The sequence below is a fragment of the Ochotona curzoniae genome, unplaced genomic scaffold (assembly GCF_017591425.1).
Source record: "Ochotona curzoniae isolate NIBS_2020 unplaced genomic scaffold, NIBS_Ocur_1.0 patch401, whole genome shotgun sequence".
Classification (NCBI taxonomy): Eukaryota; Metazoa; Chordata; class Mammalia; order Lagomorpha; family Ochotonidae; genus Ochotona; species Ochotona curzoniae.
Genome location: NW_024466975.1, coordinates 597,827 through 739,963, shown reverse-complemented (window position 1 = coordinate 739,963; position 142,137 = coordinate 597,827). Strand labels below are relative to the sequence as shown.

At 48.0% G+C, this 142,137-nt stretch overlaps 2 protein-coding genes across 4 annotated transcripts; one reads left to right on the top strand and one right to left on the bottom strand.

The window, feature by feature from the left end:
* Positions 1-42,962: 42,962 nt before the first annotated feature.
* Positions 42,963-110,751, top strand: LOC121167620 (pleckstrin homology domain-containing family A member 7). Of its 3 annotated transcripts, XM_040997165.1 has the most exons (20): positions 42,963-43,074; positions 43,699-43,803; positions 46,828-46,900; positions 48,413-48,513; positions 57,646-57,821; positions 74,586-75,035; positions 86,699-87,221; positions 88,063-88,149; positions 90,588-90,641; positions 98,921-98,989; positions 99,151-99,231; positions 99,964-100,113; positions 100,645-100,746; positions 105,558-105,666; positions 105,756-105,979; positions 106,309-106,317; positions 108,891-109,079; positions 109,165-109,282; positions 109,907-110,010; positions 110,542-110,751. In XM_040997165.1, the coding sequence occupies exons 1-20, from the start codon at positions 42,976-42,978 to the stop codon at positions 110,749-110,751; spliced, it is 3,033 nt and encodes a 1,010-aa protein (XP_040853099.1). In that variant the 5' UTR covers positions 42,963-42,975. The 3 variants fall into 3 exon arrangements, with proteins under 3 accessions (XP_040853099.1, XP_040853098.1, XP_040853097.1); XM_040997164.1 differs by lacking the exon at positions 106,309-106,317 and having other exon boundaries at positions 105,756-105,994; XM_040997163.1 differs by lacking the exon at positions 106,309-106,317 and having other exon boundaries at positions 105,756-105,994; positions 108,888-109,079.
* A 16,715-nt stretch (positions 110,752-127,466) lies between these two features.
* On the bottom strand, positions 127,467-141,900 carry LOC121167616 (small acidic protein). Its single transcript, XM_040997156.1, has 5 exons — positions 141,689-141,900; positions 135,593-135,676; positions 132,249-132,309; positions 130,285-130,394; positions 127,467-129,445 (listed from the first exon to the last, which is right to left on the bottom strand). The coding sequence occupies exons 1-5, from the start codon at positions 141,749-141,751 to the stop codon at positions 129,212-129,214; spliced, it is 552 nt and encodes a 183-aa protein (XP_040853090.1). The 5' UTR covers positions 141,752-141,900; the 3' UTR covers positions 127,467-129,211.
* Positions 141,901-142,137: the final 237 nt, after the last annotated feature.

Here is a 142,137-nt window from a genome sequence, read left to right as displayed (position 1 = left end):
GTATGGATGGGGAGGACAGAGGTTCCCACAGGTCCCGTCCTGCAGGTCTTCAGCAGCTAGCTCCACCCTACTGTTCCGTGGAGCTGTGTGTTGGAGAAGGCAGCTCAGTGTTGGGGAGTGATGTGGCTCAGGTGGCTAACAGGGAAATTGCTGGGTCTGTTTTCTAGGTTACTGTGATCTTTACGGAGGCACAGACTTTTTCCAAATTATTTCCCTTACCATGAAGGTAGTACAACTGCATTACATCAAAGGGTGATAGAAAACGGGGGGTACCTGTATTTATTGCACCTTAATTAATTTTTTGAATATTTTTGAGGCAGCAGGAAATAATTTATGTTTATTTTAGATAAGTGTGCATAACTCAACACAAATTGAACAGGGTCCAAAACAGTGATAAATCTTTTAATCTTTAGTGCTTTTAGTTGTATTGTATACATAATCTTAACTTGGAGGGAAGAAGGAAGGGGAGAGATAGAGAAAAAGAGGAAAAAAGAAAGAGAGAGAGAATGAAAGAGACAATGTCTTCCATTCACCAGTTCATTCCCCAAATGGCCACAACTGCTGGAGTTGGGACAATTCGAAGCCAGTAGCTTCATGGATCTCACTCTTGTGGATGAGGGGCCCAAGGATTGACCATTCTCTGCTGTTTTCCCAGGTGCATTAGCAGGAAACTGATCAGAAGTGGAGCAGTTGAGACTCAAATTGGTACCCATTTGGCATGCTGGCATCAGAAGACAATGGCTTGCCTGCTACACCACAATGCCAGCCCTGATTTTAACTTTCTCAGTAAAATTGCATTATCTTTACATGTCTAGACATGTATATGTTGTTTCAGAAGGTTTAAAAGTTCTTTGCAAGCATTATACGTAAAATAGATTTATGAATTTTGAGCCCTATATAAGGGAGAGCAAAATATGAAATTAGTGATAATTGTAACATATAACAGATGATTTTTATTTTATATGCTTTTCTTTAACTTCTAAATTTTCTTCAAATGAGAACTGCTTGGGGAAATTTCCCGAAAAAAATCTGAAATGTTAAAATTAGCACTTATTTTTTTCTTAAGTGTTGCATTCCTTGGCATTTTACAAACATCATTGAGATTCTGTTATCTATACAAAGGGGTGCTTGCCTGGTTTCCATGCAACACAAGCTTTCATTAAGCTCAGACTCTTTGGAAGCTCCATTCTTAAGGGCTGTACAATATTCAATCAAGCAGAAATACCGTATTTTGCTTAACCATTCCCTGATAGTTAGACAATTAGGTAATTTCCAGTTTTTCACTGTAAAAATAATGCCGTGATGAACAATTTAGAAAATAACATTTTAGTGTCTATCTTGGGGGGGGGGAAGCAAACCAGAGCTTAAAGACACTGTATTTCCCAGGAATGAGTACAGTGTAGGCACTCAGCAGTTGTTTGTGGTCAGTGAGTGGAAGGATGTGAGTAAAGAGGTGATTTCAGTAAGTGGTGACATGAAAGAAAAAGGAACATTTCAAGGCAGCAAAGACCTGTTGAGAGACCCCAAAATGAGTTACACAGTCCAAACGTGTTTTGGAGGGTTCTGTCATTTTGGCTGAGAAAGCTGGACAGCAGGGATGTAGCAACACCCCATCTTTGTCCCAGCGTGAGGCTTAGAACAGCAGCAGTATCTTTCTAGGCCCTGAATGCCGGAGCAGGAAGGGCAAAATCCTGAAGCACTGGTTGTGTGTTGGCTGATGCTGCGCCGCCCAAGTAAATGGATGCCAAAACCAATTTAATTGGTGGAAGGCTGGAGGGGTGTGCTTGGCTTGATTCTCTGTTTCCACCTGGACCTTTTCAGAACAGCCTGTCTTTGAATTTGAAGTTGTTGACGTCCCCATTCCTTCCGCTGTGAACTATTTATGTGACAAGAAGCACAAACCCAGGCCTTTCTACCTTCTCACCCACAGCCTACACAGAAAGAAAGGAAAGCAGCATTTTTTTCAGAGGCACTAATCCTTGAGCGTTGGCAACGGAAAAATGAAAAATGTTCTCATGCTGATGTCTGTGTGGTGTCGATGGGTTGTGAAGAGTCACCAAACTGCTGAGCTGCCAGGCCCAGTCTGGCTTTCGGTTCTTAGCAGGGCGCTCTGGGGAAGAGGTCCCTCACTCAGTGCCTGTGGCATACATCCCAAACGTGTCCTTTGTCCGTTTGTTCATTGTATTCACTCTTTCATGCATTCATTCCATTTGACTCACTTCAACTATTGATCCCCTAACATTCCGTGCCCTGCAGTGTTCAGTCTACAGTAATAGAGTGAGACTGAGCCCCACTTCATTCCTGTTTAGGCTGCAGTTGTAGTCGTGAACAGTTAGCCAATCTGAAAATAGAGGGGTCTAACCCCATGAATTAGTGGCTTACATCAGTATTGGAAAAGTAGAGCAGCAGGCTTTAGGCTTTCATTCATTCGTTCATGTATGATAGAGACACAGGGCTCCCATTCACTGGTTCACTCCCGAATGCCTACAGCCACTGGGTCTGCACTAAACTGCATCTGGAAACTCAATCTGGGTCTCCTGTGTGGGTTACAGGGAGACAACTACTTGAGCTATCACCTACTACTTCCCAGGGTTTGTGTTAGTAGGAAGCCTGATTGGAAACAGATGGAACTCCAATCCAGCCACTCCCAGATGGGATGCAGGCTCCCCAAGTGGCATCTTAACCACTGTGGCAAATGTCTGCTCTTCCAATGCTGGAATACTCCCAGACACTCTGATAGAAGGCAGGGACTTTTCAATCAGGGTCTTAACCACTATGTCAATTCCCTGAACCTAAGCTGGCTTTTGACAAAGACAGCTAAAACAAGACTGTGAAACTAATAGCTTTTTTCTTTTTTTCATTTTCCTACCTCTGTTTTGAACTCTTCTTACCCCTGCTCCCAACTTCTCAATTCTAAATATTAGATTCTCATCTTATGGGAATAATAATGTCAGTGAATTCAGGGACTATGAAGTGTTAATCATCAAAGTCCAGCTAATTGTTTACTTTGAGTTCAGATATTTATATGACTTATCTCGATTCTCACTTCCTCTAATAGGTAGTATAATTATCTCCATATTGCAGATAAGAGAACTAAAGCTGGTAAAGGTTAAGTGACTTGCCCAGACAGTTCAGCTCATAAACCACATTTAAATTCAGGTGGTGTCCATTCAGGGTTGACTGTGGTTTACAAGACAAGCTGGTCCAAACAAGATGCACACACATGGTCACTACAGCTCAAAGAAATGCACATTGGAGGCATGATGAGGTGCAGCATCACACACATTACAAGATCTATGTAGAACCCAGCAGGTGCATAAAGTCCTATAGATCCTTTTGGTTCTTGGATGTCTGGAGGGATTCCTCCAAGTACCAGAACTGTTCCATTCTATGTTCAAAGCACCAGGGCATAGAACATAAGCACTATAATGACAGGACAGTCCAACTGATGACTGAAATGGCTGCTCAGTGACTAATGGACCCACAATGTGGATGCACTGCTCATAGGAATGATTCGCAGTGTGGTGGAGCAGCATGGTGCTGTGGCTCATCTCACTGTCTACAACAGGACACATACACTTAGCAGCTGTTTGAAACTTACCACTTAGTGTTTTTCAGACTGTGGTTGATAGTGAGTGTCTGAAATTGCAGAAAACAAAATCGTGGCTAAGGAGGAAAAAGCTGGAATGAACAAGGGCCAGTGTGGATGTGATGAAGTCACAACACTAACTGATTACATTTAGGAATACAAACTAGTAGAGCCACTTTGAAAACTAGTTTGTGAGTTTTCAAAGTTTTAAACAGAATTACCATATTACTCATGAATTTCACTTCTAGGCACAAATGCATGAGAGCAGAAAACATATGTCCACACAGAAACTTGCATAGAAATGGCCATAGCAATTTTCATAATATACCTGAAGAGCAAATAACTTTCACACAACGGAACATCGTCTGGCAATAAAGAAGAAAGCATTATTGACATGTGGTATAACAAGGATGTGCATTGAAAACATGCTAAGGGCTGGCACAGTCACAGAGCAGGCCAATCTTCTCCCTGTGATCCTGGCATCCCAAATGGGTGCTGATTCTACTCCCAGCTGCTCCTCTTCTGATCCACCTCTCTGCTAATTGCCTAGGAAAGCAGCAGAAGATGGTTCAAGTCCTTGGGCCCTTGCACCTATGTGGGAGATGAAGCTCCTGACTGGTGGCTCAAACCAACCAAGCTCTGGCCGTTATGGCCATTTGGGGGAGTGAACCGGTGGACGGAGATCTTTCTTTATCACTCTCTCTGTAATTCTTTAACTGTTTCAAGTAGAATAAATAGATCTACCAAAAAAGAAAGAAAGAAAACATGCTAAGTGAAACAAGGCAGTTCGAATGTGATGTTCCAATGATGTGGAGTGTCCAGAATAGGAAAATCTGTGGAGATAGAAGGCTGGCTTGGGGTGTGGGAGGTGATGACTGAAGGGTATGGAGTTGCTTTTTTAGGGCAATGAAAGTGTTCTGGAATTTGTTGGAATGATAATTAACTCTGAATATCCCAAAGATCACTGCATTATGCACTTTAAATGGGTAAATTGTTTGGAAGTTCTGTTTCAATAAAGCTATTACCACCTTTTCCCTCCCTGCAAAACACATGCTGGGAGGGCCTTGTTTACTCAAAGAAATGAATTGCTAATGGTAGAATTTAGAGGAGAATAGATTAACCCCATATAGGTTTTGTACACTTTTGGCTTATATTAGCTTGTTCTCACTCAAATTAAATGGATTAAATTTAGCACAAAATTAAATATTTAGTTCCCAGTTGATTGGTTGGTGGAGCTGGAAGTGATTTCTGGAAGTGATTTTTTCCCATCAGCTGTCTGCTCTCCACCCCCTCCCCCCATATGTCACTGAGGGATATGCATTGCTTTTGGTATAAGTAGGGAGCCAAAAATAAACTATTTCATAAAATATGTATTCTGATGGGTTATGTGCAATAACCATCATCATGTGCATGTGTTATGCCACTTGTTAGAAAAACAGTGTGTGGGGCTGGGAAGTGAGTTAAGTTACAGGTGTTTGTCCATGGACTGAGCTAATGTCAAAACCGAGCCAATCCTTGAAGCCTCCTGCTGTTAGCCTCTTGCTTCTTTCTTGCCACCTGGGACTGTCCCAGGACCACCAGGTTATTGATGATCACAGTGGTATGTGCAACTTTATTTACTAAGGCAAGGTGATTTGGGATGGTGAGATGTAGTTGTGTCAAGTCAAATAGGAGTGGAAAGAAGCCATGCGGTGGAATGTCTGTGTTCTTAGGTAATGTGTTCCATTTTATTGTCCAGATATAATTGCTTATGTCAGCATTTCATAGTTCGCTTGAAACCTAGTAAAACACCTCATGAAAGTTACAGACCTTAGCAAAATGAGATCTCACTCTAACTCCCTTCTTCTACCTGTGCTAAGAGCACTCTGGACCATGCATATGTTTTTTCTAACAGCATTTAAACATCAGCAAAGTGAAATTTATTGAGATCCAGCTGCATGCTTCAAGGCAGAATTGGCTGTCGTGCAATCAGAAGAAAGCTGAGGATTTACAACCTGTGAGCGGCTTAAACTAAGCGAGTTTTTTTTTTTTTTCCCATTACACATTAAGTTGGCAACTCAGAGCGTGGCCTGGATTTCACTGGGCTGGCAGGTGGCTTCAAGCCCTGCCTGTGTACTCTCAGGGAGTGTGTTTGCCTGCAAGGAGGGTCCGGGTCCCTCCCCACTGCAGGGGCCAGTGGGGAGTGAAGGAAGGAGCAGCCCCACTAAGTTCCTGCCCCACCTCAAGAGCTTACATGCCATCTCCCTACTATCACCTGGGACTGATAAGAGCAGGCCTGGAGCAGCCTGGTAACCATGGTAGAGAGAGGAATCCCAGAGAGCAGGGTTCACTGCCTGCTCTTCTCACAAGGGCTCTACCTTTGGGGAGCACTGAGCCCTCTTAGGAGTTTCCTAGGGATCAACACTCTGGCCTGTTGGATTAAGCCACTATGTATAGTGCCCAGCATCTCGTATGGGTGCTGGCAAGGCTCAGGTGCTCCATTTTCAATCCAGCTCCCTGCTAATGTGCCTGGGAAATCAGCATAATACCGCCCATGTGCTTGGATCCCTGCACACATGTCCAAGACTGGGATGGGATTCCAGGCTTCTGGCTTCAGCCTGGCCCAGGCCTAGCCATTGCAACTATTTGGGGAGTGAAAGTGGATGGAACATTCTCTTTCTTGTCTCTCTTTCTGTTATGTTGCCTGTCAAGTAAAGTTAAACATCTTCGAAGGTGTCCTAATCCACAACACAAATGTTACTATCTTTACACGCTACTGATGACCATAGATTGAAAGGCCTACAGAAAGTACGGAGCTTGAGACTTCTCCAGCCCTTGGCAAAAGTCATCACTCTTCCCTAGGCCTCTTTTCCCCTTTGTGGCCCCTCTCCTAGACCTGATTCCTATACTGGGTTAGCTGGGGAAATCATCCAGCTTTTCCTACTCCCAGTCAGAAACCACCTGTTTGTATTTTTATTCAAATATTTTTCCTCCACCTATTTTTATGCTGAATAAAGAATTCTGGATTGAGCAAAACCCTCTGAAACAAACAAAAAAATCATCTACTCCAGATGAACACTGCGATAGAAATTCGTGCACTGGTGAAAGTTTCTTGGCTGTTCTCGTCCTTTTGTTCCTCCGTTTAGAAATTCATATCAGTTCACAAAGACCGAGGTCGTGATTGGCTTCACAATGCGTTTAGAGATTCAGAGTTGACGGCTTTACAAGTTGGTGCTTTCTAGCTCTTCTTCTGTGTTGGCCTTTAAAAGTGCTGGAGTTTTGTATATTTTTTTCCCCTGGAGGAGTTCATGCAGGTCAGGGCCTAGCAAAGCTTAGACATTAGGATATCCTTTGGGTGATCCTGACGACTGTGACAGGCAGAGCTGAATCAGGAAGCAAGGAGGCCAGCTGGAGGTGGGGAGGGAGAGGAGCCAGTGTGTGCCCGACACATTTCATGGGCAGGTAGACAGGGCCTTGTTATTTCTTGTTTTTCCATTTGTGTTTAATTTATTTAAAAGTCAAAAGAGAGACAGACACTGTCATTTTCACTGGTTGAGTCTTCAAATGCCTAAAATGACTGGGGCTGGGCCAGACCCAAGCCAGGAGCCAGACTCCATCCAGATCGCCCACATGAGGGACAGGGACCCAAGTACTTGAGCCATCACCTGCTACTTCTCTAGGTGTGAGTTTGCAGGAAGCTAAAATTAGAAAGGGAACAGGGACTGGTACCAGGCATGCCAGTATTGGGTGCAGATGTCCCAAGTGACATCTTAACTGCTGCTCCAAACATCTGCTCCTTCCATCCTTAATTTTTTTTTTTTTTTTTAAGTTTTATTTATTTCTATTGCCAGATGTTTAGAGAGGAGGAGAGACATAGAAGAAGATCTTCTGTCCTCTGGTTCACTCCCTTAAGTGGCCACAATGGCCAGAGCTGAGCCGATCTGAAACCAGGAGCCCAGAGCCTCTTCCAGGTCTCCCATGTGGGTGCAGGGTCCCAAGGCTTTGATCTGTCCTCGACTGCTTTCCCAGGCCACAGGCAGGGAGCTGGATGGGAAGCGGGGCTGCCGGGATTAAAACTGGTGCCCATATGGGATCCTGGCACTTTCAGGGTGAGGACTTTAGGTGCTAGACTGTCACGCCAGGACTCCGCTTAATTCTTTCAGTGAAAAGTAAGGCAGAGTAATAATACTCGCTGCTGTTATTGATGGCTTTGCTGTAGCTATGTTACAGCCATCATTGCTGCTCAGAATGCTCCCAAAGTAGGCCTTGTGACTTCTGTTCCCAAGTGAGGAAACGAAATCTGAGAGGTTGAGTCACTAACGCAAAGTCACACAGGAGTACAAAGACCACGGTAGACGCAAGTCTGAACTTACGCCATCCTGGAGTTTGTTAAAAGCACTTGATGAAAATGAATCTGACTTTTTGAATTTTATGACCGAAATAAAAATGACTAAAATCCTGTTCTTGATCACAGTCAAAATCGACTTGGCATCTTTACCTAGTTTTGTGCTGCTTGATGAAAGCTCCAGAGGAGTGTGTGGCATTGATGAGAGGCTGCGAGGGTGGGCTTTGAGAGTATCAGGACAGATCTCATGGCTCCACGGAATGGAGCCAAAATATTGGTGAGCTCTGAAAGTGGTCCTCACGTATGATTTTTGGGTAACATTTCATGGGTGTTTTCCTTTCATTGGTCAGGGGGAAGAAATGAATGATCCTAATCAAAATTTCTATTGTCTTTGCCAGAGAGGAAGGAAGTCTTTGGGTCGTTGTCATGGTGACGTCTGAACACACATAGAAGTGGGTAGTGATTGGCACCCCAGCCTTGAAATGAGCATTTATCATCTTTCTCCTCCCTGTACTCCCCATGAGGCTTGCCGCACTCAACTGCACGTTTCCTTAAATGCCTTAAAACGTGCATTTGAGCCAAATGTGCTTGCGCACAGGAACGCACGGGCAAGAGTCATAAAGCCTGAAACCTGTTTCTAATGGCTTTGTGTTCTCCAATCACAATGGCATCTGTGAGGTGCTTGTGAAAACTCTTGGAAAGTAATTAGGAACTATCAGCCTTTCACCGGGCACAGTGTGACTGCGTGCCAGCGCCTCCCGTTCACAGGCACACCAGAGCTTTGCCTGATCCACCTTCTCTGGGGGCGGCCCATTGAAAGCTGCAGTGTGTACTTAATGCGTGGCAACCGTGGATGCCACCGTTCACCCCCAGCCCTCCCCCTGCACCCCACCAGTGTGCTGGAGCCAAGCATGCCTGCTTCCATGACAGCACAGCCAACCAGGCTCTGTGCCTGGCTTCGGGGTTTCTGCATGGCATGATTGGGGGCAGAGAGAATGATGTTGCGTTCCTGGGTGATGTGCTTTGGATTTTCAGAGCTCTGTCTGCTGGTGAGTCGAGAGATGACAGGATGATGGCTGCCACCCCCACCCTGGATGATTGTTCTATGACCTTTCATGTAGAGTGACGTAGTGACAAATAGTGACACATTTGCCATCTGAGAACCCGGCTGTGCTCCTTCCTACTCCCCTTTAACCCGAGTGAGAGATTTGGCTTCTGCCATCAAATGACAGTAATAATGTTGATCTCTTTAGGCCATTGTGTGGTGTGAGATGATGCTTTGCCAGATGTCAGTGCTTTATAAGCTTTAATTTGAATTCATTTGGCTCTTCATTGAGTCCTTCTGGTGTACCAGGCCCTGTACTGGAGAATCAGAGCCCATGGTGAGGCAAGACAGCACATCTATCAGAATGAAGCAATCAGTGTTGTGATGCCAGTGGGCATGAGCAAACTCAGCCCTGTGTCAAGGAAGGCTTCTAGGAGGAGGCAACACTTCTCGTAAAGGATAATTAGAAATTAGCCGAAGAGAGTCATAGCCTTCAGGAAGAGAGGACAACGTGCAAGGGTGCTGAGACACACTTGGAGCATGGGGGTGCTGTGGGGCTGGTGTACCCTGAGTCGAGGTGGATAAAAGGCAGTGTTTGCAGTGCTTTGCTTAGTCGTTATCCAGCAGATGTGGGCAGCTTGTGGAGGATTTTAAGGCAAGGAGCAGCAGAATTTGTAAGTTTGTGACTTACAGGTGGCTGTGGGGTGGGTGGGATTGTGGAAAATGAATTGGGAATGTCTGGCTAGGTTCGGGGATGGTAGAATGATCTTGGGGACAAATGTTGGTATCCCATTGAGAGTGGCTATGGGGTGAAAAGATGGGATTGACTGTGACATGAGAAGTATACTGGATCAGGTCCCATGGGGAGTGGGGTAAAGAGGTAGGATGACTATCAGCATTGCAAATGGGATTGCTGTTGGCATTTTGGGAGGGACAGGGTTTCCTCAGGCAGCACAGTGTTATTAAGTCTCCTGGGCTTGGCGCTCAGTCATGGCCTGTCCCCTTCAGCTGTTGTAACAACAGAAATTCTACTGCCACTTTTCTATATGCCCCTGATTTAAAACTGCTATGTGGGGGCTACTGAGATGGGAGGGTAGAAAGAGTTTCATCTTGGAAGGCGCTGATTCAATGGTACTTGGAGGATGATGTCCTACAGGTTGTTGGAGTTAGGGCCTCAGGGAGTGGGGCAGCACTGGAGAGGCAGCCCTGGGTGTGAGCTTCCCCCAACGAGCATGTCTGCGTGTTTGCAAGAAAAGGTCCAAGAGGCTGCAGAACCTTGGGGACTGGCCAGTGTCCTGTTTGATCTTGTAAACTCGGGAAGGGCTGGTCAGAGTGCAGAGCAGGAAGGGGGAACTGCTGCTTGCCAAGGGCAAATGATGTTTCCAAGTTTCTCTGTTAATTCTTTTTGGCCCAGCCGGAGTTCCATATGAGGCTGAGGAGAAGTGGATTTTGCTCCTTTTGAGGTAAAGGCCCTTTGAATATCTTCCTTTGTGTTCAGTGAACCTAGAGTCTCAGTGACCGGGTTTGTTACTCCTGCTGCCTTGTTGCGTTCCTAAGGAGGCCGTACCCAGTTTGATTTCTTCCCCCCCTGCACTGGCAGTTTTTCCCCTGGTGCCCTCTGCGCTCCTGGTTCACTGATTAATGGACGCTTGAGGAATTGCAGGGAGGCATTTAGCATGCATCAGATACCATCACATGCAGAGAAAAGGACTCACTGAGCACGCTCCCTGCTGCCTGCGTGTCTCCCCACTGACATGATTTGGTGCTGGGGAATTGAGTGTGAATCAAGAATAGCAGTTTCAGTGTGTAATTTGGAGCCAATGGTGTGCAGCCATCTCCAGAGCAGGAGGAGCTGGAGAGAGGTGGCTGGTGCATGGTCAGGAGGCTTTACCCCCTCCCCCTTTTTCCCTTCATGACCTTCTACAAAGGTAGGAGGCGTTCTGGGGTAAAGATAACAAGCAGCGTGCTGGTTTCCAGCCAATGCCCATGCCAGAGTCCTGAGCCTTGAGAGGAGAACTGCTGACTTACTTTTAGAGGATGGAGACCCTAATAAAAATAGCCTGTACTCTTAAGCTCTCATCCTCTGTCCCAAGTTTTCTTCTTGCCTTGGAAATGTAAAGAATTGATTTGGGCATGTTGTCTTCAGGGAGAATGATCTAACCTTTTCTTTTTAAAGATTTATTTGAAAAGCAGAGTTAGAGATTTCCCATCTTCTAGTTTATTTCTCAAAATGACCACAACAGCCATGGCTGAGCCAGGTGGAACCCATGATGCAGGAGCTTCAGCTCCGCCTCCCACGTGAGTGCAGGGATCCAAGGACTTGGATCATCCTCCACTGCTTTCCCAGGAGCATTAGCATGGAGCCAAATTGGAAGTAGGGCAGCCAGAAACCAAGCCAGTGCCAATATGGGATGTTCGTGTTGCTGAGAGTGGCTTTACTCACTATACTACATTGCCTGCTCCATGATCCAGCCTTTGATTCCATCCATACCCAGCTTGTAGCCTTAATTTACCTAAGCCCCTATGTAAAGTGAAAATAATAATACCTGCTGGGACTGTAATAAGGTATGAGCTAATGTCTGCAGAGTGCCTGCAATGTCATGTGACATGATGTGATGTGTCGTCAGTTCGTCAGCGTTCATGTTATGGATGCCTCCCCTTTATGTGGCTCACTACCCACTTCCCAGCTTTGCAGAAGTCTGGCAGCTGGTACAGGGGGTCCCTTTATTGGGGAGGCGAGGAGCTGCATGGTTTCTTGAGAGAAGGAAGCTGAATCAAAGCATCTGCCCCATTTACCCACCCCCATGACATTGGCACCATGCAGAAGGCATTTGATAGAGCCACACTGCCAGTGTTCGATTGACACCCAGTCTGACTCCCAACTCAACACTCTTCTTGCTGAGGTTGCTGTGGCCTTTCTCTGTCTCCTCCTCTCTCCTGTCTTACTGTGCTTGCACCGAACTGAAGAGGACAATGCTAGAGTAAAGGCAGACCCTGCAGTCAGTGATGTACTTACTGGAAAGCCCAGGCCTGGGGCACCGGGGTCAGGTACATTCTTCCTGTCTGGTCCCTGCACTGGCCTCCCTTCCTGAATGGGCATTGCGAGGAAATTGAAGAGGAAGCTTGTTTGGGTGGAGGTTCCCAAAGCCATGCCAGGTTGCCCTATTCTAGAGATGAGGTAGGCAGAGAGCCCCACCCTGACTGAGTGTCCCGAGTCCTGTCCGCAGCAAGGTGGTGATGTGGTTCCCTGATCTGGGCTGTGGAGGGTGCTGGGCTGGGGAAGAACTGAGTCCATCGGGCCCCTGGCAGCCTCTGCATCACTGAGCTGTTGGGCCCCGGAATCCCTGGGTTCTTAGGCCTATGGCCAGAGGACTCAAGGAAGGGGAGGGCCATCAAGGGGCTTTGCTCTTCGGGAGACCCTGGTGGGGTACGGTTGAAGGGAGGCCCCTCCCTTTGGAATGTGACTGAGCCACTCAACTGCCCTCCCTCATGCTTGGATACCCCTGGCCTCTGGGCACAGCAGGCATGTCTCAGGTTATGGAGTAAAATGCTAAGTCAAGTATATGTTGGCCACTCACCCCTCACCGCACACCTGTGAATGAGCTCATGTGCCAATCTTGGTCCTGCTCTTGACTTCCTCCTTTGGCATTTCCTACCTTGTACTGTGGCAAAGTTACCAGCTGTGTCATCCCTGTGCTGAGACTAGAGAGTCCCCAGCCTCCCTGCTTACCACTTGTTTGTGTGGAGGGTGATACTGAGAACAAAGGATCTAGTAACCTCCATCTGTGGGATGTCAGAGCTGGAATGATGTCAGCTTCAACCTTTCTCCATTTCACAGATGCAGTTGTTGAGGCTCAGAGAGGAATCCTGCATCTCTCTGTAATGCATGGATTTGGACAAACCTTTCCTAGGATTCAGTTTCCTACGATGATAGTACCTTGTGTTGATGGTATAGCAATGTTAGAGGTCCTGCTGGTACCTGCAAACATCTTGAGCAGTTACAGCAGGAGAAAGGCAGGAAATGATGACTGTGTTTTTCCTAGAGTCCAATGGTGTGTTAAGGGACACTGGCCTCAGTGGACATTATGTTGAGGGGAGGAAGCTTGAGGAGCAGAGTCTTCCTGGGTAGGGCAGTGTCCTCATGAAAGAGGCTTGAGGGTGCTTATTTGCCCCTCCCATCGTGTGAGGATGCAGCTTGGTGGTGTCACCTGAGAGAATCAGCCCTCAGCAAACATCAGGTCTGCCAGTGTCTTGCTCCTGGACTTCCAAGGTGTCTAACTGAGGAGTGCATGTGTTACTTAATAATTATAAAAACAGACCCAGCCCCGTAGCTTAATTGGCTAATCCTCTCTTCGCAAGCTCTGGGATCTCATAGGCCACCAATTTGTGTCCTGGCTACTCCTTTTCCACCCAGCTGCCTGCTTGTGACCTGGGAAAGCAGTGGAGGATGGCCCAAAGCCTTGGGACTCTGTGTGCATGTGGGAGACCCAAAGAGGCTCCTACCTCCTGGTTTTGGATCGGCTCAGCTCTGGCTGTTGTAACCATTTGGGGAGTGAATCAGCAGATGGAAGCTCTTTCTCTCTGGCCGTCCTCTCTGTAAATCTGCCTTTCCAATAAATATAAATAAGTCCTTAATAATTAAAAAAAACAATAAAAGAAAACACAAGTTTATGAAAAATGCTTGATATGGAAAAGACTGTATGGCTTTCAAATTTTTTGCACCAAAATAAACTTTAAAATAATTTTGATAGGCAAAAATATATGAGGGTGAGAAAGAGAAAAACAGACAGGTATACAGATAGAGAGGAACTCGCTTCTGCTGGATTACTCTCTGAATGCTTACTGCAGTAGGGCCCGAGTCAGGAGCTTGGAGTTGAGTCTGGATATTCCACGTGGGTGTCAAGCACCACTACCTCCCTGGGCTGTACTGGGAAGCAGTGGGCTAGAGCTGTGGAGGGAACCGGGCACTCTGATGTGGGATGTGTGTCTTCACTGCTAGGGTAAGCATCCACTCTAAGCTTTACCGCTTCACTCATATAAAGGTCTTTTAGGACCTAAAGCAGCCTCATTTTGTGCCAGGTACTAGGGAGACAGCCACAGGCTCTCAGTCACGCATTTATATAATTATCATAGCCAGCAGTCACGCTGGTCAGGGCCTTGGTCCAGGAGCTGTTCATCCTACCCAAGTAACCCAGGCCTCTTTTGACTCGCATAGTCGCTAAATGGTGTGTTTCATGGATCTCCAGGCTGGCAGAGTTAGAGAGCAGCATACAGTTGTTATCTTGGCAGATTGCTGGCCTTGCCTTTGCATTTTTTTATTACCTGGATTCCTGCCAGATGTTTTTCTTTTGACCCAAGCCTGAGGATTTGTACCAACAGGAAACATCCAACCAGGTTGACGTCGTCACAGACCCTTCTGTGACCTTGTTCATGCTTGGTTCCACGAAACACGTGCCTCCACCACTGAACTTAGCCCATCCTGGCCCTCCGGGGACAAGTGAGATCCCTCTGCTTCTTGGTAGTCCTTCAGGGATGAATGCGCTGGTTGCCTGGAGTCTCCCCAGCCTGCAGCATTCTGGTTCCTCTAGTGATATGGCTTGGTGCCTGAGAAATGTTTGGCTGGGCTGGCCTGCCTCTCTTAGGCTTTGCCCAGCCTTCTGCTTTGGCCTGCAGGGCTGGTTCCCAGAAGTGGTCACAATATCTTGATGGGCACTGATAGGCCCAAAATTGAAAATTATTTTACCTCCCTTGTCTTGGGCTCTCTGCTACTGAGGCTTAAGTACCCAGCAGTCTCTAGAGCTTCCTCACCCTATTGACTAATTGGCTTGGTAGTCAGCCAAAGCTGCTAAACTAACAGGATTTTTCTGGAGTTATCATAACAAAATTTAATGGTTTAAAATTAAAGAAACTTATTCTCTCAAAATTCTGGCAGTCTGAAGTCCAAAATCAGGATGTCAGCAGGGTTGTTTCCATTCTATGTCTTCCCCATTTTTTCCTTTCTGGTGGCTGCCAGCAGCTCTACTTGTTTGATTTTTTTTTTTTAATAAAGATATCATACATTTTCTATGAACTTATTTTTATATATTTAAAAGGCCAAATGAGAGAAAGATCTATCTTTTATCACTGGTTCATAACCCAAATGCCCAGACAGCTAGGCTGGACCAGGAGCCAGGAATTCCCATCATCTGGGTTTCTCAAATAGATGACATGGACCCAAGTAACTAGAACCATCATTTGCTGCCTCCAAGGGTGTGCATTAGCAGGAAGCTGAGTTGGAAGCAGAGGTAGGAACTCCAAGGAATTCCAGTAGAGGATGCTGGCACCCCAGCAGTAACTCCACCAGCTGCATCACCACACTTGCCTGTGCCAGCAGTTTTGGGTATAGGTGGCCTTCAGGTGCATCACTGGCTCTCCAGCTCAGTATGAATCTTCACATGGCCTCTTCTCCTATGTGGATTTTCATACACTACTCAAGCCCAGGCTAATATTACTGGATTATTTTGTAATGTCTTTTGACAGCACACAGGAATTCCCATGTTTTCATGTTTGTGAAATTAGTCACGTGGGAAGATGGATTTTGTTTAAGACAGGAAATATAAGTTAAAACAATATGAGTTTTTTTCATTTTTTAATCTTTGTTTTCAGGAACCTAGTGTTAATTCATGTTTCAATGACTTTAAGCAATTCTCTTAACTCTTTAACTCCTCTTAGGTCTCAGTTGTCTCATCTTTCAGCCCTGAGACTTTAAAAAAAAATTCATTTTATTGATTTGAAACGCAGAGTGATAGAGAGATGAGAGACAGCAGAAAGAAGGAGAGAGAGAGAGAGAGAGAGAGAGAGAGAATCTCCATCTGCTTGCTTGCTAATTCACTCCCCAAATGTCTGCAATAACTGGGCTTGGGCTAGAATGAAAGCAAGAGACAAGAATTCCATCTAGGGTGTCAAGAACTCAAGCATTGGACGTCTTCTGCTGCTTCTTCAGTTGACTTGGTAGGGAGCTAGATCAGGAGTGGAACAACCAAAACTCAACCTGGTGCTCCGATCTGGGGTGTTGTTGTTACAAGCAACAGCTTACCTCACTGCGTCATGACACTGGCTCTGGTTCCAACCCTAGAACTCTTTTTAAAATAAGTATTTATTCTTGTTTATTTGAAAGGGAGATAGAGAAGCTTAGGCGAACAGAGATACCTTCAGTCCACTGGTTCACTCCCCAAATGTTGGCAACAGTTGGGACTAGGACAGGCTGAAGCCAGCAGCTTAGAACTCGGTTCAAATCCCCTGTGTGGGTGGCAAAGACCAAGTACTTGAGCTGTCCTTTCAGGGAGCGCATTAGTGGGAAACGGGGTCAGAAGCAGCACCGGGACTTGAACACAGGCTCTCTGTGGAGGATGTAGTGTTCCAATGACTTTTAACAGTCACATCACATGGCCACCCTTAAAACTTCATGCTGTGATTTCTGGAAAGCAAAAGTTATCCTCGGTGTTAAAACAGATCTCAAGCTGACATAATAGATTGAGACAAAATAGATATGACTCTTGCTTCAAAGAATCGCTGCCATTCACAGATCTCAAAATCTGAAAAAAAAAAACCCTGTCCTGTCGTTTACCTTTGAGGGGTACAGGCTAAGCTGCTGCACATCTCTCCCTCTTCCTGGTTTCTCACCTTCCAGGTGTGAGACGCTGTGGGCTTGGCATGCAGTTAGCTCTCAAATATTTACTACATGAGTGAGCAAGTACTAATGTCATGCACTCTCTTTCAATCATTCTCTTAATTTAAAACAAAAAAATCTTCCAAAAGATAGGTCTTCTCCAGAATAGTGGTGTTGGTACAAGACCAGGGCTGCAGCCTCAGATGTCTGCAGATACTTACCAGATAGCAAGAAAGCAGCCTGTGTTTACGCTCTCTGATGTGTTTTTTGAAACAGCCAGACTCCTCTGTTTATCTTTTGTTTTCACTATCCTGGCTGAAACATGGATACAAAGGGATTTCTCTAATGTAAAAAAAAAAAAAAATTAGAAACGTGGGGGTGCTGACAAATACCATCAGACATTCCCTCTCAACTCTGGGAATCAGTAGGGAGTGGTGGGGACTAGGGGGCCTAGTGCTGCCGCATAGTTTGTGTTTCTAAGATGAACTGGATTTTTAAAATGATTTTTTTTTTCTATTTGTAAATGTTAACTGAATTTCTAAAATCTGTGTAGCACAAATAAAATTAGTTTTTGAGACACAATGGTTTCCAAGTCATTCATTTAAAATCTCAGGTACAGATTAGGGCAATTGGCATATTGGCACAGGGCATGGACTTCTGGGTTATCTCAAAGGGCTGGTCTAGGAATTTTAGGGGGAGTTGTGTATGGAACAGGCTGCCTCTGTCATACTTGCCTGTAAATATGGAGAAGACCAAGACATGTAAATGTAGATTACACATGCAATTTCATTGTATTTAAAATTTTTCCAAAGTGATATGTGCATTGGCTCGACATGGTAAGCTAGTGGCTAAAGTCTTCATCTTGCACACGCTGGGATTCCATTTGGGCACTGGTTCTAATCCCAGAGCCCCATATCCCATCCAGCTCCCTGCTTGTGACCTGGGAAAGCAGTCGAGAATGGCTCAAAGCCTTGAAACCCTGCACCCACATGGGAGACCCAGAAGAAGCTCCTGGCTCCTGGCTTCAGATTGGTTCAGCTCTGGCCATTGTGGTCACTTGGGGAGTGAATCAGCGGACAGAAGGTCTTCCTCTCTGTATATCTGACTTTCCAATAAAAATACATACATCTTTAAATAAAAAGATGTGTGCATACTTTAAAACATTTTTTTTGGAAGATTTATTTTATTTTTATTTGAAAGGCCCAATTACCAAGAGAGGAGACACAAAGATTTTTCATCCACTGATTCACTCCCCAAATGGCCACAGTGGTGGAGCTGGACCAATACAAAGTCAGGAGCTTCCTCCAGGTTTCCCACATGGGCTTAGGGGCCCAAGCACTTGGGCCATTCTTTGCTACACTCCTCAGTGCATTAGTAGGGAGCTGGATCAGAGCAGCTAGGACTTAAACCCAGTACTCCATGGGCCCAGCACGGTGGCCTGGTGCCTAAGTCCTTGCCTTGAACGCACCAGGATCCCATATGGGCGCCGGTTCTAATCCCGGTGGCCCCACTTCCCATCCAGCTCCTTGCTTGTGGCCTGGGAAAGCAGTCGAGGATGGCCCAAAGCCTTGGGACCCTGCACCTGTGTGGGAGACCTAGAAGAAGTTCCTGGCTCCTGGCTTCAGATTGACTCAGCTCCAGCCATTGCAGCCTCTTGGGGAGTGAACCATTGATGGAGGATCTTCCTCTGTCGCTCCTCGTCTCTGTATATCTGCCTTTACAATAAAGGTTAATAAATCTTAAAATAAGTAAATAAATAACACAGTACTCCTGTATGGAATGCCACCCGGTGTACCACAGTGTCATCTTCTGCATGAAATAACATAAATGCAGACACCAGAAAGGGTGTACAGGAAACTGCTCAAGTGGCCTCTGGTATTGATGCTGCATTGGAGGAGATGAACTGGCTTTTGGTTTGTATTGTTCCATAACACTGCAACACTTCAGTGATTTTTGCAAAAGATGCAAAGACATGTTGGGAAGTGTCATTGCTATAAGAGAAGTATGAGTCTTCAGTGATGAGAGAATTGAGACAAGAAGAACCAAGTGACCAGCTGTGGTCAGCACGGGCTGCTTAGAAGAGAAAGGGCATTGAAAGGTGGGCACATAGGGAGGAGGACAGCCGGAGCCCTAAGTCCAGGGATAGGAAAGGAGCAGGTGGACGGGTGAGCATTGTACATGTCAAGAGTATTGGGAAGTGTTGAGCAATAAGGAAGCATCAGCACTGAGGAGCCAAGGAGGGTGTGTAGAGGAAGACAGTGAAAGGAGAGCTGGGCTTCCGCGAGATGATGTAGCAACAAGGAAGGGATCTGGAGGCAGGGCCAAAGGGCTGCAGCCTCTCTGTGGCCTCTGTTCACTCCCAGAGAGTTGTCATCGAGCCTTGTTAGGGTGTGTCTTGGTGAGCCAATGATATACTCTGCTCCTCGTGAGTAAGCTGTGGCACTTCCCGTTCCTCCACGCCCCTTTGCAGCGTGAGCTGACCTCTGCCTGTGTCTCGAGTGGTTCCCACTTTCAGGTGAGCATTTTCCACAGCTGTTTTAGAGGGTCTGGAGAACCTCTGACTACTGATTGAAGCATGGCCACTGAGGACAGGCCCACACTTCGGACTTAGGCACATGTGGGTTTGAAGATTGACCTTGCCTCTTACTGTTTATGTGAACTGGAAGGGCCGTTGACTCCTTGAGGTCTCACTGGCGAGATGGAGAGAGGTCAGTTTACCTTCTAGGATTGTTGTACCTGACGGGTGGGTACCTAAGTAGGTGTGCATTACATTTCTCTTTTAGGGAACCAATGGTGACTTGTGTCTGTGTGGTATAATGTGGATATCTATTTCTGACAACCTGTTTGTTCTGTGCGATGTAAGCGTCTATTCAGTGGAGGTAATAATGGTGAAATCATTGTGGGTTTTTTTATTTCTCTCCTAAAGCAGAGTGCCAAGCACAAATTCGGGCTAAGTACCCAATGAATGAAGTTTGTGCTCTTTAACCTAATCCAATTTTTGCAGCTGCTAAATTGTGATTGATTAGAATGAAAACAATTTTAGTCAAAGCCAGGACTCCTGTTAGGATGATTGGTGAAGATGGCTTGTGAATTGTTCTTTTTCCTTTTTTAAAAGACAGAGTGACCGAGAAGGAGAGACAGAGATCTTCCATCCATTGGTTCACTCCCCAGATGATTACAGTGGTCAGGCTGAAGCCAGGAGCTTCTTCTGGAGCTCCCATGTGGGTAGGAGAGGCCCAAGCACATGGGCCATCTTCCGCTGCTTTCCCAGGCCGTTAGGAGGGAGCTAGATCAGAAGTGGAACAGCCAGAACTCAGACTGATGCCAAGATGGGATGTCAGCCCTATAGGCAGCAGTGTAACACACCATTACTTCTTTTTACTAGGGCAAGATAATATTTATATAGTTTGTGCAGCCTTTAAAAATACACGAGATTGCAGAAAAACATGTAAACACATTGATAGAGCTCTTTCTAGGGGCTTGGAGGGGATTTGTGAAAGTGAGAGGCCTACAGCTTGAGCTTTGGCAGTTTCACAATAATCTCCCCTTACCAAGATTTATAGAGCATTGACTAGAGGCTGTATGAGAAAAGAAGAGTATGGAGATTTCTTTTTAAAAAGCTTTTTGTGGGCCTGGCGCGGTGGCGCAAGTGGTTAAGGTCCTCGTCTAGCACGCCCGGGATCCCATATGGGTGCCGGTTCTAATCCCGGCAGCCCAACTTCCCTTCCAGCTCCCTGCCTGTGGCCCGGGAAGGCAGTCGAGGACAGCCCAAAGCTTTGGGACCCTGCACCCGCATGGGAGACCCGGAAGAGGCTCCTGGCTTCGCATCGACTGTTGTGCTCACTTGGGGAGTGAATCATCGGACGGAAGATCTTCCTCTCTGTCTCTCCTCTCTGTATATCCGCCTTTCCAATAAAAAAATAATAATAAAATAAATCTTTAAAAAAAAAAAAGCTTTTTGTTTGAGAGGGGCTGGCCGTTGTGGCATAGCACATGAAGTTAACACTTGCAGTGCTGGTATCCCATATCGGAGCACCCATTCATGTCCAGGTCACTCTGCTTCTGGTCTAGCTTCCTGCTGATATATCTGCGAAAGCAGAGGCTGACAACCCAAGTACTTGGACCCCTGCCACCCACTGTGGAAACTCAGGTGAATTCCTGGCTTCTGGTTTCAGCCTGGCCCAACTTGATCATTGCAACCTTTCAAATAAGACAAAAATAAATAAAAATACTTGAAAAGTGGTACTTAGCAGATGAGGAAAGAGTGGAGGCGGTGGCTGCCTGGCTGTTGCCTGCCTGGGGTGAGACATGGACACCAGTGCTCTGGTTCCTCTGCCAAAGATGGGCTCTGTTCTCGGACTGATTTCAGGGCAAAATGCAGTGAGCGATTTCTTCTAACACCAGCTAGTGGGGAGGGAGGGAGGGCGGTGTTTCTGGCTTCCTGGCTGGAGAGAGGCAAACAGTCCCACAGTTCCAAAAGAACAGATGAGTTGGGTTCCAGAGGCACGAGGTGCCCGCCTCCGTGTTTACGCCACCCAGTGCTGTCCCTGGCCTCGGTGACTCAGCTGCAGCTCTGTTCCTGCCTGACTGCCCGAGGTGGGTGGAGAGGAAGGAGAATGAATGAGCAGGAGCAAGTGGCTGCTGGATTTGTAACACCTTGGGGGAGGCAGCCGCTCAAGATCCAAGATTCTGCAGGCGAGCTGGGCGGCGCTTCCTCCCTGCGTGACCCAAGCCGAGGGCCAGGGAAGACAGTTCCGAGCATGGAGCCTGAAGAGAGAGTGAGTGTGTATCCAGCTTTCCCAGCAAGGTCGAGAACGCAGGTTAGTCCTGTAGTGGTTTCCCTAGGGTTCCATTTGCTGTGATTAATTCTGATTCATGAAAGCTTCGTAATGAGTGAGAGGAATTATCAACGGTTGGGAGTGCTGGCGGTTCAATTAAAAAAAAAAAAAAAGACCCAGTTTCATCGGGAATACACAGGGCGCAAGTGTCGTTGTCTGCACCTCTCTGATGCTATTACAGAGAATTTTCTCTTGGCGAGTGCAGCCACGGCCAGCTTCTCTACTTCCTGAGCCTGGGTTTCCCTGGTGTGTGGTGATGTTACATTTCGGTCTGTCACGGTGTGTATGGAGGTGGCTTGTTGCTCTGTGGATGACCGTAGCTTGAGATGAACCTCAGGACCTTATAGTGGGGTGCGGAGGGGGAGAAGTGGGAGGGGGAAGTTGTCTAAGACACCTGGCTCAGTCTCATTTGACACCTGGGGAAGCTGATTTAAAAGCGCTACACAGAAACATCAGACTGGGTGTTCTGAGGTTGGCAGTGTTTCTCCAAAGTTTCTAAACTTCTGTAGGATGAGTGTCCTGCTGGGGAGGCAAGATGTTCTTGAGCTATACATAGGTCCTAGCCCTGTAAGGGACACAAGTGCCACTGAATAAGAAAGCACCTGTTGATCTTAAACCACCTTGCCTGGTAGGCGGGCTCTTTAAATAGAAACCGAAGGAAAAGCTGGTGCTGTGCCTTCACTCCGAGGGAAGAAAAGCGTGTGCTGGCCTCCAGGCAATGGCAGACTCTGGTCTCTGGAGTCTGGGACACAGAAAAAGAGAAAAAGACTTGGAGCGTAGTTTAGAGCAAACAAGAAAAAGCCGTAACAAGTCGCTGCAGGTGGGACATGCTAGTGCCACTCCACACTCTGGCAGGGCTGGAGTTATCTTCCTTCCTTAAGGTCACTAACTCATTCACAGTCTACTTGGTACCAAGCCTTGCACAGGGCAGAGCTGGGATTTAGAACCCCAGCTGGGACTCATGCAAGCCTCTTGTGGTTTCTGCAAGTAGAGACTCTGACCTGCCCGTTTTGCAGATGAGGAAATTGAGGCCCAGACAGGTTAAGTAGTTGGCTTGGGCTGTGGAGCTGGTTAGGGGCAGCAGTGTCGTTAGCACAGCTCCTATTGGGTTGTCTCTCTGTCCACTTACTGTAAAGAAGAGAAGTTAGGGGAGGGCTCCCTGGATTTGATTCTCTCGTTTTAGAAGGAGGTGGGCTTCAAGACTTTCATAGTCATTGAGATCCTGTGAAGCCAGGCTGAAAAATCTTCCACTCACCAGTTAGCAACAACCTGTGTGTGAAGAGTTGCAAGCAGAGAGGTTTGCAGGGTGGGCTCCTGGGTCAGAGGTGACACTTGGCGATGTGTGTTGGCTGGGGGTCTGGGGTGAATGGGAAAGCTCTAGTGAGCTTCGCAGATTGTGCTGGAGGCTTCATGTCTGTTAAGAGCAAAACCTGCAAAGGATGGTCTGTCTGACTTCCATCTTTGCAGGTCTGAGAACTTCATTTACCCTGTTGGTTGTATGCTTTAGGCCCAGCTCTGTCTCTTTTATACCTTTGGGCGGGGAGAGCCATGACTGTTGCTCCGGTGTTGGGTCTGGGGGACTGCTTTTCCTGCTGCTGCCTAGGCTGGTGTGAAGCACCTGCTGGGTGGGCCAGAGTAGGTGTGGGGAAGGCTCTGCTGTGGTTTACCCTGTGCTCCCCAGGCTGGCGAGTCTCCCAGCCCCCAATATCAGATGCTTCGGCAGGGGCCCTGGAACCTGCCTGCTCTGCTTCCTTGGCTCTGCGATGCAGTAAGCTGCTGAGATTGGCTCTACAGACCTCTGTCTGAGGCCAATGGATGAGTGCTGGGGTGTTCAGGCTCTCCAGCTGGAGCTCAAGTCTATGGCCCTTCCCATGCCTCCACTTTAAGAACTTAAAGCCTGACCTGAATATAAAGAGAACAGGGAGGAGTCTAAACACACGTGAAATACATAGGGAGGAATTCTTGGAGTAGACTAGTCACCAGGTTGTAGGTTTCGCTCCACATACCAATCCCATTCACCCCCCTGTATGTTTTTAACGATTCAGCAACTTCCTCTTGGGTGTTTGTGGTCCATTCTCTGGCTCTCTCTGTTGAGTGTTTTAACCCTTCCTTCACAGGAGTTGGGGGCTGTTGCAGGGATGGGGTTCATTTCTTCAAATTACTTTGTCATGCTATTCTGAGAGAGCATTTGTGGCATGTTGGTGGCTCACTCTTTCGGGCTCTGGTAATAAAGATAGAAAGCAAATCGCCTTCTGATGGCTGTTGGTGATTAGGTTCTTATCTCCTTGTTACCCAAGTATGCATTTCTGTAGGGTTACCCAGCTCATTGGTGGGCACAGCCTCTAACCCAAGAACCTCCTTAGCCATCACTCATTCATTCGTTCTTCAGCAGGTGTAGTCTGAGTACTTCTTATGCATAATAGTGTGTATAGTAGCAGGTGCAGTAGTGAACAGACAAGCAGGGTGTTTGCTCACATGGAGTTCACATGCTAGTCAGACTGACAATTGTCAAACACATCCACAGAAAGGACATGATGGCTGGGGAGGATGAACATAGGATGACTGTTGGGAAGAGCTGACAATGTCTGAGTGACAAGGACCAGCTGAGGGGTAGGAGAAAGAGCACACAGAGGACAGCAAGGATAAGCCTGTTAGGTGGGCAGGAAGAACAGCAAGGAGGCCAGTGGAGCTGGTCAAGGGGAGAAAAGTGCATGCTGAAGATGGAGCCAAGCAGAGACTGAGCTACCCAGGTGAGGGGCTCATTTTTATTCTGCATGTGATGCTATAAGGTTTGCTGGGGAATCATAACATGGCCTAATTTGTATTTGAAAAGACCCCGTAGGTTCCAAGGAAGGAGAAGAGGTGGTACAGGGGTCACACTTGATGCAGAAGGGCTGTGAGCAGGCTGTTGCTGTATCTAGGCGAGAGATGAGGGTGTCAGCCGAAGGGATGGGAAGTAGGGAATGAATTCAGAGTGTGTTTATGTCTAGAAGCATAAGACTTGCTAGTGGTAATTGGAGTTAAAGAAAAGAGAGGGTTGTTGTATTCCCTAGGTTACTGCATGGAATGCCCGCTTTCCATATGGGAATGTCTGGATTTGAGTGCTGCCTCTGTTCCCAATTTCAGCTCCCTACTACTGTGCACGCTGGGAGGCAGTGGGGGAATAGCTTTGATATTTGGATCCTTGGCACTCATGTGTAAGACCAAGACTGGGTTCCCAGTTACTGCTTTCAGCCAGCCCTGGCTGTTGCATATATGTTTTTTCTTTTTTTAGAGTCCTTTTTATATGCCAGGCCTCATGCAAGGCTCTTATTCTCACAACAACCTTTTGAAGGGACATTTTCATCTACCCTTTGCAGATGGAAATAAAGAACTAACACTCGAAGAAGGGAAGGTGGCATGCTCTGATTTGAGCATCTCCTGACCCAGGCTCCTCTGAGCCGACTCGTGGCTGAGGTTGATGTTGGGAAGCTGCTCAGTGCTGTGATGACAGCTTCTGCTGGTAGGGGGAAGGGAGCCAGACGTAGGCTCTTCAAGGCCTGATCCTCTTGTGCCTGGCAAGAGGGCCAGTTTGAGGAATGCCTGTGTGCATTGAACTGCTGTAAATCTTGATGTTTTCAACATAGCACAAGCTCAAAAGACCATTGCAGAAAGTCTGTCAGCTTTCTTGAAAGACCACATAAGGTCGCACTAGGCCTGGTGTGATAGCCTAGTAGCTAAATGCTTATCTTGTATGTGCCAAGATCCCATTAGGATACCAGTCTGTGTCCTGGGTGCTCCACTTCCCATTCAGCTCCCTGCTTGGAGCCTGGGGAAGCAGTAGAGGACAGCCCAAAGCCTTGGGACCCTGCACCCATGTGGGAAACCCAGAAGAAGCTCCTGGCTTTGGATCAGCTCAGCTCTGGCCATTGTGACCACTTGGAGAATGAACCAGCAGATGGAAGATCTTTCTATCTCTCCTTCTCTCTATAAATCTGACTTTCCAATGAAAATAAATAAATCTTAAAAAAAAAAATCAGTGACTCTGCACTAAATGAGCAATGTTGCAAAAAGTGCTAAGTAAAATAAACCTAAAGGAGTTTAAGAAAAAGTGAGGAAATACAGAGGCACTGCTTCAGCTCTTGATTATCATTGCTTTATTGGGGAAACTTAAATGAGCAGGGCGATCTCTTCTGTCCTTGGAATTTGGGGACTTAGAGCATTATCAGGTGACCCAGCATCCTGAGGCATTGAGACTTAGAATAAAGATAGCCTGGTGCCTTAGCAAGCTCTGAGACTGTGCTGAGCGTGGCTTTAGCCTGCAGGGCCTCCTCGGACAGTGTTCTGGGAGCCAGACATCCAGGAAGCCAGATACTGCCTGGCATACTGATGGGTAGGTCCTTGAGAGAGAGCCCTGGGCTGGCTACTTTTTTTTTTTAACCCTGCAAACTGCTGCTACTTCTTTTTTGGTCAGGACAGGATAAGCACTGGTGCTGATGGAGTGTGTCTGTCACCCGCTCAGCACACCAGTGCCCGTACTAACAGAGCACAGTGCAGCAGGACTCTCAGAGCTCCCCAGTTCGTCCTCACTCACATAACCGCAGCACTTGTGTCTGAGACCAGAAACATGCTTTGCTGAACCATGGGCAACTTAGGTTCGGCAGCCATAGTTACTGTTGGCATGACAGTCAGAATCTTTGAGTGGGAAATTAATCTTGCAAACATGTTGCGAAGAACTATGGGGTCTGATTTTTGTCTATTGTGGTCTGGGGGTTCTATCCCCTTGGTTCTCACTTCATTGTCTTGTGTGTTTGCTGTCGCATGTCTGGGGGCCTGCCACACATCCTTCCTGGCCTCTGGTGCATGTGGAGACACGTTGTTGACATGGATGGCTACCCCAGACTTGCCTTCACAGCTGCCATCCTGCCCCGCCACCTTCGACCTGTGCTCCCTGGCTCTCTCCCACGTGAGACTGGCTGCCATCCAGCTTCCAGGAGTGAGCATGGGGACTGAACACGACCACAAGACTGTGTTTTACTCATTTATCACACAACCCTCCCAGTGGCCCAGAGAGACACAGCAGTCCCTGTGTGCAGGATTGTTTCTGTACTCTCTCGCCTACCAAGGAGCCAGGTGGCAATTCAGGTTCAAGAACAGGTCTTTCAGGGGATGTGCCTGTGCGTGCTAAATGCTTCTTAAGACAGGGTGAGCTGAATAAGGTTCTGCAGGCTTTAGAAACAGAAAACAGAGCAGACTCCAGGGATTCAGGGCTTCAGGACTTCAGGGTCAGGGTCAGCTGGAAAGCTCAGAGGACCTCATCTTCAGGATGAGAAGGCAGGTTGAAGAGGCAACCTTCAATCAGTGGAGATGAATCCAGAGGCATGGAAGGGAGCCAGGCTGGAGCAAACAGGAGAGGACTGTGGTTGTGCATAAACCCTAGACTCTTTCTGGGCCTCACTTTCCTCACCTGTGGCCTGGTGTGGTGATGCATAACCCATACTATTGGATATGTGGAGAGACTGAGTGGACCAGCCCTGGATTCACATCCCGTGGCCCTAAGAGGGCTAAACCAGAGGCTCTGCCACGCACATGGTCCACAACAATGACACATTAATCTGGTTCATCTCCTCCCAACATATCAATCCTTCTTTCTTCTTCTTTTTAAAAATATTTATTTATTTATTATTGCAAGTGAGATTATAGAGAGAAGGAGGGACAGAAAGACCTTCCATCCACTGTCTCATTCCCCAAGTGGCCGCAACAGCCAAAGCTGAGCTGATCCAAAGCCAGGAGTCAGGAACTTCTTTCCAGGTCCTCTTGAGCCATTCTTTACTGCTTTCCCAGGCCACAGGCAGGGAGATAGATGGGGAAGTGGTGCAGCCAGTACACAAATCAGCATCCATATGGGATCCTGGCACCTGAAGGAAGAGGACCAGCCAACTGAGCCATTGCCCTGACCCAGTCCTTCTTTTTTTGTTTTAAATTTAGTGTTGAATAACATTCTGTAATGTAGAGCCTCAGTTTCCTTATGTGTAACTTGGGGATATAAATATTTGTGCTTCCTGCCTCAGCAGCTAGTTGGGAGGGTCAAAGCTGCAAATGTGAGAGCACACTTACAGCTTTGAGCCTGAAGAGTGGGAAGTGGTGGTGGGGCTGCTGTAGCCAGAAACATTGAGTGAAGAGAGCAGTCCTCACTTTTGGGGAGAGAGTTAGAGAGTTTGGGGGAAGTGCCTCTGGCTCTAATGGCTAATTTTTGTCAACTTTTAAAAATTACCTTTCTTTGGCCCGGCGGTGTGGCCTAGTGGCTAAAGTCCTTGCCTTGAACATGCCAAGATCCCATATGAGTGCCAGTTCTAATCCCGGCAGCTCCACTTCCCATCTAGCTCCCTGCCTGTGGCCTGGGAAGGCAGTCGAGGACGGCCCAAAGCTTTGGGACCCTGCAGCCGTGTGGGAGACCTGGAAGAAGTTCCTGGCTCCTGGCTTCGGATTGGCGCAGCACTGGCCGTTGCGGGAAGTGAATCATCGGACTGAAGATCTTCCTTTCTGTATATCTGACTTTAATACAAATAAATAATAAATAATAAAAAAATGACCTTTCTTCCAGTGTTAAAATGCAAAATTCATCCAATTCAAGATGCTTTAAGTTGGTCCAGCTGGGGTTGGGGTTCCAGGAGCTGCTCTTAAGGTTGTACATCGTGTGTGAAGTGCTGGCGGCTGGATCTGCCCCAGGCATGCAGACTATTTGCTCTTTGCCCTCATCTGTCAGAGACTGCTAGCTGGTCTTGTGAGAACAAAGGCTACTTGGCAGCCTCTCACTGCCACCTGAGGATTATCATTCATAACTTTGGCCCTGGACACAAGGAATGGGAGTGTGGGAGCAATGGTGGGTGGTGCTGTGTTTCTGATGCCTTGTCTTTAGGGCTCTCATCACTGCCAAGGAGCTGCCAGTCCACAGACCCTTAAGGGAAGGAGCCAGTAGGTCATCACATGGAGGTTATAGAATTTGGAGAGGGCCTGAATTTGTGACCAGTGTTATCTGTCATTGACTAGGTCATCTTACACCAATCACTGAACCTCTAGAGCCAGTTTCCTCATTCATAAACAGATCTATGTTGTTAATAGCAGAGGTGTGTGGGAAGGCTTTGTGGACCGTAAAGCCCTTGCAAGGCAGTGGTGGGTAGTGGTGGTATGGTGTGTTGTCACACTGATCGTGAGCAGGGTATGGTTTTTCTCCAGGTGGGAATGAGATAGCCTGAGATTACAGTTTGTGCTTTTGAATTTCTTCTCTGGAAAGAGAGCTGCCTGCAAACAGAGCCTGGCGTTTGAGTGTGGTGCAGGATTTGGAAACAGATGCTAAGGAGTCCTGTTGCTTCTTATCTTTGGTGCTTATTCCTGAACTTGGCCTTGTCGGGAAGACAGGACTGCTGCCTGCCAGATGAGGTCATAGAATTCCACGGGCTGCCTGGGAGCTGGGGAGTGAGGGGCTGGCTGTGGTTAGGAAGGGTGAGGTGTGGTAAGTGTACCGTGTGGGGAGCAGCCTACCTAATGGTTGTGCTTGCTTCACATTTGGCTATAAACATTTAGGCTGTTCTCATCTCAGTGCCCAGCTCATGCTGCGCACCAGGACCCCTGCGGCCTTGACCAGGCCCCAGAGAAGAGTAAGGAAAGCTTGCTAAGCCTTAGGTAGCTTTTGTTTTGCTTCTGCTCTGTTGATTCAGACTTTCTCATCCCCAGGGAGTCTCAGGACTCCATTTTGGGGATGGGGCGGATACCAAATGGAGAAGATCTGTCAACTCTGACAGTGAAAGTATTTTCATCATCTATATTAAAAGTCTTTAAAGATGACCATACCCTTTGACTAGATAATTTTACCTCGGGGGCTTTATGCCAAGGAAATAGTTTGAATTGTAGATAAATATATATTGACTGTAATAGTGGGGTGGGGGCAGGAAGCATCTAAAATGACCATTGATCTTTCTAGCATGTCGGCTCCATGGGGCAAGTGTTTCTTTGTTCACTGTATTCTCCAGCTCCTAAAGCAATGTCTGGCACCAGGTACCTAGGAAACCGTTTTTGAACAGTTACATGGGAAGAGCCTACATACATATGATGAGGCTATTTTTAGTATTTTAGGTGAAAATGTCATAATGACATAGGATAACATTGTCTACGTAAATAGGGTATTAAAACAAGTAGACTATTTGTATATGCAGTAAAATCACATATTTAGAAAAGTAAAAAAAAAAAGAAAAAAGGCCCAATGCAATAGTGGATAAAGTCCTCGCCTTGCATATAGGGTCCCATATGGATGCCAGTTCGTGTCCCAACTGCTCCACTTCCCATCCAGCTTCCTGCTTGTGGCCTGGGAAAGCAGTCGAGGATGGCCCAAAGCCTTGGGACCCTGCACCTGCATGGGAGACCCAGAGGAGACTCCTGGTTCTGGGCTTCAGATTAGATCAGCTCTGGCTGTTGTAGCCACTAGGAAAGTAAACCAGCAGAAGGAAAATCTTTTCTCTCTGTATCTTCTTCTCTCGGTAAATCTAACTTTCCAATGAAAAGAAATACATCTTTAAAAAACAAGACTAAGAAAAAAGAAAAAGACTAGAGAAAAAAATTGGAAGAAGAAAGATATCTTGGTGGTAAAATCGTGGGTGATGGTTTTTCTTCTCTTTTTTCTGATTTGTTTATTGAGTTATTTGAAAGCATTAGACAGAGAGAATCTTCTATCTGCTGGTTCACTCCCCAGATGACCGTAATGGGCAGGGCTGTGCCAGAGCAATCCAGGAGCAAGGAGCTTCATCCAGGTGTTCTGCGTGAATACAGAGGCCCACATCTGCTGCTGTCTCAGGTTGTTAGCAGGGAGCTGGCTTGGGAGTGGAGCAGTCGGCATCTGCACCTGTGCCCACAGGGATGCTGGTGTCACAGGTGCAGTGATCTTACTCGCTATACTACAACACCAGCCCCCTTTTTTGTTTTCTAAAATGTAAAAAATTATAATGATTTTATGATTGGGAAAATTTTTCAGCAAATCTTATTGTTTTAGAAAGAATTCAGCAGGGGTGGAAGAGTGGGACGTGGCTGTTTTGCCTAGCAGTTAGGAAGCCTGTGTCTGAATTTGACACATGGCTCTGGCTCTTGATTCCAGTTCTATGCCAACACAGGAGGTGCCCGGCCCAGCCTGGCTTTAGCAGCCATCTGGGGAGTGAACCTGTGGATGAGAACTCTGTCTCTATACATATCTTTTTCTCCCTTTAAAAAATTAATAAGATGGCCAGTCATTTAGTTTATTTGTGGAGAAAGCCAGCAGGCTCCGGAGCCTGCTCCTCCTCCTTTTTCAAGAGCTTGGCTGCTGTGTCACTACACAGAACACCTACACACTGGGATTGTGTCAGCATGATGTGGAGGCTGAGCCCTCCAGACTTCAAAAGGGTGATAGAAACTCTGCTGTGTTGAGGTGCTGTCGGTCCTGTTGCAGAGACATGCCCATACGCTTACATCCCATCCCCAGAGTGAAGACATCTGGTAGTAAGGGAGCAGATTTGGAAGAAGAGAGACTTTTCTAGGTGGGTGGTTAATTCTTAGAATTCTTTCCCTGGTTCTTGGTTTTTGAGGTGGTGTGGAGAGTGACTTCTGCGTTTCTTTACTCTTATGTTTTCCTGGGTCATCTTACAGTGAGAACTTCATGCTATGCATCTTGAGATTCAGAATTCTCCTGAGTCATGACCTCATGACAGTGGAAGTGCCTGCCTGTTAGCTGGACTTTGGCACCTGAACTGGAAATTCTTGGTTTTCTGATGCAGCTGGGCATTTCTTGGAGGAAAACTCCTTCTGACCTTCCTCACCCTGGGAGACTCTCGGGGCTCAGGAGGCCCAGGCACTGCTGGCCTGTGGTAATATGTGCAAATCCTCTCCACTCACAGGATTTTCTCATCTAACCCCCCCCCTTTTTTTTCCAGCCATAACCAGCAGACTACAGCGTTCAGGCATCCTGTGACTGGGCAGTTTTCTCCTGAAAATAGTGAATTCATTCTTCAAGAAGAGTAAGTATTTTCGTACCTTCTTCTTGTCCAAGTAGTCTGGAAGGCTTAAACTGAAGCTTGCTGGACTGTTTTCTCCATCAGGCACGGGGACTCGCCATGCCTGGCTGATTCACGGTGAAATGCAGGGGGAACTGCGTTTGGCAACAGCCAGCCTCCTGTCCGTGGGAAGATGTGCAAGCAGAGAGGTGGTACAGGGAGGTGCTGTGGTTGGGATCGTCAGAGCCTCTTCAGAGCTCCCTTGTCGCTGTATGATCCCCGTGGCCCAAGACATCTGCTACTATGCTAGCTGTGCTCTCGGGGGGCCTGCTTACTGAGGTAAAAACAGTTGGGGTGCAGGTGTGATTCCCTCACCTCCTGCGCCAAGCCCCTGAACTCTTGGTTTCTTTCTCCACTTAGCCCAACATGGGGACTTGCCTGCCACCCAACCCAGTGTCAGCAGGGGTGGCTGCTGCCACGCAGGACCTTTTTTATTGTTGTTGAATACTGCACATGCAGTCCAGGCCGGGTGTCTGCTCCTCCCAACAGTGAAGGCAACATGTGAGCATGTGACTGTGCTCAGCGGAGTGGGTTCTGTTTGAAGAAAAGTCACGGGATATCAGCTTCAAGTTTTCTTGAAGTCATTTTCCCTCTGTTCAGTCACTTAGACTAAATAGGATCTTAAGTGATCAGCAGTTATATTTTTATAGCACTTCCCTCCCTCAGCCCTTGTAAAAGTAGACAGATACAGTAATAAATCCAAAGTACTCGTCATCGCCTATTTTCAATGATTTCCAAAACACGTTAATTTTGTTTTGCTTATACCCTCCCCGTCACCCCTTGGGTTATTTTGAAATAAATTCCAAGTGTATCATTTCATCTCTGTAATATTTTCAGCTGAGAATCACTATCATGCAGAACTTTGAAAACTGGAGATTCGTAATGATGGTAACTCTGCCACATCTTGCACATGTACTCTGCACCAGGGGCTTTGCATGTGTATCTCCATACAGTAACCTGTGCAATAGGTCAGCTGTGGCATGTTCAGGGCAGAGAAGCTGTGGCTCAGAGTCACTTGCCTCAAGTCATGTGGCCCAAAGCAGAGTGCTAAGAGGCCATCCCAGGGTGGCCGAGCTTTGGGAGCTGGGCTGCCTTTGTGTTGTGTTCTTTCTGCTCAAGTCCAAGCCCACTCTAGTCAGAGGCTGCTGCTGCTGCATTCTGAGGCTAATGGTCCTTCAGATAGGACTGAGGGTCTGATTTCAGAACCATTACTGCTGGCAGAGAGAGACAGTAATAGAAGTTAAAGATTGTCTTGTCTCCTAGATTGAAAAAAGAAGTGCTGTGAGCTGGAATGTGGATTCTCCAAATTCCCCATCGTGAGTTTGTTTATAGCACCCTGAAGGTCAGAGCTCTTGGGGGTCAGCTAGTTCCATCCCGTTTGAAACAGAGCCGCCTGTCCTTGTTGAGGTTCTTGAATTCATTGGGACCTTTAGCGTGGGAAATTACAGACTTAAATACAGGTTTTCCATCACTGAACTCTTGTGTCACACATACTTCTTTTCTTTCTTTCAATTTTATTTATTTAAAAGGCAGAGTTACAGGGAGGTGGAAGAGACAGATATTCTATCTCCTGTTCACTCCCCAATGGGTTCAATGGCCAGGGCTGCTCTAGGCGAAAGCTAGAGGCTTCTTCCAGGTTTCCCATGTGGGTGGCAGAGGTCCAATCACTTGGGCCGTCTTCCAGTGCTTTCCCAGGCACGTTAACAGGGAGCTGGATCAGAAGTAGAGCAGTCAGGACTCAAACTGGCCCTGATGAAATGTCAGCGTTGCAAGTGGCAGCTAACCCATTATGGCAGCTTGCCAGCCCCTTGGCTCTCATTCTTAACAGAAGACCATCCTCAGACTACTTTGGAGAAGGTAACATATTTTCTTTTACTTGAATGTACTAACCTCAGCTCCATTCACTTCCCAGATAAAAGTTGCTGCTTGTTTTCACGAGTCTCTTTCGCCAGCCCCCACCCCCAAGAGAAAGCCATTTCCTGGGTGTCATGGAACGGTTTGCTTGTCTCCGTTGGTGGTGGCACTGTGTAGTCAGAGATTACACAGAATGTTTTGTAGGCATTAAGGGGAAGGGAAGAGCGCTAGTACCTAGGGAGTGCCTCCTGTGTCCAGGACCAGGCTGGACTCTGCAGGTACAGCAGCAAATAAGATGCCTAGGAACCTGTGGGTGAGGAGCGACAGATGAGCAGGGAGAGCAGATGATGCAAAAGGCCACAAATTTGGTGAGTGGTCTTGAAAGGGGAAGCCAAGGGTTCAGGGCAAGTTGATGACGAAGGGCTGTCCCTTGGGTTAGGGCCACAGACAGCCTCCCCATCCCAGGAAGGGTTAGGTATTTCAGCTGAATTCTATCCAATGGAACTGAATCTCCTGGACGAGAACCAGGGGACAATGAGTAAAGCATCCGGTTGTGCTGGAGCAAAAAACAAAGAGCATCAGATGGATTCTGGAGATCCTTGAGGGAAGTGAAGTGGACAGCATTGGGTGACTAGTTGACTCTTATGAAATGAAAGAAAGGAAAGACTTTCTTGAAGTGTCTATACCCTCTGCAGGAGAGTAGGTGAAGGAGGATACAGCAAAAAAATTCCACAGGCACTGGCAGCTTGTTGGGGTATGTGTTTCATGTTGTCATGAGGCTCCCAAAGGCGGTATGAGTTCAGTGAGTGAAAATGGGTGGGAAAATGTCGTCTTCATCCATAATTTTCTGGGAAAGACATTTTCTAGCACCTATTATGTTAGAATTTACATCGTAATCTTCTAAAAAGGAGGCTTATTTTATTTGAAAGATAGAGTTAAAGAAATCAGTCTTCATCCTCTAGTTCATTTTGCAAATGACCTCAGTGACTAGGGCTGGGCCGGAGAGAAGTCAGGAGCTTCTTCGGGACCATTCACTTGTGTGCAGGTGCCCAGGACTTGGGCCATCCTCCACTGCTTTCCCAAGAACATTAGCAGGGAGCTGGATCAGAAGTGGAGCAACCAGATCTCTGAGAAGTGCCTGTATGGAATTCTGGCTCCGCTGCTAATGGCTTAACTTTCTGTGCCACATCTCTGACCCCATAGAATTTCATCTTTAACCTAAGACATCATAATATAATGATATCTTTAATATCTACCTCTTAGAGTAAGAATTGACTTTTCCCCTTAATAATAATCATTTATTATTTGTTACATTTTATTACCGAATATTTTTCAAAGTGATATGTTTATACACACATACACAAATTTACTTTACAAAACAGTCCTGTACAAGGAAGATGCTGTTGTTATTATGGACACTAAATCTTAAACCACAGAGAGGTTAAGAGTCTTGTTAGAGGACAAACAGCTAGTAAGTGACCGATTTCAGGATTTGAATCCAGGTAATTTAGCTCCAGATGTTGTGTTTGTAAATACAATGCCCTGCTCCTCAGGGGCCAATCTTCTCCGTTGGCCATACTCAAGCAGTGTGCCAATTGAGTAAGCATCTAGTGCATGGAGATTTCTCAAGAAAATGTTCCCAATTTTCAAATTTATTAAAATTTTTTGCAAGATAGAAAGAGAAAGGGGGTACAGAGAGTGAGAGACAGAGACATTTCCATCTTCTGCTTCAATCCCCAAATGCCCGTCAGCTTGGGCTGGATTGTGCAAAAACCAGGAGCCAGGAACTTCATGCAGGTCTCTTTACATGACTGGCAGGCTCCCAAGTTACTTGAGCCATCACCATTGCATCCTTCATCTGCATTAGCAGGAAGTTAGAATTACAGCTGGAACTCACATCAGACATGAGATGCAGAGTTCTTGGTTTCTGGCATTGTTTGGTTGTTTCTTTGCTTGTTCTAACATTTATTTGTTTGAAAGGTAGAATGACAGAGGAGGAGATCTTCCATTCCATTTGGGTTCACATCCCTAATGGTGGCAATATCCAGGGCTAGGCCAGGCCAAAGCCAGGGGCCAGACACTATCCTAGCTTCCTGTGTGGGTAGCACAGGCTCAAGTAGTTAAGCCAACTTCTGCTGCCTTGCTAGGCACATTAGCAGGGAGCTGGGTCACGATGGAGCAGCAGGGCTAGCATTGTAATGTATCAGGTAAAGCTGCTATCTGCAACACCTGCATTCCTTATGGGCAGTGATTTGTATCCCAGCTGTTCCATTTCCCAACCAGCTCCCTCCTCACATGCCTGGGAAAGCAGTGAATGATAACACAGTTGTTTATACCCCTGCCCCTATACGGAGACCAGGATGAAGTTTTGGGCTCCTAGCTTTGGCCTGGCTCAGCCCTGGCTGTTGCCACTTGAGGGAATGAACTAGTAGATAGATAATCTACCTCTCTCTGTGTAGGTGTGTGTATGTCTCCCTCTCTAACTCTTTCAAACAAATAAATAAATTTTCAAAACAAACAAATGGAACTGGAGCAGCCAGGACTTGAATTTTTGCTGTAATATGGGAACGCACATAGCAGCCTAACCAGATGCACCACAGCCCTGCCTCTACAACCAGCATCTTAATTCTTGCACCTAAAACCAGCACCTACTCACCCTCTGTCTGGTCCCCAGGGTTTTTTTTGGTAATATTATTATTATTATTATTATATAGCCTGGTTTCTAGTGGTTGGATCATGTGTACTCTTGTCAAGCCTCTTTCCTGTTTCTCAGTGACTTTCTGGAATTATGAGCTTGAAGCCAGGTTCTTTGTACCTCAAAGAAGGGCCCTGCTCCGGAGCAGACCTTGGTACAGGGAACTTCCAGAGGTGTGGCTTTGCTGTTTGGTGCTCATGTACACAAGTGTTTTCCCCTCTGTGCTGGGCTACCTAGGAAGTTGCTAGCAGCCGCCTCTGCAGCTCCGGGGAAGACAAGAGAAGCATTCCTGAGCAGTGACGCTGGCAGCTGACTGACAGCAGGCTGTGTCCACTGATCCCCAGGCTCTGTCAAGCATTTCACTCTGTGGTGGGGCCTATGATGAGAGAGACCGCACTTTGCAAGTTTAGAAGCCACTGTTGTGCTGAGAAGGCAGCTGCAAGCCGTGCAGCGTCACCTTGGAGGTTTCCAACTGGGGAAGTACTCCATCTGGCTGGTCTGCCCTTCTGGGCATCCTATTGGGTTTGGCTGGTTCCTTGTATTGGGATTTGGGCCACCTTAAGCTTTTCCTTTGGATTATTGGGGGGGAAAATACAAGTTGGGATTGCCTAGAGTGTGATGAGTGGCTTTTGGAAAATAGGATTTAAGAAGATACTGTTTTGCTGAAGGTAAGTGTCATCCCATTCCTGGCCCTTGACCACCAGGCTCAGGGAGATTTGTTCTGCAGATCGCAGGGCCAGGCTCCCCTAAGGCAGGTGCCCAGGATAGGTCCACAGGTGGAGTATCTCCTGCTCCTCCTGCAGCTGCAAGTTGCTGAAAGCTGAAAGGGAGGTGTCCTGAGCTCCTAAGGGAGTCTGTCATGTTGTCCATCTGCTGAGGCTGGAGCTTGGAGGCTGTCGTGTGTCTCTGCCATTCATGCGGCCAGCACCTTGTCTCTAGACACTGGCAGTCTTGGGCTAGCTTTGCCTGTTGCATTTGGTTGCCATGGCAGCAGAAGAAATGGGGGGAAATGGAAACACCTGACAAGCGGATGCAGAAACTTGATTGTCCAGTTTTTTTCCTCCCTAGACCAGGAGACGGCTTGTGTGACCATTCTCAGGTAGGGGAAGAGCTAGGTGGTGATGAGGCCTTTAGTTTATTTGTACACATAGGTGCTGGCTTGGCTGTGCTGCAGACCTTTCGCAGTGCATTGGCACTGCCACCCAGCACCCATGGCCTCGGCTTTGTGCTTGGGGAGGTGGGGAGGAGATGATGCAGTGGAGGCTTTGCTGTATGAGGGAGGGAGGAGGGAGGCTGCTGCTTGCAGACTGCAATTTTCTGTTGTCCTGTGACATCCCCTCTCTTCCCCTGACTTGGAAGCACTCAGGTCTCTGAGAAAATGACGTTGTCAAATGAGATGGTGCTTGGCTGGGCAGGAGGAGCAGGTAGGCTAGAAAGAGGCTCCCTGGTGGTGAGATCAGGATCGTAGCATCCTGGAGATGGAACACAGCAGCGACAGAAGGAGCAGTGGAGATAAGGTTCTCCCTCTACACAGACAGAAGCACGGAACCTGGACGGAGGGAGGTAGTGGCCCAGGGTCATCCACAGAGCTGAGCGTCTGCTAAGTTCAGGGCTCCGGTGCTGGCTGGGAAGTCTCAAGTCTTATTAGGATTTTCTCCTTCCAGGTAATGGGATGCTGTTGGGGATGGGTGAGGCCCGGAGCCTGTGTGTAAGAGAGGCATTGAGGGGGAGGGAGAGGAACGCAGAAAGCCACTGTTGAGTAATGAGGCCTCAGCAGCTGAATGGAAGCCGGTGTCAGACGGCCTCCCCCCAGGGTGTTGGGAGTTAACCGCACGCGTTGGCAGTCTGTGTGTGTCTCTTTTTCTGGGAAGACGGGCTGTGGAGGTGGCTGCTTGTTGGCAACAAAAGCTTCTTTTTTCTTTCTTTCTTTCTTTCTTTTTTTTCTTTTCTCACTTTTGTTGTGCATGGCTTTTCCCTACCTCTTGGTCAGTGGGTGCCGGCTCTTGGAAGAGTCTGCAGTTGGAAGCAAGGCTATCCTGTTGCCCCAGCCTCCTACCACAGGTGTTAGCTGAGCTCGTTAGCTCTCTGTTAAATACTCAAGGGCAGAGCATGGATTGTGGCCTCCTTTTTTCCCAGAAATCTACAGGGTATGGTTGTGGTTTAATGAAGTCTTTGCAGCACAAGAGTCCTGTTTCCCCAGCTTTCTAACACCCTCCTCCTAGCCTTGACATCGCTGTGGTCCTGGAGAGAGAAGACCCTTGTCATGGTCATGAGGGTCACCTTTGAAAAGTGCCAGGTGAAACCTTTGTAGGAGTGTTGATATGAAACGATGGTTCTTAGAGGTCAATGGGTTGGCATCTGAAGGATTCTGGAGAGGAGTGCCTCTGATGCAAAGTGCAGCTGGGATTTAAATGTTGGGGGTCTCTGCTGGTAGCAGGCACACATAATGCATTTCACTTTATGGTTTTCTCAATGTCCTTTCAAACCACCTACCTACCTTGTAAGATGAGAAGCAGTTTTCATTCCATTTTGCAAAAATGGAAGCTAAGATCCAGAGAACCCCTGGGACTTGACGGCGTGTGACCCACACCCAGTTATTGTAGACCCTAGTCCTTTCCTCCACCCCAAGATCTCCTGGACTCAGGGTACACCTTGGGGTTAAGAATAACTCATTTCTTTCTCAGACCTGGGGGACTTGCTGTGAGCAGATTTCTTGATGGCAGAGCCCAGGTTGGGGAGTGCAGCTTTGGAGTGGAGGCAAATTGTTACTTCCACTTCCCTCTCAATGTCTGTGAAACAGAGATGAAGTCTACAGGGCTGAGATGGTGCAGGCACAGTGCCTAGCCCAGTGTGTGTGTGTCCAGCAGATGCAGCTCAGTCTCTCTGCTCACTTAACCTTGTGTACCTATCCCTGACTGTTGACAACCCTTGGCTGGTGACCTACTTATTGTGACCTACAGGATAGAGAATGGTCTGGCTGTATTCTGACTTCAGTCTGTTCTAGCTGTCACTGTGGATAGAGAGAAGGCCATGGATACCATGAATCAGACTTAGGCAGAATGGCTTCTGTGTTTATAACCTCACTTTCTTTTCTGCACCTGACAGTGTCATAAGCACTGCACTCTGGGTATGCAGGAAGCAAGTCCAGCTCCTCTTATTGATAAGGAAATGGAGGGATGGACAAAGTGACTTCCTGGCCAGTCTCATCTGACACCTCCACGCTGGAGTTCAGGGTGGAATCCAGTGGTTTCACAGCCAGTTGTGTCTAGTGCTAATCCCTCCCTTTGTTTCAGATGGGAAGCTGGCAAGTTGAAGCTCTAGCTCACTGTGTTGAACTTCAGCCCACACCCCTCCAGCAAAATAGTCAGCATTCATGAAGCCCAAGCCAAGGAGAGGGAGGTCTTTGTTCCAATCATCCCACTGTTCTTGGGGAATCCAGATAGCACAGAAACCTGGCTCCTAGGCATTTGAGTTAATGGATTTTGTTAAACAGCACTAAGAGTCTGCTGTGCAGGTTCCTTGTCCCACCCATTCCTTGGGATCTGAGTGAGTCAGCGTGCCTGGGGGTCTGCTGGTAGGGAGCCCAGCCTTTTACAGTCATTCAACTTGGAGTAGGGAAGGCTTGGATCTTCTCTAGGGTGGGGCGTGGTTAACGGGGAAACTGTCAGGAGAGCACACTCAGTCTGAGAAATTAAGAAACCAGTGTGTAGGGCTCATGCTCAGAAGTACTGAGACATGGGAACCACCATGTCTGTGTCCAGGCTTTCGTGCATTCTCTTAAGGAGGCTGCCTACTTGTTGCTCACACGACTGGGTCAACTACCCCCTAGAAATTTCTTTTGGAGCCAGCTTCTCAGCCAAGTGAGAAAATTGTTCATAAGACATTTTTGTATCCTTATTTTTTGACAGCTAGTGGTATTTCCAAGTGTCACCATCATGTTTTTTTTAAACCAGTTGTAATTCTGGGTCACTTCCCAAGGTTGTACTTGCCTCAGAAGTCCTGAGAGATGGTGACCCAGGTTGGGCAGATTCAGAGTTGCATCCCATGAAGGCAGATCTTATTACTTGGACAAAGGGACAGTGTAGTGTGCCTTGCTCTTTCAAAACGCCAGGTCAGGGCTGGGCCAGGTAATAGTTGAGTGTTGCTTTAGTTGGGTGTTGTTCCAGCGGTCCATGGCGTACTTGTCAAGGGCATGCTGCTTATTTGTGAAGACAGCACAGCCCCTTTGCTGTGGCAGATTCAGTTAATGCTTTAGGTGCATCTTTTGACCAGCTTGCTAGAGGTGAAGCTAAGCAGTGCAGGGCATGAGGAATGCACTTGCCTTTGTTCCTTGCTTTTCTTGCCTACCTGCTCACCATCATCCTTTTCCAATGTCCCCTGCTGAGGACACAGCCATTCCTTCTCTAGCCAAAATCTGTTCACAGTAGTCTCCCAGGTGGTCATGGGACCCCAAGGATACAGGACAGTCATCTTTCTTTCCATGCTCTTGGCTAGGAGGGGCTCCTTGGCTAAGCACTGAGGTAGAGAGGGGACATGAGCTTGGAATGCAGAAGTTAAGGGGAAACAAAGTTATGGGCCTTGTGACTGCAACATGCCATAATGTCCTTTTTCTAGGACATCATGGGCCAATCACAAATTCAATCTTTGTCCTGCAGAGAAGGAATGAAGTATCTAACGATGGGATAGTATGTAGTTATTTCAAATGATGTGCATGAATTTAAAATAACAGGAAAAATGTTCATGATGTTTCATTTACTTTTTGAAAGGCAGAGTTAGAGAGAGAGAGATGGATCTTCCATCTATTGGTTGATTCACCCCTCCCCCCCCCAAATAGCCACAGCAGCTAGGACTGGGACAGGTCAAAGCTAGGAGCCCATGTCTACTTCTGGGTCTCCTACATGGATCTAGTTCCTAAGCTTGGGAGCTTGGGTCATCTGCTGCTGGTGGCCTAGGCACAGTGTTAGGGAGCTAGGTCAGAAGTGGAACACCTGACTCTTGAGCCAGTTCCCATATGAAATGCCAATGTCACAGGCAGACGTAACCTACTATGCCAATGCCAGTCCCTTATGATATATTTTAAAAATCAAGATGTTAGGTGAAATGGATGAAAATAGTGTGAATCACAATTATATAGGAATAAAAATACTGGACCAAGAGTAATTTTTTTCTCCCCTTTCAACTTTTTCTGATGTTTCTCAAAAACTCTATAATAAAACTCTTTTAGTAGTTTAAGTGGAACCAATTAAGTTTGATGAAATCCCAAACAAACGTTTTCTTCTGGTTGGACTGCATGTCCTGAATGTTAGCATAGGGATGAAATTATTCCAAGTGGGCCATTCAAGAACTCTTCTCCCTCAAAATTCCTCTGTTTTGGATGTTCCCTTGCCTAGAGGCAGGGAACGGAAAAGGCAGCCTCTCCGGGCGCCTTCCCACCTCCGGGTGAGCTGCACACAGCCTGTGCCAGCAATGAGCGGGCACACATGACATTCTTCCTTCCAAGGAGAAGCGGCCTCAGAAATCTGGCTGGGGTGGAGGCAAGCCAGGGTGGGAGATCTGGAGCAAGTGCCTGGGCTGATAAGAGGCCAGCCATCTTCCTGGCTGGTGAGGCTTGCACCTCCAGTTGCTGAGCATCCTGCTTAAGCCCTGCCCCTCAGTGAGCTGGTACTTGCTTTTTAGGTCCCGTTGTTGGCACTGCTCAGAGCTCAGCAGTGAACTTCCTCCTTGGGTGAGCTGTCGCACCAAGGCCGAGGGCACAGAAAGGATCCCTCAGTCTTTTGAAGGACACAAATTTTCTCCGTTGTACGTCTCTGAAAGTGAATCTGGAGACCGACACCTGGTGTGCTGAGTCCTCAGCCGTGGACTGCTGGAACTCCCCAGTTCCATCTCCTCTGGCTCCTGCCCTCGCCTCCCAAAGCGGGTGTTCTCTGCTCCCAAGGCAAACAGCCTCACCTTACTGCAGTCAGCCAAGTCTTCTGGGGTTCTGTTTGTCAGAAAAGCAGGCGGAATTCAGCTTCTGAAGTGTGAGACTTGGACTTCAAGAAAAGCTTGCCGATCCCAGAGCTGGCAGAGGCTTGGGGTCAGGCCTTGAGCTGTTTGGGGACAGGTGTTGAGTTTGTGTGAAGAGATTGGCCACTGTTGCTTTGAAAGATACATGAATGCTGGGACTCAGCGGAGGAAGGTGAGGCCATGGGGCCATGTCTTTTATGTTGCTACCAAGATGTTCCCAGAGTGCTAGCTGTCCTGGGGTAGCTCCTTGGTGGGCAGCTCTGGAATGCTGTTAGGGAAGTCCCGGGATCCTCCTGGGAACCTAATGCTTGCTTTGTTTCTTTCTTCTCACTCTCCAAACTTAGCACAAGGGGTTAATATCTCAGATGCCTCTATTTTGGGGCAACTGGAGTGTTCCCAGAATAGGATTCTTTGTTGAGTAGTCTATTTTGGGAGGCAAGCCCCACTGGTGTTTATGTAAGCATTCTCTGTGTATCTGTGGGTGTGGATGTGTGTGCAAGTGGTTTCTTGCTACTAATTATAAGCAGCTTCTTTAGGGAGCCATGGGAATGGAGGGGTGTGTGAGTGTGTCGTGCGAGGGTCTGCATTACTCTCGTTGTGTAGAGTGTTTTGACTGTGATTGCCCATTCTGTCATGGAGCAGTTGTCACAGGACTCAAGTGGCAGAGTGAGCATAAGGACCTTAGGAAAACAGGCGAGAACAAGAGCCAGACCTGTTAGTGGGCATGTCCCCGCATGGAGTCCTGGAAGCACAGGGGCTGCACTCTGGGTCGTGGGTGGTCTCCAGAAGATTGCACCTGGTTTGTTCTAAGGGCCCAAACTGGTTCCAACATGGCACAACTGTCAGATTCCGCTTCCCACCCTACTGCTTGGCACTTGCTCTCAGGATTCCCCTCTCTCTCCTCACAGGCCAAACCCACACATGTCAAAGCAAGAGAGAAACCAAAGACCGTCCAGCATGGTCAGCGAGACATCCACGGCTGGGACCACGTCCACCCTGGAGGCCAAGCCTGGACCCAAGGTAAGCTGCTGACTGCTCTTTCTGTCTACGCCCTCATTTCTGTTTTTGTCAGATCCCCTTTCTAGCCAGAAACCCATTTGATCTCCACCATAGCTTTGTGGGAGAGACCTGTAAGAGGTGTTCTCCCCAAATGACAGATGAGAAAATTAAGACCAAGAAGGACTCTTCCCTTGCTCCAGAAAACAGATGGCTGTTGGCAGAATCAGGACTGGTGTGTAGGTCCTTTGGCAAGTTCTCCCCTTTCCTGGCTTGCATTGTGGATGATTGTTAGAGAATCAGGGGAGGAGGGTACTGAGGAATAAACCCAGAGAGAAGGGATCTATACCTGGAAATACGCAGTGGCTTTACTCCAGAAAGTTATCTAGTAGGTGGTAGAAGTCAATTGAAAAATGCTTTCAATATTTTTTCCCTTGTGACCAGACCAGGAGACTTGCCAAGTCTCGGACTTGCCTTTTAATTAGAGTGCTATGGCCATGAGCCCATCATTCTCTGTCTCTCTGCTGTGCTTCTGATCAGAGGGTGCTTATAGCAAAGCAGAGCAGCTAGCATCCCTCCTCATGTACCAGTGCTTTGTGTGTGTTCCCCTCCCTGCCGCTGCTGGAGTTGAAGTCTGCTTCTTCCTAGATCATAAAGTCCAGCAATAAAGTACACAGCTTCGGGAAGAGAGAACAGGCCATTCGAAGAAACCTCAGTGTTCCAGTGGTGGTGCGGGGCTGGCTGCACAAACAGGTGAGGAGGCTGAGGGGACTGGCCCTGTTGAGGCTGTTCTTTGCCCCTTCCACTTAGGCTGGGACCAGGCATGCAAGCCTTGCTGCTGAGTTTGCCTTAGGCATGTGGATTCTGCCCTGTGTGCTCAGGAGTCTGCTGTTTGTAGTTCTAAGTAGATGGTGTGCTCAATTATTACAGTTTCTATCCCCAAACCCACTTGACCCTCTTAGCTTCTGATGCTGTCAGTGGCACAGGCCTCAGTGGGTAGATAGTATAAATCCAGCCTTACTGCTAGTTCTCTGCCAGCTCTTGCCTTTCTGATGAAAAAGAGTCTTTGTTGTCACTGGGCTGAAAAAATGCTGTCCTTTCCTCTGGCCTTTGTCTTGCACACGCATCTAGCTCCACAGCACCTCACATACCAGGCTGGCCAGACTCAGATCATTGTCTCCCCTCCTCCGTGGTCTTCCCCTTTCCCCACCCCCCATGCAGCTTGTTCTTCATCGGAGTAATGGAGGCTCCTCAGCACCATGGCCAGCTCCTCCTATGTCCTTACCCACCCAGGACCACCTTCTCTGTCCTGGGGCCAGTGGCACCTCCAGTTGATGCCTTTGGTCATCTGGCCATAGCCAAGATGTTAGCTCCCTACGCCGGAGACCTCATCTCTTGTTGCCTTCCTTCTTCCCTTGCTATCCATTTATCCCTTCCCCAAGTGTCTGCCCTGTCCTCAGTGCTCCCACAGCAGGTTTAAAGAGATGAATAGTATATGGTTTCCACCCTCCCTTCCTGTCACAAAGTCACTCAACCCAGAAACCAAAATGTTATAAAATCCCTACCCTCACAAATACACATCATAATAAATCAAGAGCAATGATATCAGTGTTAGTAAGGTCCTTATGGAAAGGCAGAGAAGGGCATTAACACAAATACCCACACCACTCTTCTGCTCCCCGTGGTACCTCCCACAACCCTTGTTCTCATCTATCAGGTGTTTCTTGGGCAACACCCTCTCTTGCGCTACTGATTTCCTTCATGGCTCTTTTATTCTCCTTTCCTCTCTGCTCATCTCACATAATTTCATTTACTTCTTCCATTTGCACCCCTGTCCCATGAAGGATGTTCCTTTGAACTGTGAAGGGAGAGGCTAGAGATTGCAAAGAACTCTCTCCCACCAGCCCAGGCCCTTCTGTGTGCTGTAACTGGGGGCTGTGTGGAATAGGGTGCTGCAGGCACACGGTGGGGTGTGGCTGTGCCTGGGAAGCCCAGAGAGACTCCCCACAGGAAGTGATGTCTGAACCAGATGTGGCAGGTGGATATGGGTTCTCTGAATGATGCAAATAACATATGCCAAGACCATAGAAATCATCTGGTCGGTTTGCATTCAATAAGATTGATGAATGAATAAAATCATTTTAGTGAAATGAAGTATAAATAAACTTCATGTGTCAGTTTAGAAATTTTCCTTTCTTATTTTCTTTTTTTCTTTTTTTTAAAAACTCAAGCTATGTCAAAAACTTCTGTAGAAGGGAGACCATTTTTAGCAGCTATCTCTGCTGGTTCAGAACATCTAGGTTTGGGACAACACTGACCTCATTTTGTTACTGTTTTCCCACCTTGGCCTTGGTGTTTGAATTTTCACAGTTATTTAAAATGTTATTTTTAAAGAAGTTTATTTATGTATGTATTTGAAAGGCAGGACAAGATAATGGGAGAGAAATAGACACATCTTCTATCTACTGTTTCAGTACCCAAATGCCTACAATAGCTATAGATGGACCAGGAACTTCAATCTAGTTTTCCCATGTGGATGGCAGGGACCCAAGCTCTTAAGCCACTGGGCTGTCTCTAAGAATGTGCATTAGCAAGAAGCTGGATCAAAAGTGGAAACCCAATCCCAGCCATTCCAATATGGAATGTGGATATATCTCAAGGGGTGGCTCAAACTGCTGTGCCACCATACCTGCCTAGAATATTATTCAGAAACATGAAGATGTCCTTTGCAGGTGAATAAATACGGATTATTGTTATGAGACAATTTAGAGGGCCTGACCTGATGGTTCAGTTGACTAATCCTCCACTGCACAAGGGCTGGGATCCCTTGTGGGCAGCAGTTTGTGTCCCAGCTGCTCCACTTTCCTTCTGCCTCCCTGCTTGTGGCCTGGGAAAACTGTAGAGGATGGCTCAAAGTCTTAGGACTCTGCACCCATGTGGGAGACCCGGAAGAGGCTCCTGGCTTCAGATTGGCTCAGCTCCAGCTGTTGAGGCCACTGCAGGGGTGAGCCAGCAAATGGAAGATCTTTCTGTCTCTCCTTCTCTTCATAAATCTGATCTTCCTTTCCAATAAAAATAAATAAATAATTTTTTTTAAAAAAATTCAGAGCAGAAGATCTCTTCACAGGTTGTTGCAAGAAAACACAGTAAAGTCCCTGATGGAAGAGAACGAGGTTCAGTGAAATGAGAACTTTGTCTTACTTAATTAGCCAGTTTAAAATGTGTTCAGTAGCACATAACTTCAGTGTTTCTATCTGCAATAATGAAGAAACGGTATAGCACAACACCTTTGTTTCTTTAAAAACAAACAAACAAGCAAACAAACTCTGCCAAGCTCCTGGCTCCTGGCTTTATCCTAGCCCAACTTTGGCTGTTGTAGCCATTTTGGTTTGGTCAGTGAATCAATGGGTTCTCTCTCTCCTTCTTTCTCTTGCTGACTTTCAAATAAATAAATAAATCTTTAAAACAATAACTCTTTTAGTTAAGAATTGATTCCTTTTTCAATGAGTTTTTTTTTTTAGCTCACATTTTCCTTTCTAACAGAAGGTATATTATATTAATTTGCTTCTAGGAGACAAAAACCAAAAAAAGGAAAAACTAACCAAAAAAACTTTCATCATTGAATAGGTATCAATAAAACATTCACTGATGTTTAAGAGGAAGACTCAGTAAATAAAAATATGAGCAAGTTTGTTGCCTAGGTCCGGTTGGCATGTTACGGGGGTGGTGGAGCAGTCTACTCTGAAATGGTCCTAAGCAGTTTTCTTTACTTTGCAGGACAGTTCTGGGATGAGGCTGTGGAAAAGGAGGTGGTTTGTGCTTGCTGATTACTGCTTATTTTACTATAAAGGTGAGTTGAGGCTCAGGCTACCAAGGGTTCCTTATGCTGGAGAGGGTGGTAAAGGGACACAAATAATGGTCTTCTTAGATCCAGTCATTGGACCAATAGCCTATTTCCTTGTCAAAATAGTCACCTTAATACATGTGGACAGTTGGGGACTTGTGTTTTATTGGTCCTGGCATTGAATGCTTAATCCGCTGAGTTAGAATCCAGTTCACTCACTACTTAGAGTCCTATGATTCATAGTCGACTCAGCTTCTGACACACTTGTAGGCACTCACCTTTGAGGCAATTTAGAGAAGCAGGAAGTGTGGGCAAATCATTGCAACCTGTAATCTGTCTTTTGGATTTATCCCTGTATGGGTCTGGAAGGGCAGCTGATTTTATGAAGCCCAGTAGTAAAGCTAGGGCCTTGCACTGGTTAGAAGATATCTCAGACATTGAGAGAGTCAGATGACTTGCTCTTAAGACAAGGCTAGACAGTTATAGGGATTTTAGAAGACATTCAAAATGCTTACAGAGTTCATGGAGAGGAAGAAGTGAATCCCATTCTGAGAAATCTAGGGAGACTTCTTAGAAGAGAGAGGGTTTGGCTTGGCCTTTTAAGCATGAATTAGTTTTGCCAGTGTGGATGTTAGTTAAGTTCTACAGGCGAAAGATGGAATGGCAGGTGGGTCTTGCATGGAGGATTTTTTTCCTAGGAGATAAGGCTTGGGAGGTGAGAGAGCTGAAATGAAAGGGCTGCCACAGATAAGCAGGAGAATTTACACTTTGTTTTGTGTCCAGTGAAGAAATCAGCAAGCACTGCCTTTGTATATTAAGTGGTTACTGTCATGAGAATGGCTTTGAGGATGGACAGAAGTACAAAGTAGGAGTCGCTTTTTAGATTTGCCCCACCCAGAATTTCTTTCTCCATCCCATTACCTCCTTTACTTTTAAAAATTATTTATTAATGTGTTTCTTTTACTTTGCAGACAGAAAGACAGACAGATGGAGGGAGCCTCCATCAGTTGGTTCAGTTCCAAAATATCCACAATGGACAGGGCCAAGATAGGTTGAAGCCAGGAGTTGGGAACTCAGTCTGGGTCCATCATGTGGGTGATGGGGACCCAACCACTTGGGCTATCACCTGCTGCCTCCCACAGTGCACAGCAATAGAAACCTGGAATCAGGACAGGAGCTCAATCCCAGGTGGTTCCAAGGTGGGATGTGAGTGTCTCACCTTCTGTCTTAACCACTACCCCAAGTGTCCACCTCCTCTGCAGCCTTCTTGACTTGCCCAGGCTGTGTGCCACTCTTGCCTGTGTGTGCCCTCAGCACTTGCTGAGTCAGCGGCTAAGTGTGTTGACATGCCAGCACGTGTCCTCTGGGAGATGGTCCCCCCCGAAACACCCTTGTAATTCCAGCATTGGCATGAAGATGCCCAGAGAGCACTAAGTGATTGGTGAAGAGGGAGCTGCTGTAGTGCTGGGTGGACAGAGGGAGCCTGATGCTGGTTCTAATGTGCTTTTCCACTCAAAGATAGCCGAGAAGAAGCTGTCCTGGGGAGCATCCCTCTGCCCAGCTATGTGATCTCACCTGTGGCACCTGAGGATCGCATCAGTCGCAAGTACTCCTTTAAGGTACCACCCCTTCTCTGAAGTTCCACCTCTTCCTTCAAAACCTCGAGTTCTCAAAAATGTCTCCATAAAAGATAGTGCTTTGCAATAGGGCTGTGGGGAAGTGGGAGAGAAGTTACAAGGCAAGAGTTTCAGACTCGGGTTCATAAAGGTCAAATTATGTAAACAATAATGTCGTATCAATACCTTCTTTTGGATCTGGGCTTTGTGAAGTCCCCCAGCTCTGTTCAAGCATCAAGATTCCTGCTTTGCTGTCGCTATTGGTCTTGCGATGATGTATCTGATAGGAGTATGGCCTTTGTTGGGCTTTTTAATCACCAATTGAGTAATCTAAGTACTACCCAACCACCTGGTACAATTGAAGAGCCCTCAGGGCAGGTTCATAGTAACTGTTTATGAAAACTCATATTGAGGGTGGGTAGTGCAAGTGGGGTGCTGGTTTGTCTACACTGGCTTAATGTTGTTAAAAAGCAATTACAATGAAAGTTGATTTATTTTATGGATTGTTGAAGATTCCCACAAGTAAAACTCCTACTTCCTTGGTGCCATCCCATTTACAGTGAACAGAAGTCGTTGCTAAATGATGACACCTAGGAGGTCAGGTAGGAAGACTCTGGGAATTGGTTTGGGCCAACTTGGGGAATCCTTGTTGACCTCCATGGATTCCTTCCCTTCCAGTAGTGGTGAGGGTGAGGTGGGCTGGTGGTTGCAAGCCTACCTTACAGACAGAGTGGAAGGTCCCAGAGAGCCTGGCAGCATGTGGCTGTTGGTGCCAGGAGCCAAGGGCACAGACTGACGGCTGCTGAGAACGCAGGGCAATGCTGTGCACTTCCAGCTGGGGTTTGGGACCCCTTCTCCACTACCTCTGCTGCTTGGGGATACAAGATGAGGACGAGACAGGAAGTAGATGAAGCAGGCTGAGCAGTCATATTTTCCAGCTGTAAGCAGAGGAACATTGATAAGTAAAGGCTAAGATGCCCACTGCTCGCTGGAAGGGTTGAGGGAAAGTGCCCTGTATGTCTGTGGTGTTTGCAGTTGGTCCTCAGTGTGTGAAGGCTTTCACAAGGTGACAGTCCTGGCCAACCTCTTGACCTGGAGTCTGTGGGTCAGGGCAGAGTCAGTCGTATTGTCTTCCTGCTTCAACTTTGGAGCCGAGCTGGTGCTTCAGTTCTGTTCATTGGCCAGTCTGAGCCATCCTTGTGTGTCCCTCGGTACTCCCCAGCATTTCTCCACTGTTTCTGTGTGAAATAAGTTGATACATGTCACCTCACTGAGTGGTCATAGTTAGCCTGTAAGGTCAGTATTACTAGTGTTATTTCATTGAAAAGAGATGTGAGGATCTTAGGAGTTTAAGAACTGCCCAGAGTCATTGAGGTGGAGACCTACATCCTGGGCCTGAATTCTGTCTTCTTCCCATTGAATTACAAGCAGTGGGGATGAATTCTTTCTCTTCCTTTCTCTTCTTCCATGTCTTCTCTGGGTCATCTGCCTGCACGTTGCAGCAGGTGGGAGGCAGTTTGTGTTGACCTTCATTGTATCATTTTGGGAACACTCTTGGAAGATAGTGTGTCATTGACTTTCAGACCAGCCTTTTGCAGCCTACCAGGCTTTGTTGGAAATCCCTCCTTGCTGGGGTTGAACATTTCCCACTGGGCATTTAGGTTATATAGTGTTGTGTGTGAGTTTGGGGTGAGGGCTGGGGGAAGAGGGAGAGCATTTGAAACTTTCACAAAGTAACTTATGGTAACTATATTTCCTCTTGATACTTTACTGGGAGGTGTGAAAAGAGATTCTAGGAAAACATATTTTATGTCTCAGATTTTTTTTTTCCTTTTCTTTTTTTAGCATTCCTTAGAAATACTTCATCAAGAATGTTCCCTAAATCTTTGGGAAGCAGATAGCATCATGTGCTTGCTGGGTCACTAAGAGTTGTGAGAGCCAAGGGGAGTTTCTGCAGCCAGATGTGGCAGGCGACTGAGCTGGTTCTGTAAAAGGTGGGAGGCATTGCTGAGTCTAGAAGTCCTCCTTTCCTTTGGACTATAGCATTATTCTGTTAGGACTGGAGCATGGGCCCGGGGCACAGCCCTGAGCCTTGTCTTTGGGTCTGTCAGAGATGGCAGTGTTTTGTGTCTTGAGCATTGTAACTGCCTCTGGGGTTGGTTCTTCTCTGAATCCAGGGTGGAAGCTCTCCCTTACCCAGCACCCTGGTTACTCTTGCACCTTGTGTGCAAGCGCTCCAAGTGCTTGTGACGATCAGCACAGCCCGAAGGGTAGTGCAGACCTCTCCTTACACTCTTTTTCCACTGCCATTGTGAGAGAGGCTGGTGGGAAGTGGGCCCAGATCTCTCTAGGACCATGGCAGCAGCCAAGCAAGGCTGGAGGTGAAAGCAGCTATTCTGCACTGACCAGCTGGCCTTCTGTGATCTGTGGGCTCACCTGGGACTCAGGCCATTTCTTGCCACAGGTCTTTGCTTGTGCTTCAGACACAGCCTGGAAGCCTTTTCCTCAGCTTGTCCTTCAGGTTGCCCTGTAGGGTCACTTCTGGACATATGTTATGTACCTTTGTTCTGTACTTCCAGAGATGTGAGTCACTGATGTCAAGTAGGGACTTTATTTACCCAGAGTGGATAAATACTCAACATGAGCAGAAGTGCCGGCCCACTGACTGGTTTCCAGGTGGCATTCTGTAGCCCTTCATAAAAGAGGCCGTGGAAAATGACAGTGCTTACACAGTTCAAGGTCCAGTGGGCTCCGGCTTGCTTGCATTCTGTACGTAGTCACCTGTCGGTCAGCATTGGGGAAGGGAGGAGAACAGTTGTAAAGTAAACTGCAAGCTGTTCAGCCAACTCCCTTGGTCATTCAAGTGACTGCGCCTGTCTACCTCAGCCTTGCAAGTGCCAGGCTGTGAGATGCTGCACACATAAACTCAACAGCTTTTCATGCCATGCCACCTTACAGGGCTCCTATCACAGAGGCACTTTAAAGATGAGGAAACAGAGGCATGAGGAAGCTGAATTATTTGTCAAGTTGGTGAGAGGCAGAGCCAACTTTGGACTTCTCACTGACTCTGAATGCCCAGGTTCTTACCCCTGCCACTTTGCTGTTTGCTGTCTGCCCACAAGCTAGATGCAAGAGGTTCCTTTTCTTAACTTTAACAAATAAGCACCTCTATGCAAAAAAATTTAAAAAGCTGAGGTTTTTTTTTGTTAAATATTTATTTTATTTATTTGAAAAGCAGACTGGCAGAAACAGAGAGCGATCTTGAGCTGCTGGTTGATTCCCCACATGGCTGCAATGACTGGGACAGGGCCGTGCTAGAGTCAGGAAGCTGGAACTTCACTAAGATCTCCCGCATGGATGGCAGGGCCCAAGCACCTGGGCCCTCCTCATTGCTTTCCCAGGCACAGCAGCAGGGAGATGAGTCAGAAGTGGAGCATCTCGGACTGAAACTGGTGCTCCAGCATAGGATGCTGGCACCGCAGGAGACAGCTTAATCCGTTAACCATAATGTCAGCCCAAACCTGAAAACCCTGACCTTGACACCTGTCGTTCCTTCACCTCCTGAGCGTGAGCTCTGCTGACCTCATGTAATAGTTCCGTGCATGCTCAGTTTACACCCACATTGTGATTTCTTACCTGTAGTCCTGCAGTAGCCTACCAACCTCTCTCCCCTCAGCTGCTTCTGCCATCACAGCCAGCTCGAGTCTGATCACATTACCTCTCTGTGAACACTTTTCATAGCTTCTCACAGAGTTTTTCAAATGAAGACAAAAAGCTAACATGTCCTGTAAGGCTCTGTTGGTCGGTCACTTGCTGCCCATTTCAGAAAACTCACTTCATGTCACCATCCTTTCTCTTTCTCCCATGCTGGCCTCATCTTGAGGCACCCTGTGCTTTTGTCTATCTCGGGGCCTTACCTGCCTCTTCACCACTCCTGCTTAAGTAACTGTATGTATGGCAGCTCAGCTGAGTGCCTCTCCAGGTTAGGCCATGTGACCACTGTCACCTCCTATGACAGCCTGCCTTTCCTGAAAACACCTGCAGTGGCTTATCCATGGCCTTTCTCATGCACCTGGTTATCAACAGGCATGCTCCTGTCTGAAGTCTCTGCACCTCCCTGTGCAATGCCTCTCACGCAGTAAACAGTCAATAAGCGATGCAGTGTTATAGAAGGAGTAAGTTGGAGAATGAATCAGTTCATGGGCCCTGGCTTTTGGGTGCTCCTGTATTTTTCCGTTTTGGTTTCTTCGTTCTTATGGCTGACTTTGGAGGTAAGAAGAGTCTGGCTGCCTTCAGTGGTGGTGTTATCGGAAACTGAGCTCTCAGAGTCACCAGAACAGTCGAATCCTAGGGCTGCTGTGTTTTCCAGGTAAATTCTTCCTTGCTCACAACCTCATTTCCTTTAGGCATAGGCTGCTTTCTATTCAAAGTCCACGTCAAGTTACCCAGGGGGATTGTGTTAACTGGAGAACAGAGTACGGGGTGGAAGGGGCCATCTCTGACATGAGACTGTGGCTGCAGTGTCTTGCTAGGGTTCAGGGCACCTTAGACTTGTTTCATGTGGCTAGATGAAAAGGGAACTCCTTGCCTTCTCACTTGATATGTCTTCTATGACCAAGCACAGGCACAATGGACATGGAGCCCTGTTCTTCAGAGGCCTGAGTGAGTGAGCACATGGCACTTGCCAGCAGTCCATTGCATGATTCAGAAGTCAATCCCAAAAGGACAAATACCATATGTTCTAATATAAGGAAGCCATCATGCAAATTGGAATGTATAGTGATAGCTTAGTAGAGACTACTGTATCCACATATGAAGATACAACCAATGTACATCCCTGCTTTGAAATTGAATGGATTCCCAATGAAACTGTTGGACATATCTAGACAATGGGATGCTGGACTGTCTGACATTGTCTGTACCAGCAATATCAGGGCACACTTAAATAGCATAATAATATGGGGAAAATCTGTCAGGGGTGAGAATTTGAGGAAGGGGGAATCCCAGACCCTGTGGAATTGTGCCATAAAATTAAAAAAAAGAAGAAGAAGAAGAAGAAAAAATAAATAAATTTGCAACAATGGGTAATTTTTTTAAAGGATTTTAAAAAAAGATTTATTTATTTTTATTGGAAAGTCAGATATATACAGAGAGGAGGAGAGACAGAGAGGAAGACCTTCCATCTGATTATTCACTCTTCAAGTGAGCGCAATGGCTGGAGCTGAGCCAGTCTGAAGCCAGCAGCTCCTACCAGGTCTCCCACACGGGTGCAGGGTCCCAAGGCTTTGGGCTGTCCTTGACTGCTTTCCCAGGCCACAAGCAGGGAGCTGGATGAGAAGAGGAGCTGCTGGGATTAGAACTGGCACCCGTATGGGATCCCAGTGCATTCAAAGCGAGGACTTTAACTACTACACTGTCGCGCCGGGCCGTGGGAAATCAGATTTTACAGAGAGTAAGATGCCCCGTCTGCTGGCTCACTCCCCAAAGTGGCTGCAATGGCCAGAGCTGAGCTGATCCAAAGCCCAGGGTGCAGAAGCTTCTTCTGGGTCTCCCACGAGGATCTTTTAAATTAGTTAGACCAAAAGGTTACCTAAATTAATAATATTTGATGGTAATAAAACATTGAATTTATTCTGTCTTCTAAGAACCAAGGTTTTCTCCATGTGAATTACAATTTAATGTCCATGTAATTTTAAAGCATACTAATGTATATATTGATCCATCCAAATTGAAGCCATTATTCTCTTTTAAGTACTTGCTATTATAGCAATAACTTGGTTTCAATTTTTAAAATAAAAATTACCCTTTTTGTAAATAAAAGGATTTTTTAAAAAAGATTTAATTATTTTTATTGGAAAGCCAGTTATCTAGAGAGAAGGAAAAACAGAGAGAAAGAGCTTCTATCTGCCCGTTCACTCCCCAAGTGGCTATAAAGGCTGTAGCTGTCTGATCTGAAGCCAGGAGCCAGGAGCTTCTTCTAGGTCTCCCACACAAGTACAGGGCCATCCTCTACTGCTCTCCCAGGTCACAAGCAGGGAGCCAGCTGGGAGGTGGAGCAGCCAGGATATGAACCGGTGCCCATATGGGATTCTGGTTTATACAAAGTGAGGATTTGGGGCCCGGCATGGTGGCCTAGCAGCTAAAGTCCTTGCCTTGAATGTGCCGAGAACTCTTATGGGCACCGGTTCTAATCCCGGCAGCTCCACTTCCTGTCCAGCTCCCTGCTTGTGGCCTGGGAAAGCATCAAGGACGGCCCTAGCCCTTGGGACTTTATACGCATGTGGGGGAGACCTGGAGGAAGTTCCTGCATCCTGATTTTGGATTGGCGTAACTCCAGCCATTGCGGTCACTTGAGGGATGAATAATCAGATGGAAGACCTTCCTCTCTGTCTTTCCTTCTCTCTGTATATCTGCCTTTCCAATAAAAAAAAAAAAGTGAGGATTTTAGCTACTAGACACTGGGCCCTGTTGGTAACTTTTATAACAGTGGTTATCTCCCAGACTCATTTGGAGACAGAATTGCAAACCTGGGCCTGAAGGTTGAGGTATGTACCATGATGATGGCTGGACCAGTTTGGCTCCACAAGTTCTTACACAGTAGAGACTTTCTTGGTTGCAAATTAAAGGGCTCCTTGTGTTTATATCTGATGGGTCAACACTTGTTCCAGAACCCTCTGCAACTGAGCAGAACAGGCTAAGAGTGTGTTAGAAATCTTAACGGAAATCATTGTGGAAGGGAACATTTCCAAGAATTTCTGATGATGCATAAGATGTGCACAGTCCCTTCGCTTTCTGTTCATATTACCACATCTCCATGTAACTAAAATAGGAGGAATCTGTCCTGGGACGCTGACTGAACCCCCTTCCATGGTGAGAAGGAAATTCTGTTTGCACTGGCTTCTGTTAGAAATCTTTGCAGGCAAAATTTGGTTAGTTTCCCTTGGCACTGGGCTGGATGGACTCATGTTTGTAAATGTGGGAAGACGGCCGTTCTTACTGTGCATTTGGACCTGGGTGGTAGGAGTGTGGGGAGCAGGGGTAAATGCTGAAGCATCAGCTGAGAGCTTTTCAGCCATCCGTTATGAAAGCATGTCATTTTCCAGCTTTCAATTGTTTCTTACTTTGCTTCCTCTGGCCCTTGCATGGGACCTACCTTTCTTTCTGGTTCTAGCTTAGGGGGTCAGTGAATGCCCTGTTGCATCACTCTCACTTCTGGGTAGGAACTGGAAGCACTGCACAGAGGAGTCTGCACGCAGTGTCAGGCCTTGGCTCCAATACTTCATTCATTCAACAGATAGTTATGGAACATCTACTATGTGCCATGTACTGCTCCTGGGGTTACACTTTAGAACAAAACAAGTACCTGTTCTTGTAAACTTGAGAGAAGGCACAGAGAGGACAAGTGTGTAAAAGAAATGGCGTTAGGTAAATGTGAGCGCCGTGGTGAATCTGTTGCCAGATGTAGAAACCTGGGAGTTACTTAACCTCTCAGAGATCGTATCTCTAGAGCTAATTTCTCAACGCTGTTGGGATTAAAATGAAATTTGAGATGTGGAAGTACCCAGGAGACATATTATGGTAGGCCTTTAATAAATTTTCCTCTTTATACATCAGCATCTATGTAGATTTATTTATTTATTTATTTATTTATTTATTTATTTATTTATTTATTTTGCAAATTTAGACAGACCTCAGCTGTTCTGTGTTGCCTCCAGTTTACAAACCATCCTGGTTTGTCTTCAGTAGTCATCCCTCCTACCCCATTCCCAGCTTCTTTGTAAGGTTATGCATGAAAGCACTTTGAAACAGAAGCCCACACGAGATGCACAAGAAATCTTAGTCAACTGGGCCCAACACGATGATTCAGTGGCTAAATCCTCCTCTTGCACGTGCCCAGAACTCTGATAGATGCTGGTTCATGCTCAACTGTATCACTTCCCATCCACCTCCCTGTGGCCTGGGAAAGCAGTCAAGGATGGCCCAAAGCCTGCATGGGAGACTCAGAAGTAGCTCCTAGCTTCGGATTGACTCAACTCTGGCCATTGTGACCACTTGGGAAGTGGACCTGCACATGGAAGATTTTTCTCTCTGTATCTCCTCTCTGTAAACCTACCTTTCTAATTAAAACAAAAATTCTTAATCAAATGTCAATCAGCTCCGTTGAATTTCATCATACCTCTTGTGGAGAGACATCAGCTGCCTCAATGGACATAAATCACATGCCATGTCCAAACAGTGATACTAGGCAACACCTGCACCAAGGTGCCTGATGTCCAGCTGGTTTTGACTCAGTTCTTTTTCCTCTTAAAAAAAAAAAAGTTTTATTTACGAGAGAGCAAAAGAGAAAGATTTTTCATCTGCTGGTTAATACCCAGATGGCAGAATTGACCAGTTCTGGGCCATTGATATTCGCCCAGGAACCCAAGTAGTTGGGCCATCCTTCAGTGCATTCCCAGACCATTAGTAGGGAGTTGGATCAGAAGTGGAACAGCTAGGAAACACAGCCATGTCCATATGACATGTCAGTATTAGAGAGGGTGATTTAAACTGGTACACCACAATGCTGGCTCATTTCTTTCTTAAACAATGTTGCTTTATTTATTTGAAAGGCAAAGAAAAGGGGAGCCATAGAGAAAATTCACAGCAGCTGGGACTGGGCCAGGGTAAATCTGGAGCCAGGAATTCAATCTGAGTCTCCCATACTGGCTGCCCCCAGGAGGCAGGAGGCATGAGGCAGCAGGGGAGCTGCAACCTGAACCGAGGTGCTTGGTTTGTCATCTTAACCAAGCACTATGTCCCACTCCAATTCAGTTCTTCTCTGAACTAGCCAAAGCAGGGATTACAGGCTACAGAAGGATCGAATTGTCGATTCCCAAGAGTGCATCTAGAGAAAGTGAGAAACCTTGGCCCCTCGCTAAGCAGGAGAAGGTAAATAGGAGCAGGCATAGCTACATGGCCTCCACAGTGAGGAGTGGGAAGAGGAATATAGCCTGCGCATTTCCCAGGTTGTGGGGGACCAGCTGGTGTTACGCAAGCTTTTCGGCTGTGCACAGAGAGGATGCCAGTCAGAGTGCCTCCTCATTTAGGCCCTGAGCCAACCTGCGCTAACCTGGATTTCCATCTCTGTGTTCTCAGGCGGTGCACACAGGGATGCGAGCACTCATCTACAACAGCTCCGCAGGGGGCTCGCAGGCCGAGCAGTCGGGCATGAGGACCTACTACTTCAGTGCCGACACCCAGGAGGACATGAACGCGTGGGTCCGAGCCATGAACCAGGCTGCACAGGTGCTGTCCCGATCATCATTAAAGAGGTCAGTCTCAAGGGAGGGTTCCTTCCAGGACCCTTCTTACACAAGGAAATCCTCTGGCGCCTGAAATTTCACCATCAGCTCATTTATATTGTCCTTTTTGAAATGATTTATTTTATGAAGATGTTAACTTTTAAAAAAATACTTATTTATTTCTATTGTAAAGGCAGATTCACAAAGAGAAGGAAGGACAGAGGGAAAGATCTTCCATCCCCTGGCTTCCTCCCCAAGTGGCCGCAACAACCAGAGCTCAGCCAATCTGAAGCCAGGAGCCAAGAGCTTCTTTCCGGGTCTCCCACAGGGATGCAGAGTCCCAAGGCTCTGGGCTGTCCTCCACTGCTTTCTGAGGCCACAAGCAGGGAGCTGGAAGAGAAGTGCAGCGTTGATATGAACCAGCTCCCATATGGGATCCCAGTGCATGCAAGGCGAGGGCTTAGCCACTAAGCTACCATATCGGACCCAGATGTTCACTTTTTTATGATTGATTGATCTGAATGGCAGAGTGATAGATCTTCTATGTGCTGGTTTGCTCCTCAGATGTCCATAATATCCAGGCCTTCCATGAGGAAGCCTGGAAATCTATCTGAGTCTTCCCTATGGGTGGCAGGGGCCCAAGATTTTGGGCTGTTATCTCATGCCTTCTCAGGTGCATTAGCAGGGAGGTGGATGGAAAGTGGAGCAGTCAGGACTTGAACCAACACTTCAGTATGGGGTCCTGCCATCCTAAGAGTTGGCTTAAACTGCTGTGTTGCAATGCTAATTCCTTGAAATCCCTTTTAACAGTGCACACTCTCAGGAGGAACATGCACACACAGCTAACATGTGTCACCTGTCAAAGCTGGAAGACCTTTTAGAATTTATGTAGTCTCTTTGTTCATTAATCAGAGTAGAACACTGAGTGAAACATCTGCCCGGGTCACACAGTCACAAGGACTGGGAGACCTATGCATCTCGGTTTTTCTCCTGGGTGACAAAGAGAGCATTGGGGCACCCACTGGGGACAGGGAGAGAGCAGGCCTGAAAGGTCTTGTCAGCTGAGAACAGGAAACCAACTGGCCACCTGCCTCTGGCAGCTCACCTAGGAGGGATCTTCCATCTGGCCCTTCCCTTGAGTGGTTCTGCCAAGGTTACCTTCAGGAATCTTGAGCTTCCCATGTCCTTTGGCTGCAGACAGCTGTCTGAGAGAAAGCAGAGGGAAGGGTATAAGTGAGGTTGGAGGCTGAGGGAGAGAGCAGGGTTGCCCTGGAAAAGCAGGGTATGGCTTTTGCTGGGCATCTTCAGGTGTGGGCCCCACTTTTCTTATCCTGACTCCTGGTTCTGGCTAGAGGCCTCTTTGGCAAAGTTCTTCAGTGAGACTCAAAACTGAAGGTTCTTCTCCAGCAACCCAAGGGTGGGATGTTTTAGTAATTGGAAATGGATTTCCATGGCTTCGTTACAGCCTACCAGAGTTTTCTAGCTCTTGTTTGTGATTTCCCTACTGTGGTAGTACCTAGCTTAATGCTGTGCTCTCAAGGTGACAGGCCATGGGTACAGAGAGTAACCACCTTGAAGAGGACAGATGGGGTCAGGTCCCTCTCCCAAGCTTCCCTAACATCTGGATCAGGGCGTCTGTCACAGTGCGTTTTTCTCTTTTCTGCCTAGAGCAATTTGGATGTCAGGCAGGAACCATGTTTATGTCTTCTGTACAATATCTGATGCATAATAAATAGTTGTCTGTTGAGTGAGTGAGGGAGAGATTCAGTGAATAAGTGAATGAATGAATATGTTGAACAGGACACATCACATGTTGTTCAACAGTTTCCCCTGGGTCCTGAGTCAGTAACTCCAGACTATAGGCTTTTAGTCTATTTCAACTCTCCCTCCCGGCAATATCATCCTGCCTCAGTGTGCCTTTGTGCCCAGGATGACAACATGGCCACCCCTCAAATGCCTGCAACAACCAGGACTGGGCCAGGTGATGCCAAGAATCTGGAACTCAATTTGGATCTCCACATGTGGGTGACCCAACTGCTTGGGCCATCACTTGCTGCCTCCCTCAGTGTATATTAACAGGAAGCTAGAATCAGGGACAGAGCTGGGCCTGGAACCCAGGTGCTCCAAAATGAAATCTGGGCATCCCAGATGGCATCTTTTTTTTTTTAAAGACTTATTTATTTTTATTGCAAAGTCAGATATACAGAGGGGAGGAGAGACAGAGAGGAAGATCTTCTATCCAATGATTCACTCCCCAAGTGACCTCAATGGCCAGTGCTGCTCCAATCTGAAGCCAGGAGCCAGGAACCTCCTCCGGGTCCCCCACGTGGGTGCAGCTTTGGGCCGTCCTCAACTGCTTTCCCAGGCCACAAGCAGGGAGCTGGATGGGAAGTGGAGTTGCTGGGATTAGAACCGGCGCCCATATGGGATCCTGGCACATTTAAGGCAAGGACTTCAGCTGCCAGGCCATGCTGCCGGGCACCCCAGATAGCATCTTAACGGTTGCACTACATGCCCACTCCAATGCTTGCTTGCTTGCTTTCTTTCTTTCTTTTTTAAAAGATTTATTTATTTATTGGAAAGTCAGATATAGAGAGAGGAGGAGAGAAGAGAGGAAGATCTTCCGTCCGATGATTTGCTCCCCAAATGCATGCAACGGGCCAATGCTATGCCGATCTAAAGCCAGGATCCAGGAACTTCTTCTGGGTATCCCACACAGGTGCAGGGTCCCAAAGCTTTGGCCGTCCTCGACTGCTTTCCCAGGCCACAAACAGGGAGCTGGAAGGGAAGTGGGGCTGCCAGGATTAGAACTGGCACCCATATGGGATCCCGGCGCGTTCAAGAAAAGGACTTTAGTTGCTAGGCCACGCTGCCGGGCCCTCCAATGCTTTCTTAAAGCATAGATATTAACATCTTAATCATTCAATATAGCATGTGAATATGGATTCTCTTTAATTTTATCCATGGTTTAGTGTTGCACAGTGTCAGTGTGTCAGAATGCGCAAGGGATCTTCAACAAGTTCATAAAAAATGCATATTGTGGGTGCTGGCATTGTGGCCTAGGAGGTTAAACCATGCCTGTAGTGCCAGCATCCCATATGGGTGCCAGTTCAAGTCTTCACTGTTCTACTTCCGATCCAGCTCCCTGCTAATGTGCTGGGAAAGCAGTGGAGGATGGGCCAACTCAAGTAGGAAACCTGGACGAAGTTCCTAGCTCCTGGCTGGGTCCTGTTGAGTCCCAGCTATTGCGGCCATAGTCACAGATGGAAGATCTCTCTCTCTCTTTGCTTTTCAAATAAATAAATATTAGAAAAGAAAGTGCATATGTGTGTATGTGTATATACATATGTGTGTATGTATGAATTTCAAAATTGTTTTTCACCAAAATTATCTTTTTAAAAATTTTGGTATATTTTAATTTTCTTTGAAAGAGAGACAAATGGAAAGATTTCCCATCTGCTACTTCACTCCCCAAATACCCGCAACAGCTGGGTCTAGGCCAGGTGGAAGCCAGGAGCCTCAAGTTGTGGAGCCGTCATCCCAAGGTGTGCATTAGCACAAGCGGGAAGCGGAGCGGCCAGCAGAGCCAGGACTTGCCCGGGCCCTCGCACGTGGGGTGTGGGTGTCCCAAGCAGCATCTTTCCTGCTGTGCAGAATGTCTGTTCTCCTTGCTCATCTCTCATTCCACTTTTTCATGAACCTTTTGAAGTATCTTCATGTTTCAGCATGTGACAAATCATGCACAGATAAAAACAATGTTTTCTTCATCTTTACTATAATAGAGAATCTTTTATTGCGAAACTTTCTATAAGCTGGTGTGTGTATGTGTCACATCACTGGGACAAAATACAATATGTGTTTTATTTTAATTGGTACCACCAAATCGTTCTTTAAGGAAAGCTGTAAATTCACTAGTGGAGTGTCATTTCCCCACATCTTGTCCAATAATTGATACCAGTCTTTTGGTTTTTACTGATCTTCTGTGTCAATAGTTGTATCCAGTTATCTTTACTGAGTGGACACTTCTGTTATGGAGGCCGGGTGGCCTTTGTATTTCCTGGCTGGTTGTGTCTGCTTTTCACTTAATTGTCCTGTTCTCCACTGGGTTATTTGCCTTCTCTCTGAGCTGCTTTTCCTATATGTTCTGACATCTGCCTGATGGCCACTGCAGCTCCGTTTCTTACTCAGGCTGCTCTATAGTCTCATGGTGAGTGGAACTGGCTTTTCTCCTCTTTAAAAGTCAGGCTGCTGTTGCTCATTCTCTAATATTCTGGCTGGTCTTCTTCCTGTTCTCTCTGGCTGCTCTGAGCTCACCTGAGGGTTCAGTAAACCATCTGCAAGTTCCCTGGCAGCCCCAAGGTGCTAGTGCCTGGGCCTGGATCTCAGCCACAGACTGCCTTCGGTTCCTCATATTGTTAAAGTGGACCTTTATTTAACTCACTTTTATTTATTTGAAAAATAGATAGAAAGCTAGGGAAGTAAAAGATCTTCCATCTGCTGGTTCATTCCCCCAAACCCGTGCAACATCCACAACTGGGCCAGGCCAGAGGTGGAGGCAGTCTGGTCTGCCACATGGGTGGCAGCAATCCAGCTCCGTAGGCTGTGACCCTTTGCCTCCCATTGGGTGGGAAGCTGGAGCCAGGCATGGAGCCAGGATCCAGTCACAGGCGCTCCAATTTGGGATGGAAGTATCCCGAGTGACAAGGTCACCCCTGGCTGGAGCTTTACATCCCTCCTCCCCTGTCTTGGAATCAGCCTCTCTAGCTAAGATGGTTTTGCTCTTACCAGTCAAGAATCCTTTTCTTGATAATGATGCAGAACTCAGCCCAGGAGTTGAAGTTTAGCTTTCTCTACTTAATGCTACATCCTCATCTTCCTTGAGTGGACAAACCTATGTGTCTGCTCTGAAGCTTTTCCCTCTTTTATCTCAATACTCAGATGAACAGACATTTTGTTTTGCTTTAAAAATGAAATGTGCTTGCAGAAACACTTCAGCTGCTTCCAGACTTCACCTTGTGCCATCTGTCGTGTTGCTCCCATTCCCCTAGGTGTCTACACTGGATTTTGTGCCCTGGCTTCCATTCCTTTTTCCTGGCCTGTATGATCCAAGCTCCCCCACTTCTCTGGGCTGTTACACCAGAGCTGGCAGTTGCATCCCTTCTCACGTCCCAGTTTCACTCAGTTCCTTGTGGCTGCTTAGGGTCCTGATAAAAGAATTTGAGGATGGAGTTGGGCTTCCCAGGAGGAGGTGCTGTGATTGATAAAGGGTGACTGCCCGTAAACTTGAGGATGAATTTATTAGCTAAGATCTGGGTTATTGTTTTATTTGCTTGTTTGTTTGCTTTATGGGGTCTTTTTGGAATTTTTTTTGTTACTTTTTATACCCCAAAAATGTGTAACTAGCCCTCAGCTGCTGCTTTTGAAAGCATTCTTTTCCTTTAAAGGTTGTTGTATTGTCTCTAGTTTTCTCGAACTTAGTAAAATTTATTCTTATTGTGTTCTTCATAGACTCTAAAAAATGTATGGTCATGTTGTGGGGAGTCAGATGGGATAATGGGTAGTTAAGGTCTCTGATCCCTGGTGAAGCTACCTTTTAAAACACAAAATTATGCTTCTCCCCATCTCTTATTCTTCCAAGAGCATGGTCTCCTCTTGAGGGAGAAATGAAAGACAGAATCAACATATCACTTTCCATCTCTTAGAGTTTTTATCACAACAAAAGCAAGAAGACATAGCCCATACTAATCCCATCTCTGGGATACTGTCAAAGAAATGGTGCCTGGGTTTTCAGCTCATCAGAACTGTTGAAGGAAGCCACCAGTGACACTCTTCTGATGGCCTTTGGTTCTGGATCAGGTGCATCTTCGCTGCCTGTTGTGAATGATTTGTTTCATCTCTACCCTTTGTCACCTCCTCCCCCAGCCCCATCTGAAGTGGTGCATAAAAAGACACCACTTCCACGGGTCTTTTTCCCTTGGAGCCCCCTCCTGTGTCTGTGACCGGAGCCCTCCTTTTGTCTTTTCTTAAATAAATCTTGCCTTGCAAGATTTGTCTTTCTTGTGAGACAAGAAACGATTTGGGTCGAATTTCCAGCAACAATATATACCCAAGGTCCTTTCTGTAAAAACAGAAAACAAAACCATGACTGCTTCTACTGAGCCAGAAGATAGACATAATAGTGTTATCCTTCAACTTTCTGAGACATAAAATTGTCAGCCACAGCCAGGCACAGACTTATTACATGTCTGTTTTTCCAAAAGATGTGCAGACATTTGGTTAGTTAAAATTATTCATCACACAGTCTTGAATCTTTCTCTTTTAGTCGTGTTCTGCATTGGACAACCTCCTTGTAGCTCCAGTCTAGCAGTTTCCCCTCTCCCTCTCTGATTTTTACCCAGATGCTCCTGTTCATATTCACGCACGCAGATGCTCTTGTTGTGGATGGAGATGGAGGGTTGTAACTCTCCATCACAGGTGACAGAAGATGCGAAGTTACCTCACAGGCTAAAGGAGGGGAGTGCTGGTGGTGGATATCACTGAAAAATTCAGGATAGAACTGGCTTCAGAAACAGCTGTGTCCAGGGCTCAGGCGTCATTACAAGTCCTTCAGTCCCTGCCCAACTCTGCCCTGGATTCAGAATCGAGCTCTTTGTTAGGTCTCTGGTACATCTGGGAACTGTCAGCCAGGTAGTTATAGTGGTGGGGGACAAGAAGATGGTTAGCAAGTACAGGGATGTGGTTGGATAGGAAGAACAAAGAATGTCTAATGTCTATGCCACAGTGGGCTAATTGTTACTGATAATAATTAATTGAATATATCAAGCCAGCTAGTAGAGAGGGTTTCACATGGTTCGCCAACCCAGAGAAGGAGTAAGTGAGGTGATGTATACGCCTGTTGCCCAGATCTGATCATCTGACATTGTACTTGTCATGCTGTACATCATGCTGTGGCCCTCACCTATGTACAATTTTTTTTTAAGATTTATTTTTATTATTTTTTTATTGGAAAGGTGGATATACAGAGAGGAGAGACAGAGAGGAAGATCTTCCGTCCGATGATTCACTCCCCAAGTGAGCACAACGGCCTATACTATGCCGGTCCGAAGCCAGGAGCCTCTTCCGGGTCTCCCATGTGGGTGCAGGGTCCCAAAGCTTTGGGCCGTCCTCGACTGCTTTCCCGGGCCACAGGCAGGGAGCTGGAAGGGAAGCGGGGCTGCTGGGATTAGAACTGGCGCCCATATGGGATCCCGGGTGTGCAAGGCGAGGACCTTAACCACTGTGCCACCGCACCGGGCCCACCTATGTACAATTTTTAAGTGTCTGTTAATAGATGTGTTTTTGTTAAAAGATGTGTTTATTAATTTGAAAGGCAGAGTTAAAGAGGAGAAAGGAGAAGGAAGGAAGGAAAGAGCTCTTCTCTCTGCTGATTTGTTTCCTGGGTGGCTGTAATAGCCAGGGCTGGGCGAGGCTCAAGCCAGAAGCTTCATCCAGGTCTCCCACATGGGTAGCAGGGGCCCATACACCAGTACCATCTTCTGCTGCCTTCTGCAGGCCATTTTCAGGAAGCTGGATCAGAAGCGAAGGAGCTGGGACACACAAAGCATTGCCCACATGGGATGGCAGGCAGTGATTTTATCTGCCATGGCATGATGACAGTCCCCGCCGCTCCGCCCCCCCCCACCATTCATTTAAAAAAAAAAAAAGATTTGTTTGTGCCTAGCACAGTATCCTAGTGGCTAAAGTCTTCACTTTGCATGTGTCTGGATTCCATATAGTCACTGGTTAATACACCAGGGGCTCTGCTTCCCATCCAGCTCTCTGCTTGTGGCCTGGGAAAGCAGTTGAGAACAGCCCAAAGCATTGGAACCATGCAGTTGTGTGGGAGACCCCAAGGAAGCTCTGGGCTCCTGGCTTCAGATGGACTCAGCTCCACTGTTGCAGCCACCTGAGGAGTGAGTCATTGGACAGAAGATCTTCCTCTCTGTCTCTCCTCTGTGTTTCTGCCATTCTAATTAAAAATAATAATAAGTCTTTTAAAAAAGATTTATTTATTTTTATTGGAAATGCAGATCAGATTTATGGAGAGAAGGAGAGACAAAGAGAAAAATCTTCCATTTACTGGTTCACTCCCCAAATGGCCACGATGGCTGGAGCTAAGCTCATCTGAAGCCAGGAGCCAGAAGCTGCTTCTGGTCGCCCACGTGATTGCAGGGTCCCAAGGCCTTGGGCCATCCTCTGCTGCTTTCCCAGGCCATTAGCAGAGAGCTGGAAGGGAAGTGGAGCAGCCAGGTCATGAACTAGCACCCATTTGGCGTCCCAGCGCTTGCAAGGTGAGGATTTAGCTATTGAGTCATCGCACCAGGCCCTCTTCCCATTCACGTTTTAAATGTCCTGTAGCATGCTTACATAGCACACTGACATGCAGTAAATATTGTATGTCAGGAATACTGGTTTCCAGAGTCTGGGGGATAATTTTATTGGCCTCTTTTTCTTCACTCCCTTCCAGTGTCGTCATTAATGCCCTAGACCCCTTAATAAAAAGGCTCCTGTGAGCAGCAGGTGCCTTCTTGCTTGCTGGGACGTGCCCTGTCCCTAGAGTGGGAGCGCTGGTTGGCAGCCCAGACTCTCTGTGGCACTGTCTATACGCCTGTTGATCAGCTCCTCTCTCATCTAGCCTCATCTGACCTCATTCCTCTGGCCCAGGAGCCAAGCTGAGAGCCCGCTGCCCTTGCTGTCTCTGTCCTCTTGTTTCCAGCACATGGTTCAGCATCACTTGCTGGAGACCCCGCCTACTACTGTGCACTGTAGGGGACACTGAGTGCTGTGGCTGAGCCTGCTGTGTCCCTTCTTCCCTGAATAATTCAGAATTCTCCTGCCTGTTCTTGTTCTGCCACCTGCCTGACTGACCGACCCTGGACTCCTGTAAGCCTGGCTTCTCCACTTGCCTTGTTGGATTGCCTCTGCTGTCCTAAGGACACTTTGTCCTCTGTGACAGGCCTGAGCACTGCCCACGGGGGTCAGTTTGCACTTGGGACTCGCAAAGCTGCCCCACGGTTACTCAGGCAAGAGGGTGTATCAGATGACAGCTTGTCTCGTTTCTCAGCTTCCAAGCCTCTCTGGTCTTTCTTCAGTGTACCTGTAATGCTGGCAGGACTGAATTAACACACAAACTTATCAGCTTTGGAGAAAAATCTCATTTTCTTAGCCTAACTTTTGAACTCCTGTGTTGGCCTGCCCCTACATATACCTTTAATTCATCTCTTGCTACTCCTGATTTCCCTTCCTTTAAAAAAAATTTATTGATTGATTGATTTTGAAAAGCAAATGAGATTGAAAGAGAGATCTTCCATCTGCTGCTTTACTCCTCAAATGGCAGCAACAGCAAAGGCTGGGCCAGGCTAAAGCAGGAGCTTGGAACTCCATCTGTGTCTCCTGTGCAGGGGCCCGAGCACTTGAGTCATCTGCTGCTTTCCCAGGCCATTAGGGAGCCAGATGGGAAGTGCAGTAGCCAGGTCTCAAATCGGTGCCCATATAGGATGCTGGCCTTGCAGGCAGTAGCTTAATCCACTGTGCCACAGTCTAGCTTGTTTCTGATTGTTATTATTTATTTACTTATTTTTATTTAAAAGAGGGATGGACAGAGAGTTTCCATCTACTGCTTTCACTCCCCAGAGGGCTGCCATGGCCGAGGCTGGGCCAGTCTGAAGCCAAGAAACAGGAGCTTCGTCTGAGTTAGCCACATAGGTTGCAGGGGCCCAAGCTCTTGAGTTATTTTCTGTTCATGGGCCCTGGATCAAAGTGGAGCAGCCAGGACACAAACCAGGGCCTGTACAGACTGTAGCTTTGCCTGTTACATCACACCAGTCCTGTTTATGATTTTCTATGCCTCAGTACTACTGAACTTCTTTTAACAACTTGAATTGATGCATTTGTTCTTGCATTCACTTATTTCATCTGCTATTCTACAAATACTTTTGAAATCATATTGTGAGTCAGTCAGTGTTAAAGAAGCTGAAAATGTAACAGTGTTCAGAGAAAGAAGCAAAACCTTATGCATCTTCATGCTGGAAAAGGGAGACAAAACAACTCCACAAATAGATGAATGATGGGTCCATAAGTTTAACCAACATGCATCAAAGCAATAAAACAGAGTACTGAGATAGGGAGGGACCAGGGTCTAGATTAGAGTCACTTTTGTCTGGGAGGCATGGGAAGGCCTCTTTTAGGGCCTGATATGGAGGCGGGACCTGGTCGACCCTAGAAAGTCAGATATGCAGATCTTCTAGGAAGAGTATTCTGGGCAAGGAATGGTATGCACAGATGCTCCGAGGCAAAGTGAGCATGAGAAGACTGTGATGGTTCCTGGGGCTCCAGCCTCCCTCTGGCCTTGCTCCTCTGCTCCATCCCTTTCCCTCTACCAGGACTACTCCACCATGGCTTGCAGGTCTTAGCACTCCTTAGCACTCCTTCCCTTTATCCTATATCCTTCATGCTAAAGCTATGTTGCCGTGCTTCCTCATTGTCATCCCCACCAGCCTTTACACTTCAGTGCCTAGCACAGAGTAAGTGCTCAGGTAATGGATAGGTGGGTGGGAGTTTGGCTGGCTGGGAAGGAAGGGAGCTGTTTGGATAAACAAAGCAACTGTGAGATGTTCTGTAGTGATTTGGGACGACCAGGACTGATGTGAACACTGTTGTGGGACTCGTGTGGGGCAATCAGCCCCAAACAGCCCCCACATTTTGAGCTATCTGCACTGTTTTTGGAGAACTAAATCTTTGGGCTTCCAAACTCTGACCACCTGAAAGTGTGAAGTGTAGCTGCACCAGCCTCTGGGGCCCTCAGCAGAGGTAATTTGTGGATGCGTTTTTCAGTCCAGTGCAAGGCTCTGCAGTAGCAGGGTCAGTTACGGTCTGAGTCTAGCTTCTGAACTGATGGCATGACTCAGGCCCAGTGGGTTCCTGTCTTTGAATTCCTGTACCATGACCCATAAGGAAGACGTTGTTGTTAGTTCTGTGGGGTTGTGCGATCAGAAGAGGTAATACAGGGCTTAGCTCACAGTTTTGCATTCATTAAGTGCTGAGCTAACAGTGACTGCTGCTACCATTGTTGATGACCCAGTCCTTCATCAGAGACAGGTTATTGTAACTAATCTGTTACTCGTGAGTGCCCTAGCCTCTCTGTGCTGGACAATCTGCTTCTTGCAACAATTGTTTTAAGAGCTAAAAACTGGCCTATGTCAAATTCCTGGTGCAAAGTAAGGCCCAGCCCATGGCAACAATAACAAAGCAATAACCATTAAACAAACGCGGACGACCCAGTCTATAATGCTATAGAGAGATGGAAAGTCAGTATGCATCACAAGTGCCAGAGCTTCAGACAAGCCTAGCTGAGCCGTGACGGGGTCCAGCTTGCCCAGGTAAAGAGAAGGCAGGATTCTCCAAGCAGGCAGGAACAAAAGGGGGAGACCCAGGAGCCACTGAGCATCTCTCTCCACTTGGTCCAATTTGTCAATCCTTTCAGCCCAGAAAGAGTTTTTCTAACAGTCACTCCAGTGAAGCAAGACGCAGCTCAGCTTGACAGCCTGGTGACTTCATTGATTCTGCAGCCAAACTCTTTTCAGGGGGAAAGCAGCTGGGAGGACTGTGGAGTGCACCGTCAGAGCTGTCAGGCCCTGCATTGTTAATGTGGGCCAAGCAGACAGAGCATGAAAGGAAGCGGATATCTTCCCTGTCCCAGGGGAGCTGCCCTATTTAACTCTGGGGAGAAGATGAAACCGACCCCTGGTCCTTTCTCCCTAGCTGTCTCCTTCTCGGAGGCTAGGAACCAATCCTGGCTGCTCTGGTCCCCTTTACCTTCAGGCTTTCATACAAGTCTATTGACTGTTTCCAGGATGGATTTGGGGTCTTGAGCCCCACCCTACCCCAAGAAGTCAGTACTTAGGAGGACTTGGGCCTTGTCCACACAGGCTGAGCTGACAGGACTTCTGCCACATGGACCAGCTCAGGTCAAATTTGCCAAAAATATCAGTGATCTGACCCTTGTTCATGGGCAATTGATTGAGTCATGCAGGTAAAGAGATGGAAGGATTCTTCCAGGGAGGGGTGTCAACAGAGGATCCATATCTGCCAGTGTGACCAAGTCCCCTTGTCTTTGAGTGAGATTTAATGTGGTTTAAGTAGGAGAAAAACATGATTCTTTGGAGTCTGGTAACATTGAGTTTGAAGGCAGAATTAAGTAATAATTGGTGCAGAGTTTCTTGGCAAGATCTTTTTGCTTCCTTATTCTTACAACAAAAAGGAATGAGAAAAAAAAAAAAACACATTTTCCCAATACCAGAGAGAAGCAAGAATGTTCTGTAAGCAGGCACATAGCATCCCTGTGGTGAGCTGAAAATAGAGAAGCCCAATTCCAGCGATGAAGGGCTCAGCCCCTTGTGTCAATCAGGGACTGCATTTGTTGCTGGTTACATAAAATAACTCAACTTCAGGTGGCCTGGGGAAGGAGGACTTTAGCTTTTTCACAGAACAGGTCTGGAGTAGAGTCCATGCCGGTGCAGTGACTCCGTGCTGCCATCAGAGAGCCGAACTGTTTCTGGCCATTTACCCAGATGTTAGCACGTGGCATTCATTCATTCTCACTTTTGTCACCTTACGGTTCAAGGCAAGAGAAAGGGAAGGAGGGGTCCAAACACTTCTGCCATTTTTCATTGCTTTCCCAGTGCAATAGCAGGGATTGGCAGTGGAGCAGCCAGGACTCAAAACAACAGTCATATGAGATGCAGGCAGTGCAGGTAGAAGCTTAGCTTACTGTACTACAACAGTGGCCCCCCATCTCCCTGAAAACGTAAATTTTTGCAGGCTGTGTTTCTGCTTTAATAATGTTGGGGCAAAGAAAGCCAAGACTAAATAGTGAACAGTCAAAGCATTTTTTGCATTGGTGGGTATCCTGTATGCCAGACAGTGTATTGTGTTATTTGTGGGCCTTGCCTCCTTTAATCTTCACAATACCCCAAGAGAGGTAACAGCTGCTGTTCCATTTCACAGATGAGGAACCTGAGATTAAAGGTTAGTTGTCCAGGGTCATCAAGCTCGGTTATAACAGAGCCAGCTCTTGAATCTAGATCTTTCTGGTCTGAAGCCCTGAATTTGTAGTTTTCAAAAAGTGATGCCTGTGGCCAAAATGGTCCTTGTACGTCAGCAGTTCTCTGTGTTTTTGACCAGTCGTTGATTCCAGGTGTCCTCTGTGACAACGATGACCTGCTTGGGAAAGGCTTGTATCACCTTAGCTAAGCATTTCTGCTTTGCATGGCCAGGTTCTCTGAATGACATAGTCGTGACGGCCTGGGGTGCTTTATTCTTTCATTGTGCTAAATCGAGCATCTTAGATCTCCTCTGTGACAAGTCTCCTGATTTGAAAAGCTGTGTGTTGAATTGTGAGGGATGCAGGACAGGACAAGAGCTAGGAAATGTTGATGTCCTTAAGTCTCATGATGTCAGGAGTTAAACGTTTAATCCAGATGAGGTGGAAGACCCAGGGACCTCAACTCCAGCTGTTGCAGCCACTTGGGGAGTGAATCAGTGGATAGGAGGCAAGATCTCTGTCTGCTTCTCTCTGGAAATCTGATCCACCTTTCCAATAAAAATAAATAAATCTAAAAGAGAGAGAAAAGAAAAAGGTTTGTCAAACCCTTTTAAACATATTTCCAGGAAGTACTGGCATGGGTGGGACTGTGTATACCAAATATATGCAGGGCAAGGACTAAGATTTATGAATCTGACTATAAAGATAGCTTTTAGGTTAGGAAACAGTGACAGTTGCTGTAACTGGGGATCAGTTGGTCAGGATGACATTAAATAGTGCTACCATCATCAAATTAGGATTTGGAGTTGCCTGGGGTTGAAAGCAGAGGCAGTTTTCTCTGCCATTTTCTTAAGCCCCAAATGCCCATCCCCGTGGGGAATATGTGGGCTGAGTAAATGCACTGTAATTAATTAGATAAGAAGGAACAGTCAACTTGCGGTTGCTTGAGCTGAGACACTCTCCTTCTTGGGTTGTGGAGTTCAAGAAGCTCTCTGTTCCCTCCCATTCCCTTATTATACGTGTCAGGGGCATATTTGTGGCCACCAACAAGTATTTCTGACAAAGTGCTGTTTCTCTTTGGGGTGTGAATAACAAGAGGATGGAGTTACTTGACTATCATGGTTGGAGTAACCATTTGGAAATTTCAGAGCAAGGGAAAGCAAAGCAGTGTGCCAGGTTCTAAAGCTTCCACAACTCGAGCAGAGACCCAGAGCTTCGGTCAAAACAACATCAGCCTTAACACAACTCCCATGAGGAATTTCTTTTTTAAGAATTATTCTATTTTTATTGGAAAGTCAGATATACAGAGAGAAGGAGAGACAGAGAGGAAGATCTTCTGTCCATTGATTCACCCCCTGAATCAATGGCTGGAGCTACACTGATCTGAAGCTAGGGGCCTGGAGCCTCTTCCAGGTCTCCCATGTGGGTGCAGGGTCCCAAGACTTTGGGCCATCCTCAACTGCTTTCCTTGCCCTCAAGCAGGGATTTGTATGGGAAGCAGGGCTGCCAGATTAGAACTGGTGTCCATATGGGATCCCAGCATGTGCAAGGCGAGGACTTTAGCTGCTAGGCTACTGCACTGGGCCCTGTGAGGGACTTCTTGAACTTGAGGAATGGTAAAGATAAATGGCCTGGGTAACTTTGAAGACTATTGGTTGGGGTTATGGAAGATTAAACACAGAATGGAAGGACAGTTAAAATACCTATCGTGGGCACACTGTGGCCCCGAGAACTGTGTCCTTATAACCTTACAGCAACACTGCTTTTCCTAATGTAAGTCTATGTCCCTGAATGCTTTGGTAGATCCCTACTGAATATTAGTCAAGGAAGCCCTCAGAGCTCAACATTCTGATGTGCCATTACAAAGCGATGTGTGATGGGATTCCTTCCAACAACAATAACAGAAATCAGACTCAAGCTACCTGAAGTGAGATAGGAAATTTGTTGGATCACAATCATAAAGTCCGAGGATGTGTCTGGTTCAAGTGTGACTGGGTCTAGGTGCTCAGGCCAAGGGCTTAGGACTCTTTCTCTGCTGCTTATTTCACCCTCAAGCAGCATCTGCCCACATAGTTGCATCACTTCAAGGCTAGCTCCAATCCAAGTCCCCAGGCTAATTCTAATTCGTCTGGATTGGCTCCTGTGTCAAACCTTGAAGCAATCACCAAGGGTCTGGAGCCTCAACTCGATGGGGAGTAGCAGAGTAAGCTGCACCAGAACCACAAAGCCAGAGAATGAGGCACGGTGATCCTTACGGGAAAGTTGAAATGCTGCTGTTAGCGTGGCAGTGGATTTGGGGGTGGGTGTGGGGAGGAAGAATGCCCAAAGAAGTGTCGCACACCCTTACCCCCTACATAGACAAAGCTTAGTGTTTCCATGGTACTTGGACAGTGAGAAATGGGATTGCTTTCTCAGTTGCCCATGCGTTTAGTTAAGGCCGGGAGATAGGCCTGCACACCTGAAGAAGCACAGCTCGCATGGGCATTCATATTTTTATTCACTCAGCTAACCTTCAGACTGTCTGATTCACCTGAGTCTGTACTACTAGTTGGTGGTTGAAGTTCTGAGGTTATTGCAAGGACATCTGGGACATGGCCAGAGAGGGAAATTTGTATCTTTTCTGTTATATACTCCCTTGTTGAAATGGGCACCTCAGGCTTGGCCTATTTAAGCTGTGGTGGAACTTAAGGCCAGAAGACTTTTACCAAGAAGTAAAACTAGACTGATGGCCCCATCTCCGGGTCCCTGGTAATGTTTCTGGCCTGCCTGGGATGCAGCATGCTCCCCCTGCCTGTCCACCATAGATTCTGCAAAGGTTATGGAGCTGCTGCTATACCACTGATCCAAGAGATAAACTTGGATCCTGTCCTAAGTGAGAGAGGCAACTTACAATGGGACAGTCATGAATGAGAAGGCCTCTACTATGTCCCCTGAAGCTCCCCTTCTAGCTTCAGTTCACATCCTGACCTATGACCCCGCCCCCTTCTCTTAAGTTTCCAGATTTGCATGTGCATAGGTCAAACACACCAGTGCAGAAAAGCAGACACACGTGGGCCCTGGAGTCTGCCTGGGGTGAAGCCCTGGCTTGCTCTGCCCCAGACGGATGCTCATTGATCATCTCTGGGCCTTCATGTCCTTCCCTCTAGCATCTGACTAACAGTAACACTACCTGAAGTAGGTAAGTGTGCTCTGCTTCAGCTGTTCCCTGATGCTGTAGACACGCAGTTATATAAAGAGATGCTGTTCTCTGAAGATCTGACGTGCTGCCAGCTGCACTAGATTCTAGCAGAAGAGATCCATGGCTCAGGAGCCTTCTGTCCAAGCCCCAGAAAGACAGCGGGACAAATAGCAAAGGAAGCAGGAACAGTGAGATGACAGCTCAGGCATGGCCTTCTTGAGAATGTCTCACGGATTCATTGTTTCATTCAGTAGTGTTCATAGAAGACACACTGATACTCCTGACTGGTCATCATGGTAGGCATGCTGGCCTACTGCAATCTGCCAGATGAACTTTAACAGAACTAGAACTTGTCTAGTTGGGAGTTGCAAGAGCAGACATACATGGCCCCATGGTGTTTCCTAGAGGAGATGACACTTAAGCCAGAGCCCCAAGGCAGAAGCAGGTAGGCACACAGAGCAAGGGGGTAGGCATGACAGGGGTTCCTAGCAGAGGTGAGTGCTGGGAAGAACCTAACATGTGCTCTTCTTTGCAGGGATATGGAGAAGGAGCGACAGGCAGTCCCCCAGGCCAACCACATAGAGTCCTGTCGAGAGTGTGGTCGTGCAGGCCCTGGACACGCAAGGGATTGCCCCCACCGGGGCCACGACGACTCCTTCGGCTTTGAGAGGCGGGAGCAGGAGGAAGAACGGTACCGTTCCCAGAGGGAGCCGCTGGAGGGCAAGCGAGACCGGAGCAAGGCCAGGTCCCCGTACTCACCTGCTGAAGAGGATGCCTTGTTTATGGATCTACCCAGTGGTCCCAGAGGCCAGCAGGCACAGCCCCAGCGTGCAGAGAAGAATGGCCTGCTGCCTGCTTCCTACGGCCCTGGAGAGCAGAATGGGACTGGCCCTTACCAGCGGACCTATCCTTCCAGGACCAACCCTGAGAAGCCCAGCCAGAGAAAGGAGTCCTGGGCGAAGGCGCAGAAGGCGGAAAGCAGAAGGTCAGTAACAGACCAAGCTCACTGTTAATACTATGCTTAATAAGCTAGTGATAGAGGCTGTCATTTCCCTGGCACCTGCTGGGTAAACGTTGGCTTTGAACTCATTCCCTCTGTAACCTCTGGAAATCCCTGGAACTTCCGTTTAAGGAGGGAATGATAGTCCTCATTTACAGACAGGGAACCTGGGGTGTGGGCAAGCAGAAAAGAACCTGCCTGGGGCACACAGAAAAGTGGCAAGGCAGAGTCCAGGCCCAGAACCCACAGGAGATGCCATGGAGAGAATGCGTGAGGCACTCTGTAGGAGCTAGAGCTGACCTCCTCCTCTTGCTGCTTCTGTGCATCCTACAAATGCTTCTGCAAACTAGGATTATCCCGCTCCATTTGTTAGTCCCAGAAGCACAGAGGAATGAGCTTGGCCACACCCATCCTTTCAAGAAGTGGTGTCTGCTTATTTGCCAGGCATACATCTCTTACTGGTTTGCAAAGCCCTGCCTGTGTCTTAGAGTCAACCTCAGACTCCTTAGGGCATGTTTATGAACTGGAGTCCACAGCAGCCACCATGCTGCCTCTTGATCATGAAGACACAGCAGATTCTTCTCTCCATCCTTGGGCAGCTAAAACAAGCCACTGACCAGAGGAGACAGCAGAGCCTGTTGCATCCAGGCTTTGCAGGGGCTGACCCAGCCATGGCGCCACAGCCTGATAAATACCACACTTTGTCCTCTATGTTGGCAAGGCCCAGACTTTTAGCTTGTGGGCTTGAGTGGCAGCAACGCTTCTCAGGGAGTAGCCTGGGCTGGATTCTGGGCATCTGGCAGGGGCGGGGTGTGCACAGGAGGGTTGCTATAACTACTTCAGTGTGGCCCAGGTGGGCAGAGGTAAAGTCACGTTGAAAACATCCTACCCAACTAATGAACATCGCTGTGCAGCAGGCCAGGAGAACTGGAAGGCCTTCTGTGTTGTAGGTGCGGGCAAGCCAGGAGAGGCATGATACCTCCTTGGCCCCACCTGGCATTAACCAGGCAGCAGCTCTGTTTGTTCAAATGTTGTATGTTTTTGGAAACAGAATCATGTGCCCAAATACAGGGGAATGAGGCTGCTATTGTGTGGATCAAGGTAGGCCCCTGGCAAGCGGTGCTAAAATGACCTTCCTGCTGAGCAAAGGCAGCGGAGTTTGTGTTATGCAGCTTCTCATACTCCCTGTTAAGGGACGTGAATCCTGTGGGGAAAAGTATAGGGAGCCACTGGTGAGTGATACAGTCTGACTCATATTTCACAAAGAGGCTAGGACCCAACAGGAGAGGCCCCTGTGATGGTGCAGGATTTGGAGGCTGAAGCTATATAAGAAGTTCAGCAGGATGAGGGAAAAGGGGGATAAGGAAGAGTCATGGGAAGGCTCAGGAAGGAACAGGTGAAGGGGGATTGCATTCCTGACTTCTGAGAAAGGCATCAGGTGGGGCTGCCTCTCAGGCTTGGCTTGGTGAGTAGGGAGGTGTGGTACTGGGCACCGGAGGGAAGCCGTAGGGAGGAGCAGGCTGCCTGAGGAGTGTGGTGCCTGTGATGTGTCTGGGTAAAGGTGTCCCATAGGCTGCACAAAACAAGCTGGAGGGAAATTTGAAAAGCTCTGCTCTAACTGTGGCTACAGTGGATGCCCTGAGAACTATGATTTTTAAAAATTACTTAGTTAATCTGAGAGAAAGTAAACTGTCATCCACATCATCTACAGGGTGCCAGGGTAGTGTGTGCAGCTCGGAGCTCAGAAAGATGAGCTGCTGTCAGAAGCTGGTGCTGGTGTCAAGCCTGCCACTCTGATGTGAGATGTGTACATCTTAACCACTAAACTGAGTACCCACTCCAAAGGCATGATTTTTAAAAACCGTTATTTATGTATTTGGAAGGCAGATAGAGACAGAGAAAGCTATAGATAGATAGATAGATAGATAGATAGATAGATAGATAGATAGATAGATAGATAGATAGATAGATGTATTCTGTCCATTAATTCACTCCCCCAATACCTACAAACCCACAACAGCTAGGGCTGAGCCAGGCTGAAGTCTGGAGCCAGGAACTCCATCTGGGTCTCTTGCATGTGTGGCAGAAATCCAGGTCCTTGGGCCATCATTTGTGCTTCCCAGGTATATTAGCTGGAAGTGGGATCAGAAAGGCAGAGTAAGCTGGGACTCATACCAGAATGTGCAAATGCAGGTGTTCCAAGGCAGTTAACCTGCTGTGCCACAACACACACCAGTGGAGCCGTGATTCTTACCCATGACTACAGTTTGGCCATTTGAGGTCCTAACCCAAAGCCTTTAGGTGACGTCATGAAATCTATCTGTGTGTTTGACAAACCTCCCTGGGTGATATTCTGTATAATGAGAAACTGTGGCTCTACTGCATGCTGGAATCACCTGCTGAGATTGAGCATTGACTAAGCTCTAAATCCCATTCCCAGTTCCATTGGTCTGTGCTGCAACCAGGTATCAGAGCTCTTAAAAAGCACATCCTTCATCCACCCTTCTCCCTTGATGCTTCTCATGTGATCAGGGTTGAGAATCTTCAGCTCAGAGTAGACAGTAGCCAAAGACCAAGACAGGACCAGGGAATGTTCAGCCCAAGTGTTAGGCAGAAGTCTAATCTCCATAAAGGATGCTGAGCAGGAGATGAAGGAGGAAAAACTGGCATGTTCTGTGGGGAGATGCAGTTAGGAGGATTTCAGTCAACAGCACAAGGGGCTACAAATGAGGACTTCTCCCACTGATGCACCTGCCGAGTTTAGGTGCTAAGATGTGCACCTAAAACAGAAAATCCAGAACATCAAAATCTCTTCTAGTCTTTGGGTCTTTGGTTCAATGGCAGAAACCTTTTCTTACCCTGAGTTTCTTGCTGGGCTGACATGGACAGCCCAGAATAGAACTAGAAAGTTGAAGTTAGGTCAGGAGGCAGAGGGACGAGAAAGATCATGAAGATAACATGGCTGATGAGAAACGCAGTGTGGCCAGGGTGCAGAAGAGACTGGTAAAACTGAGCAGATGCTACGCAGTTTTACATTGTTTGGTTGTTAAATGTGTCTACACAACAGTTTCTGGCAGCCTACAAACCTGTTATTCATAATGGCTCGAACGTGGGCGTTTGGTCAGTGCATCAGGGAGGTCTGGGAGGAGCTGGGGAGGGTGTTAGATGTTATGGGGTGGAGGTGGGAGTTCCAGTCATTTGGGATTGCTGACATCAAGTCTGCAGGATGGGGTGGGAGTCATTGAATACACAGTGAGAGAATTTCCAGTTTGGGGGTAGAAGTAGATCTCAATGGGCTAAAAAGTCGATAAAAATGAAGAATCAGTGGCAGAATATAAAGAAAGTGCTGTCAGTGTCTGAGTGAGCAAGTGTTGCCCTCTCTCTAATCTTTCATTTGTATCTTATTTTTTACTCATTTGTACCTTAAAAGAGCTGCATCTTTCATTCCCAGTCTTTTCTTAAAGATAATGTTTGTAATCTCTGACAGTAAATAATCAACAGTGTGGCTACTTAATAAAGGGGCATCCCCCCATTTTTAATCTGAAAATGTAGAAGATGGAGAACTGTGCTAATCCCATTACACAGAACTTATGAAGGAAATGTTGAAAGGACAGTGATTCGGAATGCAGTATGGCCCTGTATTCTTCTCAGCTCAGGGAATTCTTCCTTAAGTTCTTAAAAAAAAACTTTTTTTTTTCATTTTATTTTGAAGCCAGACAGAGAGATCTTTCCTTTACTGGTTGATGTCTCAAATGCCCACAACAGCCAGAGTTGGGTCAGGCAGAAACCAGGAGGCTAGAACATGATGGCCAAGTTCCCAAGCTATCACCCGTTGTCTCCCCTTGTGCATCGACAGGAAACTGGGGTGGAAATGGAGGCAGGACTCTGTAGCAAGAACTCCAATATGTGATGTCGGCATCCCAAGGAGTCTCTTAATTGTGGCATCAAGTAATTTCACTGTAGGGAATCAGTCTTTCAATATTTGGAAATGTGTGTTACACTTCATATCCTTAACCCCTTGCAGAATATGATCTTTGCAGAATATGATCTGTAGCATTGACTGATATGTACTTAGACTGTTAACACATTCTGAGTACTTCTCTTGAAACTCTAGCCTTCCAGTTCTCCTTGTGTTCCAAAGTAAAGCATATGATGGTATTTCAAAAAGTTAATGGAAAAAAAATAAAACTAAAAGTTTATTTTGATGCAAGCATGTCTGGAATCCACATGTAGTTTTCTTCACAATTCATGATTTTAAAAAATTTTATTTTATTTTTATTGCAAAGTCAGATATATAGAGAGCAGGAGAAACAGAGAGGAAGATCTCCCATCCGATGATTCACTCCCCAAATGACCACAATGGCCAGTGCTGTGCCGATTCGAAGCCAGGATCCAGGAATTTCTTCCATGTCTCCCACTCAGGTGCAGGGTCCTAAGGCTTTGGGCTGTCCTCTACTATTTTCCCAGGCCACAAGCAGGGAGCTGGATGGGAAGTGGAGCTGCTGGGATTAGAACTGGCACCCGTATGGGATCCTGGTGTGTTCAAGGCAAAGTCTTTAGCCATTAGGCTATCATGACAGGCCCCATAATTTTTTGTGACCTTGACCCTTCATCCTTGCCAGATAAAAAGACATGGGGACAGGGAGTTGGGGGTGGAGGAGAGGACTTGAAGATTACAATGAAGACCACAGTGGAAAGTGGCAATCTGATGGAGAATCAAGATGGCAGAATAGGGTAAGGACACATTTAAACGGACAGAAAAACATTTAATCAGGATGAAGCAGAGAGGACATATTCAAGGAAATAGGAGAGGACAGAACAACAGCAGAGGGGCACCTGGAGACTGACAGACACAGGAAAGCAGCAGACACAGCAGTGTGGTGTTGCAGTGACTGATACTCCAGCGGCATTCAGCAAACAGCAATCTGAACTCCACCAGCAGCCAGAACTCCACCAGCAACCAGGTGGGAAGGGACTTTCACTGGGAGCTTGGGAGGTGAACCCAGACAAAGAACTGTCCGTCCTGCTGGTCTGTTTGATTTGACCAGGAGCAGAAACAGAGCAGTAGATCACAGACAGGCAGTGTGAGAACAGGATGGATTTCATAGCCCAGTCAGCCCCCTAGAGCTGAATTGGGCGCCATTTTGCATAAGGAGGAAAGGGCAAGGGAAAGGACTGAGCATGCGCTGAGCTGGGAGTGAACTCATTTCTGACTCAGTGAACTGCATCAACGTGGCATTCTACAGGTTCCACCCAAGACAGGTCTGGGTAGCCCTCAGACCTGATGGCCAGCAGATCAAGAATTCTAGTAGTGGTACGTCAGGTGCCATTTTGTACAAGGTGGAAAAGTTTAGGACTGCAGGGGACAACAGTGAACTGCGCATGTGCTGATCTCGTGAGAACTCACTGAGTTCAGCGAATTGCACTGGTCCCACAGGAAAATAATACCGACTGTGGCATCGTACAGGTCAAAATAGGTCCATGTGGCACCCAGACCTAACGTCCAACAGGTTCCAACAAGATCAGCACCACCAACAACCTAATTATATAGGACACCTGGTGTCTCTCTAATCCTGGGACCTGCTCCAACTGAAAGTGGGAGAAAGGTTGCAGAGACAACAGTGCAGCCTCAGCATGGTATCACAGGAGGAGGAGAGTGGTAAGCCAGGAGCTGGGGCTGTGGAGACCACGGTGGAAATCTAACATAAGAACCCAGACCTGGAACTCGCTGGAGGTTGTGGCACAAGTGGCTGCAAGCAAAAAGCTGTGTGCCAACTGCAATAAGTAAAATCGCACTGTAGACCTGTGGGTGACACAGCTTAGAAACCTGCCCCAAGGAGAAGACTCTGCTAACCAGAAGTACAATGACCAAGAACAAAAGAAGAGACAAAGGCACAATGAATATTACTGAAAACTCCCCTGCAAAGGAGCAAAATCCTATGTCAATCTCAGAGTTAACTGAGGAAGACATCAAGAAAATGGGGGACACAGAATTCATAAAACTCATTTTAAAGCTTCTGATCAAAAATGAGAAACACATACAAGAGTTCAAAGAATTTAAGGAAGCAATAAAGCAAATCAAGGCTGATATATCAGAAATTAAGAACACAGTAGAGCAAATTAAAAGTACAGTGGAGAGTCTCCAAAATAGAATGAAGCAAGCAGAAGAACGAATTTCAGAATTGGAAGATATTTCCCGTCTTCAGAGGGAAGCAAACAAAAAGCTGGAAGCAGAGCTGGATCAGGCCAAAAAAAGTATTCAAGAATTGAAAGACTATTAAGAGGCCAAATGTAAGAGTTATGGGAGTCCCAGAAGGTGCAGAAAGAGAAGCTGAGTTTGCAAATGTATTTAATGAAATAATAAAGGAAATTTTTCCTAATCTGGAGAAAGAATTGGGAAACACAATCCAGGATGGGCATAGAACTCCCAACAGGCTTGATCAAAAGCGGTCTTCGCCAAGACACATGGTCATCAAGCTCTCTTCAATTGAACATTAGGAAAAGATCCTTAAGTGTGCACGTGAAAAAAGTCAGATGACATATAAAGGAATGTCAGTTAAACCACAGGAGATCTCTCACAGGAAACTCTACAGGCAAAAAGAGAATAGAGTGACATATTCCAGATTCTAAAAGAAAAAAAATTGTCTGCCTAGGATAACATATCCAGCAAAGCTTTCTTTTGTCTTTGAAAATGAAATAAAATTCTTCCACAGTCAAGAAATTTAAAAGAACTTGCCTCTTTCAAACCTGCCCCACAAATAATACTTCAAGATGTTCTCTTGACAGAGAAGAGGAATAGCACCTACCAAAACCAAAGGCAAATGGGAAGAACATCCCAGTAAAATGACAACAGAAGACTAAATCAATGAACAACCCATTCCTAAAATGACAGGACCAAAGTACCATCCATACATGTTAAACTCTGAATGTAAATGGCTTAAGCTCAATCAAACATCATAGATTAGTAGACTGGATTAAAAAACAAAACAACATCTATTTATTGTCTAGAAGAGACACACTTCAACAAAAATCAGCGGAAACTATATCACATGGATTTTGTTGTTTTCTGTTGGTTTCATCTCTTCAAAACACTTTCTTCTGATTAAATCATTCAATGACTCATAGATCATACAGCAGCATCATTTTCTTCAAGAAGGTTCTTGATTTTCATTTCTTCAGCTACACGTTAGGCATTTTGTAGCATGTTATTTAACTTCATGGTGTTGTTAATTTCTTTTTTCTCCCTGATGTTGATTTTGTTTTGTGGCTCTTCATTTAAGGGGATGTATAGTAGCTGTGTAATGGAGACTGTCATATCTAGTAACATGTCATTTAACTTCATGGCATTGTAAATTTCTATTTTTCTTTTTATTGTTGATTTTGTATTACGACTTTTCATTTAAGGGGATATAAGCTGTAAAATGGAGACTAACATCCAAATGTGAGGATACAATGTAGTATGCATTTCTACTTCCAGACAAAGATGGACTTGCAATGAAACTGTGTGCTGTATCTTGACAACAGGATGCTGGATTCTCTGTCATTGTCCATGCCCACAATGATGGACATATGACTGTGTATGAAGAACTATATTTTAGTAATGATATAGAGGAACTAGGTGAGGGTGGGGGGAAGGGAATTGGGGAGGGGATAAGGGAAATGCCAGGAGCCTATGAAACTGTATCATAAAATGATAATAATAATAAAATGTTAAAAAAAAAAAGTGGCAATCCTACTCAGTGGATCTAAAGTTGGGGGTGGGCTTCCGTTGTGTAAATGAATGACTGAAGTAGCTATATCAGAATGTCCTTTTACAACAGAAGCCCGAGGCCAGTGAGCAGGGGTGTGAAGGTAAACTTAGAACCCCTTTTGGATAAGACTGGGTGGGGGTAACCAATGGATTGGCTGTCCTGCAAAGCTGCCCTGGGAGCTCCCACCTTCTGCAGGTGCAGGCGGGGTATATGATGGTGGGACCCTGAGCGGGGTGCGGTGAGAAAGTCCCTCAGCCCTCTCGTGGTCCCTGCTCCAGCATTGGTTGGTAGCTCTGCTCAGCCTCTGCAGCCAGGGTTCACCATTGCCCTCGTTTTTCTGAGGCAGGCTGTGCACAGGTGGAGGACCCAGGTTAGAGGTGAGCTCAGGGTTTCAGGGCATGTCCGTGGGGTCCCCTGACCATCTAGACAGTGCGTGCAGGCATCAGGAGTGGGCTGCAGATGAGACAGAGGAGCAGAGGGTTGAAGGTGCAGCTCAGACGTGCCTTGCACGGCTTGCCCCATGCTGCTGCAGAATGAGCAAGAACTTGGAAAGGCCTGACCTTATGCCTGATCCAGTAGCAAGGGTTCAGATGCTGCCTCTGCCTCAGACATGCACTCAGTAACTTAGGAAAACCACTGGCAAAGCCTGCCCTCTGGTGGCAAGCCAACCTGCTTGCCAGACAGGAGGAGTAAGGCTTGAGATCTTTTTTGTTGTTGTTGTTTAATTATTCATTCATTTTATTATTTCATGATACAGTTCCATAGGCTCCGGAATTTCCCTTCTTCCTTCTCCAAATCCCCACACCCCTCCCCCCCAGTTTCCCCCATGTTGTTACAGTAGCGTAGTCCTTCACAATCAGTCCTAATGCATTATTCTATTTAATTGTATCCTGACTTTGTAAGCATGTAATGGCAGAGTCCAGCATCCTATTGTCAAGACACATTCAACAGTTTCATTGGGAGTCCATCTTTGATTTGGAAGTAGAGATGCACACTGCATTGTATCTTCACATCTGTATGTGATAGTCTCTACTGCACAGTTACTATACATCCCCTTAAATGAAAAGCCATAAAATAAAATCAGTAACAGAGAGAAAAATAGAAAATTTACAGCAACATGAAGTTAAATAACATGTTACTGAATGACCAATGTGTCCCTGAAGAAATGAAAATCAAAGACCTTCCTGAAACAGATGCTATTGTATGACCTAGGAGTCAGTGCAAAATTTAGTAAAAAAAACAAAACAAAACAAAAACTTTTACTAGTGAGTGAAAATAAAAGCAAAAATATCAAACCTCCTAAGATGTAGACAAACGGGATTGACGGGGCTATTGATCTCATATTTTGCATGAAGGTTGCCCTATATCAGAGAGGAATTATGATATTTGTCCTTTTGGGATTGCCTTGTTTCACTGAACATAATGGTCTCTAGTGGGGACCATTTGGTTGTAAATGGTGGAATTTCATTCTTTGTAATGACTGAGTAGTGTTCCATGGAGTTTCTTTATCCACACCTCTTTGGACGGGCATAAGGGGGTGTTTCCATCTCTTTGCTATTGAAGGTTGTGCTGCTGTAAGGATAGGATTGCAGATCCCTTTCTTGTATTCAGATTTCATTTCCTTTGGATGTATTGCCGGAAGTGGAATAGCTGGGTCTTATCGCAGGTACTCCTGTAATTGCAAAGGTTATGATATATGAGTGACAGATGTTTCTAATCCTCACCACAACTTTTAAGTGGTTGTTCCTCTCTCCATAATATATGTAAGGAGAATAAGACTCGGGATGTAAATGACGCTCCCTAGGTCTGAGAGCCACAGTGTTGGAACCATACAAAGGGCTTTGTTAAAGCTCTGCATGTCTACCCTGAGACCAACAACCTGCATCTCAAGAATGTGATCTCTCACTGATAAGTCATTTTCTTATTTAAGGGGTAAATGTGGTATATTCTGGTATATGCATGTAAGCTAATTAACATATCTACCGCTTAAACTACTTTAAGAATGCTTAAAACTATTTTGATTTTGTTTTAAAGGCAGAGACAGACACACACATACAATCCACCATCCTCTGATTCACTCCCGAAGTGCCTACAATAGCCAGAGGTGTGCTGGGCTGAAGCTAGGAGCCCAGAACTCGTGCAGGTTTGCCATGTGGGTGGCAAGGGCCTGAGTACTTTAGCCATTTGCCTGCTTCCTCCCAGGGTGCACATTAGCAGGAAGCTGGTTTGGATGCAGAGCAACTCCAATTTGAATGAGGTACTCCATTTTGCCATGTAGGCATCTTATATAGCATCTTAAACATAATACCAAATGACCACCCCTTCTTTTCTTTTGTATTAAGAGCATTTAAAGTTGGGCCTGGCATGATGATGTAATGGTTAAGGTCCTCACCTTGCATGTGCCAGGATCCCATATGGGCGCTGGTTCTAATCCCAGCAGCCCCACTTCCCATCCAGCTCCCTGCCTGTGGCCTGGGAAAGCAGTCAAGGACGGCCCAAAGCCTTGGGACCCTGCACCAGCGTGGGAGACCTGGAAGAGGCTCCTGGCTTCAGATTGGCTCAGCTCCAGCCGTTGTGGCCACTTAGGGAGTGAATCATCGGATGGAAGATCTTCCTCTCTGTCTCTCCTCCTCTCTATATATCTGCCTTTCCAATAAAAACAAAATAAATCTTTAAAAAAAAAAGAGCATTTAAAGTCAAGTGGCTATATACAATGCATTTAACTACAGTCACCACATTATGGGACAGCCTCTTAAAACTTATTCCTGGGCCCTGTGCAATTGGCTATTTGGCTTTGGATTGGCTAGTTCAGGCTGGTGTGACCACTTGGCGAATTAACAAGCAGATGGAAAATCTTTCTGTTTGTAAATATGCCTTTCCAATAAAAATAAATAAATCATTAAAATTTATTCCTCTTTTCTCATCTGACCTTTGCACCTTGGACCGCTAGTGTCCCCATCCTCCACTCTGCAGCCTCTGGTAACCGCTGTGCGGAGTTCTGCTTACATAGGTTTTCCTTTCTCAGATTGCATGTACCTGCCAAGATCAGAGAGTACCTGTCTTTCTGTGGAAGGCCTGATCTCAGTAGCTTGCCTTTTATTTATGTATGTTATTTTATTTTAAAATATTTATCTTTATTGGAAAGGCAGATTAGATTTGTGAAGAGGAAGAGAGGCAGACAGAAAGATCTCCGTGGATGTGAGCTTTTCATGCTTGTGAGACACCTTTTCCTCCCAGGATGGGGACACCCTTGGATTTGGAGCCCTGGGTGCCTGGCTTGCCCCAGCTTAGTCCTGGACCTCATAGGCCAGAGCAGCAAGAGAACAGCAGAGGGCACTGCGGGCTGAGGGTGAGTGCTGAGAAACCTGCTAGGTTAAGGAGCTGAGGTTTCATTCTGTGAACAGCTGGAAGGCATGAAATATTTGGGGCAAAGGACTGAATGAATGGAGGGTCTCAGAGTTGTCTGAGGGGAGAAAGTTGGTTAAACTCTGAACCAATGCAGTAAAGATCTGTAGGAACCTCCAGCACTTGGAGCTGGGAGTCCAGGCAGAGGGGCATGGAGGTAACATGCAGAACTGGCAGCTCTTTCCCAGCTGTGTGATCGTCTGTTGGAAGAGCTGACAGCTGGCAGGAGACAAAGGGAGAGTAAGCAGGTGGAGTCACTTGGCCTGGGAGAGGATGGGGCTGGCCTGGGAGAGGATGGGGCTGGCACAGAAAAGGGTTTTGGAGTTCTACCGAGAGGAGATGCGGTCGTAGCCCTGAATGTCCACCAAATTCATTTAGGGCTTTTCCAGGGTTCCCCATATACCCAGACCTGTGTGTTCACCTTGCTGTGTTCCTATAGCCTGCCTGAGCCCTGGCTTGATTGCCTGACCCGTCCTTCCTCTCTCTCCTCAGCCTGACTTTGGACCAGACTTTTCCTCGCCAGGGTCCCAGCCAGTCCCTGTCCTTCCCAGAAAGCTACCAGACTCTCCCCAAGAGCACCCACCACCCCTCGGGGAGCTCCTCGCCTCCTCCCCGCAACCTGCCCAGTGACTACAAGTATGCCCAGGACCGAGCCAGCCACCTGAAGATGTCGAGCGAGGAGCGCCGGGCACACCGGGATGGCACCGTGTGGCAGCTGTATGAGTGGCAGCAGCGCCAGCAGTTCCGCCACGGCAGCCCCACAGCACCCATCTGTGCCGGCTCCCCGGAGTTCGCTGACCAGGGCCGGAGCAGAAGCATGCTGGAGGTGCCCCGCTCCATCTCCGTCCCTCCTTCACCCTCGGACATCCCACCCCCGGGGCCACCCAAGGCCTTCCCGTCCCGGCGGCCACACACACCAGCGGAGAGGGTCACTGTGAAGCCGCCGGACCAGAGAAGGAGCGTGGACATCTCGCTCGGCAGTTCTCCCAGGAAGGCCCGGGGCCACACCAGCAAGGTGAGCTTTGGGAAGCACCACCCAGGCTACCGGCTCATGTGCCAGGCTGAGCCTCATCTTGTTTGAACATGCATTTGAACAATCTGGGGTCATAGTGATTGGTCATATTTCAGCAGTGCTTTTAGGTATAAGGTGCAGTCCTAAAGATTGGACTTTTTCCCCCAACCCTTTGAGATAGCTCCAGATTATACCCATTTCACAGATTGGAACTCTGAGGTATTGATAAGCCAAGTGCCTCACACAAGTTCACACAACTACAAATCAGCTTCCTTACAGCCTGGGAGGCAGGAAAAGATCCAGTCAGTCAATTTAAGTCTTTTTTTTTTTTTTTAATGATTTTATTTACTTGATTTAAAATGCCAATTTGTAAGACAGGTCTTCTACTTGCTGGTTAATTTCCAAAATAGCTGCAATCGCCCATGCTGGGCTGGGCTGAAGCTAGAAGCCAGAAGCTTATTCCAGATCTCCCATGTGGATACAGAGGCCCTAATACTTGGGCCATCCCCTCCACTGCCTTCCCAGGCCACAAGCAGGGAGAGAAATTAGAAGTAGAGCAGCTGGGACCTGAACACTCATTTATGTGGGATGCAGGCACTGCAAGGGGTGGGCTCACTTACTATGCCATGGTGCCAGCCTCTCTCAGTTTAGATTTTAACTCTCCAAGGGGGCTTCTGCAGTTGATCTTGGTTTGACCCAGAGAGGCAGGGTGGGTTCCCATGCTACAGATGGGGAGCAGTCCGAGAGGTGATGTGGCACATGGTGGAGGCTCCCTGGGTGTGGGTGGCAGAGCGTGTGGTCCCAACCTGGTGCTCCGTGTGACCTGTTATGTCCCTGCTTGCAGAACTCCTCTCACATGGACCGCCGCTCCATGCCTTCCGTGGGTTACATGACCCATACCGTCAGCGCCCCAAGTTTGCATGGCAAATCGGTAAGCAGTTCCTCATCTTCTCCTTCAGGCAGCAGACATGGGGCAGCTTACATGGAAGGGCCTTTCTCTCCCCCTGTCAGACGCAGTCCACAGGGCAGCCGTGAACCTGTTGACACTGCAGGACACTAATGCCCGCAGATGTCCCATGGTGTGTAGGGTCCCCAGGCTGACACAGGGTCTGTCCCAGATTCTAGAAGGGCTTGGGCGTGGAGAGCAGGATCGTTGAGGAGTACTGGGCCTGTGTTCCCTTTCCAAGCAGTATTTTCCCGGAAGCCTCTGTGTCTCCCTCCTCTTAGTGCTTCCCTTTTCTGCTTCAGTGGTTGGGTCTTGGATTGATTAACTCTGCATTCAAGGCCTGCAGCCCACTTGAGGCTGCACTGCTGGCCACTGCCTCCCTGACCAAAATGGCCTCCCACCAGCCCCGTTACTTGCCCCCATGACGGGGTGAATATGTGCAGGGTGAGCAGTGTGCTTGTGCCGGTGGTGTGACCCCATGGTGACCGACTTCCTCCCCGTGTGTCTGCGCACTCGCAGCTGGAGGAGCTCTCGCTGCTTCTCGCCCGGCTGCGGCGGCACCAGGCCAAGCTGGCCAGTGTGCGGAATTTCGCCGTGGGCCAATTACTGCAACACCAGCTGACCCTGCCCTCCTGCCAGGTCAGCGCCAGTGGGCTTACAGGACCGGGGCGGGGAGCCCTGTGGTCCCTTGTTCTTGTGCTCTGGTCTACACTCGCTTCCTTGTTGTCGTCTTCCTCCCCTGCCTGTCTGCTTCTGGCTGCTGTTGCCAGATGCTGTGGAGCTGGGGAGGGGCTGCATGGGGCTGGGAGCCCTGGCCTGTGGCTTGTGTGTGTGTGTGTGTGTGTGTGTGTGTGTGTGTGTGTGTGTGTGTGTGTGTGTGTGTGTGTGTGTGACTGCCAGGTTGGCTGTGCGGTCATGTCTAGAGGGCTATGGCAGCTGTTACGCCTGTGGCCACTATGGCCTCCCTGGGGATGCTGAGGACATGGGAAATGTTGAGCAGACTGGATGGACAAAGCAGGATATTCTCTCTTTTCCAGACAGTGCTCTGCTAGTTCATGGGAACCTGGGCAGAGTTAGGTAGGGATGGAACCATGATCACATGCAGGGCACACATCTGAAGCCTACAGACTGGAGCCAGAGTCAGGGCCTGCCTGCCTGGTGTTCTCGGTCATGACTAGGACCTTGGGCTGGGGAGAGCAGGTTTTAGGGAGGCTGGGAGACCTTGGGCAGTGTAGACTGATGTCCCAGTGGGTTTGTTGTCCTCAGGCAGGGAAGGTCCCTGTTGGTGACAAGGGTGACAGGACCGCCACTTCCTTCACTGTCTGTCCTGTGTTAGTGAGACCCAGGACACTCGGGAAGAGTGGACTGGTGCATGCCCATAAGGCATAAAGTTGGGTGATTTCTTGTAGTGTTCCTCGGCTCTGTGCTTCTTACTGTCGTGCAAAGAGTGGAGGGGCTGGGCCGGCTGAGTACATAGGCATGGGTTAGGGTATCCTTTAGAGACAGAAGTAAGTCCTTGCAAGCTACCAGGTGTCCCTGACAGTGGGCCACAGGCTTTCTGATGCCTAAAACCCTGCCTGCACTCCTGCTCCCAGAGTACATTTATGGGATTAGTTTGCATCAGAGCTGCAAGCACGCCCCCTGCCCTGCCCAGCCCCTTTGTCCATTGAGGGTGTGCTGCCTGGGCTGTCCTTATACTTCGGCAGCCCCTTCCTGTGCCCACTGGGTCTGTAACCTGCTCCACGAGGGAGCAGGGTTCTAGGAAATCTGGCTTTTCTTAGTTTTTGCTGTTGCTGGTGATGGCACAGAACTTGATGGACTGGCTGGGCTGTGCAGTGGATAGAGCTGATCCCAAACCTTTCTGCAGTAGCTCCTGAAATGGTCACTCTGGCACCATGCTAACCAAAAAAAAAAAAAAACAGCCAAAAGTCCAGGAACCCTCCAGCAACTGCTGGAACCCATTGTCACACTAGGACCTTTTGGGGCCCCCCCAACTCACCTTCCTGGGCTTTTCAAGCACCATCCATACCAATCGAGGCGTCCACCTTCATGCACATGAAGGGTGCCCCTCTCAAGGTGGAGCAGATATGAGGGCTGTTTCCAAGTGTACCTACTCATTCCATCTTCTGAGCCCAGCTGCATGGCTGCTACAGCTCCTCATAATTACCTGCCCTCCCCCTGCCCTGCCCAACTGATGCGAGGCCCAGCTGGCTTCCCCCACAGTGACCTGCAGGGTCTGCCATGCTGCCAAGGGCGCTAAGCTGTGCCAAGATAAGTGTGTCACCTCCGTGGCCCCGGTGATGTGTTGGTCTGCTGTCCCCAAGGCTGTGCAGTGTCGCTGAATCACACACAGAGCTCTGACTTCTGCAAACCCTGTGTGTTCCTAACAGTTTCCTGCCCTCCCCACTCTGCTTCTTTTAAAGGCTGATGATACCTACCTCCAGCTGAAGAAAGACCTGGAGTACCTGGATCTAAAGGTAAGTGAGGCCAGGGATCCTGCTTCCCCAGGGCACGTGCCCCTGGAGGGTGCTGCCCAAGGCCAGGCAGGGCAGGTGGATCCAGCTACCAGGTGAAGGCGTCTGCATTCTGAGCCAGAGCCATGCACTCTCTCACAGCCTCAAACTCTGACCTTTGCGGTGGCTCATGGATTACAATGCACCATCTCAAGTTCCTTCTTCTTGGGGTTGGAATCAGAAGTGACCAGTCCCATCGTAGGGGCCTCCAGTGGGGGTGGGGTATGTGGCTGGTTCAGCGTGTTGGACCACAATGACTTGGTGGACTCTGGTGCTGTTGCTCAGGGAGCAAAGTCCACTTGGGATGGCGTGGCTTTGAGCCTTGTCAGTAGCTTCTCACCTCCCCTTCCCATTAGGTCACAGCAAATGAACCCTGGGTCACCCCTGTAGCCAATAAGGCCCAAGATCCAAATCAGCCTTGGAAGCAGAGAGGGTCCAAGAAGCCTCATGTAGCAGCAAGAGGCTTTTTGCCTCAGAGAGCCACTGCCATTCCCTGATTGCAGCCATCTGCAGACACCCACTGTGAGAAGGCTTCCCTGTGAGCTGGCCCAAAGGAAGTGGCTGTGAGCAGGGGTGAGGGGCCGAGAGGCCTTCCTGCATCCCCAGGGATACGGATGGGCAGCAGGGCTCTGAGCTTTCTGCCCCAAGGCAGCAGCAGATGGAGAAGCTCCAGTCAGCCAGCTCAGTTAGGGAACTGTGGGACACTTGCATTGTCCCCAGCTCTACAGAAGCCATGGGCTGGGAGTTGGGAATGCCAGAGGAACACCAAGGCTCCCTAGTCTTTAGAAAGTTCCTTAAATAGTGCAGGCCGGGAAAGGAAGCAGCCCCAAATGACAGACATGCATGTTTATGCCAAGTCGGCTCAGCTCCCAGAGCTGTGATGATGGGAGGCAGTGTTGGTGAGAGCACCGGGATGGCTTCTGGGAGGAGGGGGCATGAGTGTCCAGCCTGGAAGAGCCGGAGGTCTGAGTTCAGTTGAAACTAAAGGGGGAGGGGAGGAACCCTGGGAGGCAAGGAGAGTCCAGACATGGCAGTGTAACTAGGGCCTTGGAGAGAAGGTGGAGGTGGGTCACGGAGGCCCCAATTCTACTTTAGGGATCAGGAAGGGAGCAAAACGGCACACCTGGCTTTAGCATGTGAGGTAGATGAAGAGGTTATCTCAGGGTCTAGATGTCTTCCAGCTTGCTTGTTAGCCAAGTAACACAGCTTAAGTGGATAATGGGAGGTAATGAGACTGCAGGACTCGGGACTCCCCCATGGCTGGGTGGCCCAGTCCGCCCTGCTGCATCCTACAGGGACAGGCAAGTCCTCTTCACCCCCCCATGGAGAGAAGAAACCCATGCTCTTCAAGACCTTGGAATATTGCTTTCTCTGCTGCAGACCCCAAGCCATGTACTTCCTGGGGGCATGCTTGGGTGGGCTGGAGACAGGCTGGAGACAGGCTGCATCTGACCAGCGAGGTGCTGTGTGTGCACTCAGAATTTTTTTTTTGTGGAATTAGTCGCTGTGTCTCATGGAAAATAGCTATGTCGGCTGCAAAATGTCACTGCTACTTAAGCCATGCTTGCAGGCTGGTCTCCCGCACAGGCTAGGCACACCTGCATCACACAGGAGCATAGGTGTTGCACTGTATGTGTGTGTATGTGTGTGTCACAGTTCTGATACACCTGCCAGCAGTGAGGAGGCCTGCTCTGCCCTGCTTGGACCCAGCTGAGATGCAGGCTTCCCTCATGGGTGTCCTACTTCAGGGTCCAAAACAGGGGTGGGCTGGAACCAGCTCAGGTGTGTTGGAGGCTGGTAGACCCATGGCTTACATGTATCCACTACCCAAATCTACCTGCTAAATCAAAGGAGAGCAGGCCGCTTTCCAGTGCCAGAAGCTACATTCTTGGGGCTCAGGCCACATGGTCACTGTTCTACTTCCCTGGGTGTGCCACCTTCTGCTGCTGCCTTTCCTGCAGAACAAACATTGTCCCCTATTCTCCCCAGCATCCCTGTGCCAGGAGGGAAGAGTCCCCTAGTGAGGAGCAGGTTGCAGGGAGTAAAGAAACCCAAACCAGGTAATGAAGCTCCATGAGAGAAGATTGAAGGAGCCAAGGACAGGTCAGGAGAGGCGGAGACTGTCCAGCTGTGGTGTGTGGCCCACAGGGAGGGTAAGGCAGGTGGATGGCTGTCTCAAGCAGAGAGCTTTCAGTGTAGTGCAAGAAACACAACCCTTCCTTCTCCCCTTCCTTCCTTCCTTCCTTTTGTTTATTTGAAAGTTAGAGACAGAGATATCTTCCATTGGCTGGTTCATTCACTAAATGGTCACAGTGACCAATGCTGGTTGTTTCAAAGCCAAGGGCCTCTTCCAGGTCTCCTATCTCTCCCTTGGGTGCAGGAGTTGAAGTACTTGAGCCATTCTCCACTGCTTTTCCAGGTGCCTCAGTAGAGAGCTGGATCAGATGTGGAGCAGTCAGGGATAGAACTGGTATCCATAAAGATGCCAGTGTTACTTGCTACGCCACCGAGCTGGACCCAAAGGCTTTTCTGGTAGGACCCCAGGTGTGGTAAACTGCCTGTCTCAGTGTACCAGTGAGGCAAATGATAGTGATCTGAAAAGAGGGCCTCTGGACATGATTGAGTGCAGATCTAGATCCTGTGGACCACTGTGGGAGTAGAAGCAGAGCCAAGCATAGTCCCTCTGGGGCCACCTGCTGGCAAGAGTTCACTTCTGAGTCCTTGCATCTGAAGATGGAACATGTCCTCACCTGGCATCTGATCTGCTGACCCCTGCCATGTTGACTTGGGGTTCTCCATGTCCCTGTCCCAAGGGCCAAGGGCTTAAGGATCCAGAGCCCATCTTCCCATCTGATCAACTGGCTCAGCTTCCAGAATCAGTGAAGATTACTTCCCAATGTGGAACTTTTTCTCTGTGAGGAAGCATTCCTTCCTTGGTTCCCAGCAATCATACCCAGGCACCTGTCAGTCTCTTAGAAATTGCCTTGCCTAATGTGTATTTGGGAAACAAGTTTGCTTCTCTGGAGTTTTCCTTGGTGGTGCCAGAGTACAAAGGGTTCCATGTGGATTCAGCTTCTGTTCCTGCCTGGAAGCACCTGGGCACTTGACGTGCATTTGTCTCCTTCGACCCTCCCAGCAACCCCGAGCAGTAGAAACTATTTTCCCTGACTTAGAGACCAGGTACCCAAGAATCAGAGAAGTGACCTCTGCAATGTTACTCACCTGGGATTTGAACCAGAGACCACCTTCACACCTGCCTTGCTCCACATACCAGTGCTTTGCCCTACCCTGAACTTGTGTTCATGGTGTCGCGTTCCCCGGCGTGGAAGCTGCACGCCAGCAGACTCAGAAGGGTGGGGTGTGGAGTTTACTGCTGCTGACCACCTGAGCTGTGTTTATATAGCTGGGGAGCATACCTGGGGGCATGAGGTGGACGAGGGCATCTGTGATGCCAAGGCTCAGGTGATGTCTTGGGAGATGGAGAAGGCAGTGGTCATCTCTGGAGAATCACGTGGCAGCTCTAGGTCCATGGAGCTCTGAATCTTGCTGATTATTTGAATCTAAAGTCAGGGATTCTGTGTCCATTGTCAGTTTCCTAAGTCAGCTTCTGGAGCTGGGACTGACAGTTTGTGACCTGGGAACCCACATCCTATAGGATCACATAGGAATTTTTTTTTAATGCAGATCTGGAGTTCCCTATTGAGTTAGAATCTGTGGTGCCCAGAATTTTGCCTCTTTGTCAAGCAATAAGGTAATTTTTGTGCAAAATTTGAGGTCTGTGAATTGGAGATGAACCCTGAACTACTGGGGAACTTTTAAAATAAATATAGATGCTTATTTTTTTTTTTAGCACTTAGAAGCTGTGATTCAATTGGTCATATTCAGGTATTATTCTTAAAGCAACAAGAGCAAGGGCCTTGGACGTTCCCAGTCTGCAACCAGGTTTAGAAACATTGTTTTGGGGATTGGTGTGATGGCACAGCCAGTTAAGCCACCCTATGCAGTTCCAGCATCCTATATGGGTGCTGGTTCAGATACTGACCACTCCACTTCTGATACAGCTTCTTGCTAATGTACCTAGGAAAGCAGCAGAAGATGGCCCGAGTGGGCTGCTGCCACCCGTGTGGGAGATAGGATGGAATTTCTGGCTTCTGGCTAGTGCCTGGCCAGCCCCAGCCTTTGTAGCCATCTGGAAAGGTGAACCAGCAAATAAAAGGTTCATTCTTTGTGTCTCTCTACCTCTCTCTCCTTCTTTTCTCCTCTTCCTTTCACCCTCACCCTGCCTTTCAAATAAATATTTTTGTAAGAATTATTTTGATTCTCAGATGTGGTCCCCAGACCAGGAACATCTGCAAAAGCAAGAAATTTGTTAGAAATGCAAAATCTTGGGTCTCACACCAGACCTGTTCAGTGGGAACTTTGAGAGGTAGATCCCATTTTGTTAATCCTGATACCTGCTACAGTGTGAGACCCTCTGTGTGGAGCAGCTATTCACCTTCCTGGCACCTGTTAGAATCACCCATTGGGGCTTTAAAACACTAATGCCCATCCCAGGCCAATTACAGCAGAATCTCTTTGAGTGGGACTCGGGCATACCAGATGACTCAGGTATCCAGCCAAGGGTTAACTCTGCTGTCCTAGAGGGTGGAGGCTGTGGTCCCTGAAGGAGTTGGAAGCATCTGAAACCAGTGCTAAGATGTCATCATTGAGGTACACTGCAGGTGTTGGAGATGCAGAGAACCTGGGGTGAAAGAGACGGTGGGCAGGAGTGAGGAGGGGCATGGCCCCACTCTGCACTCAAGAGAGCACCAACCAGGAAGCAAAGCTCTCCTCTGTGATGCCGCCTGGGCCCCTGAAGCAGAGCCAGGAAAGAAGCAGGTACTGAGGTTGGCACCCGCACAAAAGCCAGCCTGTGCATAGTGCCCATGGGACCTAGGAGGGCAGTGAAGGTCATGAAGGTGCTGGCCACTGCGAGGCAGCATCACCAGGTTTCAGACGGGTTGTCTGAAGTGCTCATTCCATGTTTTCCTCCTGGCACCCCCCATCCCCTGTCCCCCATCAGTTACCCAGATTCTGGCTGCTTCAAGTGTCGTTTACTGTCTCACCTGTTACATTTTGTTGTATCTGCCTTTTTTGTCTGGAACAGATTAAAAATAATGAGCCTTTGATCAACGTGCTTTACAAAGTGCTGAAGAAGTCAGCACGGGGCTGTCGGCCCAGGAGGAGCGTAAGATGATCTGATCCGGGTCTCGGAGCGGGCCATTCCATTGCTTCTGGCTCAGTGCCGACTCCATCACTTGCTTAACCAGTCGCTCTCCTGACCGTCCCAGGCTTCCCGCAAGTCATTTTGATTTTTTTTCCTTCCACTGATGCTCTCCCTGGCATTCCAGCCAATGCAGCAGGCCAAGCCCCTCATCTGTGGCATCCTGTGACTCCATCTCTCTGTGCTGCCAAGGGGTGGGAGCGCTTGCCTGGCTTGCCAACGGCTCATGTCGTGTGTCCATTGTGCTTGTCTGCTTCCATGACCAGGAATTACCAGACAGAGCTGAGCGTGAGCTGGGAAGGGGTGGCTGTTACTAGTTACCTTGGATCCCACTAGGGTTCTGGGATTCAGGTGGCTTTGTCTTGGGACAGGATGTGGATGTCTCTGGACTAGACCAAAACAGTCCCCTCCCCAAATCAATGGATGTCCCCCACCTCCACCCCGCCTTGTGACAGAGATGTTGGGGGCAACTCACCCACCATGTTTTAAACATTGCTATCCAAAGAGCACAATTCTGAAAGGAAATTTTGGTGGCGTCATCTTGCTGGAGCTACTTGAAGTCACAGGAGCCTCAGCTCTCTGGAGCTCAGCAGCTACATGAACAGCATCCCACAGTCTGGTCCTAACACCTGAGGCCTTCACTCTGTGGGAAACAGAGCCAAGCCCCCTTAGTCTCAACTGCTCACAAACTGCTGGGGCAAGTATTTGCCAAACAACCTCAAGGTGCAAGGCCCTGGCCAGGCTGGGAGGTCGTTATTGTCTGTCCACTGTCCCTGAGGGAGGTGACTGCTGGGGGTGAGCGGAGTAGATGACACACATGACCTTTCTGAGCCCACGGCTGACTTACACGTGGGAGGAACATGCTGATGGGCAGTTCAAGAGAGCTAAGTCAGCATCTGGTCTCGGAACTCTCAGTGCTTCTGATGCCCAACAGCACATTGAAGGGAACCAGAGGAAGTCTTAGAAGAGAGGGAGTGATAATATCCTTGGGAAGAGAGAGAGGAGGGGTGTACATGCAGTATCCTACGGAGGCAGTGAAGGGCGTAATTTAGAAAGCTTGCCACCAGAACAGTTCAGTGATTCAGTTTTCTCCAATGGAGCTTTTTTGTCTTTATGCATGGAGTATGGAGCATCTCACTTCTTTTCTGATGTTGCTGGATAAATGGGGCATTGCTCAAGTAGATTTCCGGCTTTATTGTTTAAGTATCAAAGAGATAATCGGCTATAAAAAGCTTTAGTGAACTGCAGGGAACATTTCACTGACAGACAAAATCCTTAAAGCATATCTTAGTTTGTAAGCAGTTCTATCCAAGCAGTGAGTCCAGGATCAGCCCTCCTGCAGAGGGGACGAGCGCCTTGTTCTCCCCTTGGATGTGAGCACCACGAGGGCTTCACTGCTTTTCCCTGCCTTCTCCTCTGGGTTGCCCTGAGTTGAAAGCCCAGGTCCCACCTGGGCAGCTCAGCTGTGTGTGGTTCACCAGGGTGAATTCCATGCTCTTTCCTCACCTCCCTCATCTCTCGTGGTATGGGACAGCACAGAAGTGTCCGTGGATTGTCGTGGGAGCCCGTGTGTCCTGTACTGTGTGTATGCTTATATGTACACATCACCTGCTGGTTGGAAGAGCAGAATTTGGCTGGAGTTCTGATTTCTTCGGGAACCCTCCTCCCCAGACCCAAGGGTGTTTCCCCTTGACCCATGGGCAGTTCAGTAAACATTTATGGAATGCCTTCCCTTATGCAGGCCTTGGGTTCAGGACCAAGATCAGTAAGACCGTGACCCCAGCCCTCTACTGTGGGACCACAGGAAGTATGGGGAGTGGTGGGGCATGTCTGAAGCCCCAAATCAGTCATCAGCCCAGGTGTGGAGAGGCCATACTCCCTGACCTTTGGCCTTTGGTTTTGCTCATGTGCTGATTCACAAAGAGAAGGAATATGAGCATATGGTTGGTTTGAGCTGTGAGGTGGATGTCTGCCAATAGCCTTTCGTCCCAGATTCATGTTCACAGATGTGCGGGGCCTTCTAAATGGAGTAAGGGAGGGAGTGCACAGACTCTGGCTGCGCCTCCTAGACCCTCTGCAGAGCATGGACACCACCTGTCTTGGCTATGGAGGTCAGGGAAATGGAGTGCCCTATAGACCTGGCCACGCCTGACCTTCACTCGGCCATTAGGGTGAGCTGTTAAAAAGTGACCCCCCTTTACCTCCACACAGCTTTTAGTAAGAGGCAGATTTAGGGGAAGTGAGCCTATAGAATGGACAGTTTGGTTTAGCCACTTAGGAGTCAGTGTGAGATGGACAAATTGTCCACCCTGGTCAGGTGAAGGATGGGAAATGTGAAGTTCATTGGCCCCTAAGTTTGGATGACTTGTCTGTTGCTTTGTGGTTTTTTTTTCTTGAGAAGACACAGTAACTTATGACTTACGTAAGTACGTACCGGCTTCAGCAATTTAAGAATCCAGTAAAAACCCTGCAAGTCTTCTCCCCTTGGTCAGGACCTCTCCCTAGAAGGGTGGGGGGAGGGAGGAGGGCTCCTCCAGGGAAAGTGGGCTGCTCGGAGTTGGCCTGCAGGTCCACCCGCTCCCCCTGGGCAGCAGTGATGGACTTCTGTGATCTGTGCTTGTCCCCAGGTTCAGGAGCTCACCTCTATCCTATCAGCGGCAAATCTCCCAAGATTCATGCTGGTTTCTCACACTCACTCTGAGTAAATAACATTCTTCCCAAACTGATGGCCCTGTAGATTGAACGTCTGCATTTTCTTTAACTCGAGACACTTACAAGTGCTCCTAGGATCACAGAAAGGTATCGGTTTTACCTTGAAATGGAAATCAGCAAGGAAAGAAAGCAGCTACTGCTCGCCTTTTTGCCCCTTCTGTGCCATGCTCCTACCTGGCACTGCTGGGGCATGCACCCATCGTAGAGCTTCCCATGTCCTGACCCTCAACACTGTGACTAAATCCCCTTCACATTGTTCACCTCCCAGATGACAGGCCGGGACCTTGTCAAGGATCGGAGTCTAAAGCCCATGAAGATCGCTGAGAGTGACATTGATGTGAGTAAGCAGGGTGGCAGGCTGGGACCCCAATCGTCACCCCCAACCCAGACCCAGGGCGGGCAGCTTCTGACAGGCCCCAGTGCTGCTCTGGCCAGAGCCTTTCCCGTCGCACACCCGAAGCAACCTCTCAGCTCCTCTCCAACCTTTCCCGCCTCCAGGTGAAGCTGAGTGTCTTCTGTGAACAAGACAGGATCCTCCAGGACTTGGAAGACAAGATCCGGGCTCTCAAGGAGAATAAAGTGCGCTTCAGTGTGGCAAGAGCGTAGCGCAGATGGGGATGTCTTGTCTGCTTTCCTAAGACACAGGCTGGTTTTGAGTTAGCATTGGACAGCCTGGGGTAGTTTATGTAGGACAGTGTCGCTGGGTTTAAAAGGTACTCCTGGAGATCTAGGGACCACCTGCCCATTTGTGTGAAGCTCCACCCTCAGCCCGCCCTCTGGCCCATCTCTCCTGAGAGGCCCTTGTATGATGCCCTCCAGGCCGCCGGACCCAAGGAGCCTGGCTGCCTGTAGATGTGCCTACAGCTGTAACCAGCTCAGCTCCCAAAACTCCTTCCTCCTGGACCTGGGCCTTGGAGGCAGCACATCTGGATGGGAAGCAGGACAGCAGGAACAGCCTTTGGGCCACCAGTGCTTGCTTTCTTTGCTCTTTTTGTATTTCAGCAAGGCTGTGTTGCTGAAGAAGTATAGTCTGTCCCTTTCTTCCAAGGGCCTAGAGCGTTTTCCTCCCACTCAGTGGTTTGTCCTCATCTTTTACTGGCTGTGGATTTAGGTGGGGGTGTGAGGCTGAGCTGTTAGGTGACTTGTCCTGTGAGTTAAGTCAGAATTGGCTTCAGAGCGCCTTCCCCCTCAACTCCAGCTTGTCTCTGGTCCTCCCCACCTTGGTCAGGTCCAGCGGCTTTGTTGGCTTCATGCGGGGTAGAGGGAGGCCTCTGGTCCCAGCCTGTTCCTCTTGGGGCTTCCCCGGTGCAGGACCAGCTGGAGTCGGTGCTGGAGGTGTTACACCGGCAGATGGAGCAGTACCGAGACCAGCCCCAGCATCTGGAAAAGATTGCCTACCAGCAGAGGTTACTGCAGGAGGACCTTGTCCACATCCGAGCTGAGCTCTCCCGGGAGTCCACGGTGCGTAAAGAGTGCAGAGGGCTCAGGCACTGCCCCTCCCAGATGGGCTGGACAGGCGACTACTTGGCTCATTGCCCAAGCCACAGCTGACCTGGCAGCCGAGCACAGGAGTCTCAGAAGAGCGAGGCTCCTCCAGGCCACGTCCTGATAGTGGCTTGTCCAGAGCGGCCATGGCTGTCTCCATCCAAGCTGATGATACCCAAGGGACCAGATTTCTCAGAACAGCCTATAGGTCTGTTCCCCTGATCTCTGCAGGTTGTTCTAAGCTGTCAGAATGTCCAGTTGTTCATTTGTCAATCTGATGGTGTGCAGGTGGCCAGAGTACCAATGAGCAGATCCTGTATTCTTTCCCCTCCTCTGTTCCTGGGTCTCTTCTTCCTCTTCCTCCTCTTCCTCTCCTGCATCCCTTCCATCCCCTCACCCCTACCCCTTCTCTCCCCTTCCCCTGGCTGGGTCAGCAGTGGTCAGCAGCATAGGTGCCCAGGAGGTGTCCTGCAGGCAGGGACCCAGCAGCGTTTACTTGCCCAACAGGAGATGGAGAATGCCTGGAACGAATACCTGAAGCTGGAGCGTGATGTGGAGCAGCTGAAACAGGCCCTGCAGGAGCAGCACAGAAAAGCCTTCTTCTTCCAGGTGACTTAGCTCTTCCCACCTCCACAGCTCGGAGGCTTTCTCTGCCGGGGCCTTCTCTCCCTCGGCCTGAACCCTCCAGCTCTATAAAGAGGACACCCCAAGCTCTTCCATGGGGCCACACTGAAGAAGGGGCCTTACCCAACTCCTGCTGCCTCTCTGCTCTACAAGTTTGGGGGCCAATGTACTTCTGATCAGGCACCAATCCCAAGTGCCTTACAGGGTATCCAGAGGGCTCAGTACGCCTGGGAGTCTTGGCTCCAGCTTGGGCTCCCTGCTCATCACTCACAAGGCAGCAGCAGCCCCCAACTACCTGCCCTCCTGCGGTTACCAAAGGCGAATGCTATCAGGTGCTTCCCTGCTAGGTGGAGGGAGGTCGGTCCAGCCAGGCCCCTGTGGTCTCCAGGGTCATTGTATTGCTGGGCCCTTTACCAGGCTGGGTGATGAACAGCCTCCTCCCACTGAAAGCTTCCTCTCCCCAAAAGGTGAGATAATGGCAGCACCTGTGGAGTTTCTCTTACAGATTGGGTTCCCCAGCCTCCCAGTATTCATTACTCCATCGGGGTAGCCAGCCAGTCTTGCACCCAGTGGCTTGAAAACACTCGGTGCATATTGTCAGCCTAATTGTTCAAGCTATCCATTGTCAGTACCAGCTCCCAAACCATCTCCTCCTGTTATGCCTAATTTCTTGGACTCTAGTGATCTGTGTGAATTTTAGCAGTAGATTTTTTGTTTTGTTTTTCGTTTTTGTTTTTTAGATTTTTGTTTTATCTATTCATTCTTCACATTTCTGTAATGATGTGAATAATATATGAACACCTCTCTAAATAGTCCAGTGAGAAGCATCTACACAAAACATCGAAGTTCTTCTTTCCTATCTGCCCCCATCCCCCACATCTGTATAGAATCAGTACTTGCAGTCTGCGATGTTCTCATCCACGCCATGTTCATGGGTTCTGAAAGTAAGCACTCACACAGAGTTGTATCATGTATCAAAGTGGGAGCAGGTGCAGGGCTTGCTTAAAGAGGTTCACACACATTGTTTTATAACTTAGTTTCTTTAAAAAAGATTTATTTATTTGAAAGGCAGAGTCATGGACATCTTTCATCTACTGGTTTATTCTGCAAATGGCCACAGTGGCTGGGTCTGGGCCAGGCGGAAGCCAGGAGCCAGGGACTCCGTCCAGGTCTTCCACACAGCTAGCAGGAGTCCAAACACTTGGAGCGCCTTCTGCTGCTTTCCCAGACACGTTAGCCGGCATGGATCGCAAGTGGCAGAGCCGGGACTCTGTGTTCCCGTATGAGATGCTGCTGCCATATGCCCAGGCTTCAACTGCTCACTTTCTTTTTGGATCATGACTTCCTGTTGTGGAAATCCTTCCAGAAAAGATTCCTCTCCTCTCCCTCCACTTCCCCCATTCATGCTACCTAACACAGTGACTGTTTAAATACAACTTAAAACTAAAATGTAAGGGCTGGTGCTGTGGCGTAGTAGATTAAGCTTCCACCTGTGGCGTTGGCATTTCACATGGGCACCGGTTTGTGTTCCAGCTGCTGCACTTCCAGTCCAGCTCCTGGGAAGGCAACAGAGGGTGCCCCAAGTCCTTGGGCTTCTACACCCAGTGGGAGACTCAGATGAAATTCCTGGCTTCGGGTTAGCTGAGCTCTGTTCATTGTAGTCATTTCAGAAGTGAACCCATCAATGGAAGTTTCCTTCTCTCTCTGTCTCTACTTGTTTCTATAACTCTGCCTTTCAAATCAAAATAAATCTTTAGAATGCTAAAATTTAAAAGGTGATCCTCTCGTCCACCAGACGCACTGCAGGTATATGCTAGCCACATGCACTTGGTGGCTCCTGTGTCAAACGTCCCACATTATACAAAATGTCCGTAACCCCAGAGCTGGACAGCACCAGCCTGTCAATTAAGTTCAATTAATTCTCTGCTGCTATGTACATTTTAAAAATATTTATTTATTCATTTGAAAGGCAGAGGGAGAGAGAGATCTTCCATCTACTGGTTGACTTCTTAGCTGGCCACAGTGGCCAAAGCTAGACTGGGCCAAAGCCAGGAGCTACCTGTAACCCCTGGGTCTCCCATGTGGGTACAGGGGCCCAAGGACCCAAGCCATTGTTCATGCTATCAGGCATGCTTCCCAGGCATGCTGTCAGGGAGCTGGATCAGAAGTAGAGCAACTGGGACCCCAACAGATGTCCATATGGGATGCTGATGCTGCAAATGCTGGCTTCAACCACTATGTCACCGTGCCACCCCAACTACGTACTGTGTCATAGTCTGGTTATTCCCCGATTTATTTAATCATTTCTCTTCATGGACGTTTAAGTTGTATCTCCACGTGTGACTTTGGTAAATGCTGCTGGAGTGAGCATCCAGGTAGCTGCTTTTTCAAACCTTGAGAAGCATTTATTCAAGGTTGGCTTCGAGGAGGGACTCAGGGTTGAAATGGGTTCAGAGATGACAGCTACTACCAGATCCTTCAAGAAGGGTAAACTGATTGATCCTCCCTCCCCAGTGAGTGGGAGGGCTGGCCCTGTTTGCCCACACTCTTACCAGCCATTAATACCACCAATCTTTTTTTTTTAAGATTTATTTATTTTTATTGGAAAGACAGATTTACAGAGAGAAGGAAAGACAAAGAAAAAGATCTTCCATCTACTGGTTTATTCCCAAAGTGGCCACAATGGCCAGTGCTGAGCTGATCTGAAACCAGGAGTCAGGCGCTTCTTCCAGGTCTCTCACGTGGGTGTAGGATCCCAAGGCTTTGGGCCATCCTCTACTGCTCTCCCAGGCCACAAGCAAGGAGCTGGATGGGAAGTGTAGCATCCAGGACACGAACCAGAGCCCATACAGGATCATGGTGGATGCAAGGCAAGGATTTAGCCACTAGGTTATGATGCTGGGCCCATGCCACCAGTCTGTTAGTTCTTGCCAGTTTCCTGGCTTATAAGTAACATCCAGGTTTAATGTGCATTGATTTAATGATTAGTGCCTAAACATCTTGCCAAATACTAGTGGCCACTTGTACTCCCACTGTGTCTTATTTCATGGAGCTTTAATGTGCAGTAAGCCCAGTGTGCCAAAATGCACATGGCACTGTCATAGGTCCTGCCACAGTGTCACTGGAGGACTGAGCCTGGCACCTGTCAGTTGACTAGCATAGAGGCTGGCCCAGAGCCAGGAGTCTGGGGCTGGATTCCTGCCTAGCCGTAGGCACTGCTCACCTGTTTCCGAGTGCTCAGTGCCCTGGGAAGTGACAGAGCCGTGCTTGGAGCCATCTGTACTACATCTTAAATAGTCCTAGGCCAGGCATGCTGGTTGAGCCCCGTTGCATCATGAACCCTTTACTGCATTCGTGGGCCCACGCGCAGCCTCTCTGTCCCAGGACTTGGCAGCTCAGCTCCCTATGGCCAAGGTCAGTGGTGAGAAAATCAGTCCTTTTTTACTAAACTAGGGTGGCTTTACTTCCCAAGAATCTTGTAACCCCTGGGCGCCCAGGAAGCCATGTAAGAGGTAGAGGTAGAACAGGACACTGATGGGCATTTGTGTTCTGCTGTCTGGACAGGCTGTGTAGGCCTGTGCTGATGCCAGCAGGTGGGAGCCTCCCTGCCCGTGTGGTATGAGGGTACAAGAAGGAAACCCCCCCTGTGTGCCCTCCTCAGCTGCCCTTGACTCATCACGGAGCTCTGGGGTCCCTTCCCCTGTGGGAAGGCAGGGGCGTGGAGACAGGTCTTGACACTCTTCTCTTACTCATGGGAGCATTAGAGGAACACACCACAGCAGGAGTGGGAGTGCTCTGGAGGTGGGTTAGGGCCGGCACACGTGACGGTCCCCTCTCGTCCATCTCTGGCAGCCCCTGTTCAGGTCCATGTCTGTGGAGCTGATTGCCCAAGATAGCCCATCTAAGTGGATTCCTTCAGTCGGGTCATGCAAAATGTGCATGGTAAAAAATGCTGCATGGATTCTTTTTTTTTTTTTTTTTAAGATTGTTTGAAAGGCAGAGTTAGAGAGATGTCGATTTTCCTGATTGGGCCTGGCTAAGCTGAGAGCCAGGAACTCCATCCAGGTCTCCCACATGGGTGACAGGAGTCTAAGCACTTAGGCCATCTTCTGCTGTCTATTCCGGCACATTAGCAGGGAGCAGAGCAGCCAGCACTTGACCCTGGACTCTTATGGGATGTCAGCATGGCAGACAGCAGCTTAACCGGCTGTTCCACAATGCCAGGGCCTATACATGAATTAAAAAAGATAAAGGAACAGGGTCTGGCACGGTGGGCTAGTGGCTAAAGTCCTTGGCTTGAACACGCTGGGATCCCATATGGGCACCGGTTCTAATCCCGGCAGCTCCACTTCCCATCCAGTTCCCTGCCTGTGGCCTGGGAAAGCAATCGAGGACGGCCCAAAGCTTTGGGACCCTGCACCGGCATGGGAGACCTGGAAGAAGTTCCTGGTTCCTGGCACAGATCGGTGCAGCTCGAGCCATTGTGGTCACTTGGGGAGTGAATCATCGGATGGAAGATCTTTCTACCTCTCTTTCTCTCTGTATATCTGACTTTGCAATAAAAATGAATACATTTTTTAAACAGGGAGTAGAAACAGCCACCTTCATAGGTGATAGCCACTCTGAAATTCTTGCCAAGACCATGGTCTTATCCTGCCTGTACTTACCCACGTGTACTTTCTGAAGGGAATGTTGCCCTAGGCAAGGATTTGTTGGGAAATGCTAGGATAGGGGCTCAGAAGAAACTTCTGGCTGGCTACCATGAAACCAATGGACCATCCACCTGTCTTCCTCAGGAGAAATCACAGATCCAGAAAGATCTGTGGAGGATTGAAGATGTCCTTGCAGGTCTGAGTGCAAATAAAGAGAACTTCAGAATCCTGGTGGAATCGGTCAAAAACCCGGGTGAGTGTGATCACTTCCCTGCCTGGGGAAGTCCTCTGGTGAAGGAGCTGTCTGTTTTACACCGTCTTTGCTTCCCTCTTGCCCCTTAGAGAGGAAAACGGTGCCTTTGTTCCCTCACCCGCCTGTGCCTTCACTCTCGGCTGCACCTGCAGAGAGCAAGCCGACCCCGCAGCCCAGCCCTCCCTCCAGCCCCGTGCGGACCCCTCTGGAGGTGCGACTCTTCCCCCAGCTGCAAACCTACGTGCCCTACCGACCTCACCCGCCCCAGCTGAGGAAAGTGACGTCGCCCTTGCAGTCCCCCACCAAGACCAAGGCCGGCAATGGCGTTGTGAGTATCCAGGTACCTCTGGAAGGCTTGGGTCAGGAAAGGGAGATGATTGGAGTCGGGAGTGGCTAAGGAGCCTGAGTATGCTTTGCCTGCCGCCGCTGCTGTGCCCAGTCCCTCAGGACTGGGTACACACTGAGGGATGACTCAGCCAAAAACCTCCCATTTTGCAGTGGGGAGAATTGGAGCCCAGCGAGAAGTGACTGTGCTGGGTGATGGGGTGGAATTTGTGACTGCCGTGCAGAAATGTCCGTGGCTGTGGGTGAGGCCGTCCCCGTGCAGGGCTCTGTGCAAACCTGCCAAGGGCTCTCCTGCAGCCACAGAGTGTGCAGGCAGTGAGGAAATTCCAAGAGTGTCCATGCCCCACCCTGTGCTTGCTGTGACAACCACTTGTGATCTGTGCCAGACCCTACCATGGTGCATGGATATGGAGGGCAGGGCCCCTGATCCCACAGACGGAAGCATGGAACCCCAAGTTCTTGACATTTGCTGAGGGCCTCAGGGTTGGGGAATCCAGCCACAGCCTGTGGGCCATCTCCACTTGGAGCCCATGCCCTTTACTGCCTACTTAGACCCTCCACCCCAGGTCACATCTGTGGCCCAAGAGCTTGTCAGGGCCCCATACACCTTGGCTTGCCTGGCACTGAGAGGCACAATCTGGTCACACAGGAGACTTTGAGGACCTGGAAGCTTTGGTGAGGAAACGTGCTAGCTCCTGTCCCCAAGCTGGAGGACGTAAGGGGTCTGGCCCAAGTACGTGGCTGAGGGCACCTGGAGGTGGGTTTCTGCAGGGCTTTGGGGAGCTTTGCCCGGGCACCACCTGGATGCGGGATCTCTGTTAAGGCCGGTGAGTTCATGTATTAGACCTTGCCATCCACCTGCTTCCAGCCAGGGCCCAGGGCTCAGAGCTGGAGGATCTCAGCGCTCTTCTCGGCCCTGCTTCAGAACAGCAAACCGGAACCTCGCCGTAGCACAGGAGGGGCAGGCACGGGCAGACAGCTGCTGAGGCAGGGCAGGGTGCCCGCCAGTGGGCAAGTGGGCCAGTTGAGGAAAGGGAGAACATGTTAGCTGAGCACCCGGATTCCAGCCTTGGCGTTCTCACTGTGCCCTCAGGCAGGTCCCCTCGCCAGCTTTCCTTTGCACAGACCATCCTCACACAGCCTGGCCCCCCAGGACTCTCGGGCAGAACCTTCTGAACTTGGTATGGAGTCAGGGTCCCGTGTGGTTCTCTGCCTCGCCCTTGCTGGCAGTACCTGTGAGATGACCAGTTGTACCATTCTGTGGAGCTGGAAGCCGGATTTGAGTGTTGATAGCTGTGAGACAGTAGCGCCCACCCTGGAAAAGGACAGAGGACAGTAATTTAACAAATGATAATAAAGGGTCCCACCTGTGTTACACCAACACAAGTAGGGTTTTGCCAGCTGCCACAAGCAAGGAGCTGGATCGGAAGTAGAGCTGCCAGGACTCAAACCGCACCCAGATGGGGTGTCGGCTCTGCAGGCAGAGGCTTAGTGTGCGGTGTCACCAGGCCAGCCCCCTTCCACCTCTGCCGATACAGAGGACTGTAGTCCTTCTTCAGCTTGCATCTTTTCTTCCACATTCTTTTTTGAGATTCGCCTATGCTGTTGCAAGCTGTTGACTTGTCTTCTTGAATTTAATGTCATCTTTTATTAGGTAATAGTCTCACACATATGTACATAATAAGATGCCTCCCTCCTTCCCTCTGTCATTCCATTTCCTGCCTTTGGAGACAATCCATCTAATTCGCTTGGCTGGTGGTGAGGCCAAAGTCCTGTCGGCCTCTCCTGGGCCCTGGGTGCCGCAGGCAGGTGCTTCATTGTCCCATCTCAGTGGAGTGTACTGTTTCCTTAAAAAATGCTGATCAAACTTGGCCTGCCTTTGAGCAAGATTCTGAAAGCAAAGCCGTATTAGACTGGAGGAGGAGAGCTAAGCGGGAGGGGGTACAGTGCCCCTCCCTGGGGTGGGGGCGATTTGTGGCAGCCAGGGGAAGGTGCCTGACTCTTGCTGTGGAAATGACATGCAGGCTTCCAGGAGCCTTGTGGACGGGGATTCAGGGGAAAGCAGCTCCGTGACCGCATGCCAGGGAGCAGGCCGCATGGCAGCTGTGAGTCACTCGTCCTGGCCGCCTCTGCTGGCGGCGTCAGGAAGGAGGAAATGTGTTGTCACCAAGCACATTCCGATCAGAAGGGCAGGAGGAGGCGGATGCTGCCACAGGAGCCAGTGCGCCGGGCCAGGGGCCCCCGCGTCTGAGTGCATGGAGTGGGAGAGATGGCTGTTCTATGTGTGTGTGTGTGGGGGTGTACCCGCTTAGAAATCAGCACAGTGAGCAGCCCTCCAACCCCCGCCCCTGCTTTGCACCAAGTAAGGGGAGCAGGTGGCTTTCTTCAGTGCCAAGAGCACAGACCCAGAAGGCCTGGGTCCTGGATTTGGGAACACTGGATATATAGGTAGCACTTGGGAAATTTTTATTTATTTGAAAAGCAAAGTTATAGAGAGAAAGAGATACAGGGACAGAAATCCATGTTCCACCTTCTGGTTCATTCCCCAGCAACAGCCAGGGCTAGGCCAGGCAGAAGTCAAAAGCCAGATGTTTCTTCCAGCTCTCCCCTGTGGGCAACAGGGGCCCAACCACTTGAGCCACCTTCTGCTACTTCCCCAGGTGCATTACGGAATGGGTATGGAATGCCAAGTTGTAGGTGGCGGTTGGACCTGCTGTTCCCCATGCTGACTCTTCATGGCTCCTCCAAGGCAGGTGTCTGTGGCCTTGGCTGAGGTGGTCCCTGAGGTGGCCAGGCCCAGCCCTCGGGTGTACACTGTGGCCATGCTACTTAACCCACCCACCTCCACGGGCATTGACTCTGATTCTCTTTCTGAGCAGGAAGACGAGGCACCTCCCAGGCCCCCACTCCCCGAGCTGTACAGCCCTGAGGACCAGCCGCCAGCTGTGCCCCCGCTGCCCAGGGAGGCCACCATCATCCGGCATACGTCCGTGCGGGGCCTCAAGCGGCAGTCGGATGAGAGGAAGCGAGACCGGGAGCTAGGCCAGTGTGTGAACGGGGACTCCAGGGTGAGCCGAAAGGGTGGCCTGCTGTGTGGGTGGAGGGAAGACAGTGAGACATTGGACAGGTGTGACAACCTGGGACTGCCCACAGGTGGAGCTCCGGTCATACGTTAGTGAGCCTGAGCTGGCAACCCTTGGTGGGGATGTGGCCCAGTCCTCGCTGGGACTCGTGGGCCTAGACAACAGGTACCAGACGCTGCCAGGCAGAGGTAAGGCAAGCCCCGGGGTGGAACCCTGCAGGGCCCCATCACCACTCACCACATTGGCAGGGAGGCCCTGGCCTCTGGGCCGCATCCTGGTCCTGTCCCTGTTTTATACCTCTGACGGTAGGCAGGAGCTGTGAGACCAGAGGCATCTGGCTTGGCGCTAGTTAAGCACTTTCCACTAGTGTTCAGAATAGTGTTAGGGGGTGAGCTGCCAGTCAGTCCTTCAGGATAGGGCAGGGCCTCTGCCCCTGCAGGCTGGGCCGCTGGGCACTGCCTCCTGCTGGCTGCTGCAGCTCTGTCCCCTGGCCTTTCTGTGGCTCTGCAAGGCCTGTCTGAGCCAGCATGGCTGTTCCATGACTGGTGTCATCGTCGCTGCCTGCCCGAGCTGGGATGTGTAGGATTCCGTGCCCCTCCTTCAGGCTGCCCACCTGCTATGCAGTGCTGGGCTCCTGTCTGCCAGGAAGAGAAGTCCAGGGGAGCCCACAGTGGGGACAGACGCCCCCCATCCTCCCCACCTGGTCTTGCTCTCCCACCCCCAGGGGTCCAATTGGGGAGGGGGGACAGAAAGGGGAACATCCCGTCCGCCCCACCATAAATTGGCTTGTGCTCCTCCCTCGGCTCGCGAAGGACTCTCGGGGTCCACATCACGGCTGCATCAGTCATCCACCATCGCCCCCTACGTCACGCTCCGGAGGGGCCTCAACGCCGAAAGCAGCAAGGTACCCTCCCCTGTGAGTGACCAGCCTTAGCCAGGGCCTCCCTGCCCCTCCAGAGGCACAGAGAGGGGGTTCTGAAGTCACAGTGGCCAATGCACCCGGCGAGCCATGGGGATGCCATCCGGGGTGGCCTTGATACCTTACCCGCCCTCCCCTCGTCCGGTAGGGTCCCTGTCCCCTACTGCCCCCTCTCTGTTTCCAGGGGACCCCTCCCTCATCCATACAAACACCTTCCACCCCTCAGCCTGCCTGTCAGGGACCTGGGAGGGAATCCAAGGGGTCTGCCTCCCGGAGTGCAGCCTCATTGCTGGCCATGTGTGTCCACTTGGATAGGCCTGGGCCTCAGCATACGCATCTGCAGAATGGAGTGCTGCCCGGAGAGCCCGGGACGGCTGAGGGCACCCTGGTGCCTGGAGGGAGGGTGGGTCCGTGTGGTTGAGAGCGGTCCAGCCTGAGAAGAGCAAGCGAACAACAATGGGGACAAGGCCACAGGGTGGCCACCGCCCATTCCCAGCACAGCTCCTGTGTGTCTCTCCCCTTCCTCAGAGACCCAAGAGTGCCTTGGAGCGCCTGTACTCAGGGGACCAGCAGCGGGGCCGCATGAGCGCGGAGGAGCAGCTGGAGCGCATGAAGCGCCACCAGAAGGCCCTGGTCCGCGAGCGCAAGAAGACGCTGAGCCATGGAGAGCGGACGGGCCCGTCTGCGTCGCGCTACCTCAGCCCTCCACTCCCCGGGGACGTGGGCTCAGTATGTTAGGAGGGGCCAGGCAGCAGGGCTGGGGCGGGGAGCAAGAGCAGGACAGCACAGTCCGAGCCATGGGCCGCTGGTTGACACAGGTGGTTCTGGCTGCAAACGCTCCCACAGGAGTCGGTTGTGCAGCACGGCCCAGGCCAGAGCATCACCTGGGTCCAGAACAGGAGTGCGGCTCCCAAGGCAGAGACCCCCCCAAGACCTTGAGGACACACCTGGCATGTTCTCGGAGCCAGGCCAGGAGCGGGATCTCTGCAGGCACTGGGGATCGGCAGAGATGAAGCACTGGGCAGTGTGGGGATGCAAGCCGGTGAAGGGAGACAGGGATAGGATTTGATGAGGAAAAGCGCAAACGAATCAACCAGCCTCCCAAAACCTCAGCCGACCTGCTGCCGGGTCTGGCCCCACAACCTGTGGTGCTGACGGGCCAGCTGGGGGAGTCGGTGCTGCCCCCTAGCGGTGCGACCCGGCACTACAGCCCCCCATCACCTGCGATCCCACTTGGAGACATTCCACGTGATTCTTCCGTGTTGTTGGACATCCTGTGTCTCCTAGACCTCTAGCCTGACTGTCCTTCCCCTAATTCATGGCACAAGCTCTTCGGCTTTTAGTGTGACCGCTCATTGCCTCTCTAATCCTGCCTGATTGTGTTTACAGACGCTTCCGTTGTGCACCTAACGTTCTCTAACTGGCTGGTGCTCCTTATTACCAGGCTTGTCATAGCAGCTTTTGTCACCCTAGCCTAGCAAGCAGGTGTGTGAGTTGCCTTTCCGCTGCCCTCCTCCAGGCCTGCTCACTCCTGCCCAAAGCCGTCCCCCAAGCCTGAGCCCAACCGCTGCCTGGAGACCACAGTCATTGGCGGAGGTCTGGGCACAGAGTGTTGACCCCAATCCATGCCTTATACCTGAGTAGTAGACACGGACTTCAGAGTTTGCACGTGTGAATAAGTTCTCCCAAGTCTGAGGTTGTTTGATTTTAATTCCTCCGGTCCTATCCCACCACTTCTTAACGGGAAACCTTGTGTGTTCCTGATATTTAATAATGTGAACAGATAGCAACGTAGTCTGGATTTTCAGAGGGTTTCTCTGCAGCTGTTAGACACCCACGGGATAAGACCCAGGACACTCTTATCATGAAAGGGTGCAGAGCTGCTCACTTTAAAACTTTGTAACCAAATGTCATATGCAGTAACACCTTTTACTACCCGATGTCGCCAATGTAGAGGTTATTGCAGAATCATCCTTTAAATACATTGTCATTTTTTTTTCTTTTTGAAAAAGGCTCATGTAAGTCTGTGCATCAGCGCCAATAAATGAGTTGCTTAATGGTTGTGGATTGGCGTGGTTCTTTCCTAGGCTCACTAGGAGAGTCTAGGCAGCTTTCCTGTCTGTGGCTGCAATCAGGCTGGCTTGCCCAGAGGCCCTCTCTGTTCAGAGCACTTGGGAGCGTGGATGAAAATGTGCATTTTCTTTGTGCTTCAGTCCATTTTTTCATGCCTGGAACTTCAGCTGCCTCATCCTGCCAAATTATTGGGCAAACAAAGGGCAGATGCATTGGTTTGGAGTTAGAACGGAGAGCTTGTGCGTGAATGGGTGGAATGTGCTACTGGGCTAGAGGTTTGGGGTTTGGGGGGACAGGGCACCTGCGGCAGTCCTGCTTGGTTGGCGGGGGTTCCAAGTGGTGAGTGGCATGGGGGCCACGAGGAGACCCCTGGTCAATCAGTGTTTGCCTTGCTTCCGCTCAAGAGGAAGCTGTGAAGCCCTTCCCTTCCCAGTGATCTGCTCAGCAGTCCCAGGCTCATGCGGACAGACGCAGGCCCTGGGCGAACAAGGGGCCGTCCTGCAGCTGGACGGCCATGCTTGGATCTCCCGGAACACCTGGGTTAGGTTTTCCCTCTTGGGAAAAGAGACTTGCTACCAAACAGCCACAGATCCCACGGCACTGGGTGTGGTGTTTTGATTTTACGCAAATTTGGGGTTTTCCCTCAAGAAAACACCCATCTCGAACAAGATGCTATTTTACCCCCATGGTTCTGTCTGCCGCCCGGCCCTGGGTTTTTCTGCCGGGTCCTCCCCTACCCTGAGTGGGTGCAGGGCTGGCATGGCGTCCTGATGGGAACTCCCCACAGAAAGGCAAGTGGGTGTTGCACTTGCTCTGCAGGGTCTCCCAGCGCTTGCTTGTCCCATCACCTCTGAGCAGATGGGACAGGTGCCTGCCCTAATGTTCTCAGGTTCTGTGGGGGGCCACCCTCTTAGGCCTGCTGAGACCCTGCAGTCGGAGGTCTCTGATCCATGCCCTGTTGAACTCAGTGAGGGGACTGGGGTGAGACCAGAGAGCAGACAGCGTCTGGAGCAGACCACAGCACCAGACTCCAGGCCCTTCTTCCCAAAGACCCTTCACCCATAGGCAAGGCGTGTCCAAACGGGACCAGAGTGACACTCGGGCTGGGGAGGAAGTGGGCTGCATTTCACCCTCTTGTTCTGTTGCCAGTGGAAGCGTGAGCAGGAGTTTGACCTGCAGCTGCTGGACCGTGCCATGCAAGGGGAGAGAAAGGACAAGGAGGAGGACGGCTGGCTGAAGGTGCAGGCCACGCCTGTGACCGAGCTGGACCTGGAACCTCAGGACTATGACCTGGACATCAGCCGAGAGGTGAGGGAGGGCTTCCCTGGGGACTCTCCAGCCTGCCACCCCTCCCAACTAGGGACAAGGCGTGGCTCGCAGGGGGCCCAGATGGCCCCTCTGAGGCTGTGAAAGGAGCCCCAGTGTTTCAGTGAAGGCTCCGCACTCCTCCTGGGGTTGGGGGCAGGCTGTCAACTGAGCTTTCTTGTACCCTGGTGTCCTTACCAGAAAAATGGGTTGTGTCCACTTGTTCCTGCAGTTTTGGATAGGCACGATTGGGAAACCTGTGGAAGGTGATGCGGTAATTGTCAGATGTTCCCTGCAACACCCCCGGGGCCGGGTGCCTGCAGACTGATGGAGCCGACTTGACCAATCAGACCTCCAACTCTGACTGAACAAGGACACTGCGCACAGTTCTGGGCTGAAGTCTTCTGGCGCCCTCTGGTGGTGCAAATGCATCATGACGGGCAGTCCGCGAAAACAGGGACACCCTGGGTCTCTACCTGTCTGGAGGTCTCCCTGCAAGGGAAGAGAAAGGGAACCGAGGACGAAAGACTCAAGGCCAAGACCCAGGTGGTCCCCTGAGGGCTGCATTGAGCTATGTGTATGCTCCCCAGGGCTGTGGCTGTTGGCTTCACCCTTGTATCCCTAGCCGCCTGACACCAGGCCTGGCACACACTTTGGGGCCACCATAAAATGTGCTGATGAATCCCATGCTAAATGCATCACACGATGGGCCACAAATGGCTTCCTGAGCCATCAGCATTGCCTCCCAGGGTCTGTATTTGCAACCTGGAGTCAGGAGCCGCAGCCAGGAATCAAATCCAAGTGTTGCAATACAGAACTAGGACACAGTATCTGCATTTGAGCCCCTAGGCTAAATGCCCACCCCTCCAGAAACCTTGGTACAAGGACTTGACCTGTCCTGTCACTTCTGGAGCAGAGATGTCTTCATGTGATAGGTAGATGTAGGTAGGAGCTCAGTAAACCGGATGGGGCTGGTGTGAGAACCAGTGCCAAAGGGGAGCCAGGCTGCCAGGCCGCCTGGAGGAGGGGCAGGTCCACTCACAGGCAGCAAGCTTGGCCAGCAGTGCACACAGCCCACCTGGAGTTCCCTGGGCTGTGAGCACACAGACACCCGTGGAGGCTGCTGGGGCTTCGGGCTTCACCAGGCCAGGCCCCAGCCTGTCCTCTTGGCACCCGAAACATATCCACAAGAGAAGCATCCACCTGCGGTCCTGGCAGGGGAAGTGGGTCCTGTAGTGTCCCTGTTGGCCTGCCAGCCCTTGGGAAAAGTCCCGCTTTATCTCTAACCTAAATCCCTCCTGCTACAATGTAATCTTTCTTCCCCTAGATCTTCTCTCATTGGAAATGAAACAGAAGAAGTTATTTTTTGCCATCATCCTGCCTAGTGGAAAAGGCTGGGAGGCTTAAATCTTAAGATGGCATTTGCCCTGGGATTGGGTTCAGCTTGTTTTTAGGAGCAATTGAAGGAGGTCAAAGTTTACTCAGGTAGAAGTTGCCTTCAGCATTCTCCAGCCAGAGCAAAAGTTCACCAAGCTGAGTTTGCTGCTGGGTTTAAGTGAGATATGGCTGAGGTGCCCTCTTGGGCCCTGGCTTCCTGAATGGCAGAAGATACAGCCTGTTCCCCTCTTGTCTCCATCAGTAAAGTTCTGTAGAGAGAAAAAGCATTGTTGCTTCCTTCTGTCCAGCATCCATCCGTAAGTGTCATGTCCTCGCAGTGGACAGCAAGAGACATCAGTGGCCGGAAACAGAACAGCGGGGTTGAGAAAACAAAGTCAGAGAAGGCTTTTAGAACATCGAAGGGCTGAGTCACCTGAACTCAGGGAAGATCGCCCAGGGGTGCACATTAGACACAGCGCCCAACATGCTCCTGGCTGTGGCCACATCCCATCCTACAGTGCCAGCATCTGGATCCCAGCTCCACTCCCAGTTCCGGCTTCCTGGGAATGGGCACTCCGGGAGGCAGCAGTGGTGGCGTAAGGAGTGGGATTCCTGCCACCTGTGTTGGAGGCCTGCATGGAGTTTCTAGCTGCTGGTTCCAGCCTTTTAGGGAGGAAAAAAAAAAGACAGTGCATGGGAGATCCCTCTCTGTTTCTCTCAAATAAACAACACGTCTAAAAGCAAAGAAAAACATCACCAATTAAAAAGTGCACTCCAGGCATAGGAAGCAGTTGGCACAAGGGCCCCCCCACTGTGGGAAGCCCTTGCTGGGTTCCTGCTGCTGGAGATGTCTCAGGGACCTCTGGGACAGCACCCGGAGTCTGCCAGCCCTCCTCCTGGCTGCTAGAGGATTCTCCGGCGTAGCAGAAAGAGCACAGGCTTTGGAGTGAGATCCAGGTTCAGATCCCAACTCCGTAACGGATAAGCGTTGTGTACGGGCGCGTTCCGTAACCTCTGTGGAAGCTGTTGGCGCCCTCTCAACCCTGCTGGTTCTTTTCCCAGCTGGCCAAACCGGAGAAGGTCTCCATCCCGGAACGCTATGTAGAGCTGGACCCCGAAGAGCCCCCCAGCCTCGAGGAGCTGCAGGCTCGGTATCGTAAAGCTGAGAAGATCCGCAACATCCTCGCCCGGTCAAGGTCAGCCCCAGCTGCTGAGTCTTGATAGCTCCCAGGGCGCAACCTCAGTGCTGTCCCCGCCACGCAGGCCCTGGATCAGGCTGACAGATGGTGGGCGCCAGGCCTCAGCCTCAGGTTCCCTGGTTGGAGGGAGCAGGCTAGTAGCCGGCGTGTTACCCGTGAGTGAGCTCCAGCACCCTGGGGAAGCACCTGCTCCCTTCATCTGTGCCCCAGGCAGCCCTGGCAAGTGTGGGCAGTGGAGCTAAGCATGCCCACATCGTGGACAAGGTTGGAAAGCAGCTGTGGCCATGCCAGCATTGGGGTTCATGCTCCCTTGCACAGACCATCAGACTGGACGTGGGAGCCACATTCTTTTTTTTTTTTAATTATTTTTTAATAATCTTACTTAATTGATTAGGGTACAAAGGATCAAGGGCTACAGGGTGAAAGTGGGTAATACCATTGTTTCCACACTAATATTTTCATTTTTCCCTGTATCTGGGGTTAGGGGAGTAACAAAGGGAAGGGAACCACATTCTTGTCCTTTCAGGGACAGAAACTTTTCCACCTTCCTGGGAGCTGCCCTGGGGTCCTGGGAAGGAGCTTTGCTGTCCCCCCAGGCCTCTGTGGCTTGGGAAGCTGAAATCCCTTGGTGTGTAAGCCACTCTTTGAGAGCCGGGTTGGCCATTTCCTATCTGAATCCGATCAGATCCTCTAGCTGGATGTGAGGCCTGTGGCCCTCCGAAAAGGGAAACGAGACAATTGTTGGGGTGACCGAGGGGAACACGTGCACATCTTTATCTGGGAGGAGGTCCTACAATTTCTGCCTCATGCTCCCCACCCCACTGGTCCTATTTCACAAGGTGTTGGGGACCCAGGGGTGCCTAGGACCCACGGCCCGCCCCCCACCCTCTCTCCCTGCAGTATGTGCAACTTGCAGCCGCCATCAGGCCAGGACCGGAGCAGTGTGGCCGACCTGGACTCGCAGCTGCAGGAGCAGGAACGCATCATCAACATCTCCTATGCGCTGGCCTCCGAGGCCTCCCAGCGCAGTAAGCAGGTGGCAGGTGAGACTGGGGCTGCCTCAACTCGTGGACGCTGCTCCTTGGGGCTCAGGCACAGCTTGGTCCAGGCCAGGGAGTCAGTGGGACATCAGGCATCAGGCCTGCTGGCTGAAGGCTGGGAGTGTGTGCTCTTAACCAGAGGGTAGTGTGAGCACAGTGGGGCTGGGGGCAGTGAGGCCCAACAATATGGGGGGGGGGGGAGGTCCCCGAGAGGGGAAGAGGGTGTTTGGACTTCCTCTGTGATGGGGAGCAGAGAAGGAGTTTCTCAGCGCGGGTGCCAAGCTCAAGTCTCTGGCACGATGAAGAGGATAGTGGAGGTTGCATAGCCCTCCCAGGGCTGCCCATGCCAGAGCCACAGTTGACTGTCGGTATCCCTGTGCCTAAGGCCAGGACTTAACTGGCTAGTTGAATAAAGGCCTCCTACATAGGGTGGGGTCATGTGTGTCCACACGTGCATGTGTGTATGTGTGCATGGATGTGTCTGCGTGTAGGCAGTCTGTTGCCCCTGTGCACCCAGTCCTGCTCCTCCCCAGGGAGAGGCCACTGAGCGTGCAGGTGGCGCTGACGGCATGGCCCTAGAGCTTTACGTGGGCTCCTAGCCCCTGTCAGTCCTCCAAACCTGGTCAGAGGTCTAGAAGTGAGGGCGTGGGGGCCCACAGCGCCCTGGGCTGTGCCGGCTGGGGAGGGCAGGGGCACAGTCTCTGTAGGAATCCTGTTTGCCGTCCTGCATCCTGATCCTGCACAGTCCCTGACACCCGTGCTGTCCTCACGCCCTCCGAGGACACAGGGAATGGACTGAGGTGGTCGGCATGGGTGGCCAGCGACATGAGCCCCACCCTGGGGCTCTGGTCGGCAGCTTCAGGAGCTCCTCCTCACGCCCAGGGTCCCTCCCCAGACAGATGACCCCTTCTCACCTGTGCTTGCCCTGACTGCGGGTCTGCCAGCCTCTGCTTCCTTGCTGCCCGCTGACTCAAGGACAAACCAGCACAGCCAGCAGCCTTTCCCCTCGCAGCTCCAAAGGCAGCCTTCGCTGTGGATGTCTTCACTCACTCTGGGCTCCCTCTTCTGGCTCAGGGACCCATCCCATCTGGGCCGGTTCCCCAGCCTGCCCCCTCCCAGGCCAGGCCTCACCACTTGCACCCCCTGTCCACTCGCCGCGCGGTTGTCACTGGGGACTCTAACACACCGCTTAATTCCTGTGTGCCCGTCTAGCGCAGCACCTGGCCCTCCTCCCGTCCTCCAGGACGGTGCCACCTTATCCCCCCTTAAGCAACGGACTCCACTACACCTTTGTCTAACAGCTGCCAAGTAAGAGCCCCCACCTGCCGTGCCCCTCGCCCGGTGCTGAGCATGGCCCGCAGCCCCATCCCGCCGCTCCCCGCGCGTGTGCAGCGCCACCTGCTGACCCTTCCTTCCTCCTTCCTTCTGCTTGCAAAGTGGCCGCTGGGGGGACCTTCGCGACTGCAGGCAGGTGGGGAAGTGGTGCCTTTTCCCCAACTCCATGTTCAGTGGCCCCGACACAATGGAAACTGTGATCCAGGCTGCTGTGCCCCCTGAACTCTGTGAAGCCAGCACAGCACCCCACTCACCTTGATACTCCAGGGGCTGGTACTGCTATCCTGGGGTGGGAACTGGAAAAGGAACTGCTAAAATTGAAGAGCTGTAAGACCAGAAAAGGCCCAGTTTACGGATAAGAAAACCGAGCCCCAGGGAAGGGTTGGAGGTCACTCCAGGTCACACAGAATTGGAGTGGGGGGGCGGTGAGGGTCACTGAATGCCTTGGGAGGGGCACCCCACTGCACGATCCATCCGCTTTGCTGAGTCCTGGTGATCTGAGCCTGGTGCGATGGGGAAGGCTCCTGGTCCACAAGGCAGGAGGCCCAGGGTTTGGTCCCTTGAGTGCCTAGTTGGCCTGGGGCTGTTGCCGTACCTGGACAAGGGGACTGGAAGCCTTGGTCTAGTACCTTCTGTGACTTTCCACCTCACTGTGGTGTAGGCTTCTACCCACCTTTGTTTTTCTACTTTATCCTTAGCATTGTTGAGTGCCTACTGTGTGCCAGGCCTTGGGCAAAGCACCTGTTTTGCTTCACACAACCATGTGAATAGACCCCCCACCTTCCAAGATCTCAGGGTCCTGCCTAGGGGCGGGGGCAGCTTAGGAACTCAGGGTTTAAAACCCCTGTGTTGTGAGCCCAAGACCACCCCAGCTGCTCTCAGTGTCTGCAAAGGACAGTGAAAGGAGGGATGGGGAGGGAGAGGGCTTGTGAGGGGTTTGGGGAGAGAGTGGTGTTCTCCAGCCTGAGGAGCCCCAAGGAAAATGCTCCAGGCTGCAGGGATTTGCCAGGACCTGCTGGGGTGTGGGGGTTTGCTCGAAAGAGAGTGAGGCAGTCAAGAGGCTCTGCTCGCCCACCCCCACCTCCGCGGGCACCCTGGGGATGCAAAGGAGTCTGTACAGCTCAGAGCTGCCTGTGTGGGTTCTCGCTCTCCAGCAGTCTTCCTTAGCATGTGGTCCCTCCAGCCCCTTTACTCGGAGTCATTCAGTGGAAGAAGGGGTCAGGACCAGAGCTGAATCACGTCTTTGTTCAGGCCCTTTGCCCTTCCCAAGCAGGGACCCAAGTGTCTGCTGCATTTCCTGGCAGTGGAAGAGGGGCTAGAGGAAGGCTAGGGCCCAGTGTCCATGCATCTTGGAAGCTGGTGTCCCCCAGCAGCGGCCGCATTGCCCGAGGTCCCTGCTCTGCTGCTCCGCCTGTTAGCCGGCTGCCATCCCTTGTCATACGTGTGCGTGTGTAGATGCACCCACTGCTGGCTCCCCGGCTGTGAGAAGGGCTCCTGCCAGCCTCTCATTGTCTGCTGTGCTTTTTGCCAGCCCAGGCAGCGACGGATCCATGACCTAACGTGCGGAGGAGAAGCCTGGCACAGAGGCCCAGAGGAACAAACCTCCACGGAGATCAACCTTTCCTGCCTCCATGGAGATCCCTTCCAGCTGGAGGAAGGAACAGCCTCCCAACTAATGGACAGTCTGCCTAGAGCTAGGGCCTCACACACACCCACTTGTTATAGTTCAGACTCCTTTTCACCTATGACAGAAGCACTTTGGATACTGTAACATACTGACACACTGTATCTTAGAATATGTTTTCTAACATTCAGCTCAAGGACCGATTGGCTGGCAAGGTGAGGATGCAGGATTTTGTAGCTGCACATATAGATTCAGGTACTATTTGGGTGCGGGTGGGGGGAGAAGGGCAGGCCAAGTTCGTCAGACTCAGGTGGCCTTTGGACTTGAGTGTACTACCAGTGGAGAACATCTTGGGGTCATCGGTGTGCCGTCTGGGAGACGGGGGAGCTTGGCTGCAGAACGCAGGTGTCCCTGGCACCACCCGATGACCGGCTCTGGGTGATGCCCACCAAGATGGTACCGTGGCCTTTGGGTGTGGCTCAGGGCAGCAGAGTGTCCAAGAGCTTTGGGTTCCCCATCCCTGAGGTGCCCTCGGAAGGACAGCCTCAGTTTGCTTTAGTTTTAAGACATATGCTTTGAAGACCAGAAAAAGCAAAAAAGGGAGGGATCAAGGGAAGCAACTTGGATTGGATCATAGCAATAATCTCCACACTAGGGGGCAGTTACCCAGAGCATCCAGCCAGCCTGTGGTGGCGACTTTTGCTGCCACTCACACAACACCAGGTCAGCTTTCCTAGGCCTGGGGGCTGGTGGCAAGAGGGCAGGCAGTGTGCCCCTGCCTTCTTTGCTGGCTTGCCACCCACAGGGACACAGTGCCAGGATGTGACTTCCAGCCTGCAGGGCAGAGGAGGCTGCCAAGCCAGGAGCAGTGTTTGTGGTCCTTGGTTTAAGTCTTCTGGTGATATTCTGTATTCGGAGGAAAAACAAAAGCAACCAAACTGCATTGGGTGGAGCCCAATTTTACATGAAAATGTGTTTTTGACTATGTTCAGAAAAAAAAAATCTTAACTCTATTTAGAAGTTGCTGTCTATTTTTAACTAACTCCATATGCTGCCAGTATCGACTTCATGACATTTGCCAAAATAAAATTTTATTTTTGCCTTTATAAGATTTTGTTGGGAAATGAAATGAATATTTTATAAGAAAAGAAATTAATTTAAATAACAATGTAAAGGTTTGCAAAAAAAAATACCCCACACGTGATGTACACATTAAAATATTAACCTGGCTTGTTTCTAGTTTCTGTCCAAGTATGTTCTCTGGGGAGTGGCCAAGTGCTGGTATTCTTTCCATTTCTCTGGAAGCTCTCCACCATTAGCTCTCAGCTCCACTTGCGTTTGTGTCTGAAAAGCTGCTCCTGTCCACAGTTCCTTGACACTTGACTGATGTGGGGGCTCTGGGGGCAGGGAATCTTGCTTTGGAGTCCTTGGCTGGGTTCCTGTCACTCATCGGGGTGGTCCCCACCCCTCCCAGGCTGGGAAGCTGCTGGGACTGTGGTCTCCGGTGTGGAGCTGGCTTGGCAGACAGATGACAACCCAATCCTGGATAGCGTGGGGACTGCCCCGGCCTCCTTCCAGCCCACACGCCACTGGCTCATTCCGGGGAAGCGGGTTAGGGACGGACCATTGCAAACGGGATTTGGATGTAACTCATTTTGACTTGTGATGTATGCTTGAAACAAAAGGCAAGTGGCCAGCTCGGTTCAGGGCTCTGTTTTATGGTAGATTTTGTCTATTGCCAAGAGGAGCAGCTGAGGTGCGGAGTGGCTTTCCAGCTATTTTAACTCGGAAAGTTGATTCCAAGGCATTATTAACAGGGGATATGGTTGCTTTTTTAGCTACTGGGTTTTTTTTTTTTTTGAATTTTAAATAACGCCCCTCTGTGTTTGTAATTCTTTGGAGTTGTCTCTCTAACAGATGAAAGGGAAACAAATGGTTCCATAACTGAGTGCAAAGGTCCACAACTTCCCGCCCCGAAACAAAACAGTACTAATAAAAAGCACAGCAGGCAATACCCATCCCACAGGGTAGCCATCTGTGGACATTTTATCCATGAAAACACATCAGAGGTTTTCTGTTTTTTGTTTTTTTCCTATTGGTCTCAGTTTGCATTTCACACATCCAGTCCTGTTTAAGGGGACACGTGGGAACTCTTGACTCGTGGCTGTTTCCAGAATGTTCCCTTGGGAAGGAGATGGGACTTGTCCCATACAAACTGTGGCCCAAATTTCCATGTACAGTGAGTGTGTCAGGCCCTTGGCCTTGACTTAGTAGAGGCCATGCCAGAGCAGAAGAGGCCTGTTCATCTGGTCCTGTTTGCAAGACAACCTCAGTCCCAGCCCCTTGGGAGGACCCTGCATCCTTGAGGTCAGACAGAACCTTCTGTGAAAGTCTAGGCTGTCCCAGCACCCTGCCATGAGGGCAACTCTAGGAGGCTCCCCATGGCCCTGTGATTCCAATTTCATTTTCTTACGGGAGAGCACAGGCCTGAGTTCAGCCTTGAGCAGTGGGATTGCCATGGGCCAGGGGATGGGCTATGCCACTCCTGCATCATCTGTGGACCTCCATTCCTCAGTTCTGACTTTAGCCCAGTCCAGCTATTTGTCCAGGATGTCTGTCCGGCGAGAATCGCTATTTCAAAAACTGGTGGTAGAAGATGAGCTGGGGGTAAAACTTTTCCTAATCCCCATGTGAACATCTGGAAGCACCATGACTCAGCTACAGACCCATGATTATTTACATGATTATAGTTGTACAGGCCATGAATATGTGTGAAGTAGACGTGCCCAGACTTGTGACAGCACTAAAAACAAACATTTTGGTTCCTTCCCACCGTTGACTGCCCTGCCTGTCCTGGTGTCCGTTTGTGGGAGTGTAAGTCACAGCCAGTCCTTCTTCGCGCACAAACCCCTTGGCTGCCTTCAGGGGAGCTGGGCTCTCTAGAATTTTTCTGGCTGTTTTATGTGGTAGTCCAGAGTCAGGGAGTTATCTGGGGACCCATAGACATCCTCTAGGGGACTTGGTCAAGGCAGGAGCTCATTTTGGGCTCTTGGAATTCTCCACACCCGCAGTACAGTAGTCGGTGACAAGTCCTTTTGGATTCTCACCAAGGCAAGAAGCTGCAAATCATTTGTCTAATCCACAAACCACATTTCTGAGACCTGGCAAGCAGGTGCCAGGAGCTCTGCTTGCGACTCGGCAACAGACACCAGGGTGTGCAGGGGACTTACCCGTGTGGGTTGTACACTGTTATGAAAAGAACAAAGAGGCCAGGCTGGGAAGACATGAAAACTGGCAGCCCCTCCCTACCCGGTAAACACGCCGTCGCTTTGCCGCCTCCACTCCAAAGGCTACCACTTTCATTGCTCCCCTAGCAAAGAAACCTTTCTTCAGAGCGAGTGGCGGGGTACAAAGGCAGAGTACAAAATGCGCACACATCACAGTCCCCGCAATTCTGTTTGAACAAGCGTATTGATTGGATCTGACCCTGTTACATTTTTTCCCTATTATTTGAAAAGGTGCATCTAAGTGTAGTGAATTGAACTGGTGCAGCTGAACTTTCCATGAAAACTTCTTGAGGTATTTCTTCAGTTCAAAGCTTTTGAATTTTAAAGGGCATTTTTAATATGAGTCTGTTGAGTATTCTCTGCCACAGCCCAACAAGGCATGTTAAATGCAGATGAGGCTGGAGTGGGGACGAAGATGGCGGTGGAGGGTGTGGACCAGCCCAGGAGAGGCTCAGCCGGGGCCTTGGAGCAGCACACACAGGCCCTAGGAGGGACTCCACTGTACTTACTGGGGACTGCTTGGGCCACAAGGAAGAGGCTGCATGGCTGAGTTTTGTACTCGCTGGGGCTCTTCTGGTGCAGCAGATGTGTATCCTGCAGGGCAAGGGCCTCTTTGCTTGCTGTGTCCCGTCTCTCCCACTCTGCCTCAGAGCTGGGGTGGATTAAAGGTGGCCAGGTGTCCTAGCTGAGATCCGGAAGTCAGATAGCTGCTGTAACAGTCCGCTGTCACACACCCTGTCCCTGTCCTACTTGGGAGCTGGAGAGCCAGTCACAGGGGCTTCCTCTGGGCTGCATCTCCCTAAGTGATCTGCTGGCTTTGGACATTTTGCTGGTTGCTGGGGTTTCAGCAGGTTCTTTTCACCATCGTGGCCTGGGACCCTGGATTTATCTGTGACTCAGCGAGGCTCCAGTGACGCACACGGCTCACTTGTTGGCTCGTTGTTGGTCATTTGTCCCTCTTGTCTGTGGAAGCCTTTTTGGTATGGAAAGCCTTTTTGGTATGGTAAAATCTTTTCTGGATTCAGAAATTGGGCTCAGAGGCAGAACTGTCCCTGGAAGGAACTGGACAATCAAGTCTGAGAAAACCAAGGGTTTGAGTGTCTATACAATTATTCTTGTGTGTTTGCCAGATCTATAGGCCTGTGGGAGTCATAGGGAAAAAAAGTTTTCTGGGTCCATCTCTGCCCACAGTTCTAATTTCTTCTGAGATCCATTGAGGTGTCCCATGTAGGTTGTTCTGGCTGTCACCTTTAGGCTTTCCTGCTGTGTCCTCTGAGGCTGCCCCTACTGGTGGACACCAGGAAGGGCCCAGTGCCCAGTGCCTCTGGGCCTGGCAGGCAGCATTGTCTGCTGAGTCACACTGGACATAGAAATGGGCTTTGGAGCTTGGAAACCAGATTTGTGAGCACTAGGATGGGGACGTCATGCTGCAGTCATACTGATCAGGCTTGGGAGACACGTGGAGGAAAACTGGAATAATCCAGCTGCCCTTCCCATGGGAAGGATCACTGCTTTATCGTGGGTGAGGAGGGAGCAAGCTTCTTTGGGCATCTTGAGCCCATGCTGCTGTGCCAAGGTTTCCTCTCTCTAGACAGAATAAGATGGTACTGAGCTTCAAATGGTCCATCCCGTTCTATGTGGCCATCACTGGCTAGCCCCCCATCAGTGCGTTGATAGCGTGGAAAGGAGGCAGCTCAGAGCAGACTTCATGATCCAAGGCTCCGAAGCCAGGCTGCTTGGAATCAAGTCCTGTGATGCTGGGCAAGGTTACTTTACCTTCTCACACCTCAGGCTCCTCTGCAATCAAGTAAGGATTGTACAGTTACCTTAGTAGAGTTGTGGTAAGGGTTCAGTAAATACATAGTAAGTTCTGAGGTTCCTAGTCCCATAGGAAGCTCTAGGAAAAAATAGATTGTATATTTAAGTTGTAGTCACTTAACATGTATCACATTCCTTATTTATGTATTGGCGTCTTGCCTGTTTCCCTTCTGAGAGACAGCAAGGATCTCAGGCGAGATCCACAGAATTATCCCCAGTGTCCTGGACAATGTCAGCTGCAGAGGAGCAAGGAACTTAGATGATGAATGGATGAATAAATTAACTCAGTGCCTGCTTGCCAGGGAGCCTTCTCTTTTTCAGATGACCTGCCTGTCATGTTTTATACAGCAGAGCCCAGAAAGGATTCCTGACTCCTCCTTTGTAAGTTCCTTGAACAGTAGGTAAGAGCAGCGATGGCTGAACTCCATTCCACTTACTCACTCTGTGAAATTGTGCCAGCACTCCCTTACGTTTCGATTTTCTTACCTGAGAATTGGGGTGTGAGAGCATCTCCTGTTGGTGGGGCAACACCTGTTTGCTGTCCACTGTGCTGGCTTCACCCTTGTACTTGATTGCCGAGAGCATCAGGGCTAAGACGATTCTGTCATTTTCAAACTCTGTTTCCTTTCCCTGTCTTGGTAAACCAGGCTTGGGATAATGTGGTACCCCTTGCCCGTGTTTCGTTCCTTGAACCCTATCATTTCAGGCAGTTGGCTGCAGTGGGTAGAGCAATGGCCTGGAGCTTTTGAAGTTGGGGCTTGCAAGGACAGGCTGCTGCCAGGCTAGGTGCTCGGGACAGGCAAGTCCTTGGAGACCTCCTCCTGCAGCCCTGCGGCTGTCCACCTAACATCAGATCAACCTGTGCACATCCCTTTGATGTCAATCCCAAAACCAGAGCCTTGTACCCTGCTCCGAGGACCCGGGCTTTGAAGTTGCCCTATAAACTGAGCTTTCAGGAAGAAAGTTGTCTGTTGTGCCTCAGAGCACGGCTGGGCCCTGTAAAGGCATGGGGAGTGCCGTGAACACCTGATAAATAATTCTTTCTGGGCCCAAGAAATATCCGTTCCATTTAAAGGGGAGAATTCCCTTGACCTTTTCATTGAAGTTCTAGGAAGTGCGGGCTGGTTAGAGAGGGCTTGCGTGTCTTCTCACCAAAGCCGCATGGGGCAGGCGGGGAGGTCGTCTGACAGCTGAGCTCCAGCAGGGCTGACTCCTGACCCCAGGTGCCTCCAGCAAACTGCACTGCCCCACACTCCTGCTCCCTACCCTGAGGCAGGGAGAGTGGGCTCTCACAGGAAAACACCCCTTCTACCACCCGACTTTGCAGGTTATTGTTCTCCTGTCCTACCAGCACCTGATGTGGTGCAGGGGTGAGGCAAACAGGAATATGCCCTAGTTTCCCCATCTGGAGGAGACCCTGATACTGGCTGACACACACTACACACTTCACCGTACCAGGCCCTTGGTCAGGGCCCCCTTCTGTGCCTGGTTACATGTGGTTTGTGTGTTTTCCTTGGTATACATACTGAAGGTATGTAAAATAAGGATACTGAGAGATGACTATGCTCAAGGTCATTGTTTATTACTGAAACGATGGAACTGGATGTGTCTACAGCACAGTGGAGCATTTGTCCATGGTTGTAAACTAAGAATTTCTGCCTGAAGGTCTCCTTAATGTAAGATTAAAGTCACTAGTTTCAAAACATTTTAAGAATGGAAGGAGAGTAACAAAAGATGAAGTAAATATGCAGTGTTTCTAACCACTATTTATCCATTTGGCTATTTCTCCAGAAATAACCTGGAGGGAACTGGATCCATCTGGGATCTTCCACAAAGGACCCTGGGGAAGGTACTTTAGGAGACTAACAAATTTAATAGTAAATTGATAGATCAACTGACATCTAGATGAGGGCTGCGTAGCTGTTGACAACTTCATCATGACTTTAACAGGTGTAAAGGAACAGCCATGAAGTCAGCAAATATTTCTACATTGTTACTTCAGAGGTAAAGTGGTTTCTGGATACTGAACATTAATCAAAGATGTGACTACTTACGGTGGAGACAAAGTCATGTTTCTATAGTCCTGTGCCTAAGATGTAGTTATGAGAGACAACTGGGAATAGTAGAAACACCACTGGATTGTGTCTCTGAAAACATTCTTCACAATAAGGACTGTTAGGTCACTAGTACAGACTCCAATTGAGTATAGGTCAGCCCTCGGAAAAGTGCACTCAATTCTATAAATAACCTGTGTTTTTCCACCCGATAACTTTAGGTTTATCAAGATGTCAAGGCATCAGTTTCTTTCTAACCCCCTCCCCCCACCGGCCCAACTGGTAAATTCATGCTTAAGAGACAGTCATGGAGATGTGGTGCTGGGACACTACGCCAAATGGACCAACAGATCTAAATTTATTCCAATTCTTAATCTTGTTAATACCCAGTAATACATGAATCATGAACTGAAACCAAAGTTTCTCTATTTGGAGATGAAGAAAGGCCTCCAGTAGTTATTTCAGAAGAGGGTGCTTCAATTTATACATTAGAACAAAAACTTATAAAAACAACCCAGCATACTTAAACAACAAAGTGATGAAAATACTTTTTAAAACATAATACTGGTCCTCACTTTCATTTTTAAATAGAAATCACTCTTTACTTTCTACTTCAAAGTGGTTAGAACAAGAAATCCCACAGCATGGAGTTTTGAAAAACCAGTGGTCAAACTAAAACTGTTAACTGAAATCTCTTCAAACCAAGTATTTGTTAAATGTCACAATACTGTCTACTGCCCAAGCTAATCATTCTACATAAGGATAGCACCTATTTTAAACAATGTGAGCAGTTTTTAGAAATTTCAAACTTCAATTCTAAGAATCTATAAACCAGAAATCATTTCTAGTTGGCATACTCCTCTAACATTCTAAATTTCAAAATGACAAAGGAATAATTGCTTTTGAAAAGTTCAGCACATCAAACACATAGCACATATCTGGATGTATAATAGTTCAGCTCACTAACAGGTCTGACTCACACCTTTTAACTTCTTGGAAATATTAAGATTTTGGACCCAGTTATTCAAAGATGCACTGAGTAGCCCATAATGGAGTATGTGTTATAACCACCTGATAGCAGTCCAGTGATTCCAATCTTATGCTAACAAAAGCAGCAATAAAACCGGAAACAGTTTCAGTAACTGAATCAAAATAACAGCTTTGAGATAAAATGAACAGAATTTGCTTTAGTTTCTTGTTCAGTAAGCCTGCCCCTCATTTTTAGATAATGAGGATAAAGGTATCACAACCAAATATGGGAAACTGCTTTCTCTTTATTTCGACCTTTAGGAGAAAATAACTTTGGTCACATTTTATCCAAAAAAAAAAAAAGAAAGGAGGAAAAGAAAAAAATCCAGTTTTACGCATTTCTAAATAGAGGACTAAATGATCAGAGAAATCATTTCTGCTGTAAAAGTTGACCCAATTTTATCAAAAACCTAACATACAATGCAATCCAAATTATATAAACACTGCCTGGGATCATAACATTCCACCCTGACAAGTATGAAAAGTACTTGTTCACATGTTGCTTTGGTCCAACAGAGGAGAGCTGAGTCAGTAACAGTAAATTAAGTACTTAATCTGCTATCAACATTAATTTAATTTTGACTGGCAGCAGAAATATCCATGATGAATATTTCTACCATAGCAAATTAAAGAATATTTTTTTCACAAATACATCACAGTATAAAATTTTTGTGAGGAAAAATATGAAGGACCAAACCAAACCAAACCAAACCAAAACCAAACAAAAGCCCCAAAACAACGAAATAGCTACTATAAACAAAAAGCATCTCCCTGTTACTGCATTTAAAGGGGAGATAAGAGCACTGACGATGCTAATATGAAAGGAAGTTGAGTACTGTATTTATTTCTTATTTTATACAACTCTTACTCTTTACAAAAATGGTTATAGTCATGCCCATAAAAGTGTAACCCATGACATTTGAAAGCAAACACTCTGTAATTATTTAAAAGGGCCTTTTTAAAAATTATAATACAAAGGTCTGTGCTCTAGAAGCAGTCCTCCACTGTGCATTATAACAATAAGGCTTACTTTTAATACAAAGACTAAGTATTGGAGTTATGACCCACTGGATTTAACAAACATCATTTTGTAATTGCTCTTTGCATCCTTTTTGTTTTTGGGGTCTTCCACTTCATCAGGGTGCTCAGCTGCTTGGAGTTCTTCAGCAGATTCTTCTTTGTCTGACTCGGAATCACTTTCAGAGTCATCGGGACTTTCGGGGTCAGGTGAATCATCATCGTCATCATCATCATCTCCAGCCACATCACCATCTCCATCTTGATCTTCTACCTAAAACATCAATTAGCAGTCTACTTTAAAAATAATCAGCCAGTGTAAAGTTAGGAAAGACCCTTAATTTTTACCAAAGTCTTAAAAACAGCCCATCAGGAGGCTGAAGAAAGAACTAGACTGAGGATTCAGGCTTCTCCACATAATTCATACATTGGTCCTTGAGTAGCATTTTAGGACTCTGAAGACTTCTCCCCTAGTTTGAAAACCACTGTAGGGCCCAGCAGTGTGGCCTAGTGCCTAAAGTCCTCGTCTTGCACATCACATACCAGGATCTCATATGGACATCGGTTCTAATCCTAGCAACTCCACTTCCCATCCAGCTCCCTGCTTGTGGCCTGAGAAAGCAGTCAAGGCTGGCCCAAAGCCTTGGGACCCTGCACCCTTGTGGGAGACCAGGAAGAAGCTCCTAGCTGCTGGATTCAGACTGGCTCAGATCCGGCCGTTGTGGCCACTTGGGGAGTGAATCATCAGACGGAAGATCTTTCCTCCGCTCTGTATATCTGACTTTCCAATAAAGATAAATAAACCTTAAAAAAAAAAGGAGGAAAACCACCAATAAGATAAAACACTTTTTCTAACATGTGAGCATGTTATGTCTACTAAAACTGGGTCATAATGATCAAGCATGAGCTACAGTAAGCTGGTATCAGAAAATACTTTTAAAACTTAAAAAAAAATCTGATTATTTATAGGGAGTCAGTTAAGCAATAAAAATGCTTTATGTAATTTTATTACAGCTTTTTACATTCAAATTCTTGGTTGGTAGGTTAACCTAACAGAAATCAATATCAAATTGAAATTGTCTTTTCCATCAATGAAAATAAGGTAATTACTACCTCACTGAAGCCAAGTCCACAATGTCGTCGATATCTTCCTGATAATTTACTGTCCATACTTTGCTGATATTGAGACTCCAGTTCTTCATTAATTTTCTTGTCTTCTTCCCCTGTATGTCCAGTGCACTTTGATTATGTTTCAGTCAAATTAATAAAAACATTTGATTACACAAAAAACCTATAAAGATGCTATCATATTCAGGGCTGAATTTTCTAATTGTGATTATTTTCCTTATACTGAATATGGTTACCTAATACACAATAAAGCTAAGGAAGTATTTACTATTACTAACCTGTTAAACTACAAAAGCACACATGGAAGATAAAAAACCTGCAGTCTAATAAATAATCATTCCCCTATAAGTTTCACCATCTAAAAAAATTTAACAAAACCATTATCTTTGAACAGAAAATAAATACAAACCAATCCTTCTCAGAAAATAGATAAAGTAACCTTTATTATGACTCTCTCTTGTCTTCTTTTGTATACTAGTTTACTGAAGCAGTATCAATGTTATTTCATGCCAACATCATATATATATCCATTCTGCTATACATAAGTTATGATGTAGAAAACCATATAATCACCCATGAACCTACCATCAGGAACGAGAACGCTCTAATAACTACTGGAGCTTCTTGTGTCCAGTACTTTGCAGCAGCTGGACTCAAACTGATGCCCATTTGGGTTGTTGTCACTGCACCACAACAGTGATAGTTTGCATTTTTATTCATAAAACTCCAATTTTAAAAGTAAATGCAAACTTCCACTTCCTCTCTCTCCCCCTGAGCATGATGCAGCTTCCTGAGACAGCTTCCCTTCCCTCTCCCATCCTCCTCCTTCTTATCTTGTCCCTTATCCTGCTAGCCCCTCCTGCCACCATGCTTTCCTTTCTCTCTCTCTCTCCCTTCACTCCTGCTCCAGTTCCTACCTTAGTGGAATAAAAGAACCTCCTAGGTAAAACAAACAAAAGAACTGAATGCAGGGCCAACACTGTGGCACAGGTTAAGCCACCTGCAGTGTCAACATCTCATCTGGGTGATGGTTTGAATCTCACCAGTCCAGCTCCCTACTAATAATCTGGAAAACCCAGATGAAGCTCCTGATTCCTCACTTTGGCCCAGCCCAGCCCATCCAACTGGGTAGTGAACCAATAGACAGATTTTCTGTCTCAGTAACTCTCTGCCTTTCACATAAATGAATCTCAAAAAAAAAAAAAAAAAAAAAAAAAAAGTAAATGCAGCAATTATTGAAATGTTTTTCTATTCTGTAAAGCAGAGGGATACTTGTTCTTTATGTAACAATGCAAATCAATCTGAAGTAACTCACCAGAAAAATCACTAATTTCTACAATGCCAGCCAGGCCAGGTTAAGCTCCTGGCACCAGAAGTTGTGGCCATTTAGGCATTGCACTAGTAGATGAAGATATCTTTCACTCTCTCCTCCTCTCTAACTCTTACAAATATTTTTTTTTACTTAATCTAGGCCATTACAGCCTGTTACTAATAATGTACAAGATGAGGGTCAACTTTCACTCAAAAGAAAAATTTTTAATTTGAATTAAAATCCAAACTCATTTTTGGCTTGCATTTCAAAAGCTTATTCCTTTACAATTTAAAAGTTTCTTTCTTTATAGATACCCCAACTAGTTTGTATTCATCAGTTTTCAGAAAACTTGATGAACAAACTCAAAATAAATATAACATATATACATACATAAATGACAATTGTTGCATACTTTAAAGAAAAATTCCATACATATCATGGTTGGCAAGATGATGTATAGAAACTGAAGTTATAAAGTTTCTTTTTTTATTAAAATATCATACTGACAATATACTTTATTAAAAGTACAAGACATTGGATATACCAAAAACATACAATTGTTGCATATGCCAAATTCAGCATTTGCTAAGTATTTTCATGCATATATTTTTTATTACATTACATTTTACTTTCTTACCTGTTCGGAAGTGAGACGTTGATTTGTGATCTCCTATGACAAGACGACCAGTATGTTCTTTCTACAAGAGGCAGAAAATGTAAGAATGTGAGACCACTAATTTAACATAATCATTATGTCAATGATGTGAAAGAAGCTATTCTTGGCTTCTGGAATATAGAAGACAAAGGACCAAATTAAGATCTCTATGGAGCTGACGACTGAGTAAGGGCAGTGACAGGCTGTGGGCACAGACAAACGTCATCGTAAGTGAATATGTAGGTCAGATAACAGTAAGTATCATTAAATAAAACAAAAACCCATAAAAATAAACTTGATTCAAGATTACCAACTGATGAGGGTACTTAATTACTTTCATTTATAAACTCTTTTTGGCTCATGTTTAGTTTTATAAAGTCTAGCAACTAAAATACAGGTTAAGGGAGGAGTTTTGCAGGTTAATCAAAAGCTTGCAATACTCAAATCCCGCATCAGAATATCAATCTGTGCCTCAATTCTGCTTCTAATCCAACTTCCTGCTGATTCTGGGAGGCAGCAGCTGATGATGCAAGCCCTTGGTGCCTAGCCACAAACACAGACACAGCCAGGCTCTTGGCTTTAGTCTGGTCCATTTGGTGTGGACGTTCTGGGAGTGAACCAGGAGCTGTGCTATCTTCTCTATTTTCTGCTTTTCAAGTACATGAAGATAAATACATGTGTAAAAACAAGGGAAAGGAAAAATCAAAAGGACCTTTGCAAAGCAATCTTAACCATCTGGGAAGATAAAACATATCTTCCTGTTGTTAACGGTGGACACATTTTCCATATACAAAATTATGTAACTGAAAGGGTCTAATTCAGTGTTTAAGTAAATCATTCAATGTGCTATTTTATATTGTCAAACACACATCCTATTAACACGACTTGAATATAAATGGTATCGGGTCTGGCACAATAGCCTAGTGGCTAAATCCTCGCCTTGCAACCACCAGGATACCTTATTGGCACTCATTTGTATCCTGGCCTCTCCACTTCCCATCTAGTTCCCTGCTTGAGGCCTGGGAAAGCAGGAAGGCCCAGGGCCTTGGGACTCTGCACCTGTGTGGGAGAGCTGGAAGAAGCTCCTGGCTTTGGATCACTCAGTTCCAGCTATTGTGACCACTTGGAAAGTGAACCAATAGACACAACATCTTTGTTTCTCCTTGTCTCTGTGGATCTGCCTTTAAGAAATCTTTCAATAAATAAATAAATAATGGTATTGAGTTATTTTAGGCTGGTGATACTCACTGGTATATTCTTTCTCAGCTGGTTCCCTTGTGAGCAATGATGCATGCTGGCCAAGATTTGAATTATAGCTGTACTTTGTGACCATAAATCTAAATAGAATAAAACTCTCCCTCATGAGTTCTGCCCACACTCATGTCTGTGTATGTACTAGCCCCATTCTCTAAATCATGGCTTTCTGCTCACCTCTTCAAGCAAAAAGCACTAAGCAGCCTATAGGAAGAGAATCTCAACCAGCACTGGACAGCAAAGAATTTGACGTATGTGAACAGCTATTTACTGATGGTCACTGTGAACTGTTTTCATTTTACTAGGCTGCACACGCCCTTTAAACTCTTACTTTACATAATTTTAGCATCTTTGCATTTGTTTGAACAAAGAGAAATTTGACTACTTTCTATGAAAAATTACAAGTTATTGGAAATCTAAATCAATGGGATACTCCACCGATGTTTCCTATATATGTATGTCTCAAACGTTTACTGTTAAAACTCTTATTAACTTCTCCTTATCTTTGTAAAACCTGATCAATTCTGTTTCTGGAACATTTGTTTATTCTGCTAAGACAGCTGCCCTTCTGTGGTTTCCCCAGCACTACCTGCATGGCTACCTAATAGCAATTATAGTTCTGTAGTGCTACTTTCCTGTTTGATAGCTTCAAACATATTTTATTAATCCATGCCCCTAGGACCAAGTGCAATACCTAAGCATGTGATAGGTAGTTAATTATGCCTTTTAGGCATGGATGCATTCTCATGTATGTAACATAAACAAATGGTACAACTTCATTTTGAGATTTTTCTTTTTTTTTTTAAACATTTGTTTATTTTTATTAGAAAGTAGATATAGAGAGAGGACAGACAAAGAGGAAGATCTTTCGTCTGATGGTTTACTCCCAAGCGGCTGCAATGGCTGGTGCTGCACCAATCTGAAGCCAGGAGCCAGGAGCTTCTTCTGAGTCTTGGGACGACGTGGGTACAGGATCCCAAGGCTTTGGGCCATCCTCAACTGCTTTTCCAGGCCACAGGCAGGGAGCGAATGGGAAGCAGGGCAGCCGGGATTAGAACCGGCGCCCATATGGGATCCCGGCATGTTCAAACCAAGGACTTTAGCTATTACGCTATCACGCCAGGCCCTGTTTTGAGCTTTTTCAAAAAAGAGTTTGCTATTACTTTTTAATTTAATTTATAAGAGGATTACTGGGACAATGCTATGCAAATAAAGTTACCTGCTTACATAACTGTCTAGAAACTCTCAAATTTATATGTAAAAACAAATCTGTGAGAGAAAATTTTTTCCAATAGGTTATTTTCCTTACATCTATTTTTTGTAACTTGTATTAACCAAATAGTGGCCGCTTAGGGAATGAATCAACAGACTGAAGATCTTCCCCTCTATCTCTCCTCCTCTCTCTATGTAACTGGCTTTGCAATAAAAATAAATCCTTTTTTTTAAAAAAAAAAAAAAAGATACATTCAATGTTTTAAAATTTAGATTTTTGATAAGGGATATTCTCTAGCTATAAGACATATGACTCCACGCAGAGGTTCCTGCTAGTTGACATGCCTAGAAGTACTTTTTATCAATTGGTCTAACATGCCAAATCAAAAGCTTTCTCATCTCCTTTTCCCCAGTGTCCTTGTACCAAGTTCTCTTCTCTGCAGTTGCCAAACCTCATTGCCAGAGGCAGTGAGGATTCTCCAAGTAGTCCGAAATAGCACAACATGGGGGCAGGTGTTTGACTCAACAAGCAAGCTGCCATCTGGAAGCCCAGCAATCCGCAGCAGTGTCTGGCTTTGTGTCCTGGCTGTACTCAACTCCAGCGTCCTGCTAAAGCACGCCTTGGGCGACGGTTCAGAGTGAAGTCCCACTCACCTGTGTGAGACTTGGAGTGAGTCCAGGTTCCCACTTCAGTGTGGCTCAAACTCAGCCATCAGGGGTATTTTGGGAGTGAACCGGCAGAAAGGCGCTTTCTCTATGTCTTTTACTATAATTTCAGTTCTTCTCATTTAACATACACTTAAAACACATTATTTTCATAGAAATGTTAAAAAAAAAAAAGCGAAGCAGCCGATGCTTACCTTTCCGGCACCCATAAGTCTCAAGAACTTCTGTTTTCTCTCTTCATTACCTAAGTCTGCTGTCTCCCAATTGCTAGATCCAAGCTGAAAAGAAATCAATTGATTAGTTTTTCCTTAAAAACAAGTACTGAAAAACCCAGTCTACCTGTAACTCTAAGTTCTTTCCCCTGTCAGTTTTTCAACATGAAGCAAGTTCCCTGTTCTTGCTTAGTAATCTATGCATTTGCATCACATTCTGATTCAAAAACAGCCCTATTACCTCCACGCAGCAGAACCCTGTTGTTCCCAGAGTGTCTCCAAAGTTCCTATGTATCAGAATGACCTCCAGTGCTTGGCAGTAACTTATTACTGGGCTAGGGTTTCACTTTCTTTATTTTTTTTAAAAGATTTATTTATTCTTGTTACAAAGTCAGATATACAGAGAGGAGGAGAGACAGAGAGGAAGATCTTCCGTCCAATGATTCACTGCCCAAGTGACCACAATGGCTGGTGCTGCGCCAATCTGAAGCTGGGAACCCAGAACCTCTTCCGCGTTTCCCACACGGGTGCAGGGTCCCAAGGCTTTGGGCCGTCCTCGACTGCTTTCCCAGGCCAGAAGCAGGGAGCTGGATGGGAAGTGGAGCTGCCGGGATAGAAGCGGCGTCTGGCACATTCAAGGTGAGGACTTTAGGCGCTAGGCCATGCTGCCGGGCCCTAGGGTTTCACTTTCATGGGGTCTGGGATCGAGCTCAAGGCTGTGAATTTCTAAGTCAGAAGTGATGCTAACTTTGTGGAAGTGAGGACCACATTTTAATACCCAGTATCCAATAGCCTTGCAGGGATTCAGAGCAAATAGTCCCTTTTGAATCCAAAAGGCTGTCACAGTTGTTAACATTTTAAGAATTCAGGTATTACATGAAGCTCTGATGAACAGTATATCATCAAGATGCATTGGAACCAATTTTTCAGTATCTTTTGCCAGAGATAGTAAACTCTAGGTATTGTGAAGATTAATGTCATAATTTTTCTTGAAGGTCTCCCAAAGACAAGAAAATTTGTTTTCTAAAAGAATAAACTAAAGGGACAGCCTTTGTAGCACAGTACATTAAGTTGCCGCTTGGGATGACTGCTTCCCATATCGGAGCAAGGGCAACTCCATGCTTCCAGTCCAGTGTCCTGCAGACGCACCAGGGGAGCAGCAATGTACCCGCTGGCCCGAGTACATGAGTTCCCGCTACCCACAGGGGGTTCCTGGCTACTGATTTTGGTTTGACCTATCCCTATTGAGGGTATTTGGTGAATAAAACAGTGAATAGAAGATGCTTTTTCATCTGTCTCTCCTCTGTCACAGTGCCTTGCAAATAAAAATGTACTAAAAGAAACTAAAGCTCATTCTATCTTGCAGTTATCAAACAGGGCCACAGAATCCTTTAATCTAAGAAACATCCCAGTAATAGTATTTTCTCCTATCTCCTGAAACTAATTTAAAATTTCATTATAATTCTGATTTTTATTATGCTAAAAATGATTAAAATATTAATAAAATAGGGGGCAGATGTTTGATACAGAAACTAAGATGATTTCGACCCCCAGCTCCTCTGCTTCCAGCCTCCCGACAATGTCCACCCCGGGAGGCAGCAGACACTGGCTCAAACATGTAGGCGCCTGCCACTCATGCGGAAGAATCAGACTGAGTTATAGAAGCCTGGCTTCAACTTAGCCCAACTCTGGCTATCACGGGCATGTGGCAAATGTTTTAAGCCAGTAGCTATAAGATCTGCCACCTACACAGGATATGTTTGTATGTTTCTGGATTTCAAATGCAATGTAAAAAAGATTCTTAAAACATCATTTTATTTATTTGATTGTTTTTTCCATAAAAACAAGTACTAAAAACTTAAGTCTACTTGCAACTGTAAATTTTTTTCCCCCGGTCAGTTTTTAAATATGAAGCAGGTTCAGTGTTCTTGCTTAGTAATTTAAGTATTTACATCATATTCTAATTCAAATATATCCCTCTAGGTTTCTGTTGTCTCCTTTTAGCTTTCATGTCACACAGATGAAAAGTTTTTTTCACTTCTCTTCCATGATGTGAATGAGAAGGCAAATGCAAAACAATAAAAGTTATGTTCCACATTAATGATGGTGCCACCAACAGTTTGTGCAAGAATCTCAGACAACCATTCTTTGGATGCCGAAGCACCAGAAGACATTTTCTCTAACCTGAGAATCAATGAAAGACACAGGAAAGAAAAAGGAAAACGGTACCTGTAATTGAAGAGTCAGTCAATAGAAAAGATTTTCCTTGTAATAAAACAAGACTATCACATTTTTCTAACGGAATGTATGTCTATTTCATCTTTTATAATGTATATGTGCCAAAATCTACTTCAGTTAGCAGACAAGAGGTGAAGGCAGATGCAAATACAAAGGTGACTAGAATGATAACACAGAAATGAAAACATTATCATCCTATCTGAATTTGTAATATAAAAATGAAAATGTTGTACAATTACAGAGCAAAGATAACAAACCCCTCTTCCATACAAAATTATAACAGAAGCTTTCAAAAAATATTCCATTATATCTTAATGGTACAAATGCAATGACTAAAAGTAACAATTAAAGCTTATGTCTATTAGAATCGATATGAAATCTTAAATTACAATGTTCTGAATTTGACAGCTGATGATGAGCAATCACCTTTATTCAGAGAATACTAACTTTTGAGTACATATAATATCAAAACTATTAGTAAAGTTGTTTTTCACTACCCCTTTATTCCAAAAATTATTCAAGGCCGAAAGAATATGAAAAATGATAATTATTTCTCCTGGACACACAAAAATTAAAACATCTGTACCATACTGGACTCAGCTGTAGTCCCTCTATTTTGGTTACTATCTAAATTCCAAATCTCTACTTATTTCCATGTTGCTACTCGTCTTTTTACAAGTAATTTAGTTCTTAACTATTTCTGGCTCATCAGGTTTTGAAAAATTAAATAAACAAATTCAAAGTCTCAGTGAAGCTTCAGTTCTGATTCTGAATAAATCTTTTGTTCAGAGTCTGTTTCTGACATTGAACTTAGTTTTAATCTACATCTATAAAAGCTTCTATAAAAGACTGTCTTAACAGTGTCAAAGTAATACATACAAGTATCCCTAACTTGAAAATCTGAAATAGTTCAAAACTTTCTGAGTAATGACATGATACCACAAGTGGAAAATTCTCCACCTGAACTTGTGATGGGGTTATAATCAAAATGCACAAACACCAGAAATACTGCATATAATTATCTCCAGGCTATGGTATAAAGTATATACGAAACATAAGTGAATTTCATGTTTAGGCTTAGATCCCATGCCCACAATATCTCATTATACAAGCCTAAATATCCCCAAATCCAAAGTAATCTGAAATTCAAAACCAGCAAATCACTTTTTATTCACATTCTGTAGAGAGCTCTTTGTAACAGTGAATTTAATAAATAAGGACATTGAGGCAAAAAGCCTTTCCTTCGAAAGTCCTCTGCTCTTATTACATTATTTATGACAAAATTAGATTACTGACAGTAGTCTATGAACTAGTTACACAAAGTTAAAACAATTGTCTAAAAAGCAACCACTGAATGGTCTTAAACTGATCTGTGGTCTCTGAAGCAGATGGGGAGTGAGACTGATGGAAAACAAACACCAGTCTTTACAAAAAAAAAAAACAAAAAACACAGAGCAAATGTCTTCATAATGTCTTTATATGTAACTATGTCATTTACAACTTGTAATTAAAAAATAATTAAGTCTTTATGGTTGGTTATTCCCATCAAAGACCTCAGCATGCAAACGCCAAACACCTGGCAGAAGAGTAGAATTCTGAAAACACACATGAACCTAAAACATTATTGGAAGTATCAGTTATTACAATATTACCTTATACTTCTTACAAATTAGCTTCCTTTTCTCCACTCCAATCAAACCAATGGAACCACTAAGTTATCTTCATCTTTAGTATCATCTACTATAAAAATGTACTTGGGGTGGGCATTTGACCTAGCAGTTAAGACATGCTTGTGAGGCCTGCACATACCTCCCCTTTCAAAAAGTTGCATTTTTTTTTCTTTGAAAAGAGCTCAAACCGGTGCCCATATGTAAGTGAGCTGGTCCCCATCTTGCTTACTGGGGTGCCATCTCAGTCCTGTGCCTGAGCCCAGCTTCCTGCATCCTGGGTCTCAGTAGGGAATGGTTCAAGTGCTTGGGTCTTTGGGAAATGTGCACCGAGTTCTCATTTCCTGGTTCTGGCCTAACCTGGTCCTATTTGCTGCAGGCATCTTGGGGTGAACCAGTAGACAGGAGACCTCTCTGCATTTTAAATAAAAACGTTTCCTAAGTTACAAAACACAATCAGTTTACCTTCTTAATATATACCTAAAGTTGTATTCCATTATTTAAAATCTTTAAAATATTTTATTAACCCATTATGTATCAGCTCATAGAGGGAAAACCCCTTCAATTATCTTTTACATGCAGCAGGATCTTCCTTAGAAACTGATGGCCAACCACATATTATATGGCATTCTTTAACAATTCGAAGGTAATTTTAAACGTACACCTTTTAAATGCTAAAAAGGAAGTAGTTAAAGATATTCCCAGTTATGAGTAAAAATGAAAATGTATCTAAAACAAAATATCACTACCATGGCGCTGTAATATTAACAACATTTCTATTTGATAGAATGAGAAGATTTCTAACTTTGAATTGCTTAACTATAACCATCCCCGTATAACACAATGCATGTAAGGATGGGAAAGGTATTAAAATTCATCCAAGTTACAATTATTTCCTTGGAGTTTGTGGGGAATTAATTTTTGGAATCTTGTAACTTTACCTGGTGCTGAGTGTTGTAGCAAAACAGATGTTTGACATCAAATCATAGTTTATAACACCATGGAACAGCTTTTTAAACAGCAGCCAAGTTACTCAAAAAAACCAAATTCTTAATGAATATTAAACTACTATGTTTACAAGGAAAAACCAGAAAGCTAGTAATCGGGAAATGAATAAACCCCTTTAGGTAACCATTCATTCCCAACTGTTTGACTACTAATAGTCAATTTCCTTAAAGACTATTCTAGTCCTGTTTCACTTTCCACCCATGGGGGTGGGTCTTAAACACCATCTCTCATTTGCTACAAAGTAGTATTAAATGAGCTTCTCCAGGCTTAAAGATATTATGAAACGCACTGAACTACAACACGTCCTTTCATCCTTAAAAATGACCTCTCCACGCGCCATTTCCAATAATTTCCGAACAATATTTTTCAAACTATTCGTTTGGAGACCTAGATTTACATTCTTTAGTTATCTGCAGTTTCCATGACACCGCGCTAGGGGCTAAAAAAAAAAAAAAAACCCAAAACCTAAAATAAAGCTCTACACTTACTCATCTTTGAATTCCGAACACCTGGCATGACAGCAAATACTTACTGGATTACTTTAAGGACTGAAACGTCTGTGTATTTAAAGCGATAACGCTAGCGTTTGAGAGGAAGGTGATGGAAGGACGACCCAGTAACTGACATCAAAATGGGCACCCAGTTCTCGGCGCCCTGGCCCTCACCACCGCCAGCCACTGCCAAGTCACAGCACACATTCCCGATTTAGTGCTGTTGTCGGTTCATCCGCACTAGGAAACGATTACAAAAGGACGCCACCGAAACAAGGCCGAAAACCCGCTCACGTGCGCACGAACACTGCGCCATTGTCATGGTAACAACCGGGAGGGTCCTGCGTCTCTCACCGGAGTCGCAAGGCCCGAGGCAGCCGCAGGAGCAGCCCCCAGAACGCAGCTTCGAGGAGCTCTCTCCGCTCCCGACCCTCTCAGAATTTCCTTCCTCAATCCCCCTTCCTAAGCAGGCCTTCGCCTCGCGGCGTGGGCTGCTTCAACCCTTCCGACCTTCATAAAGAAATGGAAACAATGCCCATTCTTCACGTTCCTCCCCCCTCGAGCCCACTTCTTCGAGCCTCCTCAGGCGCTTCCTTCTCCTTCAACCACCCTTCCCGGCCTAACCCAGCCTACAGTAGGCCTCAACCCTCATCCACGCCGCCATTGTTATTTACATCATCGTCTGGGGAGGCTGAACGCTTCACCCCGTGCGGGTGAGACTCCCTCGCAGCACTCATCGTTGCGGTGATCCCGGTGGGAAAAGCCGAACCCCCCTCGCCGTGCTCCTCAGCCGCCACACCACCAGCCCGTAGCCTGCCACCAGTCCAAGCAGCGCCACTAAACGCAGAGCCCCTCCAGGCCTTCTCCGCCACAGTCGTCACCTCTGCGGCCGTTCGCCACCACGGAGCACTCTGGGAGTTGTAGTTTTCTGACTCGCTCTGTGTCGGCCAAACAAACGAGATAGAAACGTAACTGAAACTACAATCCCCAGAAAACCCACGGGGCGCGGTTCGCACTGTGTGGCGGGAGTGCCCTCAGAGGCGCCTCCTTCTTCGGCTGAGGGAGAAAGCTTTCCCGCGGATGAGTATGGCGGTGAGCGTTAGTTGTGAGCTTCGTCACCACA

Bases quoted from the DNA above. Each gene is read 5' to 3' on its own strand.
- LOC121167620 (XM_040997163.1), top strand. From the start codon at position 42,976: ATGTCAAAGCAAGAGAGAAACCAAAGACCGTCCAGCATGGTCAGCGAG. The intron at 43,804-46,827 runs GTGAGGAGGCTG...TTTACTTTGCAG, and splicing joins GGGGCTGGCTGCACAAACAG to GACAGTTCTGGGATGAGGCT. The intron at 105,667-105,755 runs GTGAGTGTGATC...CTTGCCCCTTAG, and splicing joins GGAATCGGTCAAAAACCCGG to AGAGGAAAACGGTGCCTTTG.
- LOC121167616 (XM_040997156.1), bottom strand. From the start codon at position 141,751: ATGAGTGCTGCGAGGGAGTCTCACCCGCACGGGGTGAAGCGTTCAGCC. The intron at 135,677-141,688 runs GTAAATAACAAT...ATTTCTTTTCAG, and splicing joins CAGCCTCCCCAGACGATGAT to CTTGGATCTAGCAATTGGGA. The intron at 130,395-132,248 runs GTAAGAAAGTAA...CTGGACATACAG, and splicing joins AACGTCTCACTTCCGAACAG to GGGAAGAAGACAAGAAAATT.